The sequence below is a fragment of the Oncorhynchus mykiss genome, chromosome 9 (assembly GCF_057628025.1).
Source record: "Oncorhynchus mykiss isolate SJ-2025 chromosome 9, ASM5762802v1, whole genome shotgun sequence".
In the NCBI taxonomy this organism is placed as follows: Eukaryota; Metazoa; Chordata; class Actinopteri; order Salmoniformes; family Salmonidae; genus Oncorhynchus; species Oncorhynchus mykiss.
In genome coordinates, this window is record NC_143030.1 from 44,654,052 (window position 1) to 44,789,928 (window position 135,877).

General features: G+C 42.9%; 7 protein-coding genes and 2 non-coding genes across 24 annotated transcripts; 3 read left to right on the forward strand and 6 right to left on the reverse strand.

The window, feature by feature from the left end:
• Window positions 1-1,659: 1,659 nt before the first annotated feature.
• LOC110532045 (kinesin heavy chain) lies at window positions 1,660-29,797 on the reverse strand. 14 transcript variants are annotated; one of them, XM_036987961.2, is made up of 29 exons: window positions 29,112-29,797; window positions 21,656-21,743; window positions 21,290-21,363; window positions 20,889-20,993; window positions 18,502-18,550; window positions 18,337-18,392; window positions 18,085-18,172; window positions 17,199-17,323; window positions 16,832-16,936; window positions 16,194-16,342; window positions 14,816-14,964; window positions 14,325-14,509; window positions 13,593-13,661; window positions 8,484-8,690; window positions 8,133-8,279; window positions 7,727-7,915; window positions 7,142-7,259; window positions 6,990-7,051; window positions 6,786-6,895; window positions 6,530-6,631; window positions 6,354-6,414; window positions 6,117-6,188; window positions 5,889-5,993; window positions 4,636-4,852; window positions 4,311-4,476; window positions 4,117-4,199; window positions 3,895-3,922; window positions 3,665-3,750; window positions 1,660-3,536 (listed from the first exon to the last, which is right to left on the reverse strand). In XM_036987961.2, the coding sequence occupies exons 1-28, from the start codon at window positions 29,238-29,240 to the stop codon at window positions 3,672-3,674; spliced, it is 3,117 nt and encodes a 1,038-aa protein (XP_036843856.1). In that variant the 5' UTR covers window positions 29,241-29,797; the 3' UTR covers window positions 1,660-3,536; window positions 3,665-3,671. The 14 variants fall into 14 exon arrangements, with proteins under 14 accessions (XP_036843856.1, XP_036843854.1, XP_090040407.1 ...); XM_036987959.2 differs by having other exon boundaries at window positions 6,765-6,895; window positions 29,112-29,761; XM_090184281.1 differs by lacking the exons at window positions 13,593-13,661; window positions 14,325-14,509; window positions 14,816-14,964; ... (8 more) ...; window positions 21,656-21,743; window positions 29,112-29,797 and adding exons at window positions 9,272-9,362; window positions 11,089-11,159; window positions 11,335-11,410; window positions 11,547-11,614; window positions 11,976-12,085 and having other exon boundaries at window positions 6,765-6,895.
• A 391-nt stretch (window positions 29,798-30,188) lies between these two features.
• On the reverse strand, window positions 30,189-43,187 carry LOC110532047 (uncharacterized). 3 transcript variants are annotated; one of them, XM_021615646.3, is made up of 13 exons: window positions 43,065-43,187; window positions 41,894-42,094; window positions 41,040-41,179; window positions 40,713-40,815; window positions 40,434-40,602; window positions 37,826-39,991; window positions 36,711-37,654; window positions 36,479-36,596; window positions 35,911-36,056; window positions 35,150-35,809; window positions 34,965-35,017; window positions 32,967-33,033; window positions 30,189-32,844 (listed from the first exon to the last, which is right to left on the reverse strand). In XM_021615646.3, the coding sequence occupies exons 3-13, from the start codon at window positions 41,153-41,155 to the stop codon at window positions 32,773-32,775; spliced, it is 4,614 nt and encodes a 1,537-aa protein (XP_021471321.3). In that variant the 5' UTR covers window positions 41,156-41,179; window positions 41,894-42,094; window positions 43,065-43,187; the 3' UTR covers window positions 30,189-32,772. The 3 variants fall into 3 exon arrangements, with proteins under 3 accessions (XP_021471321.3, XP_021471319.3, XP_021471320.3); XM_021615644.3 differs by having other exon boundaries at window positions 42,965-43,168; XM_021615645.3 differs by having other exon boundaries at window positions 42,938-43,168.
• Window positions 43,188-43,200: 13 nt separating this feature from the next.
• On the forward strand, window positions 43,201-50,893 carry LOC110532048 (SH3 and cysteine-rich domain-containing protein 3). Its single transcript, XM_021615647.3, has 13 exons — window positions 43,201-45,104; window positions 45,553-45,614; window positions 45,882-45,960; window positions 46,397-46,550; window positions 46,656-46,753; window positions 46,885-46,945; window positions 47,039-47,136; window positions 47,265-47,328; window positions 48,155-48,207; window positions 48,334-48,428; window positions 48,552-48,603; window positions 48,734-48,871; window positions 49,202-50,893. The coding sequence occupies exons 2-13, from the start codon at window positions 45,598-45,600 to the stop codon at window positions 49,298-49,300; spliced, it is 1,008 nt and encodes a 335-aa protein (XP_021471322.1). The 5' UTR covers window positions 43,201-45,104; window positions 45,553-45,597; the 3' UTR covers window positions 49,301-50,893.
• A 1,468-nt stretch (window positions 50,894-52,361) lies between these two features.
• LOC118966202 (U5 spliceosomal RNA) lies at window positions 52,362-52,477 on the reverse strand. The gene has a single exon (XR_005053468.1). It is a non-coding gene; the product is annotated as a U5 spliceosomal RNA (small nuclear RNA).
• Window positions 52,478-54,019: 1,542 nt separating this feature from the next.
• LOC118966201 (U5 spliceosomal RNA) lies at window positions 54,020-54,135 on the reverse strand. Its single transcript, XR_005053467.2, has one exon. It is a non-coding gene; the product is annotated as a U5 spliceosomal RNA (small nuclear RNA).
• A 6,689-nt stretch (window positions 54,136-60,824) lies between these two features.
• LOC110531167 (neurexophilin-2-like) lies at window positions 60,825-68,569 on the forward strand. Its single transcript, XM_036987963.2, has 2 exons — window positions 60,825-61,052; window positions 66,801-68,569. The coding sequence occupies exons 1-2, from the start codon at window positions 60,999-61,001 to the stop codon at window positions 67,596-67,598; spliced, it is 852 nt and encodes a 283-aa protein (XP_036843858.2). The 5' UTR covers window positions 60,825-60,998; the 3' UTR covers window positions 67,599-68,569.
• A 13,248-nt stretch (window positions 68,570-81,817) lies between these two features.
• Window positions 81,818-86,889, reverse strand: LOC110532049 (cytochrome c oxidase subunit FA4). Its single transcript, XM_021615648.3, has 4 exons — window positions 86,694-86,889; window positions 83,523-83,608; window positions 83,119-83,179; window positions 81,818-82,528 (listed from the first exon to the last, which is right to left on the reverse strand). The coding sequence occupies exons 1-4, from the start codon at window positions 86,733-86,735 to the stop codon at window positions 82,472-82,474; spliced, it is 246 nt and encodes an 81-aa protein (XP_021471323.1). The 5' UTR covers window positions 86,736-86,889; the 3' UTR covers window positions 81,818-82,471.
• Window positions 86,890-102,930: 16,041 nt separating this feature from the next.
• actr5 (actin related protein 5) lies at window positions 102,931-117,291 on the reverse strand. Its single transcript, XM_021615649.3, has 9 exons — window positions 116,857-117,291; window positions 116,452-116,690; window positions 107,287-107,456; window positions 106,832-107,049; window positions 106,409-106,546; window positions 106,163-106,261; window positions 105,882-106,021; window positions 105,596-105,728; window positions 102,931-103,590 (listed from the first exon to the last, which is right to left on the reverse strand). Exons 1-9 carry the CDS (start codon window positions 117,238-117,240, stop codon window positions 103,297-103,299), a joined length of 1,815 nt encoding a protein of 604 aa, XP_021471324.3. The 5' UTR covers window positions 117,241-117,291; the 3' UTR covers window positions 102,931-103,296.
• A 9,607-nt stretch (window positions 117,292-126,898) lies between these two features.
• Window positions 126,899-133,869, forward strand: LOC110532052 (vesicular inhibitory amino acid transporter-like). Its single transcript, XM_021615650.3, has 2 exons — window positions 126,899-127,807; window positions 128,715-133,869. Exons 1-2 carry the CDS (start codon window positions 127,412-127,414, stop codon window positions 129,900-129,902), a joined length of 1,584 nt encoding a protein of 527 aa, XP_021471325.1. The 5' UTR covers window positions 126,899-127,411; the 3' UTR covers window positions 129,903-133,869.
• The last annotated feature ends 2,008 nt before the right edge of the window (window positions 133,870-135,877 follow it).

Below are 135,877 nucleotides of genomic sequence, written 5' to 3' on the forward strand. Positions count from 1 at the left end.
TGAGAATGACCTTTTCCTGTTTGAGCACCAGCAGGTAAAGACATCTTTAGAACAATTGCAGCAGCACTAGCAGAATGACTACAGCAAATAATTAACTGTTTCACACAATATCCACCATATACCTTTGCACAACAAAAGGAAGACGTACAGTGCATTTGGAAAGTATTCAGAACCCTTGAATTTGACCTAACTTTGTTACGTGAAAGCCTCATTCGAAAATTGATTAACAGTTGTTAATTCTCATCAATCTACTCACAATACACCATAATGACAAAGCAAAAACAGGATTTTAGATTTTTTGTAAATGTATATCTAATTTTTTTAAAAATGAAATATTACATTTACATAAGTATTCAGACCCTTTACTCACTACTTTGTTGAAGCACCTTTGGCAGCAATTACAGCCTCAAGTCCTCTTGGGTATGACGCTACAAGCTTGGCACACCTGTTTTTGGGGTGTTTCTCCCATTCTTCTCTGCAGATCCTCTCAAGCTCAGGTCTCAATTTTCAGGTCTCTCCAAAGACATTTGATCGGGTTCAAGTCCGGGCTCTGGTTGGGCCACTCAAGGACATTCAGAGACTTGTCCCGAAGCCACTCCTACGTTGTCTTGACTGTGTGCTTAGGGTCGTTGTCCGGTTGGATCTCTCTGTACTTCCCTCAATGCTGACTAGTCTCCCAGTCCCTGCTGCTGAAAAACATCCTCACAGTATGATGCTGCCACCACATGCTTCACCATTCCGATGGTGCTAGGTTTCCTCCAGACGTGACGCTTGGCATTCAGGCCAAAGAGTTCAATCTTGGCTTCATCAGACCAGGGAATCTTGTTTCTCGTAGTCTGAGTCCTTTAGGTACCTTTTGGCAAACTCCAAACGGGCTGTCATGTCTGGCCACTCTACCATAAAGGACTGATTGGTGGAGTGTTGCAGAGATGGTTGTCCTTGTGGAATGTTCTCCCATCTCCACAGAAGAACTCTGGAGCTCTGTCAGAGTAACCATCGGGTTCTTGGTCCCCTCCTTGACCAAGGCCCTTCTCCCCGATTGCTCAGTTTGGCCGGGCGGCCAGCTTTAGGAAGATTCTTGGTGGATCCAAACTTCTTCCAGCTAAGAATGATGGAGGTCACTGTGTTCTTGGGGACCTTCAATGCTGCAGACATTTTTTGATACCCTTCCCCAGATCTGTGCCATGACACAATCCTGTCTCTACGGACAATTCCTTCAACCTCGTGGCTTGGTTTTTGCTCTGGCATGCAGTCAACTGTGGAACCTTATAAAGACAGGTGTATGCCTTTCCAAATCAGGTCCATTCAATTGAATTTACCACAGGTGGATTCAAGTTATAGAAACATCTCAAGGATGCTCAATGGAAACAGGATGCACCTGAGTTCCATTTCAAGTCTCATAGCAAAGGGTCTGGATACTTATGTAAATAAGATATTTATGTATTTTATTTTTAATACATTTGCACACAAAAAAGTGTGTAGATTGATGAGGGAAAAAATGTATTTAATCATTTCAGAATAAGGCTGTAACGTAACAAAATATGGAATACTTTCCTAATGCACTGTACACTCATACTATATGCCCAGCACATATTGTGGACTCACTCAGTAACCATTCAGACAGTCTTCACACACACAATACATTTCAAAACACAATGATTCTTTGGACATGATTGTCTTTAATAACTTATTTCGGTAAGGGTTTATTTCTGCCAACTACAACACAATGATTCACATATTTGAATGAGTATATACAGAAATATGCATGTCGCACGATGAATCACATTACGAGCATATAGGCCTACAGAAATTAATACATACAGTAGACATTATGGTTCCCTAACAAAGTAATATTAAGTGGCTAATTTCCTTTCATTTAATCACATACTGATATGCTGTTATACTTACAAGTTGAACAATATTATCACATATGCTAAAGTCAGACAGTGACACACTATTGTACTATAGACGGTAGTACAATTTCTCAAACATGTTACACCCAAAAACGACCTCAAACGGGAATCAAAACAGTCATCGGGGGGGGGGGGGGGGGGGCAAGCCTGGTTCGAAATCATTCAGTCGTTCATGTATCCAAGTGGAGGAGGTTATGAGTCCTCGGTCACTTAGCAATTTTGTGGTTAAAAAGACCAGACATAAGTGAGCCCACTACACACTGTTACCAATCAGAGATCCTGAGATGCTGTAGGTTCCAGTCATATTGTTGATATTAGTAGACCGACATGTGGGTCAAAGGGTCTGTTCGATAGACCTGAAGTCAACACTGTACAGTCAAGACTATAGTCAGTGTACCAACTCTATACAGTGCAATACTTGTCAAAAGACCAACACAACTCCAGCAACCGCTGGTTCTCTCTGTCCCGATTGGCTGATCAGGATTCTGACTGAGAAAACACAGCAGAGCACTGGAGAGTAACGTAAAGCTGATATTACTAACATGCCACGTTTACTATGAAATGAAAGTCGTTCAAACCCATTTCTGGTGGCAGCTCAGTTGGGAGAAGTTTGAAAACACATTCGGATGGTGTTTCGTGGTACATTGAATAACTTAATTTTTGATTTTTTTTATAGAGGTTGAGAAATGTTTGGCGTGATTTTGTTCCCGGTAACAGAACACAAGAGAGAACCGCTTGTCAAAATGCATTTTTGAGGAGCAGGTAGAAGGGCCCCTATTTTAAAATAGAGACTATCTGATCAATAACCTCATGCTTTATTTCACGAAGAGGAATCTTTGTATAAACAAAACGAGTTCACTGGACAACATAACAGCTCGCTTCACTGCCTACAATCTACTAATATAACAACATATTGGAATCAGTTTTGGAAATGACGCCAAAAGTTGTATCAGTAGAGCTAGAGGTAGGAAATACACAGATACTTCTATATGTACACACACATGGCTGGGTGTTATGATCATGTGAAATCAGCTGTTGTTGTTTATTATTAAGGCTGGGTTAGACTCTAAAGGCCATAGAGCACGGCTGAGTCACACATGCCTCAGTACTGTCTAGACAATGACATCATACAGCGAGTACAAAAGCATCATAAACTCTGCATGACATCTGTAGCGGTTTATCCCAGTTCATAGAAAAATTGAGTAACGCTGTCATGAAACATGCACAGATTCAGGTTGGCTAATTGGCTAGCTGGGCAACATGCAGAGTGAGATCCTTTGTTCGTAAGCTGACAAGACGTCTTATAGGAGAGATGCCAGGGCACGGCTATGACGACGCTCTAGGTCAGCATTACGATGCCACTGTCGAGTAAAGTGGGACAGTACATACACAGACACAGTGCTGGTCAATACCCATACAGGAGTATAAACTACTATGCGTTCTAATCACAGGAGCGTATGAGTGGGTGGTCACCATTGGGAGCATGGGGCTGAGCTATACAGTAAGACTTGGGCTACAGGGGGGGGGGGGGGCATCATTGGCCACGTACGGGTGCAGGGGGAGGGACGCTAGACGGCTGCATGCAAATATACGGGAGAGGTACTGAACACAGTGTTCGGCCATCTGTGGAAAGAAAAGGAAATCGATCGTTAGGAGACAAGCTGCAAACAGGGGAGAGTAATTCATCCCTTCGGCATGTGTACTGATGACATCATTTGCGGCGAGTTAATGTGTGCATGCGTGTTAGTTACCATGTCATTAACTTGCAGCGGTCTCCTGCTGAATGATGTAGAGTCTGCCTGGGTCGTCCACCTTACTGCCACAGTGCACATCACTCCTACACACACACACACGATTCAATACTGTAGTGTTGGAGAAGCAGCAGTTGTAGTAGTACTAATAGAGTAACAAAAGCTAGAAGCAGTAATTAGTCTCATTGCAATGCTTGTACAATATACAGTTGAGGCGCCGATATGCTTACCTGTTGTCATTGACGTCTACGGTGTTTCCTGTTCATGAATATAACAGGGAAGAGTGAGCATTAGTGTGTATAAAAACACAAAACACTTTCTTTCCTGATAATCAATAACCTAATTACAAGCTGTTAGCCAGTGTAACATATAATGTACAGTAAAAAACACAAAACAAAAACAGACCTGGTGGCGTGGGTGACTGTTTGAACTGTAATGGCTCTGGGACTCACCGTTATCCCTGTCTATGTTGAGTGGGTAGGACTCCAGCATGTCTGCGGGATTGACTGCTCTGTAGCCCAGCGCCGTGGACACTCTGCTCAACACAGAAAACAGGACACAGTCACACCAAAGTCTAATAACACACCAATACAAGTCAACTATTCCAAGCTAAAGGAACTTAACACGAGCGTGAGATGGGACTCACGTGTTGGTCGGGACGGAGCTGATCTGAGAGATAGGTGCCGTGGTCTGTTCTGTGATGGAGCTCTGGAACAGGGCATTACTGTAGGTGTTGGCCGGCTCACTGGCACGCGTGTAGAACGGGTTGGTGGGAGAGCACACCGGCAGCTGCTTCGGTCGCACTGGTTTGGCTGCAGGATGACAGTAATGCTGAGGTCAATCAATCAGTCAATAACTATTCCATTATTAATGTATTATTCCGTTGATCAATAACTGCCTATGTAGCTCTCCATCCAATAAATAGCGCAGAATCACAGTCAGTAGAGCTATATTTGGAGCGGGTGCGCTACCGATCTGTGCAGCATGGGGGCGCCTCAGAGCGTTCTTGGTCCTCATGGCTTCTTTGATGCGGTCCACTTCCTTCTGGTAACGACGCCTGTCGATCATGGCGCCCTCCTTGGCGTCCCTCAGTGCCGTCTCCAGGGCCTTAACTCTCTCAGCAGTAGACCGAAGACGTTTCTCCAGCTTTGGAAGCTCACAACGCAGATCTGCATTGTCACGAACCAGCTACAGAGAAATACAAAGAGAGAGAGAGGGAAGGGAGGAGAGAGAGAAGAAAAAAAAAAAGAGTGACACAAGGGAAGAGAGATTTATAGCAGGGAATACTGATTGATCAGGGGTGGATAAGGTAAGAGAGGGCGGGTTGAGACTGGGTGACGCCAGTTTGAGAGAGATGAGGGGAGATTGTATGAACAACAGGGAAGGAGAGGAGACTGCACACTGACCTTGACATAAAACGGATGCGTTTCATGACTCATCAAAAGTGACATTTAGCCACACACGCCCGCTTTCTTTCAATATTATTGTGTCTTGTATCACGGAGGTATTTTGAATGGAAATGTCTCTTCTCTCATAACCCGTAGCATGAAATCATGTAAACATTCCAAGGTAAATGCACGGTGTAACCTTTCCTCTTTCGGTTCGTGACAGACTAAAACAGCTCAGAACCTGTCTCTGTGAGTACGGCATCACACAAACGGCTCACTCTTTTCCTCTTTCAAACATCTCTCTCTGTTTCAAACATCTCTCTCTGTTTCAAACATCTCTGATGTACAACAACAACAAAGACCGCATGCCAAGAAAGAGAGTGTTAAGGAAGCCTCGAGCCGTGTGTGTCCCTTTTAGAAGCCTTATGCGTAGTGCCAAAAGCAGAGGGACATTTTAGGTTAAAAAAATATATATATACAGAAGAAAAGGGGACGCCAAGCCTGCTGGGAGACGGAAGCGAAGGAGAAGCGAGGGCCTGTACCTGCCGGGTGTGCTCTTAACACACAACAACAGAAACCCAATACACACACATCCATGCTCACACACTAAAAAAGCACAAGAACAAGAGGTGAAAAAGAGACAGAGACAAGAGGGGCTGAGTGTGCGAGGGAGGGGGGAAAGGTGAGAAGGGAACGGGGGGCGAAGGTAGGTCGCGATGTAGGACCATGGTGGGTGTTCACACTCGGGAAGCAGGAGAGAAGTTCCTGGTGTGACCAGTAAGCTTTTACTTCATCAAAACAAGTCAGATGACACAACTATCCTGTGAGGCTCTCACCTGTTTGTGAACCTTTGTAAGCTGGTCCAGGTTATTCTCAAGAAAGGAAATCTTCTGTTTCTGGGTGCAAGACCCCCCACTGTCATCAGGCTCCATTTCGGAACTCTGTGGACGAAAGAAAAGAATTGGAACAGAGAGAAATAACGAGAGAGATGGGGGGGGGGGGGGGTGTTTAGTGCCCTGCATAGTGATTAGTGCATCTTCTGTCTTTCGCCATCTCTAGCTCACTTTTTTAACCCGCGACGTGAGGTCTTGAACGAACAGCTTGCGCAGGTTGTGGAGGGTCTGGAGCTCCCGGGCCTGAAAATAGAGATGGAGAAGAAGAGTAGTCAAAGGGAGGAAAAAGAGGGAGAAAGTGGAGGAAAGAGAGGTAGATGCAGAGAGAGAAGAAAAGAAGCAGATGGGGCGAGAAAAAGAAAGAGAGGAGGAGGGTTCTGAGAGCGATACAGAGAGAGGGCCACTCACGACGGTGTCCTCCAGCCCTTTGAGGTCCTGCTTGGTCTGCTCATGGCGTTCATGCAGGAATCTGACAGGAAGAGAAAACCCATCGTCATCAGCAACATCCAAATCAGAATACATTTCTTAACTTTGTGACTACACGTTGTGCCAGTGTGTGTGTGTGTGTTTGTGTTCAGACTTACGACAGTTCCTCCAGCCGCTCGCTCTTGCTGCTGTCCACGCTCTTCAAACGGTCAAAGTCGGCAAGCACCTGAGCCAACTCAATCTGCAGCTTCTGGTTATGACTGAGAGAGGGAGAGAGAGAGAGGATCATGTTAAATAAGAGAGAGAGACAAAAAAAATGTAATAGTTTTTTTTACAGTGAAGTGAATATTTGATTTTTATCTCATCAACGGCACATAAAACTGAGAGGGTTACAGTAGTCTTGATGACACTGACTCAGTGAGGTCATCGATGATCCTCTGCTTCTCGTTGATTTCATCCCGCAGACGGGCCATCTGCCTTTGCTGGAGACCACGGTGAGAGTCCCCCTGCTGCCGAGGAACCTTCTGAACCACCATTAGGAAAATAACAATGTCAGATTCCTTTCATTTTTGCTCGTTAACAGGTGAAACAATTAGCATTATTGGAGTCAATGTTTACCTTGACGTTACCCTCCTCGGTCTCACCCTTCTCTCCATCCTTCTCCTCGAGCAGAGAGTTATCTGTGACACACAGAGAGAGATGTGTAAGTTCTGGTTTCCCCACCCGGGGCCTGTAGCCTGGCTGATGTGAGGGTGGATGGTGTGTGTTACCCGGGTGCTGCAGCTTGGCCAGCTCCTCGCTGAGGGAGTCGTGGCTCTCCTCCAGCATCCTCTTCTTCTGCTCAACACTCTGCATGTACTCCGTCAGAGAGCGGATCTTCGTTTCATGCTGCGAACGGCCCCGCACAGAGTCACTTGGCGCACAAGCACGCTCCCATCGACACAGCTCATAAAATGTCTACACGTTTTGTCAACAACGTGACGGAAGAATGCATTCATTGTGTACGGCGGTAAAGTGCGTCTATGTGTGGATCAGAGGAGGCTGGTGGGGAGGAGCTGTAGGAGGACGGGCTTCATTGTAAATGGCTGGAATGGAATCAATGGAACAGAGGCATAACGTGTGGTTTCCACATGTTTGATGTGCTTGATACCATTCCACTGATTCCATTCCAGCCATTACAATGAAGCCCGTCCTCCTACAGCTCCTCCCCACCAGCCTCCTCTGGTATACATGGTGTCAACATACCATATGTATTTATATACATATACATATGCTGTGTAGAGTATAGTCATTCGAGCTGGTTGTGATGTCTGCGTTTGCGTACACTGAGGTGCCCAGTAGAGCTGGAGGCTGACCTGTGAGATGAGGAGCTGGCAGGAGGAGAGCTCGCGGCCCGTCTCCTCCATCTTGCGATGACACTCCAGCTGCAGGTTCTCCAGCTGGCGACAGCGCTTCACCATGGACTTGACCTCCGACTTGATCTTGCTGATGTAGAGACGGGCCACCGTGAACTCCTCCTCGATCGCCCCGCTGATCTCCACCGGCTGCAGCAGAGCGAGAGAGCGAGAGAGAGAGATTAGAGAAGGATGGGGGAGCGAGGGATTGAAAGAAAGGCTCACAGGGTGGGTGAGAGATGGAGGGACGAGGGGGGTGGGGATGACGCGCATACTGTGTACAAAACCGCTCTCTCCCTCTGCCCATCTATCTAACGATTCTATCTCAGTGGCTCCAGAGGGGCAGTAAGAGATGGAAGTAACTCACCAGCTTGATCTCCCCGTTGCCCACGATGGTGCTGAACTCACTGAGGTCCCTCATCAGGCCGTTGAGGACGTCGGCGATGCGCTTCCTCTGCTGACCACTCACTTCCTGCATGTGGGATAGCTCCGCCTCCAACTCCATCAGATTGGCCTGCACAGCAGACAAGAGAGTTGGGCAAGATGATTGAACGGGGGCAGAAAAAAAACAATAGATAGGCTACAGATTTACTTTGGTAATTTCAAGTAGAGCAATGAATCCATAAAGCCCACAGACTTCATTCAACACTTCATAGAAAAGCATTGTAGACTTTATGTCCATTCTATGCCTTGTATTTATATGCCCTGCTGAACCCACCATCTTCTGGGCCAACTGGTCGGCCAGCAGCTGGTTCTGCAGGCCTTTCTCCTCCACCTCCAGGCTCTTCTGGTCATAGTTGATGGCCAACTCCTCAAGTGCCTGCAGCACCTCCTTCACCTCTGTCTTGGCACAGTTGCTCTCCACCTGCAGGCGGCCCAGCTCCGCCTGCACCTTGTCCCCATCCCCACGGGACGACGCCAGCAGCTAGAAGACAGAGAGAGAGAGAGAGAGAAAGAGAGACGATCACGTGAACACAGCCTCACAAACATGATCATACGTAGGAACACAGTACACATACTCTGACAACACACAATATTCGTAATACTCATATTTTACACAGTACAACCAGACACAAGACACACACAGAAGGCCTGGATTTAGAATTGGCATTTGAGTCATCCCCTGCTGTTGCTATGACAACTGTTCACAATTGAAAGATCTGCTGCCTCACTGAAAGGGTAGGAAATGTATCAGATTATGAACTATATTTAGAGTAGATTTATAGAGGATTCCAGGTTATTCGTTTGCTTGGTTATAATTCTACAACGTCTTCTGTATAGGCCTACTGTACATCCCCATAAGATGTCACCTCTACCATAAGGTGACCAGATTTCTGAAATTAAAATCGGGGACATTTCCAGTTCGGCGGTCAATATATCATTCAAATATCCAATGTTATTATCTATGACATTTTTAAAAAGAGGGACAATTCCGGTTTCATGTATTTAGTCTAACAGGCACACTGTGATAGAAAAAAACAACTACATTACAGAAACACTACAGACAAGACAGAACTGTCCAATCTGAACAGCCATTCAGTGGTCCTGGTGGCCTGGGTAGAACTGATCTGAACAGCCATTCAGTGGTCCTGGTGGCCTGGGTAGAATAAGAGCAGAAGAGAACATGAGCAAAATTGAAATTGAGAAGAAAAAAATATACTATTGTCTATGTGAGATACTTAATATAATAAATAAATAAGATGATGATGAGATTGGTAACTACATAATATACTTATACCAACCTAATCTGTATATTTCTTAGAAGAATGTATCTCCTTCAGGATTGCTATGTCTTCGGCCAGCTTCTCCATGAACTCCTGGCAGAGGAGGTTGAAGTTTGTCTTCACAATAAGCATGGCCTTGATGGTAGGAACAGTGAACCTATTTCTTGCTGCTGTCCATAGATCATTCATTTAGGAGAACACTCTCTCGACTGGTGCTTTACTTCCAGGTAAGCACATGACAACAGAGGCTAATCTAGCCAGGTTAGTGTGTGAGATGTCGTTCTCTTTGAAGTGGGTAACCCTTTAGGAACTCTTGCAATCCAGTAACCTCGTCAAACAATGCATCCTCATTGATGGCCACAATGGGGCATTTTTCCTGCAGTGTGCCTGCTGCCTTCTGGATCTCTTCACGCTGAGGTTGCCTTTTTAAAAAGGAGACCATGTAAATATTTTAGATTATCTGTGTGCTTTCCCCATAAACGTGCAAGTAGTTCACAGCCGTAGTGAAGAATGATTGGGATGTTTTGAGAAAGCTCTCTTTAGACATGGCTCCATTGTCCTCCAGCTCTCTCAGAAGTCCTCTGACCAAAACTGGAATGAAGTTGCCATCACGTCTTGCAGTCAATTTTGCCTCAATGTTTCTCAGAATTGCAGCGGACTCCACAGCACAGCGGTCCTGGCCTTCAAGCATCTTGATTGTGTCACCGAATACGGTCAGGTTTCCATTGACAAAGGCCAGCCAAAGTTCAGTCAGTGGATCTTCGAACATTGTTCGCAGGACAACAGGGCATTTGTCTTCAGAAAGAAAAAAAGGATTTCAATGGCACATACATTTTCAGCGCTCTTTCTAGAGCAGGGAGCATGGACAGCCAGCGAACATTTCTGTGTCCTAAAAAAAGCTCTTCAGTCTTTCTACTACAACGGTGAAAATGTCCAAATATCTTTGTGAGCAGGTACTCAACATCAAGGGGAATCATATCCAAAGCTGTTCTGGCCGTGTTATGAATGATGTGGGCAGGACAACCTAAGCTAATCACCTTCCACTGCAGAGCATTTTTAACTTTGGTATGGACATTGACCCTCCCCAGCCTATTCAGTCCTCCAAAGTTGGTATTTGTGTTGTCGGCAGAGAATGCCACGACTTTGTTTTCCAGGTTACATTTTTTTAATGACCTCCAGGACCTCAGCTGCAATTTCCTCTGCTGTTTCTCCTTTCAATTCAACAAAACCAAGCAGGTTTGTTTCCACAGATGTGTTGCCATCATATATCTGACTACTATTGGCAGCAGCTTTACATGTCCATGATTGGACGCATCAATGGACAGGGACACAAATTCAACCTGGTCTAGGTCCTGTGTTACCAAAGTAGTTGCCCACGGTGCTAACACGTTACTCACTATGGCTTCACATTTTGTCCTAGCACATGTAAACTTCGGCTCATAAAGCTTTCGTGTCAGTTGTGCTGTTGCAGCCCAGAGATCTGTAACTATGATTGTGTCGCATAGTGTGGTATGCAAAGACATCCCTCCTGCACAGCTAAATCATATTATTCTTGGGAAGGCTCTACCTTCTTGCAGAATGTGGTGACAGAGGACATACCAACACGGGCAATCAGGGAGGCTTTATGCTTTTTCGACTGTTGATGTTCTACCACTGCCGTTCGTCCCCCGCTGCCAATTGAAAAAGAGGAATTACAAAGGGTGCAGTAAACCATTCTATTGTCTTGACCTGAGCGTATAAATGGACATTATCTCATGTCATTGTGTCACTCTTAACTTTTTCTTCTCCTCCAATCTTTCTCCTACTCTTTTCTTCACTCCTCTTCCTGCCTTTCCTTCTCTTTACCTTTCCACCTCACTCTTCCACACTCTCCTCGCTTCACTCTTTTTACTCCCTTCATCTTTCCTTCTCCTTCTCCAATCTGTAATAATAAATAGTACACTATTAGATAAACTACTTTGGTTAACAGATTCCCATTGCTTGCCTCACTTTTGTATTTTATCTCAAAAATATTGGTTGGAATAATAAATTGGCAGTCTCTGTAATCATATCTTTACCTTTCCTCCTCTTATCTCCTTCACTCTTCTTCCTATCCAGTCTTCCTCCTCTCCTTCCTCTCCACTCTCTAACAGAAAACATTATGCGAATGTTATCCATGAAAATGTCAAAATATTTTCACACTACTTATTATAATGCCAAACCATTAAAATTGTAATCTACAAATAAATATTCTCATAATTAATTGTGCATTCATTTAATATAATCACATTTTCAAAATAGCCTGTCCACTGCATGTTTACATGTGAACATTTTTTAGCCTAGCTACCATGCCAGTAGCTAGCTAACCTAACTAGATAACTTAGTCGACATAGCTCATGTTAGCTAGCATAACCTATTTAAAACCTTGTAAAGCAGATCATCTATCTATATAATACATTGTGACATTATAACATCATTAGCTAGTATCTCAAATGATTGTAACTTACCTGGCTTGAAAAGACGTTTGTGGTGATGTTGTGGATTCACTTGACACTTGCTAAGCTTCTGGCGGAGTTTTCCACAGAAGTTTTCTCTAAAACTAGCGCGAGCAAGTAGTTAGTAGAAGAAGAGTGAATGAAGATGATATAGTGAGCAGCCCCCTCTGCTGGACAAAATAAGCACAACGCTATTGAGAGATCAACCGGCAGACTCTGCTGTCCAGTCTTTCTTGCCACGTAAAATATTATTTAACTTTGCAGTCTGTTTTTAACGCAGAGTTAAAAACGGGGACATTGCCGGGGACAGGCCACCAAAAACGGGGACTGCCCCCGGAACACGGGGATATAAACCAAGTTTTAGCATGGACACTTCCATTGAGGGCTTCCACCATTTTAAAGAGGTCAACAGGGTGGGGATTCCTATGGGTTGGGAGAGATGATGATCAGAGCATTGTCTTCATCTTGAAATTGGGTGCTATGGTCTGTAAATGGCTTTAAGCTTTATCACTGCCATCCAGTGGTCACAATAAATGAATGACACACAAGATCTGGTTCAGGACTCTAGCGCTGCAGGTGGCAGTACATCACCAATATTGGCTGTACACTTTTTTCAAACACTTTAAAATGGAGATAGCCTCAATGGGTTTTGACTAGATGTTATACAGCTACGGTCAGAAGTGAGTTTTTCCTAGCTGGTTAGGAGAACTTATGCAGCAGGTTAGGAGAATTAGGTTAAGGTTAGGAAAAAGGTTAGAGTTAGGGTTGGCCGCGATGAGAACCAGGCTTCCCTAATCGGAAAGCTTGGTGAAGCCTGGTGAGATCAATGGCTCAAAGGAGTGGAAAACCCCAGTGTAAATCAGTGACGTTTTCGCAAACACTTCAAACCAATCAAACGCCTGGCTTGGGCGGAGCTCCAAAGGCGCTCAGCAGAGTCGTACCGTAGGAGCGACAGTGTGTGACGATGGCCAGGAAATCGCAGATGAAAAACCCTAGCATTTTTGTGGCGAACCCTACGACTCTAACAGGAAACAAACACAACCTTTTGACAGGTTAATCGTCTTTATTGCAACAGGACAACACACTGGCGGAAAACCGTGACGAACATAACACGCCTTCTACGGGCATGTGTGGGGAGGGTAAATGTAACATCCAATAAAAATGCAACCGTTGGAAGCCGGTGGACCATTGTAGCCGTTTCGACCTAACATAGAATTCTCCAGACCTGAAGGAGGTGTGACAACAAGGTTTTTCGAGGTATGGCTACACACTTGGCGAAAATCCACACATTTTCGCTGAACGTGCAACTTTTGACGTCACTTTGACATAAGATGTATACCGTCTACCCATGACTGCCTAAATGGCGCTGCCCGTGCTATAATGGCAGATACACAAAGGTGAGACCTCCTATGCCTCTACCACTACCCCCCCTAGTGCCCATAAACACAAAGAGCACTATATCCTACGATAGCATTATACCAGCACGTATAGATTCAGGATCATCAAGATTTTATATCCCAATAAAAAGCGGACATATTTGTTAATAAGACCGTTGCATGAACGAGAGATGCCTGGACAGAGATACATACAGAGAGGGGAACAGAGTGTGTGTCCAGAGTGTGTCCTCACCTCATCCTGATCCAGCATCTGCTCCTTCAGTTTCTCAACCAACTGGCACTGCAGGTTGATCTCATCATCCTGTGGAGAAACACACACTTTGGTCACTTGGTCTGCTAGTGGAAATATGGACGTTAGGAACCCCTTCCTAATATTGAGCTGTACCCCCCTATCGCCCGCAGAACAGCCTCAATTTGCTTCGGGCATGTACTCTACAAGGTGTCGAAAGCGTTCCACAGGGATGCTGGCCCATGTTGATTCCAATGCACAGTTGTGTCAAGTCGGCTGGATGTCCTTTGGGTGGTGGACCATTCTTGATACAAACGGGAAACTGTTGAGCGTGAAAAACACAGCCGAGTTGAAGCTCTTGACACAACCGGTGCGCCTGGCACCTACCACCATACCCTGTTCAAAGGCACTTAAATATTTTGTCTTTCTCATTCACCCTCTGAATGGCACACATACACAACCCATGTCTCAATCGTCTCAAGCCTGAAAAATCCTTCTTTAACCGGTCTCCTCTCCTTCATCTACACTGATGGAAGTAGATTTAACAAGTGACATCAATAAGGGATCCTATCTTTCCCCTGAATTCACCTGGTCAGTCTATGTCACGGAAAGAGCAGGTGTTCTTAACGTTTTGTAACACTCAGGGTATGTAATACCCTTCAATGTGTGTGTGTGTGTGTGTGTGTGTGTGTGTGCGTATGGCGTGGTGTATGGTGTGTTTCAACAGGCCCTGACCTTGTCGTCCAGCTGCTTGTAGAGCTTGCGGATCTCCTCCTCGTACTTCTGACGCTCCTCCTCGGAGATGCGCACCACGATGGAGGAGGTGTCGTTGTCCAGGATCATCACGGGGCTCCGCTCCTCCACCGACTCCAGACGCACCACGTCCGCAGTGGTCCTCTCCGTCTCAGGAACGTTCTCCCCTGGAGGAGCATGAGGAGCAGACGCGTCAGCTCTTTAAGAGATCTGGCTTCCGATTCATAGGTCTAGCTTTTTCCAGGAAATGAAATGTCCGTGTACCTTGCTCCCAACCTCAAGCAGAGTTCAAGGGAACATCAAGAATATGCATGCCAAGCATGTCCTTTTTAAAGTATGTTAAGAGCATAAATTCAATCAACATTCAGGGAGGAGAAGAAAAAAAACTATCATTAACAATAAAACAAAGTAATAGACTAGGAATCCTCAACCATGATAAATGCTCTCCAGCTCTGTGTTTTACAGTGTCTCACCGTTCCTCCAGCGGTTGAGCTCAGCCTCCAGCCTCTGAACCGTTTCCTTCATGGTTTTGTTCTTCTCCTTCTCCTTCTCGTACTTCCTCTTCCACTGATCAGCCGTCAGCTCCAGATTGACGGAGGCCGTGTTCCTGATGGTCTTAGCGCTGGAGGGCAGGGGGAACGTTAATGACATTAATGACATGTTGAAGCGGTGGCTTCAACGGCTTCTATTCATCGCACCAGTAATATCTGCATATTCAACAGCTTATACTCATCATACCCGTAATATCTGCATATTCAACAGCTTATACTCATCATACCAGTAATATCTGCATATTCAACAGCTTATACTCATCATACCAGTAATATCTGCATATTCAACAGCTTATACTCCTCATACCCGTAATATCTGCATATTCAACAGCTTATACTCATCATACCAGTAATATCTGCATATTCAACAGCTTATACTCCTCATACCAGTAATATCTGCATATTCAACAGCTTATACTCATCATACCAGTAATATCTGCATATTCAACAGCTTATACTCCTCATACCAGTAATATCTGCATATTCAACAGCTTATACTCCTCATACCAGTAATATCTGCATATTCAACAGCTTATACTCATCATACCAGTAATATCTGCATATTCAACAGCTTATACTCCTCATACCAGTAATATCTGCATATTCAACAGCTTATACTCATCATACCAGTAATATCTGCATATTCAACAGCTTATACTCATCATACCAGTAATATCTGCATATTCAACAGCTTATACTCATCATACCAGTAATATCTGCATATTCAACAGCTTATACTCCCCATACCAGTAATATCTGCATATTCAACAGCTTATACTCATCATACCAGTAATATCTGCATATTCAACAGCTTATACTCATCATACCAGTAATATCTGCATATTCAACAGCTTATACTCATCATACCAGTAATATCTGCATATTCAACAGCTTATACTCATCATACCAGTAATATCTGCATATTCAACAGCTTATACTCATCATACCAGTAATATCTGCATATTCAACAGCTTATACTCATCATACCAGTAATATCTGCATATTCAACAGCTTATACTCATCATACCAGTAATATCTGCATATTCAACAGCTTATACTCATCATACCAGTAATATCTGCATATTCAACAGCTTATACTCATCATACCAGTAATATCGGCATATTCATATTGGAACAAGTGAATGTGAATACGAGTTAAGGAAATATTGCATGCTAAATCATTTGACTTCGGACATATTGGTACATTGGCCCTTTCTGTGGAGAATTGACAGCTGACACTGCTGACATGGTACATTGTCAATGCAGGGAGAAGACAAGATGGGGGCACAGTGTTTGTTACCGTTGTCCAAACATCAGGGTGGACTTGGTCTCAGCGTCGTTGAAGCTGGACGGAGAGCAGCAGATGAACATGGTGGTCCTACAGTTACCCCCCAGAGAGTCCTGCAGGATACGGGTCATCTTGCTGTCACGGTACGGCACGTGGGTTTTCTAGCAAACAAAACAGGAAGAAGGGATGAAGTGAGTAAGTGCACTCTTTCGAATAAAAGAAAAAGGGTTCCTAAAGGGTTCTTCGGCTGTCCCCATAGGAGAACCCTTTTTGGTTCCAGGTCTCCCAGGTCAACCTCTGTGGAAAGGGTTCTACATGGAACCCAAAAAGGTTATATCTGGAACGAAAAGGGATCTACCTGGAACCAAAAAGGGTTCTGCAAAGGGTTCTCCTATGGGGACGGCAAAATAACCTTTTTAGGTTCCAGATAGCACCTTTTTTTCAGTTGACGGCAGAGTAAGGCCAGGAGAAGGTAGGCATTGATAGGTATGTGTGGTGAGTTGGCATTGACCAGGCTTCAGATGGGTTATGGCATGGATGGCAGGGAGATGATTGTACAGTGAGTTGGTACTGGTGGATGTGTGCAGGGGCTGGATCGACATTAGGGTGACAGGTGTGTAAGGTAGATGGCTTCACTGTCTTGGACTCACCGTCCCTTCAGCCAGTGCAGAGATTACGTTGCCCAGGGCTGACAGAGACTTGTTGATGTTTTTGGCCTCATCAAGAACGGCACCCGCAGCGCCCGTTTTGCTGACCTGAGAGAGAGAGAGAGAAAGGGAGTGGGGGCAGAGAGAGAGAGAGAGCAATAGAGAAAGAGAGAGAGAGCAATAGAGAAAGAGAGAGAGACTTAATTACTGACTGTGACTCAATGACCTTTGGAAAGGTCAAAAACCCCAGTGTCACTGTGCTTATAATGTCAGCTCTGTCACAATGGCATATGCAGAGTAGACTGACCCATAGTCTCTCTCACCTCAGCCCAGCTAGATAAACCAGACAGACAAGGATGTGAAGTCTTACCTTCTCACTACCAGCCAAGTCCACCAGGTAGAGTTTCCCACACAGCTTCTGCTCCGTCTCCACGTGCTCCTGCTTGATGTTGATCAGGAAGATGCTGTGACTGCGAGAGCTGTGCTCATTCATGTCTACGAGGAGGGAGAACAACACGGAGGCGAATGAGCATCTTCATGTCAATATGCACAACATCTAATCTAGTGTTTACAGAGATGGTTTTACATGTGGATTGTTTAATGAATGCTTTTCTGGTAAATTTCACTGATATAAGATTGAAATGATCGGTATGTTTTTTTATTATTTTCTATTTAACCTTTATTTAACTAGGCAACTCAGTTAAGAACAAATTCTTATTTACAACGACGGCCTAGGAACAGTGGGTTAACTGCCTGTTCAGGGGCAGAACGACAGATTTGTACCTTGTCAGCTCAGGGATTCGAACTTGCAACTTTTCGGTTACTAGTCCAACCACTAGAGTACCCTGCCGCCCTTACCAAACCCTTTTCAGGACAAAACTCATATCTGAATCCTTCTCCTGATGCGACCTACAGTCCCCCAGAAGAAGGGCTCGTGTTACTTATCTGTTCCTATCTTATTGCACCCACTATTTTACAGTGAGAGTATTACACCAGCCAGCAGACACCCAGGTGGACCATTGCAATTGTGAGCGTCCTTATAGAGATGCTGCTTGTAAGCAGGATACGTGTGAGAAGAAGTCCCGTTATATAAGCCATATAACGAGCCACACGACCCAACTGTCGTGAGACACTTGACGAACCATGCAACTCTCCTGCTAGCAGAAAGACAGGGCGCTGGATTCACTGCAACAACAACAAAAAAGGAGACGGATGAAACGGAACGGACTAACGGAGAGAACGCTCCGAAGGCTTACTGGTGACGGCAACATGGCGGTTGTTCTTCCCCTCGTCAATGACATCCATGACCTCGTCAGGGCTGGACACAAAGCGCTCGGTGCAGCCCTGCATCACAGGGAAGGGGGGGGGGGGGGGGGGCGACAGCGGAGTGCGGTGATAAAAAGGGTTAATAATGAATATGCATACTCCTCTTCCCCTGGAAAACGTTAGGCACCGTTAGGAACGGACGTAGGTGTAGCTAGTGACAAGTGGGCATCGTCAGAACCCACCTTCACGTATGGGATCTTGTTCTTATCCTCATGAACAGCCAGGTTAGTCTTGGTCACTAAAAGATACAGGGAACAACCGTTAGGACAGACCATTTTTTGGGGAGAAGATTTGCCTTTGTAATGGCATTAGATGTGGACTTGGTAAATAAAGAACTGTGCACAAACCATCCAGCAGATCCCGAATTTTGTCCATATAGACTTCAAAATATGAAACCTAAGCACAGGAAAGGGGAAAGAGAAGAAGAAACTCAGTCAAGGCATCCATACCGTGGCTCCGTGTAAGAGCACCAAGTCATTGCGGTATACAAACGGATGACTACTCTAACACTCTTAGGGAAAAAAGGCACTATCTAGGACCTAAAAGGGTTCTTCGGCTGTCCCCATAGGATAACCCTTTTGAAGAATCCTTTTTGGTTCCAGGTAGAACCATTTGGTGTCCCATGTAGAGCCCGCTGTGGAAAGGGTTCTACATGGAATCCAAAAAGGGTTCTACCTAGGGTTGTGGCGGTCATGACATTTTGTCAGCCAGTTATTGTATTGCAAAAGACTGCTGGTGTCATGGTAACTGGCTGTTAATGAACATAAACAGGTTTAGCATCTCCAGGCCTCCACACCTAGAGGCCTTGAGAAAATGTTCATTTAAAAATGTCTAATAAATCAATTGAACGTACACCACCAAAATAAATACAATGTTTAATTTCGGCAGGTCTAAAGAAACATTAGGATATGAAGAGAATGTATTTCAGAAGAACAGAATATGAGTCGGCCTACAGTATGTTATCCGGGTATGCGCCGTGCCATAGGCTGTAGGCTTGTTCATTTAGCTGACAAGATGTGCTTATAAGTCCGGTGTTATTATTTTACATTGTATGATTTTACAGTAAGAAGAATATAATTGAACTTAACTGAATAAAATATACATTTTATTTTTCCCATTCCGTAGCGAGTGTGCATAAGAAGTGGCTATGTTGAGCGTAAAAATGATCATTTCAAACAGGTCCTATACGTTTAGAATTTTTTGGCAACTTTAGTTGTGAAGGATGCAAACCTTAGAAGGTTTTAGAAATCAGAACATACATGTATATGGACTGCATGATAGGCCATTGATGATTTGAGAAAGTCGCAAAAAAAGCTTGCCTCAGGCTGCACAAGCTGTTCTCTCATCAAGTGATACTATTTTCACCCATCTGACTATTCTCAATTTAATCTTGTCTTCACTAATATGTCAAATTTGTTTCGATTTTCAATGGCCCAATATGAAATGGGTCGGGGGAAAAAAGATGCCATCTGTATGCACTCTAATAGCAAATGGAGCCCACATTTGTGCAGGTTCGTTTTTGACTCATGCTGGGTAAGCTACACTGGTTATTTCACTTCAGCATGGCAGGTGATATTCCACCCAAACTCTGTATGCCATGGGCTCTCCAACCCTGTTCCTGCAGCTACCCAGTGATTCATTTGGGAAACTAAGTGAAATCTGTCCTGGAAAATCAATAGTAAAATGTTTTCACAACTAAACATATTTCATTAATCTGTTGACATCTCCTCTCTCTGCATGCTTGAGAAAGTAATGAAGGGGAGAGGGGAGGAGATGGAAACGCACGGTGGTGAGATATTCTGCCAATAACGGTAGCCTAATGTGACACCCTATTACTACGCTATTCAAAAACAAATACAAATTCACTATAATTGTAGGATTCGTCTGTAAGCCGCACTGCACAATCAATGAACCAACAGCATCGCCTAGGTCTGTGGCCTACGTTCTCTCCTAGACGGGATAGAAAGTTTGGAGTGTGGCATCATGTAACCAGTCCATCTAGTATGCATAATAATACAGTCCACACTCAAAGGCGATTACCAGAATTTGTTACATTTTGGAATATAGGCTAGATCAAAGACATCCGTTTTGACTTAAATCTTAAATCAGTTTTTGTGTATGTTTTTCTACCATTCATAATGTGGTAGGCTATGTACAGTATAACAGCACAATCCTTCTTTTTTTCCCGAGGTTGGGCTCGTATGCATAAGCTCTAATATTGTGTATGGTTGTTTTTGAATTAATCAAAGTGCGGTCCATTTCGTTGTTAGGCTTTGAAACAACACCCACAACGACCATGTGTTCCACTTCTTTCTTCAAATTGATGAATCACAGTGGAGTGAGTTTTAAAAGCACATACTTGCTTTGATGATAAGTGTTTAAGGAAATGTTTTATTGCATTTGCATTGATGTCAGAGTGGTGAGAGGGACAATAGAACCCTGAGTACCAGGCCTTTAGCGACCTGATGGTTGTTAGCGAGTTTGGGTACTACCAATATCCAGAGTGCATAAAAGGAGATTACTGTGACCATGGTCACATGGAATCTTACTGGTATGATAGTAATATGGTCGCCGCAACAGCCGTAGTTCTAACTGCAATAATGGTGCTCCTATGGGGTGCTCCTAAGGGGCCAGCCGAAGAACCCTTTTGGAATCCTTTCTTCTAAGATTGTAAGGGATTCACAAAAAATAAATAATCCTATATATGGATGAGGAGATGGAGATGAATCCAAACCTTGATGTGGAACTCCAGGTTCTCGTCCATGCCAAAGATATGGTTGAAGATGTCCTCTGCAATCCTGGGGATGATGCCCATCTGATTGGGGTCATGCAGCTTCCCCTATAAAGACATACTGTACAGTCAGTCTCTGGAGTTTGAGAGGTTAATACCTGTTATACGTATATTGTATGAATATTAAAATCCTCATATAATTACTAGCAGTATTTTTCCAATACCATGTACTAGACGGGGTGCAAATGCCCCCAAAGCAACATCCGGGGTATTACATTTAGATTGAAACCAAACGGGAGCCAAATTTATGCTGATTTATAGAGTTATTTCATAATGGGAGATCATCCCTTTTTCAGAAGTATTTGAAAATACTGTATTATGCATATCATTGACTCCCACTGTACCTCCATGGTGTGAGTCTTGCCGGAGGCGGTCTGTCCATATGCGAAAATAGTGCCATTGTATCCACCCAGAACATCTATATAAACAGAGGGAAACCAAGATAATTTGAGGAAATGACAGAAATTAAAACAAATTGTCTTCAGGCCTTCAAGTTTGAAAATTACAAAGACACCAATAACCTTTAATATGAACACAGTTGTGGGGAAACAAAGGCCGCAAGTAGGCTACTAACGTGTGACGTCGCCGACTGATTTAATCCATTGATGAGTCAGAACCTCACATTGACTTCTCTTTTGTCTCTCTAATACACCTCCCCGGACTGTGTGTGGATGTTCATTCTGCCATTGTTGGCAGTATTTTTTCCTTACCCTTGACAATCTGTTTAGCACAGGTATTGTAGACCTGCTCCTGAGTGGTGTTGGTGGGGAAAACCCGGTCGAACACGTACGACCGCCCCTGGGAGACACAAAGAGATTAGGTCAGTTTTGTAAACCAAATACTGTAGCTATTATTTGGAATGCACAGACCAAGACGAACCATGGTATAGACATACTGAAGTGGAAAATAACGAGGGACATTTTCTTGTCTCCAATTGTCTTTCCAACTAGCATTGTTATTTCATTTATATATCCCAAACAAACAAACCATGGAAATGCAATCCAGTTTGATCTTGGTTACTTGTTTATGGATAGTAATAGATGATTTATGTATGTCGATCACTGAATAAATTAACGGGACAGACAAAAAAAATACGCTCAGGCACAATAAGGACAAAAATCCAAAACTGTAGCAAAAATAATCCTGTGACCTAGGATACAGAGTGAAGGTAATACTGTTTAATCTGTCCAGTGCTTACACAGTCACTATGCATGATCACTGACGATGATGAAACAACCTATAGGGAGGAGGTCCGAGACCTGGCAGTGTGGTGCCATGACAACAACCTCTCCCTCAAAGTCAGCAAGACAAAGGAGCAGATCGTGGACAACAGGAAACGGAGGGCCAAGCACGCCCCCATCCACACCGACGGCAGCCTGTAGTGGAGGAGGTCAAGAGAGCTTCAAGTTCCCTCGATGTCCACATCACTAAGGATCTATCATGGTCCAGACACACCAACACAATCGTGAAGAGGGCACGACAACGCCTCTGCCCCCTCAGAAGGCTGAAAAGACTTGGCATGGGCCCTCAGATCCTCAAAATGTTATACAGCTGCACCATTGAGAGCATCTTCACAGGCTGCATCACTGCTTGATATGGCAACTGCTTGGCAACCAGTATATCATTGGGGCCGAGCTCCCTGCCACTCAGGACCTTTATACCAGACGGTGTCAGAGGAAGGTCCTAAAAGTTGTGAAAGACTCCAGCCAACCAAGACTGTTCTCTCTGCTACCACACGGCAAGCAGCAGCAGAACCAACAGGACCCTGAACATCTTCCACCACCAAGCCATAAGATTGCTAAATAGCTAGCTACATAGTTAACCAAATAGCTACCCAAACAATCTGCATTGACCCTTTTTGCACAAACTACATATTTAACCAAACAGCTACCCGGACTATATGCATTGACTCTTTTGCACTAACGTATCACATATGCTGCTGCTACTCTTTACTATCTGTCACTTCATTCCTAGTTACAGTGCCTTGCGAAAGTATTCGGCCCCCTTGAACTTTGCGACCTTTTGCCACATTTCAGGCTTCAAACATAAAGATATAAAGCTGTATTTTTTTGTGAAGAATCAACAACAAGTGGGACACAATCATGAAGTGGAACGACATTTATTGGATATTTCAAACTTTTTTAACAAATCAAAAACTGAAAAATTGGGCGTGCAAAATTATTCAGCCCCTTTACTTTCAGTGCAGCAAACTCTCTCCAGAAGTTCAGTGAGGATCTCTGAATGATCCAATGTTGACCTAAATTACTAATGATGATAAATACAATCCACCTGTGTGTAATCAAGTCTCCGTATAAATGCACCTGCACTGTGATAGTCTCAGAGGTCCGTCAAAAGCGCAGAGAGCATCATGAAGAACAAGGAACACACCAGGCAGGTCCGAGATACTGTTGTGAAGAAGTTTAAAGCTGGATTTGGATACAAAAGATTTCCCAAGCTTTAAACATCCCAAGGAGCACTGTGCAAGCAATAATATTGAAATGGAAGGAGTATCAGACCACTGCAAATCTACCAAGACCTGGCCGTCCCTCTAAACTTTCAGCTCATACAAGGAGAAGACTGATCAGAGATGCAGCCAAGAGGCCCATGATCACTCTGGATGAACTGCAGAGATCTACAGCTGAGGTGGGAGACTCTGTCCATAGGACAACAATCAGCCGTATATTGCACAAATCTGGCCTTTATGGAAGAGTGGCAAGAAGAAAGCCATTTCTTAAAGATATCCATAAAAAGTGTTGTTTAAAGTTTGCCACAAGCCACCTGGGAGACACACCAAACATGTGGAAGAAGGTGCTCTGGTCAGATGAAACCAAAATTGAACTTTTTGGCAACAATGCAAGACGTTATGTTTGGCGTAAAAGCAACACAGCTCATCACCCTGAACACACCATCCCCACTGTCAAACATGGTGGTGGCAGCATCATGGTTTGGGCCTGCTTTTCTTCAGCAGGGACAGGGAAGATGGTTAAAATTGATGGGAAGATGGATGGAGCCAAATACAGGACCATTCTGGAAGAAAACCTGATGGAGTCTGCAAAAGACCTGAGACTGGGACGGAGATTTGTCTTCCAACAAGACAATGATCCAAAACATAAAGCAAAATTTACAATGGAATGGTTCAAAAATAAACATATCCAGGTGTTAGAATGGCCAAGTCAAAGTCCAGACCTGAATCCAATCGAGAATCTGTGGAAAGAACTGAAAACTGCTGTTCACAAATGCTCTCCATCCAACCTCACTGAGCTCGAGCTGTTTTGCAAGGAGGAATGGGAAAAAATTTCAGTCTCTCGATGTGCAAAACTGATAGAGACATACCCCAAGCGACTTACAGCTGTAATCGCAGCAAAAGGTGGCGCTACAAAGTATTAACTTAAGGGGGCTGAATAATTTTACACGCCCAATTTTTCAGTTTTTGATTTGTCAAAAAAGTTTGAAATATCCAATAAATGTTGTTCCACTTCATGATTGTGTCCCACTTGTTGTTGATTCTTCACAAAAACATACAGTTTTATATCTTTATGTTTGAAGCCTGAAATGTGGCAAAAGGTCGCAAAGTTCAAGGGGGCCGAATACTTTCGCAAGGCACTGTATATGTACAGTGCCTTCAGAAAGTATTCAGACCCCTTGATTTTTTTCCACATTTTGTTACTGTCACGAATATTACCGAAGGTGGCTCCCCTTCTTGTTCGGGTGGCGCTCGGCGGTCGTCGTCGCTGGTCTACTAGCTGCCACCGATCCTTTGTTCCGTGTTCGTTTGGTTTTGTCTAATTGTTTGAACCTGTTCATTGTTTGGTTGTTAGGGTGGTGTTATTTAAGTTCGTTTAGCCCGCTTCTGTTTGTGCGGGCTTGTTCTTCTGTATTTTGTGAGAGGTGTTAGTGTTTTGTTGGGTTTTCTCGCTGTCCTGTTATTTACCCTAAGGGTACTATTTGTTTTAATAGTTACGCCTGTGTTGGGTATACTATTTTGTTCTTTTTATTTTGGACATTAAAGCGTGTTTTTTCCCGCATCCTTTGCTCTCTGCGCCTGACTCCACACCCATTCACTCATTGAGCGTTACAGTTACGTTACAGCCTTATTCTAAACTGGATTAAAAAAAAACATTAAAAAATCCCCAGAAATCTACACACAATGCCCAACAATGACAATGCGAAAAGAGTATTTATTTTTTTGCAAATGTATCAAAAATAAAATACAGAAATACCTTATTTACATAAGTATTCAGACTATTTGCTATGAGATTCGAAATTGAGCTCAGGTGCATCCTGTTACCATTGATCCATTGAGTCCATCTGTGGTAAATTCAATTGATTGGACACGATTTGGAAAGGCACACACCTGTCTATATAAGGTCCCACAGTTAACAGTGCATGTCAAAGCAAAAACCAAGCCATGAGGTTGAAGAAATTGTCCGCAGAGCTCCGAGAGAATTGTGTCGAGTCACAGATCTGGGGAAGAGTACCAAAAAATGTCTGCAGCATTGAAGGTCTCCAAGAACCCAGTGGACTCCATCATTCTTAAATGGAAGAAGTTTGGCCGCAATCGAGGGAGAAGGGCCTTGCTCATGGAGATAACCACGAACCCGATGGTCACTCTGACAGAGCTCCAGAATTCTTCTGTGGAGATGAGAGAACCTTCCAGAAGGACAACCATCTCTGCAGCACTCCACCAATCAGGCCTTTGTGGTAGAGTGGCGAGGTGGAAGCCACTCCTCAGTAAAAGGCACATGACAGCCCTCTTGGAGTTTGCCGAAAGGCACCTACCTATAAATGACTCTCAGACCATGAGAAACAAGATTATCTGGTCTGATAAAACCAAGTATCATGTATGGAGGAAACCTGGTACCAACCATACGGTGAAACATGGTGGTGGCAGCATCATGCGGCAGTGACTGGGAGACCAGTCAGGATAGAGGGAAAGATGAACGGATCAAAGTACAGAGAGATCCTTGATGAAAACCTGTTCCAGAGCACTCAGGACCTCAGACTGGGGCGAAGGTTCACCTTCAAACCGGACAACGACCCTAAGCACACAGCCAAGACAATGCAGGAGTTGCTTCGGGACAAGTCTCTAAATGTCCTTGAGTGGCCCAGCCAGAGCCCGGACTTGAACCCGATCAAACATCTCTGGAGAGACCTGAAAATAGCTGTGCAGCAACACTCCCCATCCAGCCTGACAGAGCTTGAGAGGATCTGCAGAGAAAAATGTGAGAAACTCTCCAAATACAGGTGTGCCAAGCTTGTAGCATCATACCCAAGAAGACTCGAGGCTGTAATCGTTGCCAAAGGTGCTTCAACAAAGTACTGAGTAAAGGGTCTGAATACTTATGGAAATGTGATATTTCTGTTTTTAAAAAATTGCAAACATTTCTAAAAAACAGTTTTTGCTTTGTTATTATGGGGAATTGTGTGTAGATCTATGAGAGAAAAAAACGATGTAATCCGTTTTAGAATAAGCATGTAACGTATCAAAATGTGGAAAAGGTCAAGGGGTCTGAATACTTTCCGAGTGCACTCTACATACCGTGCCTTCAGAAAGTACTCATACCCCTTGACTTATTCCACATGTTGTTGTGTTACAACTTGAATTAAAAATGGATTAAATTGATTTGTTTTCTCATCAATCTACATCCAATATCCTATAATTACAAAGTTAAAACATATTTTTAGAAATGTTTGCATATTTATTGAAAAATAAATACAGACATATCTCTGAGTCAATACTTTGTAGATGCACCTTTGGCAGTATTTCTGGGTAAGTCTCTAGGAGTTTTCCACACCTGGATTGTACAATATTTGCCCATTACTATTTTTAAAATTCTTCAAGCTCTGTCCAATTGGTTGTTGATCATTGCTAGACAACCATTTTCAAGTCTTGCCTAGATTTTCAAATAGATTTAAGTCAAAACTGTAACCTGGACACTCGGGAAGATTCACTGTCTTCTTCGTAAGCAACTCCAGTTTATATGTGGCCTTGTGTTTTAGGTTATTGTACTACTGAAAGGAATTCATCTCCCAGTGTCTGGTGGAATCAGACTGAACCAGGTTTTCCTCTAGGATTTTGCCTGAGCTTAGATGCATTCGGATTATTTTTTATCCTGAAAAATGTCCCAGTCCTTAACAATTACAAACATACCTATAACATAATGCAGCCACCAATATGCTTGAAAATACGGAGTGTTGTACTTAGTAATGTGTTGTATTGGATTTGCCCCAAACATGACACTTTGTAATCAGGACAAAAAGTGAATTGCTTGCTCCATTTTTTGCAGTATTACTTTAGTGCCTTGTTGCAAACAGGATGCATGTTTTGGAATATTTTTATTCTGTACAAGCTTCCTTTTCACTCTGTCAATTAAGTTAGTATTGTGGCGTAACTACAATGTTGATCCATCCTCCGTTTTCTCCTATCAAAGCCAATTAACTCTGTAACTGTTTTAGTCACCATTGGCCTCATGTTGAAATCCCTGAGCGGTTTCCTTCCTCTACGGCAACTGAGTTAGGAAGGACGCATGTATCTTTGTATTGGTTGGGTGTATTAATAACTTCTCCATGCTCAACGGGACTTTCAATGTCTGTTTAAAAAAAATTGTTACCCATCTACCAACATGTGCCCTTCTTTGCGAGGCATTGGAAAGCCTCCCTGGTCTTTGTGGTTGAATCTGTGTTTGAAATTGACTGTTCGACTGAGGGACCTTACACATTAAGGGGCAACAGTGTATGTGTGGGCAACAGATATGAGGTACTCAAAAATCAGGTTAAACCCTATTATTGTACACAGAGTGAGACAATGCAACTTGCTAAGTGAATCTTTACTCCTGAATGTATTTAGGCTTGCCAAAGGGGTTACGTTTTTATTAATTAGAAAAATCGAATTCCACTTTGACATTATGGGATACTGTGTGTAGGTCATTGAGAAAAAAAAAATCTAAATGTAATCAATTTTAAATTCAGGCTGTAACACACCAAAATGTGGAAAAAGTCAAGGGGTGTGGATACTTTCTGAAGGCACGGTATCTACTTCAATAACCTCGTACCCCTGCACATCGACTCGGTGCTGGTACCCCTTGTAAACATAGCCACGTTATCGTTACCCATTGCGAATCTATTATTACGTTCTACTTTTCTGAAGCAGATGACACGTGGCCAAGAGCTTGACATGGCTGGTCTTGAAATGGGGAAATAATACAGAATGCATTGTAACAGTTAAAGGATGACCCGTTCACGTGTTCATTGTTCAACGGGCTTACATTGAATATCACCCCCCCCCTTTAGAAAAACCGAACAAAAGTAGCCCGAAGCTGACCCATTCACATCACTAGCAATGCAGACGCATCGTCACGAACATAAAATCACTGTCCAGAGTGAGGCAGTCAGAGGTAGAGTGAGTCGGTTCTCAACAGGAGAATAATTATTGATCCTCTCCTCCATAAGCAGTTAGATAACAGATTCTTGGCCCGCTGTAAAAAATTATGACTGAGGAGAAGGTCAGCCAAAGGTGTGTCCCTTAACGTCCTCAGTTAAACTCTAAATAAATCCACTCTCTCATTCCACTCGGTCCTGGCCCTGAGGAACCCAACAGACTAGTAGGCCTGTCTGAGGGAATGATTAAGCTATAATACAATACAAGTACAATATGTATGTGGCATTTATTACATAGGCCTAATGCAATCCCTGCCTATACATTTAAAGTACCATTGCCATTACATATACGAACCAAATCATTACAATGAGAATAACAACAGCATATTGTTGCTAAAATAACATTCGAGCAATATTAGCTATTGGCAGGCTATGTAGACCATCCATATAGGCGGCGGCCTGTAGTAAATATCTTGAGCCCATTTCCATTGAAAGGGGTTCATTTCTGTTATCAACAACCTAAGCAAGTACAAGGTTAATGTAAATTGGTAGGTTCTTGGATATGAGGCCTGATATGTAGCCGCAGTAAATAAAACATGTAGGCCTATACACTGGGTGGAAATCAGAGCCGACTGCACTGAATGCTCAACTGATGCCTACGCAGTTTACAGAAATTATTACAGTCAGGTAGCCTAATTTTAATCACAAATTATTGCTATTGGCAGTCCAAACGAAAACAGAAAAAGTGAATCATGTATTAATGAGCATATCAGAAACAAAGTGCCTTACCCCAACGCTGACACTGTCATCTCCCAGAAATGTAGGAATAAATTGATCCCCACGCAGAATCTCCGATTGATTCAGAGGGCGAAAGCGACACAACACCTTGATATTACATTCGGAGGTTGCATCCGCCATTGCGCAAATTCAATTGACGGGGTTGGAATAAAATAGTCGAGAATCACAATTTGCAGGCCCAGTCGACTGTAAAATAAGTAATGACAGACCCGCTTGGATGCTACAAGATACGTCCTTAATTCTTATGTCTTCAAGGCTGAAAAAATATTGCAGCCCAGAGGTAAAGATTGACAGTTAACTACGGAGGAATGACAATTTAAGAGACTAAAAAAAAGATGCTTCGAGCATGTCGCAGCAAAAAAAATTGCCTATGCATATAAACTCTAGTTAAAATCGCAGTGGGTTACATCATTGTAAGAATATACTATAACGTCGAATTCATCCTCTGGCTAAATCTTTAAAGATGGACGTAGTTCTCGGATGTTTTTCTTAGATGTTGTCGTTGTTAGATGATGGCACCACTCGGTCGGGCCTGTTGAAGGTGAGGCAGACTGAGGTATCGCCGGTTTTGCGCTGGGACTCACTGTGTAGAGCGTAGGGCGTGGTCTGTCGCTTCCCTGATGGTACCCGCCTCAGCATCCACGTTATCCAGACACCGGATGTAGCCTATCAGCATCACCACCACGTTATTCGCATAGGCCTATAACGTCTTATGGATGAAAGGTTTCATTGTTTATATATTTTTTATTAAAGGACTATGAATAATGTTCCCTAAATCGCACAATTTCATTGCCGTTAACGTGTTTACCCCCACTTGCACGCATGAATGAAATGTAAGCCCTAAAATCGCCTTAATTTATTTTCTATCCCCCATGAACTCTTACTGGAATGTAAGCTCATCACATCACCGATGGGAAGCAATTGGAATTATTGATCAAAAGCTGAGTTTGGGCTCCTGGGCTTTTTCCACTGTCTCAAGCATGAATTTGCAAATAAGAGGTTTGCTAGATACAATTCAGTAGATGAAGCCTACTATTAGTTGCAAATACCAACACAAAAGAAGGCTCATTTTCTGTAAATAGTTTAATATTAAATAAAAAAAAGACTCCCATATAAAAAGAAAGCTACAGTCCACAATTCAATCTTTAAACATAAGTATTGAAAGCAAGGGTATGAGAAAATACTTAATTACAATTCCCCCCAAAATTCACAATTCATTGTTGTCTCTCTAACAATATAAAATCAAAATAAAACACATTAGCTGTACATATTTACAAATCTCCAAGTGTAGAAATTGCATAATCTGCTTCTTTTCATTTTATTTAAATACAGTAAGAGATGCCAGTATTATTGGGCTGGCAGATAGTGTACAGAGCAAAGCCATTTGAAGGACAAAGAAAGTATAACTCTATCCCACCAAAAAATACATTGCGTTACAAACCCACACAAGATGGGCAAAAAATTATGTATAAAATAAATACAACTACTGAGCGATATTGTATGCTAAAAAAACATGGAAAATTATATTTCTTTTATACTAATACAACTTTTTGAGAGAAATAGATTTTGTTTAACAAATGTCACAACATATTGTAATGGCCATCTCAGTCTCTGGACTGGAATCCCGTTGAAAATCTGTGGTTAGAATTGAAGAGGGTAGGCCATGAGAACAGACAAAGGGTATCAAAGATCTGGTAAGATTATGTATGGAGGAATGGTCAAAACCAATGTGTTCTCCAATCACATCAAAAAGATAAAATGTTTAAAGGCTCAGTGCCATTATCCTCACAAGGTGAGTTCAAGGAATTGAATTCAGAAGTGCCAATAAGTTTGACCCCTATCTTTGAGAAAAAACATTTCTTACTAAACAAAATCTCTTTGTTTCCAATTGTATAAAATAATAGAATTTTAAAACATTTTGGAGCATACAATAGCTCAGTATTAGGATTAGGATTTTTTTTTTTTTTTAATTTTTGTTCAATCTTTACCAAGGGTGCCAATAATTGTTGACTTGGATGTATATCTCAACACACTATTTCTTCAGCCACTCCCGTGAAAGGAAATAATTGAAATGTACATTGTTTGCTAAACATCACACAGAGAATATGTTGCGAGTGTATCACAAAACATGACCACCAGATCGAGCTGGTACATTTAAAACCTCTACAGGATCGGTGTCCCCCTTGCGGGACGGTTGAGCTAACGTAGGCTAATGTGATTAGCATGAGGTTGTAAGTAACAAGAACATTTCCCACGACATAGACATATCTGATAGGGCCAGAAAGCTTACATTCTTGTTAATCTAACTGCACTGTACTATTTAAAGTAGCTATTACAGTGAAATAATACCATGCTATTGTTTGAGGAGAGAGCACAGTTATGAACTTGAAAATGTATTAATAAACCAATTAGGCACATTTGGGCAGTCTTGATACAACATTTTGAACAGAAACACAATAGTTCATTGAATCAGTCTAAAACATTGCACATACACTGCTGTCATCTAGTGGGCAAAATCTAAATTGCTCCTAGATTCCTAAGTCATTTATTGGCCTTTCTCTTGCATTTCAAAGACAAAAATAAATGTAAAAAATAAACATGTTTTTTTTCTTCTCCTTTGTATTATCTTTTACCAGATCTAATGTGCTATATTATCCTACAGTACTTTCACATTTCCACAAACTTCAAAGTGTTCCCTTTCAAATGGTATCAATAATATGCATATCCTTGCTTCAGGGCCTGTGCTACATGCAGATAGATTTGGGTGTGTCATTTTTAGAAAACTGGAGAGAGAAAAAAAAGTGTCCTGCCCTGAAAGCTTATCTTGAATGTGGGTTGTTAGTAGTGTCAAGTCATGCCCATTTCACATTATCTTTATGAACTTGAAAATGTGACTTCAGAATATTTAGGCTAGAGAGTTTGCTAGCCAACTCATTGATCCTGCTTTGTGATACACCCCCTGATTGGGAATTATTACTTTTGCCATTGCATGGTTTCCACACCAAGGCTATGTGTTGGGTAGTAGTGTGTCTGTCTGCAGAGAAGCCCGAGACTGTCTGGCACAGATGCATGGTCTCTCTCTCTCTCTCTCTGGGTACACATACTGTATGACTACCACAGTGAAAGGGCTCAGCAACAGCAAGCATCTCTAGGAGTTGGTATAAGTTGCCCCACAACTCAGGTCCAGGATTAGATATATTTTGTATCCTCATAAGGATTTGGGTTATCTGATCCCAGATCTGTGGTCAGGGACAACGTCTAGCATCTCGAAAACACTCTTGGAACATACACAAACCACACATATCATACAATCTCAAACAGAGAGCAAACGTAGGTCATTCAAGTAGATACTCTTATCCTGACTCACAGTAAACGCACTGAGAAACAGTACAGGTTTTTTTTTGTAGACAATTCTAACACTTACATCATAACGGATCTCAATCAATAACGCCAAGCAACCACACAGACTTAAGACGGGTCTTCTCCTAAGTGAAAGCATCCACAGAATTATGTTTATTTTTTATCTAGATCACTCCTGTTCAAAGGTAAGAGGTTGGCATGACGATATAGTAGTGCAGTTGAAAAACAGTGGGGGAGCCAGGACAATATAAAGCAGTGATAGTGGGTGAGGTTGGCGGTGAAGGGGAAACAGTCACTGTCTCTGGGACCTGGCCCCCCGCCGCCTCCTGCCCCGGACCGACCTCTCAGGCTTCAGCAGCACCACCTATAACACAGACACACGTCAGCATCAGAACTGCTGTTAGAAAACAGGCCGTGGCAACTGAGGTGATATAATAGGTCCAATTATGTTAAAAGAGAGAGTTGCAGGAAGGTCTGGTGCTTTACCGTGGGTTTGGGTTCCTCCAGGGCTGGAGCATCCAGATCTCGGAAATCCTCCAGCACATTCTGTAGCCTAAGACACACAAAGAAATGAATATCACTATATACACACACTGAGTGTACAAAGCATTAAGGACACCTGCTCTTTCCATGACGTGCATTGACAAGGTGAAAGCTACAGTACGATCCCTTGATGTCACCTGTTGAATCCACATAGAAGAAGGGGAGGAGACGTGGGTTAAAGAAGGATTTTTAAGCCTCGAGACAATCGGGACATGGATTGTGTACGGTGTGCCATTCAGAGGGTGAATGGGCAAGACAAAAGATTTCAGTGCCTTTGAACAAGGTGCCAGGTGCAGCGGTTTGTGTCAAGAGCTGCAGCGCTGCTTGGGTTTTTCACGCTCAACCGTTTCCCGCGTGTATAAAGAATAGTCCACCACACAAAGAACACACAGTCAACTTGACAACTGTGGGAAGCATTGTAGTCAACATGGGCCAGCATCCCTGTGAAACGCTTTCGACACCTTGTAGAGTCCATGCAACTTCCTAATATTGAGTTGCACTCCCTTTGGCCCTCAGAACAGCCTCAATTCATCGATGCATGCTCTACAAGGTGTCGAACACACATATAGTGCATACGGAAAGTATTCAGACCCCTTGACCTGATCCACATTTTGTTACATTACAGCGTTACTCAAAAAATGGATTAAATAGTTTTTCCCCCCATCAAAATACACACACAATAACCCAAAATGACAAAGCAAAAACAGTTTTGAAATCTTTAGAATTTTTTTTGAAAATGTATTAAAAATAATACTAATACTAATAATAATAACTGAAATATCACATTTACATAAGTATTCAGACCCTTTACTCAGTACTTTGTTGAAGCAGCTTTGCCAGCAATTACAGCCTTGAGTCTTCTTGGGTATGACGCTACAAGTTTGGCACAACTGCATTTGGGGAGTTTCTCCCATTCTTCCTTGCAGATCCTCTCAAGCTCTGTCAGGTTCGATGGGGTGCGTCGCTGCACAGCTATTTTCAGGTCTCTCCAGAGATGTTTGATTGGGTTCAAGTCCAGGCTCTGGCTGGAACACTCAAGGACATTCAGAGACTTGTCCCAAAGCCACTCCTACATTGTCTTGACTGTGTGCTTAGGGTCGTTGTCCTATTGGAAGGTAAACCTTCGCCCCAGTCTGAGGTCCTGAGCACTCTGGAGCAGGTTTTCATCAAGAATCTCTCTGTACTTAGTTCCGTTCCATCTTTCCCTCGATCCTGACTGGTCTCCCAGTCCCTGCCACTGAAAAACATCCCCACATCATGATGCTGCCACCACCATGTTTCACTGTAGGGATGGTGCCAGGTTTCCTCCAGACGTGATGCTTGGCATTCAGGCCGAAGAGTTCGATCTTGTTTTCATCAGACCAGTGAACCTGGTTTCTAATGGTCTGAGAGTCCTAAGTGGCTTTTGGCAAACTCCAAGCGGGCTGTCACGTGCCTTTTACTGAGGAGTGGCTTCCATCTGGCATCTCGGCCAAATCCTATCCAATCAATTGAATTTACCACAGGTGGACTCCATTCAAGCTGTAGAAACATCTCAAAGATGATCATCAGCTCGATTTCGAGTCTCATAGCAAAGGGTCTGAATACTTACGTAAATAAGGTGTTTTTAAAATGTTTAATACATTTGCAGAAATGTCTAAAAACCTGTTTTTGCTTTGTCTATCTATTGTGTGTAGATAGATGAGGGAAAAAATAATTTCATCCATTTTTTAATAAGGCTGTAATGTAACAAAATGTGGAAAAATTCAAGGGGTCTGAATACTTCCCGAATGCACTGTATACACCACACACATATATATATATATATATATACATACTGGTATTCAATTTAATTGTTCTAAGGAAAAGTGGTAGTGTTATAACCATTGAGAAGATAGGCAGAAAAGAACGTTGGTGCTCATCGTTATCAAAGATTAATGTACAGAATCAAAATGAGCTCACGTTTGTTTTCTCTTCCTGCCCCTCCTGGCTCCCGCCGTTTGGGCAGTTAGGTTCTGAAAGGGAAAAAGGCCACTGAAATCAATAAGGCACAAATTATATCTCAAATCTTTCACTGCATGTTATGTAATATGCAATATTGTGGACGAATGGCATTTTGGTAAAAACAATACATCCTTATGGCTCACCCTGCCCTGCTCAATGTGCTGCAGACCCACAGTCTCCTCCTTGGGGCAGCTGCCCCGATCTCTGGGGCTCAGGTACCCCCCTGCCTGGGGTCTGTCCCCATTCCTATCTGTGACAGCCTGGCTGTACGACTCGGTCTTGGCTTCCTCAAGGTAGATGGGAGGCAGAGGGGGGTTAGTGTGGCCCTCTGGGACCCCTGGCTTGCTCTGCAGGGGTGTGGACGAGCCGTCGTTGCTGGGTTTGGGGGTGCCCTGAGCCGGGGAGTGGGCCGCCTCCAAGTTGAGCCGGGACAGTTCCGGGTTCCTCAGGGAGCAGGCCAGGCGAGGGCTCAGGGACAGGGGGGCGGAGGGGGCAGGGGGCTCCCCAGGGTAGGAGGGGGGTAAGGCACAGAGGACGTCGGCCCCAGTCTGAGCTGCTTCTTGCTCTTTAGCACTGACCTGGAGGAAAGAGGTGTAGATGGTGTCCATGAAGGAGGCATAGGGGTCCAGGACGCTCCCCACGGAGCCCTCACCACGTTGGGACACGGGGGTACGGACGGGACAGGGGCTGGGCGCAGCCTCCGGGGTAAGCTGATTGGCTGGAATATCCTTCTGAGGGGCGGGGCTGTCTTTTTCCTGTAAGGAAGTTGGCTTTTCTCCCTCGGAGGGCGGCGCCATGTTGAGCTGAAGGAGGAAGAGGAACGGCTGATGTGATCAACATCCAATACTGATATTTAAAAATCACAGGACAAGGCTCGTGTCAGGAGTCGGAACACAACAAGTACCTGGATGTTGTTGAGGAGGTTGATGGCCCCATCAGGGCCCTGGAGTAGAGGCATGCCAAGGGCAGAGGTCTGTACGGGGGGGAGGAGGAGAGGGCCTGCACCTAGCCCCAGCAGACTGTGGAGGCTAGTCAGAGCAGACAGGTCTCCTACAAAGACACATGGTTCATCACCAAAACGGTTTCCGAATGATCAATATGTGGGTAATGTACAAGATATAGCTTTGTTGTAGCTGTTCCCCACAGTTGTGCATAACACACCATTCGGAGAGTTAAATGTAATAGACAATACTAACTATGATTCAGCATAGCGAGGGCTTGGTACTATAAGGTTCTTTTAGCATTTTTGTCAAAATTGAGTTATTCTGTTCAATGTTCTCTAACTATATAGTACTCTAAAACACCCCCAAAATAATGCTGTTAAGTTCAAAAGAATACAAGATAAAAAATATTGCTGACACCATTCAAACCGGTGAGGGTTCAGAACTTTAAAAGCCAATTATTTCAGAATCAATAGGCAACAAAAGCGCTTGATATTACTAGCAGTGGAAATTAACGGTGCTGTGACTAACCTAGTAGGCCTGGGTTGAGGAGAGTGGGCAGTAACTGGTGGAGAACAGGGTTGTCCTTCCCCTGGACAGACAGGGGGATGAGGGTGTCCACCCCCCCATCAGGGCCTGAAGCGGAGACCTGGATGGAGACGGGACCAAAACGTCAAACTGACCTCTCTGATACAGATAGTGCCAACTCTTTCACAAGGGAAAACTACTGAGTATGAGCACTAAAATAAGGGAGGGAGCCTACCTGAGGTGGGGGTTGTTGGGGTGGGGGGAGCTGAGGGGTGGTCGGGAGGTCAGTAGAGCCCAGGGCAGCGTTTAGCAGAGTGGGGTTGAGGGAGAGGAAGCCTGGGGGAGGGAGAGGAGCGGGGAGCAGGAGCGACTGCAGGGCCTGGAGGGGCCCCTCGGCTGGGGGCAGCAGGCCCTGGAGGGCCTCAAGGAGCCCAGGGCCGGGGAGGGACGATAGGTCCAGGAGTCCAGAGCCTTTATCCAGAGACAAACCCTCCAACAAGGCTGGGATGTGCTGCTGCTGCAGGGGGAGGTCCAGGCTCAGCTGGCCCAGCCCAGACAGGGGCAACATGGCAGCCTGCTGTTGGCCAAGGAGCAGGGAGGCCATAAGGAGAGCCTGGAGGCCCAGTTTCTCCCCTATACCCAGATCACCCTCCTGGCCTGGGGTAAGGGTGGCAGAGGGGGGTAGAAGTGGGTTCAACAGACCCAGGAGATTGAGAGGCAGCTCTCCCTGACCTCCCATTAGAGAGGGGAGTAGGCTAAACGGAAAGTTGTGGTTCAGATGGGCAGTCTGTTGTTGTTTCTGGTGTTGCTCTTGGTGTTGTTCGTGCTGTAACAGTAGTTGTTGGTGTTCCGATTGTTGTTGATGATGATGATGATCAGGCAGTTGATGGTGTTGCTGTGAGGTGTTAGAGGTGGGGAGGTGACACTGCTGACCACCCAGCCACAGGCCCAGGGGCAGGGAGCCCAGGATGGTGGGATCCAAGAGGGAGGGCAGGCCGGCTGTGGCAGACAGAAGCTGGAGGAGCTGCTCCTGGCTCATGAAGGGGAAGGCTTCGGCCAAGGGTAAGGAGCCGGGGGAGTCCCCTAGGGAAGGGGTGTTGCAGGGGCCGGGGCTGCAACCTCCTGGGGTTTTGCTCACTGTCGAGCTACGATGATCAACACTCTCAGGCTCTTGCACCCCTAGAGAGGATAAAATAGAACCCGGATGAAAAGGAGCGAGGGAGATGATTGTTCAAAATGCACAGTGCTCAACAACAACTAACACGAATACAGTCGAATGAACAATGAATACATTTTCCTATTCCGTGGACTTTGCCTAGTTACAGACAGAATTTCAAGGCTCAACCTCACCTGCAGTGTTGTTGCCGGTGGTTGTGTCCAGGCCCCCTTCCTCCAGAGGCGTGGTGGAGGAGGCTGCCAGCAGGGCCAGCACGTGGTTACTAAGATCCAGGGGTCTGGGGGAGGTGGTGCTGCTGCAGCTGGTGACGGTGGTGCTATGGTTGGAGGTGGGGATGTTGTTGGGAGGATGACCCAGGCTGAGACCAGGGCCTAGTGTTGATATGCTCTCAATCTCCACTGATGCACTGACGTCAGGCAAGGTCTGGCACATGGGAGACTGTAAGGTGGTGGTGGCGGCATCCATAGGTTGGTTTTGGGCCTGCCGTAGCCTATCAGGGGTGTGTCGGGTGGGCGAGGGGCTACTGCGATGGTGTGCTGACTGAGTGTTGGACAGGGCCGTGGAGGGAGACCGTCTCTGTTTGGGACTGGCCTTCGTATGTGGAGACTGTGCACTAGCACTACCAAGCCTGGACAATGACTGAGTGGGAGACAGGGGCTGTGACAGGCCTTGCATGGTACAGGGATGAGAGGGGGACTGCATGGGGAATGGTCTAATGTTTAAATGGGAGGGAGAGGGAGACTGCCTGGGGCTCTGCCTCGTGCCTCCTGTACCGTGTCCAGAGCCGGGCTGGGTTCCGGCGGCTTGGGCGTTCTGCATACTGAGCAGGTGAAGCAGAGCGGAGAGAGGCTGGGTGGGGGGATCCGGTTGACCTGCCATGATTGTAGTGAAGTCCAGGGCGCCGTCAGGCTGCTTCTGAGGACCTGTGAGCGGGCAGGAGTGTCGGACTGAGAGCCTCAGACCCTGGAGGTGGTTCTCCGACGTGGCAGAGTGGGACGAGCCTGAGGTAGAGGAGGGTTGCGAGTGCAAGGCGGAGAGGTTGAGCACGTCACCGGGGGTTCTGAGACCGCTCACCTGGGAGTCCTTCAGCATGCTGAGCACCGTGGGCGAACGCCGCTGCCGCTTCCTGTGGGACGTCCGGTCTGTAGGGGAGAGGTGCAGGGGACTCGAGGCTAGGGGCTGAGAGAGGGTGGCGCAGGGGTGGAGGAGCAGGTGGGAGGCTGCAGGGAGGGGCCTAGTGATGGAGGGATGGCTGTTGTTGTGTAAAGTGCTGTTTGTTACCTTTGACTGCCGGGACTCTTTCGAGACCTCCAGAGAGGTGGCCGAGCTGAGGACGCTGGCTGAATTGGAACTGTGGTCGTGGGCCATCTGGCTGGCCAGCTGAGCCTTAGCTGCTGCCGAGAGGAGGCTACTGGCAGGAAACGAGGCTGTGTGTGGTTGCTTCTGGTGGTTCAAGAACTGTCCAAGAGGCAACCCAGAAGGACCAGCACTGATCCCCATGCCTGAGCCGGTGGCAGAAGCAGGTGCCTTTGTGGGCTTCTCACCCTTTTCAAGAGCTAGAGAGAGGATCTGAGGATTGCTTTGGTTGCTCAGTGAGTTTGTGTTAAGGATGTGATTATTAGTGCTACCGTTGCCTGAGTTCCTAAACTGCTCTAAGATGTCCTCGAGCTTGTATTTGGGGAAATGGAGGTTAGGGGACCCCCCGGGTAGAGGAGAGTGTGGGGAAGAAGAGGATATCCTTCTGGGGGGGTAGCCGCCCAGCACCACCCCTCCCACCTCCTGTTCAGAAATCGAAGAAGAGGCGGAGGGGTGGCGTGAGCGCTGGCGGGGAGAGGGGGAACATGAGGGGGACAGGAGAGACCCAATGATGATACCATGTGGATGGCTCTGCCCTCCCCTTCCCAGTGTCCCAGGTGAGGAGGGAGGAAGGGGAGAGAGGGGCCCCAAATGAGGAGACCTGGGGGCTTCCGGAGTCTGGGGTGTCCTCTGACCCTGACTGAAGTTGTGAGACGTGGGGGTGCATGGGGACCTCTGAGGTGCCCCATAGCTGGAGAATTGAGAGGTGGTGGGAGGGAAATGGAGAGGAGGGGGCAGTCTCTTCAGAATCTCAGGAGAGTGATGAGAGTTAGTGCTAGCATGTGAGAGGGGTGAGGAACCATTGTAAGAATACACAAGTTGGGTGGAATATTTAGGACTGCCACAAGGGTTGTGGTTGAGATTATTGTTGGGCCTGGAGTGGACTAGAGGGTGTTTAGAGGGATAAGTGCCACGTTCTTCTTCTTCCCTGTCCACTCTCATCCTCTTTGGATCTCGGTTCTCCATAATGGCACTGGTGACCTCTGCAAACAAACAAAAAACCTACATTAAGGGCTGGCACAATAATCGTATGGTTGACAACGACGGACGATAACCACGAAACAAAACCACTGTCATAATGGTCTCAATTCAACTTTATAGTAAATATAGTTTCCCAAAAAGTTTTTTTTTCATTCATTTCACAAAAGCTGTGTTGTAATCATTAGGTATGTCGTAGCACATTTTCAAAGATGCAAAATGATACGTTACAATACTACAAACTAAAACTGTGACAATAACTGTGGTCATTTGCATGACAATTAATCACTACCCAAAATCCCATAATTGTCAAAGAACTAACCAACACGATTAGTTACATTTCTGAGAGCAATTTTTCAATAGCACCATGAAAACCGGTAATAGCAGTACAATATCCTACAAGTACTTCTGTTATATTAGATCTATTTTTCTTTTTTTCATATTTACCTGTGTGACAGGAAACATAGGGCAGCTGTGAAGCCTGCATACTGCGACAGAGCGCTGCCATGGCAACCACTTTCCTTCGATGGTTACAGAGCTTTGTCATGTCCTGCTCTGCCTTCCCCACCAGCTGGCTGCGCTGCTGAACTTTGACCCCTAGGCTAAAGTTAAACACCTGCCCGAGACAATAAAGGAACATACCTTCAGCAAACCGCAGTCAAAATCAGGTGTGACACAGCGGAAATGAGATGGGAGATGCAGAGGGAAAAGTGAGGTCTCCTTTACCTTGTGGATGACCAGCGGACATTCCAGGCCACACTTGCATGTGCCATCGGTCAACAGATAAGACTTAACCTCTTCCAGTGAAGACAGGAATGTGCCACTTGGACTGTTGGAATGGACACGGATGCAGGAGATTCGTTTTTAAATAAAAGAGAAGGGAAATTAAATATATTTTACAATTCCCTGCTCTAGCCCGGCTTTTGGGAAATGAAGACAACGCACACCCAGACTAGTCTGAATATATAATACGGAATAACATTGTATAAGACATATAGGAATAGATTAAATGTTCATAACACAAGCACTATGCCCGTTACTGGACTTGCTAACCTGACATACACCACAAGCCCGTCCTCCACTCTCCTCTGCCAGCCAATGGGGACTTGTATTGCCACAGTGTGAACTCCATCCGTGTCTCCACTGCCACTCTCACTGCCTCCCATCATTTTGTAAAAACCGCCTTGCAGCACCTTTGGGATAGAAGTGGCGGGAACAAATGTAGTATGAATTAGGGCTGTGACGATCCCAGAAGGGCAATATTTCTTCCATGGGAAAAATGGAAACATGAAGCAGATCAAACTCTTTAGTCGTTTATAAACCTGTAGTACGTAACATATTGTGTGCTTTAGATTGGAAAATAAATAAAAAAAGTGACTGGATTTTGGACCACATAATATTTGTTTCCAACATTACCTATTTATTGCCTTACCGCCTCACGCCATTTGCACACACTGTATATAAACTTTATTTTTCTATTGTGTTGTTGACTGTACGCCTGTTTATTCCATGTGTAACTCTGTGTTGTTCTTTGTGTCGCAATGCTTTGCTTTATCTTGGCCAGGTCGCAGTTGTAAATGAGAACTTGTTCTCAACTATCCTACCTGGTTAAATAAAGGTGAAATTTTAAAAAAATGACAGCTTTTTCCTTAAGATGTTAAACCCTCGTGTTGTGTTTCCTTGTCACGATACTAACGAGTATCACAATACTGGTATTGTCCCAGCCCTAGTATGAATGCATGAGAGCTTTAATGAACAACTATTACGACAAGAGTACTGAGATTCAGATTTCAATGTTTCCCCACCAAAAACACAACCAGAGTTCCAACTCATAGAAACCAATATAAAGTCAAACAGAGCATGGCTGATGAGTGAGGAAGGATATCATGTCGTTTTCTCCAGTATACCTTGTCATCTTTGAAAAGCCCAAGAAAGTATTGGCTATGGTATCCACCGTTTGAAGGCCATGGTGTCAGCGGAGAAGAACAGACTCTGCCAACCTCCTTCTAAACGCCTTGCAGAACTCTCCAAGAACTAAGTCTTCTAGCCCTACTTCAGAAGTCAGCCCCTCCAAAAACGCTGCAGCTCACACTCGGGCTACTGTATATCTGCAATTGAAGATAAAGATGTACCTAGTTAGTTAGCCTTTAAATAAACACATGACATGTTGAACAAAAGGGATCTCTCAATTCTGATCGCTACAATAACCCACACAGACATAGAAGGGAATGCATTTTTGGACATGCCTAGTTGTATTTCAATTGAGTCAGTAGCGTAGTATCAAATAGCTAGCTAGTTGGATGTTGAAATGAGAAGGGAAACCCAGCATTTGTAACCTGATAATAAAATAGCTAAATGCACACTATACTTATCTAATATATTACAAGAGAAAGCGACACGAAAAGTAGCGAAATCATATGCACAACGAGGAAGGTCCTATATCCAACGTCAAGGTGAAATAAGCTTTATCCCAACTAGCTAGCCAACTAACGTAAACGAGCCAATGTTGCAGTCTGATGTTTCGTGACAGGTTGATAGACACAGTGCGAAATAACATAATTTTAATCATGAGAACTTGGGGGGAAAAATGGTTGTTTATAACTAGTCATGCATGCTAGCTAGATAACGAAGAATTGAGCGAATTGCATTCAACCGTTCTGTTCTAAAACAAGCTCTCGAAGTTTTTGGAGTCTTCTCCTGTAAGCTCGCGGGAGAACACATAGTTAGCTGGCTTGGTAATGCTAAACTATTTTGGATGTTAACCTTATAAAGACAGCCAATACGATGATCAATCTTTCAGTGCAGTCTTTTCGCCACCAATCAAATCTCCGCCGGTCTATTATATCGCTACATCTGCCCATCGGGTTAAAAACAAAGGGCAATAATGCTTCATTTTACTGCGCCTATGATCTTGGGGCGAAGCTAGCTCGCTAGCATTGACAGACATTTACTTGATTATGTAGTGTCCCAAGACCCACCGATGTCCGATCGTGTCGCCAAATTATTCAGTTATTATCTCCAGACACTGTTCGATCAGGTCGGTGTAGGTTAAGCAAAAAGTTAGCGTAGCTGATGCACCTTTTAATCCCTATTTCACGGTTTCAATTTTTTTTCTTGCAGATTCCGTGCAAAAAAAGAATGGAGTTTTCTAAGGAGCATGCGCACTTGGGATGCGAGAGACTGTTGTACCCACAATGCAATGGGACCTTTGTAGTGGTAGTCAAAGATTGTGTGCTATGTTGACAAGATAGTCAAGTGACCGCTCTAACAATGGAAATACATGACCTCAAAGATGGAAGGCAGGCGTGAGGAAGCGACATCGGGTGGAACCATTCCAGCCAATGAGAGGGCAGATACACGTGTCAACAACAAGCCATGGAGATAAATAGACCCGGGGTTTGCCAAACTTTATTGCTTCGTGATTCACCAATTGCGGTGTCTTTTGTGTCCTGACCAACCATATGGGTTGGGCGGTGAAAAAAACATACACAGACCATACAATAAGTAAAAAATACAACCTTGGCAGCAGAGCGAAAATGTTACCGTTTTAAAGCTAATTTCCTGCAAATCTACACATTTTGTAATGGAGCTGAAATAAAATGTTGCCGTTTTATAGCACATTTTTCTGCAATGCATTTGTCCATATGGCTAATGCTATGCTCTTATTATAACAAAGTCAATAGGGGCCTGATTGTCTAGTTTTTGTTTTGATGATTGTAAGTATTTAAAGATTCTAAGCTATTTCTATTCGGTTTTAGTTGTTGAAGTTTACACTGAAAGCGTTTTTCCATCCCTAAAATTTTTGTTTTTTTATTACCAAAAATGTAATCCCACGACCCACCTGGACCCCTGCCACAACCCACAAGTGAGTCCCGACCCACAGTTTGGGAACCACTGAAATAGAGGACTCATCTTTGTATCTGTGCTATTATAGCGTCTGTGACAGCACGGGCAGTGCCAATGCCATCTCCATTTAAAGTAGTGCATTTTCTTCTTCCTCATTGACTGATTGCTCCAAACTCATAGGAATCCCCACCCAGTTGACTACTTTAAAATGGTGGAAGCCCTCCGTGGCAATGTTCATGCTCAAACAGGTTAGATGCATGATGAGTCCTCTATCTATCTATATGACAATAAACACAACTCAATATTAGGTAGTTTTTTCAAAGTATGTCGAAATGCCACGTGCATCCACTTATATCGGTGCATTGTAACAACCTAAACATTACGAAACTTTTATTTGATCAAATTAGCCACACGTAGCAAATTAGAAATTATTTTTTTTGTGGACCAAATTCGACACTCGTTGACCACCATATAATAAGTCCCCTTATTTTCATGGACAGATTTTGAGCGGAGTAAAACCTCTTGCCTCGCGCAATCTCTGTGGTAGCCGACGCAAAAAATACAATAAAGAGCCAGTTTGTTGTTCAACAGTGCTGGGGACAAAAATAGGCCTTTGTAAAATCTCATGTTTTCATCTATGGATTCACCTCTGACTACTCCCATATCAGTCTTCCACAATATGAATACATTTTCAAATTCTATTATTTTGATCCTCTTACATAAAAACTACACATTTTTCTTTCTGTTTTAGAATTTCTTTCCTATTCAATAAGGATTTAAACTGTTAAAGGTTTTATATGGAATAGTATAATGTGGTGTTCACAGTGTATTGAAAATGCAAGAAACTACAGAAATTCTGATGATGCCTGCAGTTTGTACAGTAAGCCAACAGTAGGCTGTGTGTGTCTTGGCCTGCCCTCTAAGGTTGTGAGCGGGGTCTGATTTCCCCTCGTCATCGGTGCCCTGAAAGTTACCCAGCTGTCTCACTCACTCACAATGACACCTGCCCTCACAGTCCCTTACTCACTCACCCCTCTGCTCTAACCACTAACCATTGGATCACTGCTAGGAAATGACATGCATAAAGAATAGCTCAAAAGGGAAGTACCAATCAAGAGTTAGAAGTGTTTCGGAGGTCTCCGGTGTGACAGGTTGCTCATCACACACGAAAGGAATATCTCTGAATCCAAACTGGTGAAGAAAGCCTTTGACATTCATCCACATACCAGATTCAATTTCTTCATTGACTGGACTAGCAACCAGTGGGACCAAGTATGTCTCAATTTCAACTATATTGCATTCCTCTGTTTTTAGCGTGTGGTCTGTTCAGTTCTTTTCTAACTCGACATCATATATTTAATTGTTCGGTCAGCTATTAGTTAGATAGAAAATTGTTTAAGTTTTAATTGAGAAGGGAAATATTCGCGAAGACTTCTGGCCTTATATCGTTGTACTTTTCCCCAGAACTTCTCAGCTCATGCCCAAATTTAGCTATGATGAGATTGAGTTACCCTTCCCCAAGGGGGGGGTGTATGTGTATGTCCATGTATGCCTGTGTGTGTGGGTAAATCATCCTGCCCATACCTAGCTGTTCTGTAAATCATTTTAAAACTCCCACAGACTAGACCAAAGTAGTCAAGTGTTCCGTTCAAATGGTTCTCAGATTGAAGGTGATATTGAAAGCCAGTGTTTCTGTTCCCTAAACTGTTTCATGTCTCAGGTGCGTAGCACTGCAGGACGAGCGTGAGAGCTCACACATCACACCATGGCCCAATATGACCAGTGAGTCTACTCTCATGTTGCTGAACTCAATACACTATGTACAGAATGTGGATAGTCCTTTTAAACAGTTACCCCTGGTTCTAATGAACATAATATGGGAAATCTTTAGGAATTATATTTTTCATTGCAATAATCATGTTAAACTTGGTCAAATTCAAATGCTCAGCCACCATAACAATTCTTCTGCAATGTTCACTCTCAAATACATTTCAGGTGTCCTTGTCGCTCGATGTTGCTTAATGTTCTCTGTTTGTTTGTCTGTGTTAGACTGGAAGATAAACATTCGGTGGATATCCACGACAACCCCACAACTCCTGACAATATTGTAAAAGAGGAAGACAATACTGTGAGTGGCACATCAATCTGCCACCGTTGGCAACACCATCCCCCAAACAGATGAAAATTACAGCCAGCTAGGACGCTCATTAGTGTAATATATGTGAGGGTTCCCCGTTCCCTATTTCTATTCTGTAGTTAGGTGACACTATGGGCTAAACCTAGAGCTTTTTTTTCATTGACCACATACTCGCCCGAAGTCAAATAATATTTAAAATGCTTGTTAAATGAAAAGCTACTTTTACTTGACTGATTTACTTAACTGATGCAAAAAAAAAAAAAACATTTGCACATTATAGAGAACCACCGTGTGGACTTGTCAATGACAGGAAAGCATTATTTTGACTAGACTGATTTTTACCTCTCCAAACAGTGGTCACTAGGGAGAAGGAAGGAAAGCTGTCTACCACTAATAGTATTGAGACGTAGCCACTCTCTCTCTGCAGGTATACTTTGTTTATGAGGAGGAGGTGGAAGTAGAGGAGAAGGAGCCCGAGCCTGAGCCCGTTGTTATATTGGTGAATGACAAACCACACAAGTTCAAGGACCACTACTGCAAGACGCCCAAGTTCTGTGACGTCTGTGCTCGTATGATCGTCCGTAAGTTTAAAATGAACCAGGAGTCGCTCTTGTATTTATTCATATTATCTGTAAAGCTTAATCATACTGACTAGCTTCTTACTGTACATATTTTCAACCTTTCAGTCAACAACAAGTTTGCTCTAACGTGCAAAAACTGCAAGACCAACATCCACCACTCGTGCCAGTCCTATGTTGAGTATCAGAAGTGCTTTGGCAAAATTGTAAGACGTTTTCTATTCATAATTTAGGTCACGATCGGTATAAAGTCAGATCACGATCAAGTTCATGTTGCATGTGGTTGCCGGAAACACATCAATTCCTCTACGTATTCATATTGCGGTCTCTCCTGTAGCCCCCAGGTTTCAGACGAGCATACAGTTCCCCTCTATACAGTAGTGACCAGACAGATGCAGGTAAGATACTAACCATCTCGACAAGCTAAGGGTTCAACTTGTGTTCAACATATTTTGAACTGTGTGTTCCCTCTGCTGCGTTCTCCTGTCCAGCCCACTCCAACCGTAACGACCCTGTGTTTGACACCCTGCGGGTTGGGGTTGTCATGGCAAACAAGGAGCGCAAGAAGGGGTCTGAAGACAAGAAGAACGTGAGTGTGGCACACATTAGCCAAAAGAGAAATGAATGACGATAAGTCACAATAACGGTATCATTAACTGACAGACATTTGCATAGGGAATATAAATTGTATGTTAACCATATTTTTCACCCTCCAAGATGATGATGATGATGATGGAGGAAGAGGAATCACAACAACCCAAAGAAGACGAGCAGGCAGAAGGTATTGAAAGAGGACGAAGGATGTCCATATTGACGCATGTGATAATTCAAGTTGGTGCCCTCTATGGTTCCACTGCATCAACTGTACAAAAATATGGTGTATTTATTTATAACCACATAGTTTTACTTAAACAAATTGTGCCATGTGATTTGATATTGGAGCCCATTAAAGGGAATGGTAAACTAACTGAGCGGTTGTTAATCAGCATTAAATAAAGGTTCAATAAAAAATGTAAAATGAAGAACACTTTCCTAATATTGAGTTGCACAGTTGTGTCAAGTGGGATGGATGTCCTTTGGGTGGTGGACCATTCTTGATACACACGGGAAACTGTTGAGCGTGAAAAAAAATCTAGCAGTGTTGAAGTTTTGACACAAACCGATGCGCCAGGCACCTACCACCATACCCTGTTCAAAGGCACTTCCATCTTTTGTCTTGCCCATTCACCCTCTGAATGGCACACATACACAATCCATGTCTCAATTGTCTCAAGGCTTGAAACTCCTTCTTTAACCTGTCTCCTCCACTTCATCTACACTGATTGAAGTAGATTTAACAAGTGACATCAATAAGGGATCATAACTTTCACCTGAATTCACCTGTCTATGTCATGGAAAGAGCAGGTGTTCTTTATGTTTTGTGTATGTATGTCAACCTTTTCTCAGACAAAACAGAATGGCATACAGTACAGAATAAATCCCCAAAATTCTTACACTGAATGTCAAGGAGCTACGTAAAATGCTTGTAATACTGGGTCTAAACGTTGAGGAGTTCACCATTGTTGTATTGAAACTCTACAAAGACCATATGTGTGATGTGTTTGTAGGAAAGCCCGAGGGGGATAAGAAGGGAGACAAAGCTGACAAAGCAGATGACAAGGTAAGGGGCTTTAACCGCCTGACAAGCCCTGACGTCATGTATACACTTACCACGTCCACATCAACAATAGCACCCTGTCTGGTACGTCAATACCAGTAGATAAACATCGGTCTATGTATGCTACAGAAAAAGAAGGAGATGGGAAACATGGGAAATCAGTCCCATTACTACCTGGCTCTGTACCGCTTCAAGGCCATTGAGAAAGATGACCTTGACTTCCAGTGAGTTTCCTAAAACATTTCCTTACATTGTATGAGTGACGTTTTATGTCCAATATTTCAGTCTGGTGAATGTTTTTAAATCCAATTTCATACAAATATTACAAACCTTTGTGTGTCTTTCAGTCCTGGTGATCGAATCACTATAATCGATGACGCCAATGAAGAATGGTGGAGGGTAATGGTTCCTGACAAGATGATCGAGCCAGCTGACAATGATCAAAACTAGCAATGGCTCTACCAGCTCATTGGCTGTGCTTTCTCATGTCTTGTCGACATCGTAAATAAGGCCTGTTTTCTATTCTCAGGGGAAGATTGGTGAGAAGACAGGTTACTTCCCCACCAATTACATCATTAGAATAAAAACTGGGGAGAGGGTGTTCAAGGTGACACGGTCCGTCGTGGGAAACAGGGAGATGGGACAGATCACTCTGAAAAAAGACCAGGTAAGAAACAGATGGGTCGCTGTTTGTCAGACCTGAGTCAAATACTATCACGTCCTTGAAAGTACTGTAATTTAGGTGTGCTTTATGTTTCTAGGAAAATAATGTGTTGAGTTTTTCTTTGTACAGGAAACTGATTTCAGCTTTATGATCATGAACAGTATGGATGGAGGTGTGCATGTGGACAGTGACTGTAATGACGCTAGTGTGTGTGTTTGTGTGTGTGTGTGTGTGTGTGTGTGTGTGCGTGCGTGTGCCTGGTCATCTGCAATGATTGCAGTACCTCTGTGGAGCCACAGCACCTTCCTCCATCCTCTTTGTGTTGTGTTGCAGATCGTGGTGAAGAAGGGAGAGGAGGTGAATGGCTACCTGAAGGTAAGCACTGGCCGCAAGCTGGGCTTCTTCCCCGCCGACCTGCTCCAGGAGATCTGAACCTTACCGGATCACAACCACAACCATAGGACTTGGGTCACACCGTCACCAGGACCATAATCACACAATTCATCAAACCCAGTTCCAGTGAACACACGTGACCAGGCACAGCATTTTTATACTACCAATGTAGCACCACTATCATTTTCCACCTGTAGGGGCCTAGGTCTGATCTGGTGAGTCTGTAAGCTGTTTGAGGGCTGTAAAGGCTCAAAGGGGGCAAGGTTATTGAGTGTAACCCAATACTGCAGCCTCCCCAGCCTGTTGAACTGGGTCAGCTGGCCATGCAATCCGAGCTGGATGGAGAAATGTGTTAGGTCAGACCGTAAATGTGTGTGGTGGGAATTTAAAAAGTTAACATGTTTGTGTCATTTTAATGTGATGAAAACTGGACAACCTTAAACCTTAAACTAGATCTTCAGCAAGGTTCAAAAGGCAATGGTTGTAACTACTGTAAGTAGCTAGGATTTCGACATCTTTTGTTTGTTATTCATTCTAACAAATGTATATTTTGGAGGCTATTGCTCACTGTCACTGTAGTAGCTTTATTTTCCCCTTGATGTCCATGTTAAAGGGAGCTTGCTAAAGTGCATGCCGTTATTTTTTTGCATGGGCCCATCTTTAATAATCATTGCCAAAACAATGTGCTGTGTATTTGAGGAATTTATATAGAGCAATAGCCTATAACCTATGGTGACACACAGACCCACATGCTTTTGCCAGACTAACGTAGGCCTATCATTGATGCAAGATTGTAACATTACAGGCCTATCATTGATGCAAGATTGTAACATTACAGGCCTATCATTGATGCAAGATTGTAACATTACAGTACAGCCATTTGTTATTCATGTTCTATTGAAATACCAACAGCCAAGTGCAGGCTTATCCCATTTATTGTCTTTCTTGATATGCATCCTTTCAAAACCTATATAACTCTGATGCCGTCATAGTAAACTTGAATGACTGACCATTGTGTAAACATGAAATCAATTCACAATTAGAAATAATGTACTTTATTTTTGTAGTGTGTCTACTATAACTCAGGACTCATATGCCTAACCTAAACAGGTAGGCCTTATCAGTTCAGCTTTTGTCTACAAAATAGTCATAACAGGTACTCATCTTGATCCAGTGATGGGGACCAGAGCCATGTATTTGTTCTAAATACATGGCTCTGATGTTGACAACTAGTGATGTGCAGTTCGCGAACCATATTTATTTATGTCGTTATTTTTGAACTACTCTTTCTTTTCTTTTTTTCTAAATCGAGAAACATTATTTGTTTTTTTTGAGAGACTCGTTAATTTTAGTCCTTTGACTTTCCTCTTCTTCTTCCTCATCCCCTTCTTCTACTTCTTCAGTATCATGTCGTTCACACATTTTGTTTTTGCATGCCGCTACCTACCTAAATTTGCACCAACAACTAACCCTACACTTAATTGTATGACACTATTTTTTATCGTAAAAAAAATGCATGTAAAAACTGTCCAACTATGGAGAATATCCTAGCTCCATATATGAAATTAAGGAAATGCGTATATGGAGCATGTCTACTCCTTATATCTAATAAAATGTCAGATATACACGCTCCTTTGTCCCATGCCCTCCTTCACACTTCTTACATCTCCAAATCTCCTTCCTACACACTGCTGCGATATGACCATAAGCTTGGCATCTGAAACACCTCAGTGGGTTCGGCACAAAAGCTCTCACTGGATAACTGACATATCATAACATGACTTTATCGGGTAAATAATCTGCTTAAAAGGACAGACCCTGCTCTGGAGAGCAAAGCAAGTCACAGGTCTCGTTTCACTAGTCATGTGACATGAAGTGCCCGCTCCCTCTGGACTGAAGAAACACAGAAAATCCTCACAAGTCCACTTTGAGTTACCTTCACCAATTTAACAGTACCCAAATTATTTCCTACCCAGCCTGAGACTACATATAGATCAGCCAAAAGGCAGGGATCCACTTTCTTCAAAAATGTCGATCCCACTGTGCCCGAATCATCCTTTGCATGACCATCAGGGCAAAGCTTGGACAGAGGTCTTCACCAAACCTGCCAAAGCAGGTAGGTAATTCATCCTCACTCTCCTCAGGTTAAATTTCTGAGCCATCAAAGCTAGCAGAATACGGGTTGTACTTGATGCCATTCTTCCTCAACACACTTCTTCCCTCTACACTCAGCTCTTCTCCTTCTTCCTCGCTGTCCATAACCATATCTATCTGCTCACCACGCTCTTGCCATGCCTTCAACAGCTGTATTGCTTACAGAGCACGCACTGATGGCGTTTCTCCAACATAAACTTCAGTTCCTTAGGCCAATTTACAAGTCTGGCTATCTCTTGCCTCTCCGTGCTTCTCTTCTATTGTTACAACTGAAACCCGATTGGATTAGTTTCACTTGAACCTGAATGTTCAAATGGCATGTGAAAATCTGCCAGCAAAGTCACAGGAAAGCCAATAGACTATACAATAAAACCTTTGATGCATATGGTTCACATACACTATACATATACAAAGGTATGTGGACACCCCTTCAAATTTGTGGATTTGGCTATTTATACCATACCCTTAGCAGCCACGCTAAACCTCGTTTCAAATGTATCAAAACATAATCTTATTTGTATGCCTATCAATCAACACATCTACATAGTTTAAAGCAGACGTTTACAAGTATCAGTCACAAATGACAGCTCCAATAAGCCCTGCCTTTTGGCTGATCTATATGTAGTCTCAGGCTGGGTAGGAAATAATTTGGGTACTGTTAACGACATGTGAACGGGAGGCTCGTAAAATCATGACTCTTTCGAGTTTTCAGTTTATCGTTCGCTGGTAGGGGTCCTGAATGCTCTGGGCATTGCTGACTAAAGTGAACGAAATGAGTCGAAATATTTGAATTTTGAACAAACGAACAGAAAAGATCAGAGTAAGTACGAATAAAATAGTCCAACTTTCCGTCACTAGTTACAACTTGATTAAGCAGACTACCTGTAGCTACTACCTGCAAGCCTTCTCACAAAACTTCGTCAACTTTTATTTCACAAGAGTAGGAAGCCCAGCCGTGAGGCCGAGCATCAAAAAATTAGTTAATACTCATAATGTTCCTCCCCACGGAAATCTTTAGTAAAAGGCGAAAGATTTATGCGATCTGAAGAGAAACCAGAGTGTACTGCAGACTGAAAGAACCGGCTCGCAACACGTTCAATTCATTACAAGTCCCGGTGACGTTATATATATCAATATCACCCAAACTGTAAAGTTGGCAAATCACAGTTTTATTACATTGAAATTAAAATAATCCCACATTCGTAGTGGAAACATGTTGCAGTATTATTATTATATTTAAACATTTAGTAGCCTAAAATTCCGTACGAAATGCATGCTGGGGATTATTACAACCACTTCCTATTTCAGCCACACCCATTGCTGACACGTGTATAAAATTGAGCACACAGCCATGCAATCTCCATAGACAAAACTTTGGCAGTAGAATGGCCTTACTGAAGAGCTAAGTGCCTATCAACTTGGCACAGTCATAGGATGCCACCTTTCCAACAAGTCAATTCATCAAATTTCTGCCCTGCTAGAGCTGCCCCAGTCAACTGTCAGTGCTGTTATTGTGAAGTGGAAACATCTAGTGGTAACAACAGGTCAGCCACGAAGCGGTAGTCCACACAAGCTCACAGAATGGGACCGCCGAGTGCTGAAGCGCGTAGCTCGTAAAAATTGTCTGTCCTCGGTTGCAACTGTTCATCATGAGCTTAATGAAATGGGTTTCCATGACCGAGCAGCTGCACAGAAGCCTAAGATCACCATGTACAATGATAAGCGGCGGCTGGAGTGGTGTAACGCATTATCTGGAAACGCATTAGCTGGAGTGATGAATCATGCATGACCATCTGGTTGTCCAACTGACAAATCTGGGTTAGGCGGATGCCAGGAGAACTCTACCTGCCTCAATGCATAGTGCCAAGTAAAGTTTGGTGGAGGAGGAATAAGGGTCTGGGGCTGTTTTTGATGGTCCGTCCTAGGCCACTTAGTTCCAATGATGTTCCACCTTCTAGACAATTCTGTGCTTCCAACTTTGTGGCAACAGTTTGGGGAAGACCCTTTCCTGTTTCAGCATGACAATGCCCCTGTGCACATAGCGAGGTCCATACAGAAATGGAGTTTGCCAAAAGGAACCTGAAGGACTCTCAGACCATGAGACCATGGTCTGTTGAAATCAAGATGGAAATCTTTGGCCTCAATGCCAAGCGTCAAGTCTGGAGGAAACCTGGTACCATCCCTACGATGAAGCATGGTGGTGGCAGCATCATGCTGTGGGGATGTTTTTCAGTGGCAGGGACTGGGAGACTAGTCAGGATCAATGTAAAGATGAACAGAGAAAAAAGTAGAGATCCTTGTTGAAAACCTGCTCCAGAGCATTCAGGACCTCAGGCTGAACATTAAATCTAGTCCTACCCCATCGTAAAATCATGACTCTTTCGAGTTTCATTGTTCGCCGGTAGGGGTCCTGAATGCTCCGGGTATTGCTGACTAAAATGAAGAAAATAAATCCAATTTTTTTACATTTTGAACAAACGAACAGAAAAGATGAGAGTAAGTGCAAACAGTCCAACTTCCCGTCACTAGTTACAACTTGATTAAGCAGACTGATTGTAGATCTCTATAGCAAACTTCCTCAACTTTTATTTCACAAGAGTAGGAAGCCCAGCCGTGAGGCCGGGCATCAAAAAATTGGTTGATACTCATAATGTTCCTCCCCACGGAAATCTTTAGTAAAAGGCGAAAGATTTATGCGATCTGAAGAGAAACCAGAGTGTACTGCAGACTGAAAGAACCGGCTCGCAACACGTTCAATTCATTACAAGTCCCGATGACGTTTTATAAGGCAATATCACCCAAACTGTAAATTCCGCAAATCACAGTTTTATTACATTGAAATGAAAATAATCCCACATTTGTAGTGGAAACATGTTGCAGTATTATTATTGTATTTAAACATTTAGTAGCCTATAACTCCGCGCAAAATGCATGCTGGGGATTGTTACAACCACTTCCTAATTTCTCAATCTATGTATAGAGAGAGTGCCATATGCCATACACCACTATTTAATCGAATTATACATGGGAAATAATAATATAGCTATTAGTAAAAGGCATAGTCAAAAAGGAAAACAAAACGTCTTACGTCTGTATTTCACTGATCCCACCGTGTAACACACTCACACGCATGCGTAGTAGTACAGCTAACATCTCCGCCACATCCCCATAGTGCAGTCCTCAAACAAAGCCTACGTTTTCTAAACTCTGTGTAGACATCTTCATTAGGTCTGGACTTTAAGCATCTGTGTATAATGCATCATTCTGTGTATAGTAGTTTATTCAACTGCAACATGCAAAATTGATTAGCTCCACTCTTTTGATATAATAAAAAAAATCCTAGCGACATGCTGTGGTCATACTAGGTACTACACACCATGATAGCCCATGAAACCCACAGCGTGTAAGGTGGTGGTCGTGGACTGGCCTAAACCATTTATATAGTAGATGGGCTTGCCACTTTTTTTTGACACTGATGCTATCATAAGTACATTGAACCATCAAATTATGTGAATCTTGGGTGTCCTTAAAATGGGCCCGTGGACTGTGACAGTGTGAATGATAATGGACTAGTTAAGACAAAAGCCCATGGGCCTAATGGGGCTCCCTCTCAGGGCCCTCACGGTTAAAATACACCAATGCAGTCATTTGAGTCCTATCACTTTCTATAGTTTTTAAACATGAAGGCCTAAAGCGGAAAAACAATATGTTAGGCTTGTAGGCCTACAGCTAGAGCTGCTACTACATCTAATTAGCAAAACAACAACAATTAAACAAGGCAACAGTAAACATGTTGTCCCCCACGAATGATGTAGCGCCCCTCTTTGGGCCAATCAGTGTAATTTTTGTAAAGGATGGATCTTTTGGAGATCATTACAGCCTAAATTACGTTCTTTTCATCATCGCTATGCAATCCAGGCTGATTTCTGCGACAGTTTCGCTGTTTAAACAAGTTTTGTTAAGCTAATAAAACAAAAACATGAATTCAAACTACTTTTGGGTACCTTGTTAACATTACAACATGAAGTCCATGTCATAAACATTTCTACGTTTCAGAAATGGCAAAGAATGTGTAAACTAATTTGACACATTAAAGTTACTAACCCTACAGATCACGAAGTCAGCTAATTTCCACTCCATTCATATGCAAATCCGTTTGATTCATACACTGGCTTGTCTGGCTGTCATGTTTTTATTTAACCTGCCCTTCCCTTATCAACACTGAAATAATATCATTTCAGTTGTCCTCTATTATAATATTATAATATAATACCAAGTCCTTTAAAAGTTACCAGTTCTTCCACACTGGTATCAGTCCCACATAGATAACTATTAGAAAGTATGTTCTGACAGTCTGCCAGTAGTGAGGAATTCTTCTTCCGTTCCACTGGTTGCACTTCACTGGTGATCTTGTATTGTTTCAGGTACAGTCCTTGAATCGAAGGATATTGCTGCAGCCTCAGACGATAGATTCTCATAACCTGTAACAAAGGAAAGAAAAAGTGAAAGTAACATGCCCTGGTTTCAAGAGAAATTGATATTTCACATAGATTTCCCTAAGTAAGCATGTCCCAATTATCAGGATAACGTTGGACATTTCACCTAGACATCCCTAATATGACGACTGCGGTATACAACATAGAAGCTCATCAGGTTCTGATCATCTTACTATGCTTCTTCACCCGGGATTGGCCCCCGATTGCTAATCAATCAGTTCTTTATTCTCCAGGCTCAGCTTTGTCATCACAATGGACAACCTTGCAATGAGTGACATGTATCCATCGTGATTTTCCCTGGACTTTTACTGCTGACCTCGTTAGAAGCCAAACTTGATAAGGACCTTCCCATTTTGGCCCTAATGCGTCTGTCACATATTCCTTTACCATCACCCACTGTCCTGGTACTACGTCATGTCCCCCTTCGGGAGTTATTCCCCACGCCTCTTTTACTTGTCTGTCTGCTTCCCTTACTGCATTAGAGAGTTGTATGCAATAGTTAAGCATTGTGTCACTCATAAAGTGAACGCCTGCTTTCTCAAGCCTAACGTGCCTGGTAGTGACATGAGTCGAACTGTGACGACGTCAAACGGACTCAACCCTGTGGCTTTGTTATGTGTTGCCCGTATACTACATAATACCGTAGGCAATGCATGTGGTCATGCCATCCCTTCTTGATGCATCTTTGAAAGTCTCTCTTTCGAAACCCAATTTGTGTGTTCTACCAGTCCACTCGATTGAGGATGATAAGGCAGTGTAGATGCCAGTCTATGTTCAGAAGACGAGCTACCTCCTGACAAACCTTTCCTGTGAAATGAGTGCCTTGGACGGAATCTAATTGTTCCCGGTTGGGAATTATTTCTCAAATTAGAATTTTAGCTGTGTGTTGTGCAGTGCATTTCTTAGCATAGAGTAGGTTTCAAGCCATCGTGAGAAACTATCAACAAGGACCAGCATATCTTCATGTCTTTTACATTTGGGCAGTGTGATATAATCCAGCTGTTGATGTCTGAAGGGTCCTGGTGGGGCAGGCGCTCGTCGTGTTTGTACTTCCACTCGTCCTTTGGTGTTATTTTCCATACAAATGTTGTAATTCGCTACAACAGCCTCAGCCTCTTTCCGCACATCAGGATTCCACCATTTGCCCACAAAACGATAAACTATCTTGTCCACACCAATGTATCCCAAAGAGTGGATCTGTGTCACCAAGTACGGTAAGAGTGCATTTGGCGCTACACATCTCAGGTTGTATTTCCACACCCCTTCTTGACTGAGTTTGCATCCTGCAGCCATCCATTCCCACACTTCATCTTTTGGTGCACTGCTTTGCATATCTCTAATGTGTTGCAACGTATCCAAGGTGTATCTCCTCATCAGTTTAGGTGACAGAGGTGTTCTCTTTGCAGCCGCCTTAGCAGCTCTGTCAGCCAAATCATTACCTTTACTGTCATCTGTAAAGATTTTTCCATGTGCTTTCATTTTCAAAATTGCAACTTGTCCAGGTAACTGGAGAGCATTCAGTAGAGCCATCACCTCTGGTCCATTCTTCACAGGAGCTCCCAGTGATGTCATGAATCCTCTGTTTTTCCATATTTTTCCAAAATCATGGGTAACACCAAAAGCATATCTTGAGTCTGTGTAAATGTTGGCTGTTTTTCCTTCAGCCTGTTTACATGCTTCTGTCAAAGCCACCAATTCCATCACCTGTGCTGATGTTCCTGCAGGTAACGTGCCTGTTACTATCACATTGTCCATTGTAGTAAATGCCCAGCCAGCCTGCCTTCCTCACCCCCCCCCCCCCCCCCCCCCACACACACACACATTGCTTGAACCGTCTGTGTATAAGATAAGCTCAGGGTTTTCCAACGGATGACTCTTTATAAACTCATCAGAGAGCTGATCCAAAAACCAACTGACAACAGTCGTGTTCAAGTAATGTGGTATCTGAAGGATGCTTCAGAATTCCTGGATTACTTGGTGTACCACGTTGTGTGATGATGTTAGGAGCCTCCAATACAGTTGACCATTTGTTCTGACGAGCGGCTGTGACCTGTGCAGTTCGATGAATTGTCAAAAGAGTATGAACATGGTGGCGCAGTGGTTAGGGGCGCTGTACTGCAGAGCCAGCTGTGCCACCAGAGACTCTGGGTTCGCGACCTGGCAACCTGTGGGGCGACGCACAATTAGCCTAGCGTCGTCCGGGTTAGGGAGGGCTTGGCCGGTAGGGATCTCCTTGTCTCATTGCGCACCAGCGACTCCTGTGGCGGGCCGGGCGCAGTGCGCGCTAACCAAGGTTGCCAGGTGCACAGTGTTTCCTCCGACACATTGGTGTGGCTGGCTTCAGGGTTGGATGCGCGCTGTGTTAAGAAGCAGTGTGGCTTGGTTGGGTTGTGTTTCGGAGGACGCATGACTTTCAACCTTCCTCTCTCCCGAGCCCGTACGGGAGTTGTAGCGATGAGACAAGATAGTAGCTACCAAACAATTGGATACCACTATATATATATATATATCTTTTTTTTTAAAAGAGCAGCATGTGGACACTTGATGTTGGTCAAGAACAAGTGATGCCACCATCGACACAGTAAGTAGCCTGCATAGCTCTGAGACAGGGCCCCCATCCCAATGCCACATCATCCAATTTCTCCGAATAGTAGCCTACAGGTTTCTGACAATCACCATGGTCTTGTGTCAGAACTGAAGTCATGTAGCCATTTTCTTTCAGCCACAAAGAGGGTGAATGGTTGGCCTGAGTCCGGAATGTCCAAAGCCGGTACTGATGACAAAGCTAGTTTGAGCTTGCCTAAAACCTCTGTTCTTCCTTTGAAGGCAACAGTCTTTTGAATCAGGGTCTCCCTTGAGGAGGTCGTTAATGGATTGTGCAATTTCGACGAAGGAGTCCACTCAGCATCTATTTCAATTGCACAAGCCCATGAAGGAGCGAAGTTCTTTAATAGTAGTGGGCTCTTTAGGCAGCTTGTATGGCAGCCATACAATTTTGTGTCATCAGTTGACCAAGATAGGGCTAGCTTTATGGCCTTTGGCATGCAGGTGGTCTAACAGGGATTTTTAGATCCTTAGCGTGTGTTTCCTCATCTTCTGAAGCCAACAATATATCATCAACATATTGTATGACAACAGATGACATCTGAGGGAGAACTTGGAGATGTCTCCGCAATGCCCGATGGTAAATCTAAGGACTATTAGGAAGGCCCATAGGAGTCCTAGTCCACTGATACCATTGACCATCCTCAGAAAAAGCAAGGCATGGACGGACCTCTGGATGTAAGGGTACAGACCAGACAGAACCCATTAGCCACATCAATGACTGAGAACACAGAGTGAGCAGGTGACAATGAGGAAAAAATGGTTGAGGTGTCAGCCACCAGTGGAGTGATCTTGGAGATGGCTTCATTTGCATTCCTGTAGTCCACAGTCACTCGCCAGTCACCACTTGATTTTTTCACTGTCCATACTGGGCTATCGGAGGCAGAATGTGTATTTTCAACTATACCCATGTCCCATAGATCTTTAATCACTACTTTAGTAGCGGCCATAGCTTCCTTGCTAATGGAAAATTGTTTTGTGCAAGGTAGGGCAACACCTGTAAAGCACACTGGTTCCATATCCAAAGTTCCACACTAATTTTTCTTCGTAGTCCAAATAGGATGGTTCTGAACTGTAGATCCCTGCATCAATCTTCATTGGACCAATAGAAATTGATAATGATTTGGTTTGTTTCATATCTGTCTCCAGATATATCCAAACGCTCGTGCAGGTCCATCCGAAAACTTCAAAAAGTTATATTACAGGTGCTGGGGACTGTCAAACTAAGTATAGAATCAATCTTTAGGATGTTGTTATCATAAATCGTCAATAAAGTTCCAACCGGAGAATTCCTATGTCTGTAGAGAAGCCATGAAACGCAGGTCGCTATCATGTGAAATGCACGTGACCAGGACCTGGCTCTCTCATCTAAAAACACATTGTAAATCTTGCAAAAACAAACGTTGCAAATAAATTGGTCTATTTACTGGCCTACTACACCAGATGAAAAGTTACGGTTAACAGGTAAAAAACAGTTTTCTAAACTCCCTAGTGTAGGGGCTAGCTTTTTAGACTATCATATACATTTAAAGCCTGAACGTTAACCACGTGGTAAAAAAAAAGAAAAAAAGACGAGAGCAATTTAGATATTAAATGATCTCTCTGCCTCATCATGCTATTTCCACACACCATCACACACATACGACTATAGTCAGCAGCAACCAAAATGGCTACAGAAATCACATCCACACATACTGGCACTATATGCCTACTGTCTTTATATTCCACTGGGAGAGCGTTCTTATCATTGTGTCAGCTTCCCTGTGGCAGAACCAGGGGCAGAAGTCACCTCCCCGGGGATGAGTTCTAACGAGCCAGGAGGTTTGGTGACAGATAGACAGTAGCAGAGCAACTCTTCATTCTGTCAGATTTTCTCTTGAATGTATTACCAGTGTGATGAGAGGGTCTTTATGATTTCAATGGTCTCACATTCTGTCTACAGTTCTATAGCCTACATGGAATATCAGTAGCCTTCAAAATGTGTATTCTTTGACCATGGTCTATATTTACCATGGTCAAATTCAAAAGAAAGTCCGCTACAATGCAAATTGTGCAGGGTAGGTGGTTAGTGAAATGATGCACATATACACATTTGTTCTAATTTGCTCTCATTGTACAAATGATGAGAAGCAGACAGACGTGTGAATGTATGACACACACACAGAGAGAGAGAGAGAGAGAGAGAGAGAGAGAGGGTGTGCGAGGGAGAGCACAAATGAAATCACAGGGGCTGTCCAATATCATCACTAAGGTGAATCTCTCAAACACTTTTTTTTTTTATCTCCCCCCCCCCCCCCCCCCCAGTTCGTCCTGTTTTCACAGAGCCATGGACCTCACGGCAGAGTGTCATTGAAGCCACTACCAACATTTTCTGACTTTTGAATCAGTCTGAAGTGTTCTAAGTTTTCTTCCAAGGGAATTGCTCCCAGACTTTGATTGCCACGGTGTCCAGATTTGTTCGACATAAGACATTCAGGGACGAGATGAGGATACTATTCATCAGCCTTGCCATCTTCTGTCTGTGGCTTCTACCAATGGTAAGCTACAGTATTTGACATTATTTTCACATGAGGGTTGGCAATCATCTTCAGATAAACGGCTACTAAATGCTATACAGAGAGTTTAAGTAAACGTGGCTTTTGTAAATTCTCAAAAGTGTTTCGTCTTTGTGCCTGATCATACCTTCTTCATTTTGTGTGTTCACATGCAGAGAAAAATCTGTGATTGTGATGCGGATTTGAGAGGGAGAGGGAAAGCATAACTATAAATAAAATATTAAATTCCCATTATATAACAAATCCATCCCTGGGGCAAGAAAACAACAGGATCATATTGATTATCTGAATAATTATTCTGCTGAACATAGAGGGAGCATTTCAGTCCTCACACTACCACAAAGCCATAGGCTACAGATGGAAATCAATGATAAGACATTCTCTGTCTCTATGGTAGAGGTTGATAGCTATGAAGTTGTATGCTATGCAGAGATATGTTGATGGTGATAACATAGAATAAGGGCTTTGGGTACACTGTAAAGGGGTTACCATGAATTGTAAAGTAGCTTACTGGCAGCTCGTGGCAGGAAATTCTGTATTTCATATTACAGTACACTTCCTGTAATATAAATATGGTGCCAAAGCATGTACTGTGTAATGACACACAGTACACAACTGTAAAATGGACTATTAGACTGTCAATTTTAGTTTGTATTTCACAGAATTTTATTTTACAAGGGATTAGTGCAAGCCGGCTGGCTGCTTGGTAAAGTGTTAAGTTTACAAATATTATAGAATATTAATGAATATTTGGTGTTTTATATCACTTGAATTTCTAAAGGCTTCCAAACTGGCAGCGTCTACAGGGAATAACAGACAAAAAAATGTTTTATTCATACAGTTTAAAATGTTCAAGTTCAAATTCAATCCATCATTAATTTCAAATCCTAAATAATAAACAATTCCAACAATAAGCAACCAATTAAAATTAGGCAAACCAAATGGTCATCCAATCAAACGAAAACAGAAAAACTAAAGCAATCAATCAATCAATCAAAAAGGAATCAGAAAAAAATCTGTCTGTCAGTCACTCAGTCCTCAATGTGTCTGTGTCTTATTGTTGGGGGGGGGGGGGGGGGGGTCTGGGCTGGCAGTTGCTGAAAGCAGGTGGCAGTTGTGCTAGGTGGGTGCGGTGTACAGGGTTGTTGCTGGATGTGGCTGGGACCGGGAAAACCTGGGTTGGTACTGGTGTTGGGGCCAGGACTGGAAGTCATGCTGGGACCGGGAAAACCTGGGTTGGTACTGGTGTTGGGGCCAGGACTGGAAGTCATGCTGGGACCGAGGCTGGAGGATTGGTGCTGGGGACTGGGAAAAACAGGTTTAAAACATGCTGCCACTCAAATCTCTCTCCCGACTGTAGACATGTTAAATTGACGGGGAATATAACTAGTGATAGAGCCGACTCGTTCGCGAACGACCTAAGAGCCAGCTCTTGTAGGTGAACTTTGGGAGCCGGCTTGTATATCAGAAGAGCTGAATCTATTTATAAAAATATTTAAAAAATTAAGATATGAATAATCAAAAGATTTAAATTAATATAATTAACTAATTCAAAGAACGAAAAATGAAATAAAATAATATAGGCCTAAATATAAATATAGGCTCAAGTGCGCACACATTCATTCTGACTGTCTGCTCAGACTAACAGCCTCACCTGTTGTTCCTGTCAATCAGACACGCAGTGTCAACCAATGAACCAAAGATGCGTGAGGGAGGGCCGAGCCAACTCATTCACAGTCACACACTTAGCCGCCGAGGAGAGAGAGGAAGGACAGCTGTGAAAACAACAGCTGGAAAATGAGTCAGAAGCACAGTAGCATTTGGATGCATTTTAATAATGTAGACAATATTAGAGCACAGTGTAGAATTTGCCAAAACAAAATCTCATATAAAGCTGGTTCTACACACAACTTTACACCAGCATATGCAAACTGTGCACCCAACTGTGAAGCTAGCTGTAGCGGACCTTCCAGAAACTAGCGGGCCTGCTAGTGATAGTGGTGGAGCCAGCACCTCCACACGGGAGATGTATCCACTCAGTCTGTTGTCTGTTGTGTTAGCGACAATGTAGCTAACACAACCCAAAAAATCTTGCCATGAAAATGTTTAAATGGATGTCTTGCCCACACAATCAACCTGATTGTAGGAGATGCTCTGAAGGTGATGAAGCCCACTGTGGACAAAGTGAAAGCAGCTGTAGAATACTTCCACAGGAGCGCTGAAAACCTAGTCTACACAACGACAGATGAGGCCTAAACAAGACTGCACTACAAGGTGGAATTCAACATTTTATATGTTGAAGTGGTTTCTTGAGTCAAAGGATGGCATCATCTCTACCCTGGCCATTGTCAATGCACCTGTTGATGCTCTGGCCCAAGAGGAATGGGAGGTGGTGGAGGAGGTGTGCAGAGTCCTGGAACCCTTTGAGCAGGTCACTGTAGATGCCGTTTTACGAGAGAGCAACTGGGGATGCAGCACGAAGGAATCCCTCAGCAGATGCCATAATGGAGGTCCGATCCTATTTGGAGGAGCCCTTCCGCCAAAGATCTGCAGATCCTCTGAGCATGTGGAAGAACCTGGCCTCTTACTAAAGTCATGACAGGGAGACTTTGCATAGTGGCCACATCCGTTCCCTTAGAGGGTTTTCTCGAAAACGGGACAAATAATTACTGAGAGAAGAAACCGCACCAGTCCCTCGAAAGTGAGGCAGCTTGCATTTCTGAATGCAAATCTCTCATAAAAGAAAAACATGGTCAGCATTGCTGTGTGCTGCTGGTTATAACATGGCAATAAGGAAGAGAGAGAAAAGAGGGAGCAGTTTAATGTTTTAAGTGGGATGCTGCAGTTTTGCACATTGTTACTTATTTTTCTTTGATATGGTGCAATATTCTATTATGCTCTTCAGATTGTATTCGTTTTGAATGGTTAGATTTATATGCACTTGGTTTATATACATTAAAAGGTTACTTAACTTTAAATGCAAATGTTTAATATAATTATTTTTCATAACAAACCAATGCATTTTTAAATACATTGTGGTTAAGGTAGAGTATGATTTCATTTAATAACTTAATTAGAATTGTTTTAACACCAATCACAGTCAAACTATCGCAAACTGTTTGAGATGAAAAAATACAAAACACGTTTTTTTTAAAGAGCCCGTTTGGGAGCCAAAAGAGCCAGTTCTTTTTGGTGAGCTCAGCTGAACAAACAGGCTTACTGAAAAGAGCCAGAATGCCCATCACTAAATTTAACCAGATAGGAGTTAAATTGGTACAGCACTCTCACTCATGGGTGCAACAAAGAGAGCCTTTTACAAGGCACGCCTCAAAATATGCTATTGAGCCAAAAACAACAACAACCATGCAACTACTAGTGGTCAAAAGGTTTTTGGCCCTCCAAAAACATGGTAAGGTACTGTAAACTGTGGGGTGGAATTACAGCACCATTCGAAATACAGCAATCTTTCCCTACCGACAACATTTTCCCACAATGCACCATAATGTTCAGTATGACGCAGTAAAACGTTTGAGTATTTTACTGTTGAAAATACAACAACAACAAAAAAAATGACAGTATAATTTACAGTTTTCCATTACAGTGTAGAACTTCCTCAAAGTTAATTTCTCTTTATCTAAGTTATGATCTTATATTCAACATACCCCAGAAGACTCTGGTTCCCTCAAACTGATAAATAATTCCAAATGCTATTTGTGTCTATGCAGTTGTAAGGTCTGAAGATGTTCACTTACGTAACGGCATTAGTTCATCCTCTTGATGATAGCAATAAAGACACTGTTACCCACATTTAGCAAATTCACGATTTGTTATCAATGCACTGGATGAATGAGGTATTCATTTAAAATAATACTATCAAAAATTGAAGAACACATACTCTTATTGAACTGGGATCATTAGACAGACGGAATTTACGCAATCTATAGTCTCCATATTAATGCTATATTAATCACTTTTTTTTTATTCATGCACCAATAATAACTAGAAATGTTATCATTTAATTGGCCTCTTCGGTCGCAAATTAACTCCATGTGTCGTTACAGTACACATCATCCTGAGGGTTGACAGCTGCGCCGGGTTAAACTGATCATTTGCTCAGCAAACACAATCTGGAGAAACATACAGTGCATTCATTGTTCACATTAGAGAGTTGGTCTAACTCGGTTATGGCGCAACTCAGGTTGAGTGTTTTCCTCGGGGGGCTCAGCATGAACCACAGTGAGCCGTAACAACATTTTGATGATCTATCCATTTACCAAAAGCAGCCTCTATTTTCTTTCCCCCAGCACCATTCTCACACATGACGATCATGTGAGTACACTAATGATTATTGCCCATGGAGCCGTGTGTAACACGTGCACCATCTTTCACTGCCATCCCCATTACCATGAGCTGAGGTTTCCCATGTCAGATTGTATTCTAACCCAGCCACGGCCAGACATACAGACAACCGGACACAGAGCCACTGGACATGACTGTCAGAGTGTGGTGCCCAATTAGAGCTGGAGCATGGCTGGCTTATCACCCTGCTAGTGGAGGAGATGAATGCAGTGGCTCAGAGTTCATTAGCCTGATGAGGGTTCTGTAATGGATCATTGGTTTGACAGTGGATTACAGACAGGAGAGTAGTTATGAGAGGGCATGCAGAGAAAATAAACGTAGTTAAAGCTATACTATACGTTGATGATGTGTAAGCTAACATTCTATATACAGATGTGCTGAGTATATAGTAAGGATATATCATATTACCAATCAGTGAATGGGATTGGGAGCACGCTATGCTGTATAATATTGGTCCCGTGGGCTTGGCTGTAGCAGACTTTACAACTCACCGTTGTGTACTTAATCTCAGAAATATTGGATTGATAGAAAATCCTCATGACTGATGTGCTTATTAGTATTTATGTATTTTTATGGAACACGTCAATAGGTGGTTCCCTTTCTAGCTCAATAAGTGTCATTATAATGATTCATCCAAAGATAATTGAGGAACATCATTCCCTTTCTATTTAAGCCTGAAAATAATTGAGGTGGAATGTTGCCAGTTCCAATTTGAAGAAAAGAGACATATTATGCCACGGCCATGAGTTTATCTGGTTCCTAATCTTGATCACTGATCACGAAATCGGCAAGAACTCAAATGTGTGTGTGTGTGTGTGTGTGTGTGTGTGTGTGTGTGGGTGTGGGTTTTTCTGTAGCTGACAACTATGAAACAGATAACAGATGGCTGCAGCAGAGCACATGGAGCCAAGCTGACTTCACACTCAGCTGTGTCTGACAGTCACATTTACATGAGCACTTAGTGCAGCACAGTCTATACTCTCCAACTATATGTTACAATCAACCTACCAATGAAACACTCCTGGGCCACAACGGCTCGGGGCAAGAACAGAGAGACTGTATCCAATGTCTTTTGGAGTGGATAATGGATCGATGAGATTAACTATCTTTTTATACATTTTCATGAGCTCGTGGCATCATCCCATCATTTTAATAATGTCTTTGTCAATTCCTCATTAACACTCATGTACTCTTAATTGTAGTTTTAGGATCATGTGGGAACTGATCAATAGATTTCTACCTTTACTTTATCAAGGTTACATCCATATCAAGCCCACAGGCATGTGAAGATTGACAGCAATTCATTAGAGACAAAGAGAGAGATAGGACTGAAAAAAATACAAAACTTATCCTTCATTCATCTGTCCGTAGGTGCAGGAGGAGGATGCTGGGAAGACCTTGGACTATCTGAACCTCGATCCAAATGTTGACAACACCTCACAGCCCCTTACCTACGAAACAGGAAGGAGGGGGAAAGAAGGAAACCTTGGAGCTGCATTGAAAGTCAAACACCTTTCCAAAGATGTATCCACCAAGCCTAAGGCCTCCAGCTATAGCTCTGTGGGCCCATATGGCTGGTCACAGAACCTCTCCCTCCCCTTGGATCAGTCACAGTTTCGCTCCAAATCCAAGCCCCCCATAAAAACACCTATCAAGGTCAAGAAGACCTTTGGGTGGGGCAACTTCTACCTCAACATCAAAACCATCAAGTTCAGCCTTCTGGTGACAGGTAAGATAGTGGACCACATCAACGGCACCTTCAGTGTGTACTTCCGCCACAACTCGTCCCGTCTGGGGAATATCTCAGTGAGCATCGTTCCTCCCTCCAAAGCCGTGGAATGGGAGGATGTGGGACGCCCGAAACTCCACTTCCAGAGTCAGCCGCAGTCCACCCCCAATGAGCACCGGCAGGAGATGAATGCCCTCAACTGCGTGGTGGAGTACCAGAGGACCAACAGAGCCAAGAAAACAAAGCCATGCCTCTACGATCCCTCCCAGACCTGCTACTCAGAACACACCCAGTCTCACGCCGCTTGGATCTGTGCCAAGCCCTTCAAGGTCATCTGTGTATTCATCTTTTTTCTCAGCGCCGACTACAGACTGGCACAGAAGGTCTGTCCAGACTACAACTTCCAGGCTGATCTCCAGCACTTTGGAAGACGAGGATAGTGGATGAACTAGGCGGGTTATTAAAGCATGTTTTCCTTCATCTCCTATATCATTGGAGAAAGGGTAGAGATGGAGAGATTTGCTTGGTAGAATGGAAGTCGTCAGTACCGGGATAATATTTTGATAATACACCACTGAAGGGTAGAAGAATTACAGAATATCGAGTAGTGGTTGTTATAGTAGTGGTAGTAGTTGTTATATTTGGGGTCAAATATTGAATTGGTTGGAGTGATGCTCCATGTGCATGCCAAAGCAGCTGGTATTAGCACAACAATAATTCCTATTTTTTACTACTGTAATTATGTTTGTGTAAATTGTCTGCTTTTTTGTCACATATTGCCCATCTGTGATGGCCCTTACATTAAACCTTTTCACTATTCATTTGGGGACATATTGCAACCAAGGCACCGCATCTACACAAAGAAAATGCCAACCTAACCAATTGCTTAATGTCTGTGAGTTGAGTGGACTTCAAAAGGAAATTAATTTGAGCTAGTGTTGAGGTTTGTTTTAGCTGAATTTCAACAAGCTTGTTGAGTAAATTACAAATGTATGTTTGCTCAAAACCACTGAAAATCACACTCATCGTTATCACATTTCCCAGGGTGCTCTATTGCAGGTTGATTTTCAGAATTGTTTGCTTCAATAACTGTGTTGTTTGTACATTGACTGGTTGATTAATCGTATACTACACAAACATAAATAACATACTTTTTTCCAATCTAATCCAACTTGTTAGTACTTGGGTTTATTACACCCGTTACTGAGATGTTAATCTCAGTTAACCCAGAACCAGGGCGTTGCCACCCATTGGAGAGCCAGGCCCACCCAATCAGATTGAGCAACAACCAAAGATATGTATAAATATATATACACACTGAACAAAAATATGAACACAACATGTAAAGTGTTGGTCCCATGTTTCACGAGCTGAAATAAAATATCCCAGGAATGTTCCATATGAACAAAAACATTGTTTCTCTCAAATGTTGTGCACACATTTGTTTTCATCCCTGTTTATTAATAATTTTTCTTTTGACAAGATACTCCATCCACCTGGCAGGTGTGGCATATCAAGAAGCTGATTAAACAGCATGATCAGTACACAGGTGAACCTCGTGCTGGGGACAATAAAAGGCCAGACTAAAATGTGCAGTTTTGTCACACAACACAATGCCACAGATGTCTCAAGTTTTGAGTTAGTGTGCAAGTGGCATGCTGACTGCAGGCATGTCCATCCGAGCTGTTGCCAGGTAATTAAATGTTCATTTCTCTACCATAAGCCACCTCCAACATCGTTTTAGAGAATTTGACAGCACATCCAACCGGCCTCACAACCGCAGACCATGTGTAATCACGCCAGCCCAGGACATCCACATCCGGCTTCTTCACCTGCGGGATCGTTTGAGACCAGCCAACCGGACAGCTGATGAAACTGCGTTTGCACAACCGAAGAATATCTGCACGAACTGTCAGAAACCATCTCAGGAAAGCTCATCTGTGTGCTCATCATCGTCACCAGGGTTTTCACCTGACTGCAGTTTGGCGTTGTAAGTGACTCAGTGGAACGCTGGAGAAGTGTGCTCTTCATGTATAAATCCCATTTTTAACTTTACCTGGCAGATGGCAGACAGTGTGTATGGTGTTGTGTAGGGTGAGCAGTTTTCTGATGTCAACGTTGGGGACAGAACACCCCATTGTGGCAGTGGGTTTATGTTATGGGCAGGTATAAGCTACGGACAACGAACACAATTGCAATTTCACAGAGATACCGTGACGAGATCCTGAGAACCACTGTCGTGACATTCATTCGCCACCATCACCTCATGTTTCAGAATAATTATGCACAGTCCCATGTCTCAAGGATCTGTACACAATTCCTGGAGACTGAAAATGTCCCAGTTTTTCCATGGCCTGCATACTCACCAGACAGGTCACCCATTGAGCATGTTTGAGATGCTCTGGATAGACATGTACGACAGCGTGTTCCAATTCCCACCAATATCCAGCAACTTCGCACAGCCATTGAAGAGGAGTGGGACAACATTCCACAGGCCACAATCAACAAATTTATCAAATTGATCATGAGGCAAATGATGATCATACCAGAAAATGACTAGTTCCTATCCACACTCCAACTTTTTTTTAAAGGTATCTCTACCAACAGATGCATATCTATTCCCCAGTCATGTGAAATCCATAGATTAGGGCCTAATTAAATTATTTGAGTTGACAGATTTCCTTATGTGAACTGTAATTCAGTCAAATCTCTCTCTCTCTCTCTCTCTCTCTCTCTCTCTCTATATATATATATATATATATATACAGTGATTATTAAACAGCACGATCATTACACAGGTGAACCTTGTGCTGGGGACAACAAAAGGCCAAACTAAAATGTGCAGTTTTGTCACACAACACAATGCCACAGATGTCTCAAGTTTTGTGTTAGTGTACAAGTGGCATGTTGACTGCAGGCAAGTCCACCAGAGCTGTTGCCAGGTAATTAAATGTTCCTTTCTCTACCTATGTATTTTTGTAAATAACAACTGGTGCACGATATCTAAGGAAGTCTCAAACTATTGCTCACCTGAGGTAGAGTATCTCATGATAAGCTGTAGACCACACTATCTACCTAGAGATTTTTCATATGTATTTTTCGTAGCTGTTTGCATATCACCACAGACTGAGGCTGGCACTAAGACAGCATTGAATGAGCTGTATTCCGCCATAACCAAACAAGAAAATGCTCACCCAGAGGTGGCGTTCCTAGTAGCCAGGAACTTTAATGCAGGAAATCTTAAATTCGTTTTTACCAAATTTCTATCAGCATGTTAAATGTGCAACCAGAGGGAAAAAAACTCTGGACCACCTTAACTCCACACAGAGACGCATACAAAGCTCTCCCTCGCCCTTCATTTGGCAATCTGACCATAATTCTATCCTCCTGATTCCTGCTTACAAGCAAAAATGAATGCAGGAAGCACCAGTGACTAGATCAATAAAAAAGTGGTTAGATGAAGCAGATGCTAAGCTACAGGACCGTTTTGCAAGCACAGACTGGAATATGTTCCGGGATTCCTCAAATGGCATTGAGGAGTACACCACATCAGTCATTGGCTTCATCAATAAGTGCATCAATGTAGTCGTCCCCACAGTGACCGCACGCCATGGATTACTGGCAACATTCGCACTGAGCTAAAGGCTAGAGCTGCCGCTATCAAGGAGCGGGACTCTAACCCAGAAGCATATAAGAAATCTCTCTATACCCTCCGACGAACCATCAAACAGGCAAAGCATCAATAAAGGACTAACATCGAATCATACTACACTAGCTCTGACGCTCATCACATGTGGCAGGACTTGCAAACCATTACAGACTCCAAAGAGAAGCACAACCAAGAGCTGCCCAGTGACACGAGCCTACCAGACGAGCTAAACTAGCTCTATGCTCGCTTCGAGGCAAAAAACACTGAAACATGCATGAGAGCACCAGCTGTTCCAGAAGACTGTGTGATCACGCTCTCCGCAGCCGATGTGAGTAAGACCTTTAAACAGGTCAACATTCACAAGGCCGCAGGGCCAGACGGATTACCAGGACGTGTACTGCAAGCATGTGCTAACCAACTGGCAAGTGTCTTCACTGACATTTTCAACCTCTCCCTCTCCGAGTCTGTAATACCAACATGTTTTAAGCAGACCACCATAGTGCCTGTGCCCAAGAACACTAAGGTAACCTGCCTAAATGACTACCGACCCGTAGCACTCACATCTGTAGCCATGAAATTCTTTATCCCAGAAACCCTAGACCCACTCCTATTTGCATACCACCCCAACAGATCCACAGATGATGCAATCTCCTGTATATAGTCTCGCTATTGATATTTTACTGTTTCTCTTTAATAAAATATTACGTTGTTACTAGTGGTTAGAGCGTTGGACTAGTAACCAAAAGGTTGCGAGATCGAATCCCCGAGCTTACAAGGTAAAAATCTGTCGTTCTGCCCCTGAACAACACTGTTCCTAGGCTGTGATTGAAAATAAGAATTTGTTCTTAACTGACTTGCCTAGTTAAATAAAGGTTAAAATGTCCTATTCTTATCTGAATTTTTTAAACTGTATTGCTGGTTAGGTGCTTGTAAGTAAGCATTTCACTGTAAGGTCTACACCAGTTGTATTCGGCGCATGTGACTAATAACATTTGATTTACAGTATATGGACAATATCAGTCGACAGTTAGGACACACCTACTCATTCAAGAGTTTTTCTTTATTTTTACTATTTTCTACATTGTAGAATAATAGTGAAGACATCAAAACAATGAAGTAAAACAAATGGAATCATAAAGTAACCAAAAAAGTGTTAAACCTTTCAAGATATACTTTATATTTCAGATTATTCAAAGTAACCACCCTGCCTTGCTGACAGCTTTGCATACTCTTGGCATTATCTCACCTAGCTTCATGAGGTAGTCACCTGGAATGCATTTAAATTAACAGGTGTACCTTGGTAAAAGTTCATTTGTGGAATGTCTTTCCTTCTTAATACGTTTGATCCAATCAGATAGCCCTATTTGGTAAAAGACCAAGTCCAAATTATGGCAAGAACAGCGGAAATAAGCAAAGAGAAACGACAGTCCATCATTACTTTAAGACATGAAGGTCAGTAAATCCGAAAAATGTCAAGAACTTTGAAAGAAGAAAAGAGACATATTATGCCACGGCCATGAGTTTATCTGTTTCCTAATCTTGATTACTGATCACAAAATCGCAAATTACTCCTTCAATGTTGTTTTTCTAAATCACAAGTGTGTGTGTGTGTGTGTGTGTGTGTGTGTGTGTGTGTGTGTGTGCGTGCGTGCGTGCATGCGTTGCTCTTGGCTGCTGTAATATTTCTGTAGCTGACAACTATGAAACAGATAACAGATGGCTGCAGCAGAGCACATGGAGCCAAGCTGACTTCACACTCAGCTGTGTCTGACAGTCACATTTACATGAGCACTTAGTGCAGCACAGTCTATACTCTCCAACTATATGTTACAATCAACCTACCAATGAAACACTCCTGGGCCACAACGGCTCGGGGCAAGAACAGAGAGACTGTATCCAATGTCTTTTGGAGTGGATAATGGATCGATGAGATTAACTATCTTTTTATACATTTTCATGAGCTCGTGGCATCATCCCATCATTTTAATAATGTCTTTGTCAATTCTCATTAACACTCATGTACTCTTAATTGCACCTCAGATTGCAGCCCAAATGAATGCTTCACAGAGTTCAAGTAACAGACACATCTCAACATCAACTGTTTAGAGGAGAATGCGTGAATCAGGCCTTCATGGTTGAATTGCTGCAAAGAAACCACTACTAAAGGCCCCATTAAGAAGAAGAGACTTGCTTAGGCCAAGAAACACAAGCAATGGACATTAGACTGGTGGAAATCTGTCCTTTGGTCTGATGAGTCCAAATTTGAGATTTTTGGTTTGAACCGCCGTGTCTTTGTTAGACGCAGAGTAGGTGAACAGATGATCTTCGCATTTGTGATTTCCACTGTGAAGCATGGAGGAGGAGGTGTGATGGTGGGGGGGGGGGGGGGGGGGGCTTTGCTTGTGACACTGTGTGATTTATTTAGAATTCAAGGCACACTTAACCAGCATGGCTACCACACCATTCTGCAGCGATACGCCACCCCACCTGGTTTCGCTTTGTGGGACTATCATTTGCTTTTCACCAGGACAATGACCCAAAACACAATATAGTCAAAGCTATACTATATGTTGATGATGTGTAGGCTAATATACAGTGAGATGTGCTGGGTATATAATAAGGATATATCATATTAGCCATCAATGGATGGGATTGGGATGATGCTATGCTGTATAATATTGGTCCCGTGTGCTTGGCATATAGTAAGTACACTGTAGCAGACATTACAACCCACCGTTGTGTACTTAATCTAAGAAATATTGGATTGATAGAAAATCCTCATGACTGATGTGCTTATTAGTATTTATGTATTTTTATGGAACACCTCAATAGGTGGTTGCCTTTCTAGCTCAGGAAGCGTCATTATAATGATTCATCCAAAGATAATTGAGGAACATCATTCCCTTTCTATTTAAGCCTGAAAATAATTGAGGTGGAATGTAGCCAGTTCCAATTTGAAGAAAAGAGACATATTATGCCACGGCCATGAGTTTATCTGTTTCCTAATCTTGATCACTGATCACGAAATCGGCAAGAACTCCTTCAATGTCGTTTTTCTAAATCACGTGTGTGTGTGTGTGTGCGTGCGTGTGTGTTGCTCTTGGTTGCTCTTAATTTTATTTTTAGGATCATGTGGAAACTGATCAATAGATTTCTGCATGGCTACCACAGCATTCTGCAGCGACACGCCATCCCACCTAGTTTGCGCTTAGTGGGACTGTCATCTGCTTTTCAACAGGACATTGACCCAAAACACACCTCCAGGCTGTGTAAGGGCTATTTGACCGAGGAGGAGAGTGATGGAGTGCTGCATCAGATGACCTGGCCTCCACCATCACCCGTCCTCGACCCAATTTAGATGGTTTTTGGATGAGTTGGACCGCAGAGTGAAGGAAAGCACCCAACAAGTGCTCAGCATATGTGGAAACTCATTCAAGACTGTTAGAAAAGCATTCCTCATTAAGTTGTTTGAGAGAATGCTAAGAGTTAGTAAATCTGTCTTCGAGGCAAAGGGTGGCTACTTTGAAGAAGATAAAATATATTTTGATTTGTGTAACACGTTTTATGTTATCTCATGATTCCATATGTGTTATTTCATAGTTTTGATGTCATCCTCTACAATGTAGAAAATATTAAAAATAAAGACAAACCCTTGAATGAATAGTTGTGTCCAAACTTTTGACTGGTACTGTATACAAACTCAGCAAAAAAAAGAAACATCCCTTTTTCAGGACCATGTGTAACAACACCTGCACAGGATCGGTACATACAAAAATCACACCCGCGGGACAGGTACAGGATGGCAACAACAACTGCCCGAGTTACACCAGGAACGCACAATCCCTCCATCAGTGCTCAGACTGTCCGCAATAGGCTGAGAGGCTAGACTGAGGGCTTGTAGGGCTGTTGTAAGGCAGGTCCTCACCCCCACATCACCGGCAACAACGTCGCCTATGGACACAACAAACCCAGCGTCACTGGACCAGACAGGACTGGCAAAAAGTGCTCTTCACTGACGAGTTGCGGTTTTGTCTAACCAGGGGTGGTCGGATTCTCGTTTATCGTCGAAGGAATGAGCGTTAACCGAGGCCTGTACTCTGGAACATACACTGAGCTTGTTGTCATTGCAGGCAATCTCAACGCTGTGCGTTACAGAGAAGACATCCTCCTCCCTCATGTGGTACCATTCCTGCAGGCTCATCCTGACATTACCCTCCAGCATGACAATGCCACCAGCCATACTGCACATTCTGTGCGTGATCTCCTGCAAGACAGGAATGTCAGTGTTCTGCCCTGGCCAGCGAAGAGCCCGGATCTCAATCCCATTGAGCACGTCTGGGACCTGTTGGATCGGAGGGTGAGGGCTAGGGCCATTCTCCCCAGAAATGTCTGGGAATTGACAGGTGCCTTGGTGGAAGAGTGGGGTAACATCTCAAGGCAAGGACTGGCAAATCTGGTGCAGTCCATGAGGAGGAGACGCACTGCAGTGGTTAATGCAGCTGCTGGCCACACCAGATGCTGACTGTTATTTTTGATTTTGACCCCCCCTTTGTTCAGGGACACATTATTCCATTTCTGCTAGTCACATGTCTGTGGAACTTGTTCAGTTTATGTCTCAGCTGTTGAATCTTATTATGTTCATACAAATATTTACATGTTAAGTTTGCTGAAAATAAACGCAGTTGACAGTGGGAGGACATTTATTTTTTAGCTGAGCATATATATATATATATATATATATACACAGTGCCTTGCGAAAGTATTCGGCCCCCTTGAACTTTGCGACCTTTTGCCACATTTCAGGCTTCAAACATAAAGATATAAAACTGTATTTTTTTGTGAAGAATCAACAACAAGTAGGACACAATCATGAAGTGGAACGACATTTATTGGATATTTCAAACTTCTTTAACAAATCAAAAACTGAAAAATTGGGCGTGCAAAATTATTCAGCCCCCTTAAGTTAATACTTTGTAGCGCCACCTTTTGCTGCGATTACAGCTGTAAGTCGCTTGGGGTATGTCTCTATCAGTTTTGCACATCGAGAGACTGACATTTTTTCCCATTCCTCCTTGCAAAACAGCTCGAGCTCAGTGAGGTTGGATGGAGAGCATTTGTGAACAGCAGTTTTCAGTTCTTTCCACAGATTCTCGATTGGATTCAGGTCTGGACTTTGACTTGGCCATTCTAACACCTGGATATGTTTATTTTTGAACCATTCCATTGTAGATTTTGCTTTATGTTTTGGATCATTGTCTTGTTTGAAGACAAATCTCCGTCCCAGTCTCAGGTCTTTTGCAGATTCCATCAGGTTTTCTTCCAGAATGGTCCTGTATTTGGCTCCATCCATCTTCCCATCAATTTTAACCATCTTCCCTGTCCCTGCTGAAGAAAAGCAGGCCCAAACCATGATGCTGCCACCACCATGTTTGACAGTGGGGATGGTGTGTTCAGCTGTGTTGCTTTTACGCCAAACATAACGTTTTGCATTGTTGCCAAAAAGTTCAATTTTGGTTTCATCTGACCAGAGCACCTTCTTCCACATGTTTGGTGTGTCTCCCAGGTGGCTTGTGGCAAACTTTAACCGACACTTTTTATGGATATCTTTAAGAAATGGCTTTCTTCTTGCCACTCTTCCATAAAGGCCAGATTTGTGCAATATACGACTGATTGTTGTCCTATGGACAGAGTCTCCCACCTCAGCTGTAGATCTCTGCAGTTCATCCAGAGTGATCATGGGCCTCTCGGCTGCATCTCTGATCAGTCTTCTCCTTGTATGAGCTGAAAGTTTAGAGGGACGGCCAGGTCTTGGTAGATTTGCAGTGGTCTGATACTCCTTCCATTTCAATATTATCGCTTGCACAGTGCTCCTTGGGATGTTTAAAGCTTGGGAAATCTTTTTGTATCCAAATCCGGCTTTAAACTTCTTCACAACAGTATCTCGGACCTGCTTGGTGTGTTCCTTGTTCTTCATGATGCTCTCTGCGCTTTTAACGGACCTCTGAGACTATCACAGTGCAGGTGCATTTATACGGAGACTTGATTACACACAGGTGGATTGTATTTATCATCATTAGTCATTTAGGTCAACATTGGATCATTCAGAGATCCTCACTGAACTTCTGGAGAGAGTTTGCTGCACTGAAAGTAAAGGGGCTGAATAATTTTGCACGCCCAATTTTTCAGTTATTGATTTGTTAAAAAAGTTTGAAATATCCAATAAATGTCGTTCCACTTCATGATTGTGTCCCACTTGTTGTTGATTCTTCACAAAAAAATACAGTTTTATATCTTTATGTTTGAAGCCTGAAATGTGGCAAAAGGTCGCAAAGTTCAAGGGGGCCGAATACTTTCGCAAGGCACTGTACTTATATCTGGATTTCTAACTTTTAGTCAATAAATCCAAAATGTACTTCCGGCGCCGACAGAGATGGCCGCCTCGCTTCGCGTTCCTAGGAAACTACGCAGTATTTAGTTTTTTTTACGTGTTATTTCTTACATTGGCACCCCAGGTAATCTTAGGTTTTATTACATGCAGTCGGGAGGAACTACTGGTTATAAGAGAAACGTCAACTCACCATCATTACGACCAGGAATACGACTTTCCCAAAGCGGATCCTGTGTTTTGCCCACCACCCAGGACAATGGATCGGATCCCAGCAGGCGAACCAAAACAACGACGCTGTAAAAAGGGGCAGACGAAGCGGCCTTCTGGTCAGGCTCCGGAGACGGGCACATCGCGCACCGCTCCCGAGCATACTACTCGCCAATGTCCAGTCTCTTTACAACAAGGTTGATGAAATCCGAGCAAGGGTAGCATTCCAGAGAGACAAAGACTAACGTTCTTTGCTTCACGGAAACATGGTTCACTCGAGAAACGCTATCGGAGTCGGTACAGCCAGCTGGTTTCTTCACACATCGCACCGACAGAAACAAGCATCTTTCTGGTAAGAAGAGGGGCGGGTAGGTATGCCTTATGATTAACGAGACATGGTGTGATCATAACAACATACAGGAACTCAAGTCATTCTGTTCACCTGACAATCAAATGTCGACCGCATTATCTACCAAGAGAATTCTCTTCGATTATAATCACAGCCGCATATATCCCCCCCCCCCCCCCAAGCAGACACATCGATGGCCCTGAACAAACTTTATTTGACTATGTAAACTGGAAACCACATATCCTGAGGCTGCATTCATTGTAGCTGGGGATTTTAACAAGGCTAATCTGAAAACAAGACTCCCTAAATTCTATCAGCATATCGATTGTGCTACCAGGGCTGGTAAAACCCTGGATCATTGTTATTCTAACTTCCGCGACGCATTTAAGGCCCTCCCCTGCCCTCCTTTCGGAAAAGCTGACCACGACTCCATTTAGTTGCTTCCAGCCTATAGACAGAAACTAAACAGGAAGCTCCCGCGCTCAGGTCTGTTCAACGCTGGTCCGACCAATCTGATTCTACGCTTCAAGATTGCTTCGATCACATGGATTGGGATGTGTTCCGCATTGCGTCAAACAACAACATTGACGAATACGATGCAAGTGCATCGGTGATGTCGTACTCACAGCAACTATTAAAACATTCCCAAACCAGAAACCGTGGATTGATGGCAGCATTCTCACTAAACTGAAAGCACGAACCACTGCTTTTAACCAGGGCAAGGTGACCGGAATCATGACCGAATACAAACAGTGTAGCTATTCCCTCCGCAAGGCAATCAAACAAGCTAAGCGTCAGAATAGAGACAAAGTAGAGTCGCAATTCAGTGGCTCAGACACAAGAAGTATGTGGCAGGGTCTATAGTCAATCACGGATTACAAAAAGAAAACCAGCCCCGTCGCGGACCAAGATGTCTTGCTCCCAGACAGTCTAAACAACTTCTTTGCTCGCTTTGAGGACAATACAGTGCCACTGACACGGCCTGCTACCAAAACCTGCGGACTCTCCTTCACTGCAGCCGAGGTGAGTAAAACATTTAAACGTGTTAACCCTCGCAGGGCTGCAGGCCCAGACGGCATCCCCAGCCGCGTCCTCAGAGCATACGCAGACCAGCTGGCTGGTGTGTTTACGGACATATTCAATCAATCCTTATCCCAGTCTGCTGTTCCCACATGCTTCAAGAGGGCCACCATTGTTCCTGTTCCCAAGAAGCTAAAGTAACTGAGCTAAACGACTACACTCACGTCCGTCATCATGAAGTGCTTTGAGAGACTAGTCAAGAACCATATCACCTCCACCCTGCCTGACACCCTAGACCCACTCCAATTTGCTTACCGCCCCAATAGGTCCACAGATGACACAATCGCAACCACACTGCCCTAACCCATCTGGACAAGAGGAATACCTATGTGAGAATGCTGTTAATCAACTACAGCTCAGCATTTAACACCATAGTACCCTCCAAACTCATTATCAAGCTCGAGACCTCGGGTCTCGTCCCTGCCCTGTGCAACTGGGTACTGGACTTCCTGACAGGCCGCCTCCAGGTGGTGAGGGAAGGTAACAACCTCTCCACCCCGCTGATCATCAACACTGGGGCCCCACAAGGGTGCATTCTGAGCCCTCTCCTGTACTCCCTGTTCACCCTCAGGAAAATAACCTCAATCAACGTCAACAAAACAAAGGAGATGATCGTGGACTTCAGGAAACAGCAGAGGGAGCACCCCCCTATCCACAGCGACGGGACAGTAGTGGAGAGGATAGTAAGTTTTAAGTTCCTCGGCGTACACATCACGGATAAACTGAATTGGTCCACCCACACAGACAGCATGGTGAAGAAGGCGCAGCAGCGCCTCTTCAACCGCAGGAGGCTGAAGAAATTCGGCTTGTCACCAAAAGCACTCAAACTTTTACAGATGCACAATCAAGAGCATCCTGTCAGGCTGTATCACCGCCTGGTACGGCAACTGCTCCGCCCACAACCGTAAGGCTCTCCAGAGGGTCGTGAGGTCTGCACAACGCATCACCGGGGGCAAACTACCTGCCCTCCAGGACACCTACACCACCCGATGTCACAGGAAGGCCATAAAGATCATCAAGGACAACAACCACCCAAACCACTGCCTGTTCACCCCGCTATCATCCAGAAGGCAAGGTCAGTACAGGTGCATCAAAGCAAGGGCCGAGAGACTGAAAAACAGCTTCTATCTCAAGGCCATCAAACTGTTAAACAGCCACCACTAACATTGAGTGGCTGCTGCCAACATACTGACTCAACTCCAGCCACTTTAATAATGGATAAATGGATGTAAAAAATGTATCACTAGCCACTTTAAACAATGCCACTTATGTTTACATACCCTACATTACTCATCTCATATGTATATACAGTACTCGATACCATCTACTGCGTCTTGCCTATGCCGTTCTGTACCATCACTCATTCATACATCTTTATGTACGTATTCTTCATCACTTTACACTTGTGTGTATAAGGTAGTTGTTGTGAAATTGTTAGGTTAGATTACTCGTTGGTTATTACTGCATTGTCGGAACTAGAAGCACAAGCATTTCGCTACACTCTCATTAACATCTGCTAACCATGTGTATGTGACAAATAAAATTGGATTTGATTTCAAATGAATTTGTGACTTTACAAGTTTGCCACTCAATGTTATTTGCATTATTGTATTATTAATATAATACATGGGACATACCTAGAAAGATACTTGAACCTTTTTAAAAGGTTAATCAGGGTCAAAGGTTCCTGGAGACTCCTTTAGGCGTTCTGCTGGTGTTGCAATCTGAGGAACCTCTAAAGGTGCCTACAGGAACTTTTTCTTTTTAGAGAATACAAAACATTTCACAGCACATCCCATGCATAAAATGCAACGTCTGCCAATACCCACACATATTGTCTCAAGAAACATTTATATTTTTAATACCTTCAAAGACAAACACGAAGTCAGGCTAACCTAATTTCAAGAGGCCAAGGCATCATCACGCTCAATCATGAACAAATAGGATAATTCTTTGTTTTACCAGTGAAGCAGGCCAATCATTTGATCTCAACCATTTTAATTGGAATATGCATTTAGATCTTCTTGAATTACTGTTTTGTGGGCAAATTACAGCAGATAGTGTCAACAAATTATAGCCTATAGCCTTCCTGTAATATATATATTATCAAAGCCCAGTGGTGCTGTTGAGTTTGACACGAGATTTTGTTTTACTATTCAGTGCATCATCCTAAAATCTCAAATTCCATGGTGTTTTTGGTGTAATAGTGTCGTTATACTATGCTGTTATATTTGGTTATGTTATGTAAAATACTAACCCACTGGGCACACACTGGTTGAATCTCACGTTGTTTCTACATCATTTAAATGCGTTGAACCAATGTGGAATAGATGTTAAATTGATGTCTGTGCCCAGTGGGAATTAATCATTAAGTGATCTTCCAAGACATTGATTCAGCTTTGATCTATACTGAACAAAAATGTGAACACAACAATTTAAACGACTTTACTGAGTTACAGGGAAACAAGTCAATTGGAATAAATTCATTAGGCCCTAATCTATGGATTTCACATGACTGGGCATTGGCCCACCCACTGGTGAGCCAGGCCCAGCCACTCAGAATGAGTTTCTCCCCACAAAAAGGCTCATTACCAGACAGAACTTGTAGGAAGGCCCATGGAGTTGGTGGAACCGTCCTTTAATGTATCGCCACTTGCTCAGCTGGGCCAGGGGGCGCTTTAATTGGGTCAGGTGGAAACGTCCGACAGATCTCATTAAAAGGAGGAAATGTAAATCGCCTAGCCAAGGTAGCGAGCCTTGCTTGCATCACCACTCAAAATACTAAGTACACCTACAATATGTCTAAGGAGAGCGTTATCTTGAGCTGGTCCTGACGAGCATATTTCTATCATTGTACTAAATGAGTCTATCAGAGAAGGCACAGTAGAAGCCAGGCATTTATGCTATGTGTAGTGTATTTAACAACTATCAGTTCGACCAAAACACAACATTACACTGAAATATGAGGACTACAGTAGGCTACGTATCAAATTAACAGTAATCAGGTTTATTACAGTTAAGCAATAAGAATAAAAATGGCAGAGGCTACATATTAAAAGTCTTCAATGTAAAACCAATACAAAATAGTAAGTCTAAATGCATACAAATACACTGACAAACTGGAGGTTGTCAGGAGCTAGATTTACAATGTCGCCATTAACATGGGTTTCAACCAAACTTTTATTCTTTCCAGAGCGGCAAATATTAGTAGCCCTACGTCTATAATTAACATCACTTTGCATGGCCCAAAACATTTAATCAAAAAGGCATAAAACATCACACGCAATCTCTAAACCAGTCACCTCACATCAAAACAGACAGAATAACAGTTTCCCTGTAACAAAAAAATCCATAACTCATACAGTACAATATAACGTTATCAAAATTCACAGCTCTTTTTGAAATATTGAAACAAATCAAACAAGACCATTTTGAATCAACATGCCAGGCTGGCGTTGCTAGACGGATCTTCAGCATTCACATTTCGTTAGCTTTATTTTCCCACTACCAACAGCAGTTTAACACGTGCATAGCAGCAGTGACACACATGTCTGATAGGAACAATATGACTGAAGGCTTTTTACATTGACTGCAGTAAGGTGGGCTGGACCTTGTGCCATTTGGACAGGAGGAAGGATTCTCAGAATTGAGGTCCCTCCTTCTTCAGGTTCTTGTAGTCTGTGCCTATGGCCAAAAACTGGGGAAGACAATATGGCAGGATTTACGTAATCCAGGCCATAAAAATGAGAATGAATAGAAAGAAAGGGTGGCACCATTCAAGTCAATTATGGCATAATGGGTGGACTCGCAGCAGTTTTGAGCGTACCCATGCCAGGAAGTAAAATCAGAATGTGTACCCTTCAATCTGTGCTGTGATTTGTCAACTCAACTAACATGATTAAAAATACATTCAGTTAGGATCATTTGAATGAACAGTCTACATTACCATGGCAATCCCGCATCAGTTGATAGAACATTCCAAAATCCCAATGAAATTATTGTATCAAAATACCAGGCAGCCATTGCGAGTGTACCCATGAGTTTACCAGTCAAATGCCATGGTTAGAGCTTCCAAGTCTGTTCTATTCATTTATGTCTATGATCCAGGCAAGCACAGTAATGCTCTTGGCTACTTATATTGATCAAAAATATATTATTGACTGGTACTATTGATAGGCTGATAGGCATTACTATTACACTGTTGTCACATGTAACAAGAATCGTTTAAGATAGTGATTCATTCACTTTGTGGAGCTAAAGTGTGCTCGAGTGTTAACACTACGGTACCTTGTACTGGTAGGTAGGGTCAAGTTGATTCCAGGGCTCAGGGTTGTTCTTCTTGTTCCAGCTGTCAAGTGACACAATAGTCAAAGCAGGCCGAAGTAGGACAGATACAAATGGGATCAGAGGGAACTGTATTAGTCTGCCTGCGAGCAACTATTCATTAGCCAGGCATAGTTTTCAAACACTTACAACAGTGGTATAGGCCTTTAGTAGTGAAATGGAAATTGATGCCCTAGAACTGCACAAGAGGTGGGATTACCAAGAGCAGTCAATCATAAACTGATTTAGCCTAGGCTTTACGATGCAAAAGGGGATCCACTACTTCGTTTTGATTTGATAGTATTAAGAAATGGATTAACCAATATTGAGACAAAAGAGAATGGAGAGTAAGGGTGAATGAGTCTTACTTAACATGGGGCCCATTTGCAAGACGGAACAAGTACATAGAGGCTCCTCCTATTCCCAACAAGACAACGAGGAACTGGGGGATGAGCTATGAGAGGGTAAGAAGATAAGGAGTTAACATGAGCATGGCATTCATGAGTCACAGAAATCTGAGCATTCTTAGACACCTTTTGTCAATACAGTTTTCCAGTAAACAATGGCCAGCTAATCAAGCTGATTACAAATGGAGGGATCCATAATATACTTTGGTCTGTCATGCTTGAGGTCACACACACGACGCTACTGTGTCTGTCCTGTTCAGGGAGACTCATATGGAACTTCCTCTTCATATTATATGGTTGGGCAACTCCAGTCCTAGGGGGCTGGAATGGTGTCATACATTTTCCCCATGCAGCCTTACCTAAAACGCCTTATTAGCCTTTCTGATCTCCCCATCCCGGATCCGGGTTCGTGAATACAGACTCAAGCTCATTACCATAACGCAACGTTAACTATTCATGAAAATCGCAAATGAAATGAAATAAATATGCCATCTCTCAAGCTTAGCCTTTTGTTAACAACACTGTCATCTCAGATTTTCAAAATATGCTTCTCAACCATTGCAAAACAAGCATTTGTGTAACAGTATTGATGGCTAACGTAGCATTTAGCATTAACATTCAGCTGGCAACATTTACACAAAAAAACAGAAAAGCATTCAAAAAAATCATTTACCTTTGAAGAACTTCAGATGTTTTCAATGAGGAGACTCTCAGATAGCAAATGTTCAGTTTTTCCTGAAAGATTATTTGTTTAGGACAAATCGCTCCGTTTTCTGCGTCACGTTTAGCTATGAAAAAACCCCTGTATCCAGGATTGTGTAAATCTATCAGCAAGCTCATTAGCATAACACAACGTTAACTATTTATGAAAATCGCAAATGAAATGAAATAAATATGCCATCTCTCAAGCTTAGCCTTTTGTAAACAACACTGTCATCTCAGATTTTCAAAATATGCTTCTCAACCATAGGAAAACAATCATTTGTGTAAAAGTAGCTAGCTAGAGTTAGCATTTCGCGTTAGCATTTAGCGTTAGCATTAGCGTTAGCATCCAGCACGCAACATTAACAAAAACATAAAAGCCTTCAAATAAAATCATTTACCTTTGAAGAACTTCTGATGTTTTCAATGAGGATACTCTCAGTTAGATAGCAGATGCTCAGTTTTTCCAAAAAGATTCCTTGTGTATTAGAAATAGCTCCGTTTTATACATCACATTTGGCTACCAAAAAAAATCCATAAATTCAGTCCTCAAAACGCAAACTTTTTTCCAAATTAACTCCATAATATCGACTGAAAACATGGCAAACGTTTTTTAGAATCAAGCCTCAAGGTGTTTTTCACATATCTCTTCATTGATACATCGTTCTTGGATACATGCTTTCTCTCCTGAATCCCAGGAGAAAATGACCGCACCTGAAGATTACGCACAAATTTAGACAAAGGACACCGGGCGGACCTCTGGAAAATGTAGTCTCTTATGGCCAATCTTCCAATGATATGCCTACAAATACGTCACAATGCTGCTAAGACCTTGGGCGAACGACAGAAAGTGTAGGCTCGTTCCTTGCGCAATCACAGCCATATAAGGAGAGAATGGAAAACAGAGCTTCAGAAATTCTGCTAATTCCTGGGTGATGCATCATCTTGGTTTCGCCTGTAGAATGAGTTCTGGGGCACTTACAGACAAAATCTTTGCAGATTCTGAAACTTCAGAGTGTTTTCTTTCCAAAACTGTCAAGAATATGCATAGTCGAGCATCTTTTCGTGACAAAATATCGCGCTTAAAACGGGAACGTTTTTTATCCAAAAATGAAATAGCGCCCCTAGAGCTCTAACTGGTTAAACTAATTGTATTCTAAACTGGAGATCATGATTAGTTGATGATTAGAGTCAGGTGTGTCAGCTAGTACTGGAGCAAGTGTCAATCAGGCCCCGAGTACTGGAGTTGCCGTCCCTGCTATAGACCAAGTGTAAATAGCTATGACTCAGGGCTACCCAAATCCGATCCTGAACGGCCGAAACACTTCTGGTTTTCATCCCCTTCAAGTCAGACTAATTCAGACCTGGGACACCAGATGAGTGCAATTAATTACCAGGTAGCAACAACAAAAAATACGTTTTCGGCCTCCAGGACCAGAATTGGGCAGCCCTAAATGTAGTCCGTTGATAAACTGTATTGACTTAAATCTAATGTCTTGAGGTTTTCTAGCATTCCTCAATGTTCACTTGCCTTCAGTTAGCACACATGGCCTATTGGCGCTTTAAATAAGGAGGAACTGAAACCATAACGCATAACAGCGTTAGATACAATTAGTTGTACATGTTCATTAACAAAAGGCGTGTCTTTTGCCTTCTCAAAAAAGTTGGTATAACTTTAGCAAGCCTGCGTGAATGTAGCCAAATAAATGCAGACCTAGTTTGCCTTGTCTAATCTATAGTCAGACGTGACACTGGTAGCAAATCCTATGGCGCAGTCCAAATGTTGATCCTGCTGCACAAGGTGGTTAGGCTAACTTGCATCCCTGGCAGTGGAGGCTGTTGAGGGGACGACGGTTCACGTCTGAAACGAAGCAAATGGAATGGCATCCTGTTTGATACCATCCCACCAACCTCCTGTGATCCCTGGGGTTTTCGAGTTTGTTTCTAAGCTCCCATTTTGACAGAACCCCGATGTAAATCCTTGCTGATCTGCGTTGAGGACCTCTAGGCTAATGCAGCCTATGAGATGGTATAGTTTTTTTGTACTATTTCAGTCATAACTCCAGTCTTTAAATCTCACTGTCACTACACATAAGCGAATAGCCAGTTTTGTGCCCCTCTTTTAAACAAACCATTCACCAACAACGTCAAGACGAGGACAAAAATCACTTTTTCAACCACCCAAATAATTTGGCAAAATGCAGTAATGCCTGTTTAGAGAAGTAATTTTTCATTTCAAGTACCCAAATGACAGTCGGTCTGTGTGGACAACTGATGTTGTAAACTGCAATTAAAGTCATTTTATAATTTAATTGAGCAACAACTGGTAGCACATACCACACTGACAGAAGGAATTGTCTTGCAATATTATAGGCGACTAAGTCACTTGAGGCAATAAACCGTAGAACAAAAATAAGTAGGTATTCTTACCCCTGGATGCTTCTTTGCGTGTCCCATCGCTATTCTAATCATTTTTGATTGCAGTTGCTCTAATTTATTATAAAGGTCAAAATTATTATATTAATATTATATTAATTGTGAGTAAGCAATATTAGCAGTGATTCCCAAACCAGCCACTTGCCTCAACCACTCTTATAAACTCGCTTGGAGGGCCCTCCGTAGTCACGTGTTGCTGATCAAACTCCGAGGGTGATTTACATACAGGCTTGTGGCCAGGGGATCAATAGACCCATCAACTTCGGGACACACTTGTGACTTCAATGATTAAAATCCTGATCTACATTTCAATTATAAAATAGCATGAAATTCAAATGACAAAATGTCCGTTGTTGTTTTATAAGATATAGGCTAAACCTCAGTATCAACTTGTCATTTGGGACAAACCTCGAAAACTGACGCAAACAAATACACGTGTGATATAACTCGCCATTTGTTGTTGCTCTACTTTTTGATTGTTATATTAATTTCAAGATTATTATCCACATTTTAACAAGTCATTTGAAATTAAAAACATTGTGGACGCGTTATAAAGACGGCCTCAAACAAGCTTTTTGGTATCCAAGATTATACCTGTTGCGTTCTCTGCCCGGGATGGGCTCGCAGGGTTAAGGAGATGAGGAATGTGTAGATGTCATCTTGTCCTCGTACTATATCTGTCCTCTTGGGACATATTGAGCATGTACTAGCCCGTCAACTGAGGTTTAGAGCAAATTGATTAAACAATCTTGATTTTAAAAAAAGAAGAGAATGCAGGCATAGAAATGTGAGCATTCTTACAGGCCCTTTGTCAATTGTGTCCCTGTAAACAATGACCAGCTGATAAAGCTGATTACACAGTGGGGATCCATAATACTTACCTCTGTCATGCTTTAGGTCATACGACCGATGATGCTACTTTCTCACTATGTGTGTGTGTACAAAGTTTAAAACAAAAATGAAACATTACCTAAGAGAAATACTTAAGAGATGAGAGATTATAAGAGAGAGAGAGAGTAGCTACTCATGAAAAGCTGTACTTGCCACAGGCAAGAGAACCAGAAACACACTTCCTGCTGCTCTTAGGGCCATTGCGGCGTTTCCCTCTCTGCAGTAATAGAAACATTGAAATAGTCAACAAAAGCACTCTTTATAGCTGGTTAATACCTAAACTGTGGTGTAAATAATAGCTTATTCAACACAAAATTAGTACCCAATATTGCTCTCAGCCCGTTTTATTCACATCACCCAAATACGTTGAACAACGTCATATCTTGGTTTTTCAGCCACATTTCACTGATTCCTATTTATTGAAAAATATTTATCTAAATGACTTACTCCGCCTTTCCATAGTGAAGGACAAATTATAAAACACGTTCCTAATTAATGAACAAATAAAAACGAAGATGTCTTGATTGTGTAGGCTGTGCCTTCAGACCCCAGAATACTAGGTGGAAGCACCTTTGGCAGCCATTACAGCTGTGAACCCTTTTGAATAATATTATATCAACTTGAAACAAGAATTAGGGCAAAAATGACCTTGTCTTGAATGAAACCATCTAATCGATGCCTATGAAAAGGCGAGACACATATTGTAGGCTGACGTCCATCTAGCCTGGAGGAGAAAATAAAAGACAGACCGTGAATATGTGCACTCACTGGTCATATCGCCACTATAGTTCCAATAAAATAAACAAGGCCACTGTTTGCTCAATAGCCTATCGCTAGTTGAGAATTTTGATAGCATAACTAAAGACAGATTTGTTTTTTTCTTGGTCTCCTCTCTTCTGTGTTTTTCCAGCGATTTATATTTAGATTTTAGACCTAGGTCTATTTTAGATGCATTTAACTGCATTTCAACAATCGGCTATAATCCATGCCTTCTGGGAATGCAATAAAGTCCAATTGGCGGGGTGTTCGAAAAGTGTCTGTCAGAAGTATCACAATGTAAATGTATTTTTAATCCGTCTGTCTGCATATTTCAAGACATGGGAAAGGGGATGGATACCTAGTCAGTGGTGGCACAACTGAATGCATTCAACCAAAATCTGTCTACTGCATTTAACCCAACCCCTCTGACTCAGAGAGTTGCGGGGTCTGCCTTATTAATCGATATCCACGTCCTCGGCTCCCCGAGAGCAGTTGTTGTTGGTGGTTAACTGCCTTGTTCAAGGACAGAACGGCAGATTTTTGCCGGCTCGGGGATTTTAACCAGCGACCTTTTGGTTACTGGCCCAAGCGCTTAACCGCTAGGCTACCTGATGCAGTGAGATACCCAATTGGAGGAGATGATACTTTTCTCATCAATCATCTTGAGAAAAAAAAAACTGGAAATCAACCACAATGGAAAGGTCAAATGCTTTATTAGGCCTATCCAAATGTTGAAAGTTCGTGGGCGATGGAGACCACCAAAATAGTGCAGTAGGAGGCCATGTGGCAGAGAGTGATATGGGCGCTGGAGATGGGGGTGTGAGAAGGTGGGTCTGGGCATGGGTGATGTTTGTGTGCATGTTTGGTAATGTAAAAAAATTAAATAAAATCGTATCAAAAAAAGATATGCTGCCCAAATCGCTAACTTCCCAACTCTTGGTAACACCCTGGCCTTGTGATTTAAAATAATCAACATCATTTAAAAAAATAATAACCTAATGATCAGGATTTGCCATCTTTTAACCCTTCAATCTCTTCCTCCTCTCTCTCTTCTTCAGTACTCCCAGGAGTGACGCACCCAAGGTAGGTCCTGGCAACAGGGACTTATTCAGGTTGAGACCGTGGAACTGAGCCTGCCTGCACCAGCTTCTGTATCTCAGCACTGTAGGCTGCAGCTCTCTCTGGATCCTTAGCAAGCCATGTCTCCGTGCTTCTAAGGCTCTGCATCACCGCTTCCTTAGGGGCTTGGAAGCAGGGCATGTCTCTCTTGCGGGGTGGCGTAGCGACACACTCCGTCTACCTCTATGTGTGCAGTCTTGGTCTCGAGCAGGTCGACGGCTTCCTGGTCTTGCCTTGCCCGGGTCACCCCTTTCTCATTCCCGGAAGGTAAAGTGTCAACCTGCCAGTGCTTCTCAACGTTCCTGAACAACTCGGAAGTTGGGGCGATGATGGACGTCACTAAACATAGCTGTGGCCTGAGGTGTTGTTCCACCAACCTTGCCGGACCCTGAAGCGTCTATCCATGTCTGGTACATGCGTACATCACATCATGCGTGCATCACATGAGTCCATGACACTGGCTATCTTCTTCAGGGCAACATGGCACACAACATGGCACACCATGTTTCATCTGAAGAAGATAGCCAGTGTCATGGACTCTCTCGATGTACGCCGTGGGGATACAGCTGCATTCAAGAAGTTCGCACTACAGGTCCAGTCGATGTACGCCTGTCCAAACTTCTCGTTCAGGGTTGCCATGGTGTCTGAGTAAGGCGTGGGGGGAGTTGAGGTATGAATCTGCCACTAGGCAGGCTTCTTCTAGCTTTAAGTGACCCACTATTTAACCTTTATTTAACTAGACAAGTCGGTTAAGAATAAATTATTATTTACAATGACGGACTACACCGGCCAAACCCAAACCCAGATGAATCTGGGCCAATTGTGCGCCGCAGTAGGATCTGATACTTGAAGAGCTCGTTCCCGTCAGCTGGAAAGATGTTCCCTAGTGCGAGCGAACTCACTTGGGTCACGGCTGTTGAAGTTAGGGATGGTTGGCCTAGGCCCTCTGTAGGTCTGCACTGCTGCGGCGGTGAAGCCTCTAGTGGGCTGCAGATGGGGTTAAGGGTCTGGCCTAGGTATCCATGGAACCTGACCTGGTCGGCGACCTGGTGGGTGCTCTGGTTGCCTTTGGCTCTTCGTGGCTCATAGGCTGCTGCATGAAGGTGAGCCCTTGGAGGAAAATACTTCCGGGTCACTGCACCGACATAGTGCTGTGAAGTTGCAGCACTGGCCTGGTGAGGAGGTTGGCCATAGTCCACATCAAGGTGATAACTTGACTCTCTGAGACACGGTGAAGGTATAGCCTCTCTGGGAGGGTGGCCTGGAGTCTTGACTACTGATGCTGGTCTGCTCTGCTTAGCAGCAGCGGAAGTAGTCTGATCCCTCATGACTTTGAACTCACTCATCATCTTATCCAGGAGGTCTACTACTTGCTCTTTCTCTGGCTGCTCTGATTTTCCCTCTGTAGGCCATGGTGGGGAATCAGTCCACTCAACATAATCGCATTCCTCTTCATTGTTATCGTACTCCTCACTGTACTCCTCGCTGAACTCTTCCTCTAGCTCAGGTGGGGGATTGTCGTGGACTGGGAGAACCAATTCAATTCGTACAGCCGGGACAGACTCTTGTTGATTAGTTAGATCAAGGGGAGACTGGAGACTGCAGACCTTATTTATCCACAAGCTTCCTCATTCATGTTTAACTGCATCAAACTTGCCGAATTCTCTCTGAACTGCTAGTTGAGAGATACGCAGATTCTCGTTCTCTTTCCGGATCTCCTCTAGCCCTGCTTGGTAAGCTGTTGGCAGCTTCCTGTGTTCCCGGTAAACGAGGGGGGGGGGGCCTTCTCTGCTTACCTCCATGTGCTCTCTTTTTTTCTGCAGGCTGTGTGCTAGCTGGGGTTCTGAACCATACCCTCTGTGGTGATGGCTATGATGGTCCCTCTCTGGGGCAGCATCCCATTGAACCTGGCGAGTGGACGAGGTTGCACATGACGAGGAGAAGGGGGTCATCTTGGCCACTCCTTCATGATGAGAATATCACTCCTCTTCCTGCCCATATACATCATACCGTGCTGTGCTATGGTGTGGTGATACGTACAGTCTATGACTCACATAGCCTATCTTATAGATGCTGTGGTGGCCTTGTATGACGCTTCTGATGACCTGCTGACTGTGTGAAAGCTTCACTCATGTAGTGGTCTTGCATTTTGCTCCTGGAAAAAGCTCTGAAGATCCATCTCGATTGGACCACAATGTAGTCGAGGACTTGGTGGACTGTATATTCTGTAGGTTTAGGTTTTACTCAGCACTATATCTCTCCTATATATCTCCCAGGTGCTTGTAAGGGCACAGATGACAAACCGGTAGGATTCCAGTTGAGGTTCCAGTTGAGGAGCAGTAATGGCACAGAACAACGTATGGCTTGACAATCGTGTTTAACAAGAGTGTGTGGTTCTGAAAAGGGGGGAATTAAATACAATAGTAAATGGCAGGTATAGGCTTAATACAACCTCCAATTACATAAGCTACAAATAAAATGGCTACAATAGGTTATCTGCTGCACAGGGCAACACAACCAAACAACATTGCTGTGACTTCACTAATGAATGATCAGAGTGCAACTACACAGCACTACTGAGCGGCACCATCATCCTCACACAACTGCATGAACTTGAATGTATTATGCATCCACAAGGCTCATTGCTAACAAAATACCCACATAATCTATACAGTATACACCCATATAACCACAGGGTATATAAGACTATATACTGAAATGCTAAATGTCTGAAATGAGATGACAGAAACAACGGGGTTAGCAAGCTTACAGTTGCTAGCTCGCGGAAAAAACGTGAATTAACGTAACAAAAGGAGTGAGTCCACAACACATGAATTGTAAGAAATATGAACTCACATTTCTGAAGGACGCACACTGGCCTTGTCTTAAACAAAGAATGCTAACTTAAGGTAATCAGAGGAGATGACTGGAACTTATCACGGCTTGTGTACTTTCTGTATTTACTTCCTTCTCCTCAGTTAGAGATCGCCCAGCATGCTCTGCTCCACATCACCGCTGGTGGGAGCTACAGCTCTCCTATGATGAACTAATATTTACTCTTAATAGTCCTTGTATTCTAATTCTATGTGCCTGCCCATGTTTCCCAGTTGCTTTCTTACAAAATTATAGTGTAAGAACACTTTTAAAGCCTCGAAGGATAAGATGATCCAACTTTCAAAACCTTTTGGCTAGCAACAGCAGTCAACTAGCTAGCTAGGTAGCTGTTTAGCTTTCTAGCACATTCATACAAATGTTTTACCTTTGTTAGATCATTAGCACACATTTTAAATGGCTTTTACAGATTTGATGTTTTTACAAGGAAAGTACTTTTATTCATGGTTGTTTTCATTGGTTTTAACAACATGTACTTTTTAACAAATTTAAATGTAACTTTCAAATGCTGTGTTTTATGCTTTGTTGCCGTTTTTATGTGTATCAATGATGTAAAAAATGTATGAGCTGTTTTTAAAGGAAATGTGTCAATAAAACTTTTTAAAAAATAAAAAAAATAAAAAATTCATACATTTGTTTGTAAAAAATTAATAAGCTAGTTAGCTACCACATGTTCTTGTCAAACTGTCAACAGAGTAGCTAGCAAGCAGCAAGATATACCAAATAACGGTCTAAAATCCACTTGAGGGCAAATAAATCAGATTTGACCATTTAGTCACAAGTTGCATGGCCTGGAATCAGATTTATATCTGATTTCAAACCACATACGGATGTGTTTTGAAATGTGGCTTGAAATATCCGATTTCCATCTGTTTTTGGTTGTTCAGACTGCAGGAAAAGGACATATTCGAATTGGATATGCGAAAAAATTTGATTTGAGTCACTTCAAACTGGCAATGTGAACAGGGTTGAATCAAAAATAGTACAGTATGAAGACAGGCAGAAGCTGCTTCTACAATATAAATCTCTGATCACACTTGTAGGTGATGTCATGGCGATGTTAGCTAGCTAAGCTGTTTTTAATGAAAATGAAAACGTGTCAGTTTGTCATTTTCATGAGGTTGGAGTAATAACGTGTTCAACTACTTAAGACATTGGCTTGAATCTAAGCTGTGCAGTTAGATTTAGAAAATGAACAACTAAGAAATCATTTTTACTTCTCTCATTGACTTCTTAAACCCCAAACCCCGGTCTGGTCTGCTTCACATGTGTTCCCGGAAGTCTTGCAGTGTTGCGCCTCTGGGTTTAGAAACTCTGTGGCTTAATTGTGCGCGAGTTGCCGAATTATGAGGTAAGTCAGTCTAAAAAACAGTAGGCATACTTTGTCCCTGTTTTCAATTCTTTTGCTTTCACATTTTTTAATAAACCAGATCAAAAGTGGTGGGGCATCTGCATACTAGGTTCGGTTTGCTTCTAGCAGAACTTGGCTAGGCTAGGCAAATACTTCCTTAAAATGCATTTGTTTGAAAAACAAGATTTATGTTTTTTCAATTTGACTGTTTGTGCCTTTTGAGACACCGTTGCAACATCTTAGCCAGTATACACTTCCTCAAAATAGTCCAAATGTATCTAAGGTAGATCAAGAAATCTGTAAATAATTTTGACCTTTTTGCAGAGGTCTTAGTCACACAATTTGACATCTAAATAAAATGTTTGGTACAGTATTTCTCAAGCAAAAAAACTTTGTGCATGAAAACTTGTCTCTCATTGAATGAGAACCAACACTACATGTTCCCACTCCTACTAGAAGTAGTAATGTTGACCAATCAACGACGAAGGGGCGTAGACTTTGGCTACCGAATTCCGATTTGCCATCAGAAACATTTGTGTGTGAAAGAACAGCTGGAGAAAAAAAGCACCGATGACCAAAATGAACAAAAACATCAAATGTTATCATAAAACACTGTATGCACAAACTGTTTTGACTGGGAAGCATACGGTAAGCCTTAGATGTCCGCATACTAGGTTCGGTTTGCTCCTAGCAGAACTAAGCTAGGCGAAGCAAACGTCTGTGACTCGCATACTCCCTTAAGATTTTGCTTGAAAAATGAGAAAAAAAAGGCAATATTACTGTTTTTCCCTAATGAGACGCCGTAGGAACAACATACCCAGTATCACTTCCTCAAAATAGTCAGAATTCATCTAAGATCATCTCGAATTAGTCACGCAATTTTCCATCTAAGATTTTTGGTCCAGTATTTCTCAAGTGAAAAAATGTACATGAAAACTAGTTGCACCTCGTTGAATGACAACAACAAACACTTATTTGAAGAATCCCGTCCATAGTTCCCACTCATACTAGGAGTTGTAGTACTGTTGACCAATCACTGATGAAGGTGCGTAGACTTCGGCTACAGAACCTCGACTTGCCTCAAGAAAAAAATTGCATGAACAGCCTAAAAACAACCTGCCGAACACCAAAACAAACAAAAATGTCATAAACGTTCAACATAGTACTGTATATGCTCAAACTATTTAGACTGAGAAGCATACTGTGTAAGCTTAACTGAAAAGTGCTGCGGTAAATGCCTGCTCGCTACACGTTTGCCGGTGGCCCTGGCTGAAGGTGACGTGAAGCCTTAACGCACTAGACGACCAGTTTTGATAGTCTTTAGCTGTACCCTCATCCTACTCCTCCTCTGTTTCTCGGGTGATGTGGAGGTTAACCCAGGCCCTGCGTGTCCCCAAGCGCTCTCATTTGTTGTCTTCTGTAACCGTAAAAGCCTTGATTTCATGCATGTTAACATCAGAAGCCTACTCCCTAAGTTTGTTTTACTCACTGCTTTAGCACACTCCGCCAACCCTGATGTCCTTGCTGTGTCTGAATCCTGGCTTGTCAAAGGGGGAGGAGTTGCAATCTACTGCAGAGATAGCCTGCAGAGTTCTGTCATACTTTCCAGGTCTATGCCAAAATATTTCGAGCTTCTAATTAAAAAAATTAATCTCTCCAGAAATAAGTCTCTCACTGTTGCCGCCTGTAATAGACCCCCCTCGGCTCCCAGCTATGCTCTGGACACCATATGTGAATTGATATCTCCCTATCTATCTTCAGAGTTCGTTCTGTTAGGTGACCTAAACTGGGATATGCTTAAAACCCCGGCAGTCCTACAATCTAAGCTAGATGCCCTCAATCTCATACAAATTGTCAAGGAACCCACCAGGTACAACCCTAAATCTGTAAACATGGGCACCCTGTTAGGAAATTATGATTAATATGACTGAACAAATCATTTTAAATGGAACTGTAAGTAAACTTATACTCTGTTATATTATGTTTAATAGACAATATGAGTTCATAAGAAGAAATTGTGTGACAGGAAAAAGGAGTAATAAAATGTTAAACAACACCATTCCAATTGGGCAGGAACAAATGGGTTGTGGACTGTGTAAACACATAAGGTCGTTAGCCTATGGTTGACCCAACCTGAAACTTAGCTCTGGGGTTTTTAGATTAGGCAGTGAGTGCATTCCTAGGGTTTCTGTTAATTAAAACTGTCAGTTCAGTGGTGATCGATAATGTTGAGGGGTCAAAGGTTATCTGGGAGTGTGTTAGTAAGTTAGAATGAACTTTTCACCTTACTTTGTCCCGGTCGACAGGAGGGGGTTCGGTTAAGGCAGTGAAATTACGTCATGATCTGTATTTAAACTGATGCATGTGTTTGAGTGGGAGCGCGCTCCGAGAATAAATTCTATTACCTATTATTTAAAGACTGGTCTGCGTCTATTTTATGCAAACAAGAAATCTTACAAATTCTCATACAATAGATTAAGGGCTTTCAATTGATGAAAGCACATTGGCATAATTAAATTATACTAACACACCCTCGTAGATATTATCCTGACCAACTTGCCCTCCAAATACACCTCGCTGTTTTCAATAAGGATCTCAGCGATCACTGCCTCATTGCCTGCATCTGCTATGGGTCTGCGGTCAAACGACCACCCCTCGTCATTGTCAAATGCTCCCTAAAACACTTCCAGTATTTCTACTTGCACATCATCATCTGCACATCTATCACTCCAGTGTTAATTTGCTGAATTGTAATTACCTCACCACTATAGCCTATTTATTGCCTTACCTCACGCCATTTTCACACACTGTATACAGACTTTTTTCTATTGTGTTATTGACTGTACGTTTGTTTAGTCCATGTGTAACTCTGTGTTGTTGTTTGTGTTGCACTGCTTTGCTTTATCTTGGCCAGGTCGCAGTTGTAAATGAGAACTTGTTCTCAACTGGCCTACCTGGTTAAATAAAGGTGAAATAAATAAAATAAAAATAATTCACTGCATGTGTTCTGTTAAAATGTCTTTCTATCACCAGGGTCACAGCAGGAAATGCTGTTTTCTCCCGACTGTGAGGATGATTCAGTTGACAGGTGGCCAATGACACCTATGCTATGAATATAGCTGCAGTGTTCCCCACTTGACGGGAAAATAGAATGAATGTGCTCTCTTTTATACTTTTGAAGGGGGGGGGGGGGTACAGAGGGAATACAATTGAGTCATGCTAAGCAGTTTAGTGAAACAAGTGTTTTGATGCTCTGCATCACTCCTCTGTTAATGCGGTTTTTGTCTTGTTTGCCTTGGAACAGCTCCATTGTTATTGTCGGTATCTATGGGGTAAAATTACTCCCTAATGTTTCCTTTGGGGCTGGCCGAAAGCCTTGTACATTAACTTATCAATGGTTCTACGGCTGCTGCAAAGGTCAGGACAAAGCCATTTGTAAAACTTCCTGTTGCACAACTAGTCAATGTCATATGTATATCCTTGATTAAGAATGTTAATCATGCATAAGATTGTGGATTATGTTTTGGTATTGGATTGCTGAATTGTTCTACAAAAAAAGAGTCTGGAAAACTATAGTTTATGAGGTCGTTCATGGTGTGTTCTGAGGACAATATAGATATAACTTCTCCTGCTCCTCCCCACCATAGATCAGTCCTCTCAGATAATCTTATCATATGCACACTTTTTGGGCTGGGTTCATTCAAGTCAGACTGTGTCTGCCAGTGGAGGCTCCTCAGAGGAAGAAGGACCATCCTCCTCAGTAAAATTCATAAAAATATATTTTAAAACATTAAAACAGTTATCCTTCATAGATAAAACTATACTATATAATCACGTTACCAAATAATTGATTACAACTCATCATTTTTGCAATGAGCGTCTTCAGTAGCCTCAACAGCACTCTGTAGTTTTTTTTGTTGTTGTTTTTTTTGTGGAATTTTACCCCAGTTTTCTCCCCAATTTTGTGATATCCAATTGTTTTTAGTAGCTACTATCTTGTCTCATCGCTACAACTCCCGTACGGGCTCGGGAGAGACAAAGGTTGTTAGTCATGCGTCCTCCGATACACAACCCAACCAAGCCGCACTGCTTCTTAACACAGAGCGCATCCAACCCGGAAGCCAGCTGCACCAATGTGTCGGAGGAAACACCGTGTACCTGGCAACCTTGGTTAGCGCGCACTGCGCCCGGCCCGCCACAGGAGTCGCTGGTGCGCGATGAGACAAGGATATCCCTACCGGCCAACCCCTCCCTAACCCGGACGACGCTAGGCCAATTGTGCGTTGCCCCACGGACCTCCCGGTCGCGGCCGGTTACAACAGAGCCTGGGCGCGAACCCAGAGTCTCTGGTGGCACAGCTGGCGCTGTACCACTGCGCCACCCGTGAGGCCCTGCACTCTGTAGTTACCACCATGGTGTAGTCACAGGACAGCTAGCTTCCGTCCTCCTCTGGGTACATTGACTTCAATACAAAACCTGGGAAGCTCATTGTTCTCACCCCCTTCCATAGACTTACACAGTAATTATGACAATTTCCAGAGGACGTCCTCCAACCTATCAGATGAACAGACATGTCCACCCAATCAAAGGATCAGAGAAAGAATCTAGTACTGAAATCATAAGCTACAGCTAGCAAGCACTGCAGTACATAAAATGTGGTGAGTAGTTGACTCAATGAGAGAGAAAGACAATAGTGAACAAATACATTTCTTCCAAAATGAAGGGGAAGTGAGAGAGATTTTGTAATTGTTTTTCATTTTCATTTTCACTTACTAGCAAATGCAGTCAGCTAGGTTAGCCTACTCAAAGCACCCTGCTCAAACAGCGGGATAATAGGTTATCTAGCTGGCTATGACTATCCAACACAACACTGGAACTCTTCCAAGTCAAGGTAAGCTTTTGGTTTTTACTAATTTATTGCCAAACGGGCCTTCCAGTGTAACTGCTAAACTGCTTACTGACTAACGTTATTGCATGATTGTAGCTGGTTTTCTAACGCATTATTTCTATTAGCTATGTTGACTATGACGTTAGCTAATATGGAGACAACGATGCAGGCTGTGTGTAGCGGTTATGATATGGTTTGGAAAGTTTTTTTTCCGCCTGGTCACATACAGCTGATGTTTTGTGCATTGAAGTCCACAAGCAAAAGGTGACAGAAGTAGAGCGCATATATAAAATAAGGAATACAACGTGGCTGCTATGAAAGTGAACCGTGTTTATGCTTGATCAGGGGTGTATTCATTCTGCCGATTCTGATGAACGGAAGCAAACGGATCAAAACGGGAATAAACATACCTGAATTTGTCCTATAGAAACTCTTGTTTGCAACTGTTGGACTAATGATTACACCCTATATCAGTTAGATGCAGGCAAGAGTGTGCAAGGCGGTAGTGAATGTGTCACTGTCACCTCAAATATTTATCTCGACCTGTGTGCACCTACGTTGTAAACTTTCATTCATAGGCTAGGTTGTAGCAACCTCACGATGGGTATAGGGAAAATTCTAGCATCATGTAGTAGCCTAAACCTATCATTGTTACATTGAACTGGGTGAATGGAATATGAATGACAGTCATCCAATATGCTGTAATAGAAATAAGGCCATGCTCATGGAACTCTGGACACACTGGTGTTTGCTAATACCCATAAATCCTGTGCTGAGGAAAATGTACAGAACCAGTCAAAAGTTTGGACACAACTACTCGTTCAAGGGTTTTTTTTCCAAGGGTATTTTCTACATTGTAGAATAATAGTGAAGACATCAAAACTATGAAATAACACATATGGAATCATGTAGTAACCAAATAAGTGTTAAATCAAAATAGTTTTAGATTCTTCAAAGTAGCCTCCCTTTGCCTTGATGACAGCTTTGCACACTCTTGGTAGTCTCTCAACCAGTTTCATGAGGAATGGTTTTCCAACAGTCTTGAATGAGTTTCCACATATGCTAAGCACTTGTTGGCTGCTTTTCTCACACTCTGTGGTCCAACTCATCCCAAACCATCTCAATTGGCTTAGGGTCGGTGATTGTGGAGGCCAGGTCATCTGATGCAGCACTCCATCACCCTCCTTCTTGGTCAAATTGCCCATACACAGCCTGGAGGTGTGTTTTGGGTCAATGTCCTGTTGAAAAACAAATGATAGTCCCACTAAGCGACATCCAGATGATATGGTGTATCGCTGCAGAATGGTGTGGTAGCCATGCTGGTTAAGTGTGCCTTGAATTCTAAATAAATCACAGTGTCACCAGCAAAGCACCCCCACACCACCTCCTCCATGCTTCACGGTGGGAACCACACATGCAGATCATCCGTTCACCTACTCTGCGTCTCACAAAGACACAGCGGTTGGAAGCAAAAATATAAAATTTGAACTCCACCGGTCTAATGTCCATTGCTCGTGTTTCTTGGCCCAAGCAAGTCTCTTATTATTATTGGTGTCCTTTAATAGCCATTAAGGCCTGATTTACACAGTCTCCTCTGAATAGTTGATGTTGAGATGTGTCTGTTACTTGAACTCTGAAGCATTTATTTGGGCTGCAATTTCTGAGGCTGGTAACTCTGGGTCTTTCTTTGCTGTGGCGGTCCTCATGAGAGCCAGTTAGATCAGTGCTTGATGTTTTTTGCGACTGCACTTGAAGAAACTTTAAAATGTCTTAATTTTCCGCATTGACTGACCTTGATGTCTTAAAGTAATGATGGGCTGTTATTTCTCTTTGCTTATTTGAGCTGTTCTTGCCATAATATGGACCTGGTCTTTTACCAAATAGGGCTACACAACTTGTCACAACACAACTGATTGGCTGAAGCGCATTAAGGAAAGAAATTCCACAAATGAACTTTTAACAAGGCACACCTATTAATTAAAATGCATTACAGGTACCTCATGAAGTTGGTTGAGAGAATGACGAGTGTACAAAGATGTCATCAAGGCAAAGGGTGGCTACTTTGAAGAATCTCAAATATATTTTGTTTAACATGATTCCATGTGTTATTTAATAGTCTTCACTATTATTCTACAATGTAGAAAAGTCAAAAATAAGAAAAACCCTGGAATTAGTAGGTGTGTCCAAACGTTTGACTGGTACTGTATGTCTGGCTGCCAATGCCGTGTGATGAGTATTTACGGACGGGAGTTACTCCTAGGCGAGTTGCCCTATGATGCTGCCAGCTTTACAATAACTACAAAAGTTTGCCCAAACATTCAAATCAATCATATACTTATCCCTCTCCTTTGACATGTTCGAAGCTTGCTGTGGCAGAGAAGCAACACTGAGGGGTGTTATCGTGCCTTCAGAAAATATTCATACCACTTTACTTTGTCCACATTTTGTTGTGTTATCGCCTGAATTTAAAATGGATTCTGTTGAGATTTTTGTCTCTGGCATACATACAATACCAAATGTCAAAGTGAAATTGTTTTTTGACATTTTTACTAATTCAGGGAAAAAAAATGTACAGCTGAAATGTCTTGATTCAGTAAGTACTCAGCCCCTTTTTTATGACAAGCCTAAATACATTCAGGAGGAAAGATTTGCACGTCACCTAATAAGTTGCATGGACTCACTGTGTGCAATATCATTTTTTTAAAATGACTACCTCATCTCTGTACCCCAGACTTTCAATTATCTGTAAGGTCCCTCAGTCGAGCAATGAATTTCAAACACAGATTCAACCACAAAGACCAGGGAGGTTTTCCAATATCTCCCAAAGAAAGGTACCTATTGGTAAATGGGTAAAAAAAAAAGAAAAGAAAAGCTGACATTGAATATCACTTTGAGCATGGTGAAGTTATTAAATTACACTTTGGATGGTGTACTAATACACCCAGTCACTACAAAGATACAGGCATCCATATCTAACTCAGTTGCTGGAGAGGAAGGAAACAGCTCAGTGATTTCACCAAGAGGCCAACGGTGACTTTAAAACAGTTACAAAGTTTAATGGCTGTGAAAGGAGAAAACTGAGGATGAATCAACAACATTGTAGTTACACCACACTACTAACCTAAATGACAGAGTGAAAAGAAGGAAGCCTGTACAGAATAACAATGTTCCAAAACATGCATTCTGTTTGCCACTAGGCACTAAAGTTATACTGCAAAGAATGTGGCAAAGCAATTAACTTTTTATCCTGAATACAAGGTGTTAATGTTGGGGGTAGATCTAATACAACACATTACTGAGCACCACTCTCCGTAATATCAAGCAGAGTAGTGGCTGCATCATGTTATGGGTATGCATGTAATCGTGAAGGACTGGGGAGTTTTTCATCATTAAAAAAATAAACGGAATGGAGCTAAGCATAGGCAAAATCCTAGAGGAAAACCTGGTTCAGTCTGCCTTCCACCAGACACTGGGAGATGAATGCACCTCTCAGCAGGACAATAACTTAAAACACAAGGCCACATATAAACTGGAATTGCTTACCAAGAAAACATGAAATTGCTTACCAGAAAACATGTTCCTGAGTGGCCAAGTTACAGTTTTGACTTAAATCTACTTTAAAATCTATGGCAAGACCTGAAAATGGTTGTCTAGCAATGATTCAACAATCAATTTGACAGCGCTTGAAGAATTTTGAAAAGATTAATGGGAAAATGTTGCACAATCCTGGTTTCGAAAGCTCTTAAAGACTTACCCAGAAAGACTCACAGCTGTAATCTTTGGCAAAGGTGCTTCTACAAAGTATTGACTCGGGGCTGTGAATACTTATGTAAATTAGATATCTGCATTTCATTTTCAATACATTTCTAGAAACACGTTTTCACTTTGTCATTATGGGTTATTGTGTGTAGTTGGGTGAGAAAAAATAAATAAAATTAATACATTTTAAATTCAGGCTAACAACTAAATGTGGAATAAGTCAAGGGGTATGAATACTTCCTGAAGGCACTATATATCTAACATGACACAGTGTGGCAATACTACAATAGAGATCTAACTCTATGTGTATCTCTATAACAAAACATCTGTAAGAAAGGGGATGTTCCTACATCCCAGTAATGCGGCCAATGGTGCTTTACAAGCTGCTGAAGAGCTTGTATTGGCTGAGCATTCAGTTGTTTGGTCAAAGGTGTGTGTGGGGGAAAAAAATCTACTGTACTGTAGACTAACACCACCCTGTGGCACAATAGTGTACTGCAGTAATACTCATGTGGATATGGATTTCGCTCTTCTAGATACAGCATACAACAAAGAGGAACTTGACAGTCTTATACAAAAAGTATGTTTTTATTGTAATATTTTACAGCAAATGCCAGCTTGTGGTATCTAGGTGTTTGGTTGACAACATATCCTTGACTGAATCTGAAACATAGCTTGATTGTATTATAAAAACTCCACAGGTAAAAAAACAAAATCATTTATGTGATGAAGTATAAAAAGGACTAACACAACCAAACAGCCCAATGCCTTCAGACTGGTCTAAAGTTGTAACCATTCAACATGAGTGGTCCATTGGTCCATCATCATCTGTGCTAATTTGAAATCCCAAAATGCACAGCACCATGATATATACAGTGAGATGCACCCACCTAGTTATGCTATTTCCCATAAGTGCTCATGAGAGAAAGTGGAGGAGTTCAAGTTTGGGTCGGTGCCAAGGTGAAGGTTGATGGAGAGGCTGAAACACTGTCGGGGGAAGCTGCTGTCATCGTGGTAATGGGCACTAACAGAGGTTCAGCAAGGCGCGGGACTGGTTTGGCGATCTTCATGGGGATGAAGACGTTGGAGGCACAGTGCTCGCTCAGATACTCACCGCCCTTCTCCTCGTAGTCCTGCCGGCTGATCCAGCCCTCCCCGCCAGGGGGGTGCTCCAAGGCCCAGTCCCGAGCCCCGTACCAGGCATCCACCGCAGGCCGCGACGCCATCATCACCTGGAGAGCAGAGTCAAAACAGTGTACTATGCTGCTCAACTACAGTCCATTCAGAAAGTATTCAGACCACTTCAGTTTTCCACATTTTGTTACGTTACAACCTTATCCTAAAATGTATTAAAATATTTGTTTCAATCGCTCAGGGCTCCCGTGTGGCGTCGGGGTCTAAGGCACTGCCTCTCAGTGCTAGAGGCGTCACTACAGACCCTGGTTCGATTCCAGGCTGTATCACAACCGGATGTGATTGTGAGTCCCATAGGGCGGCGCACAATTGGCCCAGCATCGTCCGGGTTTGGCCAGTGTAGGCCGTCATTGTAAATAAGAATTTGTTCTTAACTGACTTGCCTAGATAAATAAAGGTTAAATAAAAAATGTCATCAAAGCGAAAACCAGATTTTTACATTTGCAAATGTACAAAAAATAAAAAACAGAAATACCTTATTTACATAAGTATTCAGACTCTTTGCTATGAGACTCAAAATTGAGGTCAGGTGCATCCTGTTTTCATTGATCACCCTTGAGATGTTTCTACAACTTCATTGGAGTCCACCCGTGGTAAAATCAATTGGTTGGTACACACCTGTCTATATAAGGTCCCACAGTTGACAGTGCATGTCAGAGCAAAAAACTAAGCCATGACGTTGAAGGAATTGTCCGTAGAGCTCCGAGACAGGATTGTGTCGAGGCACAGATCTGGGGAAGGGTACCAAAACATTTCTGCAGCATTGAAGGTCCCAAAGAACACAGTGACCTCCATCATTCTTAGATGGAAGAAGTTTGGAACCAACAAGACTATTCCTATAGCTGGCCACCCAGCCAAACTGAGCAATCGGGGGAGAAGGGCCTTTGTCAGGGAGGTGACCAAGAACCCCATGGGCACTCTGGCAGAGCTCCAGAGTTCCTCTGTGGAGATGGGAGAACCTTCCAGAAGGACAACCATCACTGCAGCACTCCACCAATCAGGCCTTTATGGTACAGTGGCCAGACGGAAGCAACTCCTCAGTAAAAGGCACATGACAGCCCACTTGGGAGTTTGCCAAAAGGCACCTAAAGGACTGTCAGACCATGAGAAACAAGATTCTCTGGTCTGATGAAACCAAGATTGAACTCTTTGGCCTGAATGCCAAATGTCACGTCTGGAGGAAACCTGGCAACATCCCTATGGATGGTGGTGGCAGCATCGTGCTGTGGGGATGTTTTTCAGCAGCAGGGACTGGGAGACTAGTCAGGATCGAGGGAAAGATGAACGGAGCAAAGTACAGGGAGATCCTTGATGAAAACCTGCTTCAGAGCGCTCAGGATCTCAAACTGGGGTGAAAGTTCACCTGCCAACAGGACAATGACCCTAAGCACACAGCCAAGACAACGCAGGAGTGGCTTCGGGACAAGTCTCTAAATGTCCTTGAGTGGCACAGCCAGAGCCCGGACTTGAACCCTTATCGAACATCTCTGGAGAGACTTGAAAATAGCTTTGCAACGACGCTCCCCATCCAACCTGACAGAGCTTGAGTGGATCTGCAGAGAAGAATGTGAGAAACTCCCCAAATACAGGTGTGCCAAGCTTGTAGCATCATACCCAAGAAGACTCGGGGCTGTAATCGCTGCCAAAGGTGCTTCGACAAAGTACTGAGTAAAGGGTCTGAATACTTATGTAAATATGATATTTCAACAAAAAAAACTGCTTTTGCTTTGTCATTATGGGGTATTGTGTGTAGATTGATGAGGGGATAAAATAAAAATAAAAAATCTATTTTAGAATAAAGTAGTAACGTAACAAAATGTGGAAAAAGTCAAGGGGCCTGAATACTTTCCCAATGTTCTGTAAGTTGTAATATGGTTCTCTCCTTATCACCATATTGTTTAAATTAAGACTTGTATAGGTGACTGTGTATTTATACTGCTGGTATAGAATATTCTTTGTCTCAACATGAACCAATATAAATTGCATGACACAACGGTGTCCTTCGGAGCAGTAAATTCCCACACACACCGACGTTTACTATACCTGGAAGTGCGACTGGAAGGGCCTCATGGCCAGCAGCTCTCTCTCTATCCTCTCCTTCATACCTGGATACTGTAGGTTCCCTCCCGTCAGGAACACATTATGGGCCAGTGCCTCCTGCTGCTCAGGAGTATACCTGCACACAGTCAAGTCATGCAAACTATGATCAACCTCTTCAGCTACTATGTGAATCATGCTCTAGTTATTGTGGCCATCTGCGTGTTGTTTAAAAAATAAAAATAAAAAGTACAATCAAACATGTATAGCGAAGAAATGTGCAGTAGATTACCCGGCTAAGACATACTGCAGCGTCTCCATCATGCCCATCTGGTCTTCTCCTATCAGCGACGGCTGGAAGAGGATCTCTGAGACTCGCAGGCGCTCCGTGCCCACAAACAGCTGATGGTACTCTGCCATGTTAAACACCGGCTGTGGCGAGAGGAGGTCGTCAACAGGGCTAGTGGAGCCTCCATCAGAAGAGGTTTAATCACAATCTATATTTCGTTCAGTATGAATGTGGTTCAGACTGTTGTGTTTATACCATTAAAATAATAGAGAATATTGCTTTACCTGCACAGGTTTTTCTGTCTCTGTGTTTTCCTCGCTGAAGTCTGGATCCATCTCTGTCACCCCGTCCCCTTCGTCCATTGGCTGCTCCATTTCTGAGGCCTGACAGAGAAAGATGTCTTACTTGTCAATTAGTTTAACACCAACATTATTCCCAACACTGTGATATGTTGTCATAGTCTAGGCTGTTTTGTTGGACATCGTTGCCATCCTAACTCAATGCTATCGTTTGCTAGCCCCTATGATCACCTGTAAGAGCCGCTGCCTGCCCTGCTCCACCACCAGGCTCAGCTTGTTGATGTAGGACTGCAGCTCCTCAGCAGAGTCCATATTCAGCTGTACCAGGTTCTTATGGAACTGCTCCAGGTAGCCGTCCTCCAATAGCTCCTACGCACATGACCAAGCACACACACACACACACACACACACACACACACACACACACACACACACACACACACACACACACACACACACACACACACACACACACACACACACACACACACACACACACTGACGGTTTACCTCAATGGATACGACTGGTGGTTAAAATGATAAGGAAAGCTTTAGAGCTTAGGTCTATGAGTGAAATGTGGTGGTTTAGGGGAGAAAGGGGGTCGAGGTTAAGGTTCATAGCTGACCAAGTCGTTAAAAGGTAATGGTTCTTGCCTGCACTGTCAGTAGTTTATCCAACCGCTCTTGGTCCTGCTGTAGCTTCTCCTCCCTGCGCCGGGCGTTGATCTCCTGTAGCCTGCGCAGCTGCTGGGTGCGTCTCTCCTGCCTCTCCTCCACACTCACCACGCCGCCCAGCCCCTTGGCAGAGAAGGGCAGCTGCATGCGGTGCACCTCCTGCTCATAGAACTCTACACTGCGCCACTTCTCCAGCTCTGAGAGACACCGAGAGAGAGAGACACAGAGAGAGAGAGACACACCGAGAGAGAGAGAGACACCGAGAGAGAGAGAGAGAGCGAGAGAGACACAGAGAGAGAGAGAGACACACAGAGAGAGCGAGAGAGAGAGAGAGAGAGAGAGAGAGAGAGAAAAATGAGTCACATATAAAGTAAAGCATCACAGTTACTGTTTCATATAATCTCACTACATCTCTGGCCTCATGGCAGGCAGACCTTGGTGGTAGTCTGTGGCTGTGTAGCTGTGTTCGTGGAGCAGCTCCTCCATGCGGCTGAGGGTGACGGCAGCCAGGTGACCAGGGTACTTCAGCTGGAGTAGACGCTGGAGATACGAGGCCGCCTGGCTCCCGCCCACGTTCACACGCTTACAGTTCCCTGCATCCAGCCTGGGGAAACACCAGAGGAAAGAATGTTACAAGTTGTGTGGCATGTGTTAAAATGGCACATAGGCACGCCTGAGCAATGGAGCAAACAGTGCAAGCTGCACCCCCACTTTCAAAATAGGGATGCAAATTTGTGTTTTTGCACCTCCACTTTTTTTTTACCAGAAAGTAATCATGATCCATTTGGTAATTTGTCATTTTCAAATGATTGGTAATGTTTTGAGCAAGTCTGTATTAAAATAGATACAGTGGGGCAAAAAAAAGTATTTAGTCAGCCACCAATTGTGCAAGTTCTCCCACTTAAAAAGATGAGAGAGGCCTGTAATGTACACTTCAACTATGACAGACAGACAAAATGAGAAAAACAAATCCAGAAAATCACATTATAGGATTTTTAATGAATTTATTTGCAAATTATGGTGGAAAATAAGTATTTGGTCAATAACAAAAGTTTCTCAATACTTTGTTATATACCCTTTGTTGGTAATGACAGAGGTCAAACGTTTTCTGTAAGTCTTCACAAGGTTTTCACACACTGTTGCTGGTATTTTGGCCCATTCCTCCATGCAGATCTCCTCTAGAGCAGTGATGTTTTGGGGCTGTTGCTGGGCAACACGGACTTTCAACTCCCTCCAAAGATTTTCTATGGGGTTGAGATCTGGAGACTGGCTAGGCCACTGCAGGGCCTTGAAATGCTTCGTTGCCCGGGCGGTGTGTTTGGGATCATTGTCATGCTGAAAGACCCAGCCAAGTTTCATCTTCAATGCCCTTGCTGATGGAAGGAGGTTTTCACTCAAAATCTCACGATACATGGCCCCATTCATTTTTTCCTTTACACGGATCAGTCGTCCTGGTCCCTTTGCAGAAAAACAGCCAGGTCCCCCCGTGTGGTTCTGGGATTTTTGCTCACCGTTCTTGTGATAATTTTGACCCCACGGGGTGAGATCTTGCGTGGAGCCCCAGATCGAGGGAGATTATCAGTGGTCTTGTATGTCTTCCATTTCCTAATAATTGCTCCCACAGTTGATTTCTTCAAACCAAGCTGCTTACCTATTGCAGATTCAGTCTTCCCAGTCTGGTGCAGGTCTACAATTTTGTTTCTGGAGTCATTTGACAGCTCTTTGGTCTTGGCCATAGTGGAGTTTGGAGTGTGACTGTTTGAGGTTGTGGACATGTGTCTTTTATACTGATAACAAGTTCAAACAGGTGCCGTTAATACAGGTAACGAGTGGAGGACAGAGGAGCCTCTTAAAGAAGAAGTTACAGGTCTGTGAGAGCCAGAAATCTTGCTTGTTTGTAGGTGACCAAATACTTCTTTTCCACCATAATTTGCAAATAAATTCATTAAAAATCCTACAATGTGATTTTCTGTTTTTTTCTCTAATTTTGTCTGTCATAGTTGAAGTGTACGTATAATGAAAATTACAGGCCTCTCTCATCTTTTTTAGTGGGAGAACTTGCACAATTGGTGGCTGACTAAATACTTTTTTGCCCCACTGTACATCCATCTAATATATGATATAATAATTAACAGACCGCATTTCCCACCCCCATCACCACAAGATGAATGGTTTTGCTGACTGGAAAGTGTTGCTTCACTCCCGCCCCACTATTTTGGTTCAGTGCAGTTAGAAAGCACTAGTTGCACCATTTGAAAAATACATGTTTTATCTATTTTGTTGTGCTGCTGTTACATTTGCATCGTTGTTTCATGTCCTGTGGTGTTGTTACATATCAGTTGAGCTGCGTGTACCACCAGCAAACTCATTTCACATGATGAGCACGGCATGTTGAGATTAGGCGTCTCTGTAGCACAGACTCTGACTCTGAGTAGCCTTCCATCAGCCTACCAAATGTTGCACATTAGCAGAAAACTTCATGTCCGGTAGCTCGTGGACTGTCAAAGAAATAATCAGTAAGCCTAATATTACATGATTAAATCTGTGAAATAATTTAACTCCCCAAGCTGTTTGCAGGCATTTAACACCATTCTGCATTTTTACCATCTATTTTCACAACTTCAAATCGGTTAAATCACATTGTTAAAATGTTTACAAATTAGTTACAAAAGTAAGAGTCCTCGCTGAGTTCCATATGAGAGCGCACCGTGGATGCTTCGCAGTTAAAGTGTAGCCAAGCTGTGTCTGTATGCACCAAATGAAAAAGCCCAGGATATTTGTATCTTGATAAAAACAGCTCTGTTGGTGAGCTAGACAAGGGGGCAAAATGAGGCTTAGCCCCCTCCGTTGAAACTTGTGCCATCTCAGTTTAAGTTTTGTGTCCCTAAATCAAAATAGCAAAAAGGTTCTAATGATTGAGTGTAAGGCTGTCCCCGACAAAAAAAAACATTTGGTCGACCTATAATCGCTGGTTCTTTCGACCAATATTTTTTGTGTATTTTTCACTATATAAACACACCCAACTGTATGTGTTTTAATAAAATCAACTATATGTAGGCTACTGAGCTTGTCTGATGCTTTAAGCACACTGTGATTAAATACACTATATATACAAAAGTATGTGGACACTCTTTCAAATTAGTGGATTCTTAATGTAATGCTCTGATCTAGTGGAAACGTCATAAAATAGGCCTACCTGGTTACTTCTTATCCCTTGCCCAAATAACCTACAGCTGTGTCTATCCTGAGCTCACTGGAGCAGGTAACTCTGAGGGCCCAGAATATTTTATACAATGTTGCAAGTTTGCTAGCATGAGCTTCAGGCTGGAACCAAGTGAATACAATGTTTCAAGTTCCTTGCAGACAGGCCATGCATAGCCAATGTGATTTATAGGATATTTATTTTTAAATCAGGATTTTTTTTCTACCTGCAGGCTGTTTTTATTTGTTAGCTTAACGTAGGCTATTTTTTACATAGTTGTCAATGGCAATAGAAGTTACTTTTAGAATTTTGATTAACCACATGCAATGATTTTGAGATACAAAGACTTCATTATAAATTAAATGAAACTCTTCCACGAAAATGTGCATGTAAAAATCAGAACTGGCATGTACACCGGTAGAAATGGTCAGATAAATTGGCTCTAGGCCATGGACAGCCCTAATGGAAGCTGAGGTGTCAACACTTGTTCATGACAGGCAGCTGTTAAGAATTCCTTTTCCACTTCGGCAAATGTGTTCAGTCAGCACCGACGACTCATGCTACACCCAAGGAAATCTCAACTAATCCAACTGGCATTAGAGGGGGATCTTACAAGAATATTTTTGGGGAAGTATTGAATGATCAATTACTCAGGACGTTCAACAGATCGTCAAGGAGGCTGCAACTCTTCGGAAATGGGTAAGAAATGATTTAGCTGGTAGATTTTGATCAACATCTTGGTGGTATAAAGTGGTGTCATTCTCAGCAAAACCCTAGGGTAAGAAATGGCAAAATGACTTATTTAGCCAGTCTTTATTTTCATTGCCAAAACCAACCTTGCTTCGTGTGTAGGGGCGCTGTCGTGGTGCCGATAGAGTGCCAACCTGTCACTTCTTGGTCAAAAGCACTCAATGGTCTCGGCATTTGAACTTTTCTGTTTATTGTGGTATAGGGTGATCTAAGCATAATTCAATATAATTATAATGCATAGGCATGTTTCATTATAGAAATAGAATGTAAGCTTTCTTGGTAGCCTATTGCTTTTCGTGGTTGTAAATGGAACTGTGTGTATTGAAAACGTGTTTGTGGTAGGCCGGCATTGCTTAATTGATTGAGTGGGTGGGTCGAATTTGATCCACAGAAGTGTATAGTGCAGTATCGCAACATGTTGCTGAACTCATGAGCTGCATCCATGTTTGAAATAGGCCTACCTATGGGTCTATTTATTTGGCAAGACAGCTGTGCATGACTGCGTCTCACTGTCGTAGGCTGTAGGCTATGTTTTGGTTATTTGCATTCGCCTTTAGTTTACTGCGTTTGTTTGTTTACTGTTAATGTAACTAGTCTAAATATAGATTGTATTATGCCTTTATCGATCTGATATTTTGTTTATAAGCCTATAGTAGGCCTACCCCTGTTCTGTTCACATTCATTTGTTTGCATTTGCAGTTGTGTCGGTATTCTAAGCCAAACTATCAATTCTGTTTTTTTGTTTTGCATGAGTTACTAGGTTTCTACTTTCAGCATTTAGTTTGCATTATTTTGGTGAGACAGCTGTGTTTGGCTGCATTCACATAGGCTGTTTGTAATAGGTGAATTACCCTATCTGTCTGGTAGCCTACATTCATTTCCAAAATGACCTTTCTTTAGTGTGTAGGGCACTGTCCATTGTGCTGATACAGCGTAGGGGAGATGGGCTACAGATTTGGCAGCAACCTGTCACTTCAAAAGCTCACAATGTTCTCGGAATTTGAAGTTGGTGTTTATTGTGGTATAGCGTGATATAAGCAGAATTCAATATAATTCCAATGCAAGAACCCCAAAAAACATTTCCCCTCTCACCGATTTCAACTGCACCCTTAATCACTTTATCCTGGCGCTGGGTCTGTCTGCTTGGCTTGGTAAGTAATATCGACTGGTAATATACTCTGTTTCACGGAAATATGGGTCTCTCGGGATATGCTATTGGAGTCGGTACAGCCACCGGGATTCTTTGTGCGCCGCGTCGACATAAATAAACATCTCTCTGGGAAGAAGAAGGGCGGGGGTGTATGTTTCATGATTAACGACTCATGGTGTAATTGTAACAACATACAGAAACTCAAGTCCTTTTGTTCACCTGACCTAGAATTCCTCACAATGAAATGCCGATCGTATTATCCTTCGGTTATAGTCACAGCCGTGTATATCCCCCCTCATGCCGATACCACGACGGCCCTAAAAGAACTTCACTAGACTTTATACAAACTGGAAACCATATATCCTGAGGCTGCACTTATTGTAGCTGGGGATTTTAACAAAGCAAACTTAAGAACAAGGCTACCTAAATTCTACCAGCATATTGATTGCAGTACTCTCGCTGGCAAAACTCTGGACCACTGCTACTCTAACTTCGGCGATGCATACAAGGCCCTCCCTCAGCAAATCTATCTGATCACGACTCCATTTTGCTCCTCCCTTCCTATAGCCAGAAACTCAAACAGGATATACATGTGACAACGACTATTCAACGCTGGTCTGACCAATCGGAATCCACGCTTCAAGATTATTTTGATCACGCGGACTGGGATATGTTCTGGGTAGCCTCATTGAATAATATCGATTTATACGCTGATTCGGTTAGTGAGTTTATAAGGAAGTGCATAGGAGATGTTGTACCCAGTGTGACTATTAAAACCTACCCTAACAAGAAACTGTGGATAGATGGCAGCATCTGCACAAAACTGAAAGCACAAACCACCGCATTCAACCATGGAAAGTTGACTGGGAATATGGCCTAATACAAACAGTGTAGTTATTCCCTCCGCAAGGCAATGAAACAAGAGAAATGTCAGTATCGAGACAAAGTGGAATCGCAATTCAACGGCTCAGACATGAGACGTATGTGGCAGGGTCTACAGACAATCACGGACCACAAAAAGAAAACCAGTGACGTAACGGACACCGACGTCTTGCTTCCAGACAAACTAAACACCTTCTTCGCCCGCTTTGAGGATAATACAGTGCTACCAAGGACTGTGGGCTCTCCTTCTCCATGGCTGACATGAGTAAGACATTTAAACGTGTTAACCCCCGCAGGGCTGCCAGGCCAGACGGCATCCCTAGCTGCGTCCTCAGAGCATGCGCAGACCAGGCTGATGTGTTAACAGACATACAGTGCCTTGCGAAAGTATTCGGCCCCCTTGAACTTTGCGACCTTTTGCCACATTTCAGGCTTCAAACATAAATATATAAAACTGTATTTTTTTGTGAAGAATCAACAACAAGTGGGACACAATCATGAAGTGGAACGACATTTATTGGATATTTCAAACTTTTTTAAATCAAAAACTGAAAAATTGGGCATGCAAAATTATTCAGCCCCCTTAAGTTAATACTTTGTAGCGCCACCTTTTGCTGCGATTACAGGTGTAAGTCGCTTGGGGTATGTCTCTATCAGTTTTGCACATCGAGAGACTGACATTTTTTCCCATTCCTCCTTGCAAAACAGCTCGAGCTCAGTGAGGTTGGATGGAGAGCATTTGTGAACAGCAGTTTTCAGTTCTTTCCACAGATTCTCGATTGGATTCAGGTCTGGACTTTGACTTGGCCATTCTAACACCTGGATATGTTTATTTTTGAACCATTCCATTGTAGATTTTGCTTTATGTTTTGGATCATTGTCTTGTTGGAAGACAAATCTCCGTCCCAGTCTCAGGTCTTTTGCAGACTCCATCAGGTTTTCTTCCAGAATGGTCCTGTATTTGGCTCCATCCATCTTCCCATCAATTTTAACCATCTTCCCTGTCCCTGCTGAAGAAAAGCAGGCCCAAACCATGATGCTGCCACCACCATGTTTGACAGTGGGGATGGTGTGTTCAGCTGTGTTGCTTTTACGCCAAACATAACGTTTTGCATTGTTGCCAAAAAGTTCAATTTTGGTTTCATCTGACCAGAGCACCTTCTTCCACATGTTTGGTGTGTCTCCCAGGTGGCTTGTGGCAAAGTTTAAATGACACTTTTTATGGATATCTTTAAGAAATGGCTTTCTTCTTGCCACTCTTCCATAAAGGCCAGATTTGTGCAATATACGATTGATTGTTGTCCTATGGACAGAGTCTCCCACCTCAGCTGTAGATCTCTGCAGTTCATCCAGAGTGATCATGGGCCTCTTGGCTGCATCTCTGATCAGTCTTCTCCTTGTATGAGCTGAAAGTTTAGAGGGACGGCCAGGTCTTGGTATATTTGCAGTGGTCTGATACTCCTTCCATTTCAATATTATCGCTTGCACAGTGCTCCTTGGGATGTTTAAAGCTTGGGAAATCTTTTTGTATCCAAATCCGGCTTTAAACTTCTTCACAACAGTATCTCGGACCTGCCTGGTGTGTTCCTTGTTCTTCATGATGCTCTCTGCGCTTTTAACGGACCTCTGAGACTATCACAGTGCAGGTGCATTTATACGGGGAATTGATTACACACAGGTGGATTGTATTTATCATCATTAGTCATTTAGGTCAACATTGGATCATTCAGAGATCCTCACTGAACTTCTGGAGAGAGTTTGCTGCACTGAAAGTAAAGGGGCTGAATAATTTTGCACGCCCAATTTTTCAGTTTTTGATTTGTTAAAAAAGTTTGAAATATCCAATAAATGTCGTTCCACTTCATGATTGTGTCCCACTTGTTGTTGATTCTTCACAAAAAAATACAGTTTTATATCTTTATGTTTGAAGCCTGAAATGTGGCAAAAGGTCAAAGTTCAAGGGGGCCGAATACTTTCGCAAGGCACTGTATTAAATCTTTCCCTATCCCAGTCTGCTGTCCCCACATGCTTCAAGTTAGCCATCCTTGTTCCTGTACCCAAGAAGGCAAAGGTAACTGAACTAAATTACTATCACCCCGTAGCACTCACTTCTGTCATCATGAAGTGCTTTGATAGACTAGTCAAGGATCATATCCCCTCCACCTTACCTGTCACCCTAGACCAACTTGAATTTGCGTACCGCCCCATAGGCCCACAGATGATGTAATCGCCATCACACTGCACACTGCCCTATCCCACCTAGAGAAGAGGAATACCTATGTAAGAATGCTGTTCATTGACTACAGCTCAGCATTCAACACCATAGTACCCTCCAAGCTCATTATAAAGCTTGAGGCCCTGGGTCTCAACCCCGCCCTGTGCAACTGGGTCCTGGACTTCCTGACGGGCCGCCCCCAGGTGGTGAAAGTAGGAAACAACATCTCAATTTTGCTGATCCTCAAAACTTGGGCCCCACAAGGGTGCGTGCTCTGCCCCCTCCTGTACTCCCTGTTCACCCATGACTGCGTGGCCATGCACGCCTCCAACTCAATCATCAAGTTTGCAGACCACACAACAGTAGTAGGCTTGATTACCAACAACGACGAGACAGCCTATTGGGAGGTGAGGGCACTCGGAGTGCGCTGTCAGGAAAACAACCTCTCACTTAAAGTCAACAAAACAAAAGGAGATGATTGTGGACTTCAGGAAACAGCAGAGGGAGCACCTCCTATCCACATTGATGGGACAGCAGAGGAGAAGGTGGAAAGTTTTAAGTTCCTCGGCGTACACATCACGGACAAACTGAAATGGTCAACCCACATATACAGTGTGGTGAAAGCGCAACAGCGCCTCCTCAACCTCAGGAGCCTGAAGAAATTTGGCTTGTCACCTAAAACCCTCACAAACTTTTACAGATGCACAATTGAGAGCATCCTGTTGGCCTGCATCACCGCCTGGTATAGAAACTGCACTGCCCATAACCGCAGGGCTCTCCAGAGGGTGGTGAGGTCAGGACACCTACAGCACCCGCGGCACAGGAAGGCCAAAAAGATCATCAAGGACAACAACCACGAGCCACTGCCTATTGGGGTACTATGGTGTTGAATGCTGACCTAGAATGCTGAACCCGCTACCATCCAGAAGGCGAGGTCAGTACAGGTGCATCAAAGCTGGGAAAGAGAAACTGAAAAATAGTTTATATTTCAAGGCCATCAGACTGTTAAACAGCCATCAGTGAGGATGCTGCCTACATACAGACTTGAAATCATTGGCCACTTTAATAAATGGATCACTAGTCACTTTAATAATGCCACTTGAATAATGTTTACATATCTTGCATTACTCATCTCATATGTTCATGCTTGTATTTTACACAATCTTGCCTATGCAGCTTGGTCATTGCTCATCCATATATTTATATGTATATAGTCTTATTCCATTCCTTTACTTAGATTTGTGTGTATTAGGTAGTTGTTGGGGAATTGTTAGATTACTTGTTAGATTTTGCTGCACTGTTGTAACTAGAAGCACAAGCATTTTGCTACACTCGCAATAACATCTGCTAACCATGTGTATGTGACCAATAAAATGTGATTTGCTGTATAGTGGTTTTACCTTCCATTGATAACGGGTAGGATGTGAGAGCAGTGGTAGCCAGAGGAGAGGACAATGCCGGTGTTTTGGTGTGTGAGGTTGCTGAGAGCATTGTTGTAGTAGAGGCTGTACAGGCAGTCTATGCCATAGGACACATGAGGAACTCTGTAGCACTCAAAGAGCAGCTCTGACATCATCTGGCGACTGTGCAGCGGGTTGCAGGGCGCCTCTGTGAGCACTATAGGATGTTCAACACTGCCCTAAAGAGGGGAGAGAAAGGAGAGAAACCACATCAGATGTGCTTGAAGGAGCAACTATCTAGTTAGCTACTGTTGTCAGTAAGTTATATTCAAGACTGAGAAGGCAGAACGGTCTAAACAGGACAAGCAACATAGGAAATTGTGCAACATAACTTGAACACCTTACCTCAGTCACAACTCCGAGGTGGCTGAATATGTAATCAAACATCAGTTCCTGTATCTCGAAGTTTACAACCACATTTCGGTCAAACTGGCTTTTCAGGAGCCATCTCACCGGCTCGAGGTTAGAAATGTCATTGCCGATTTGGGTTTCACTTCGCGCTGCCCCTCTGCTCCTCGCCGCCACGGACTTGAACAGAAGCCGCGGTGCGCCTAGTTCGTCCCCTTTGCATGCCCAACCGGCCCTTGTTTGAAAAGAGCCGTTATCTATTATTATCGGAACTGGTGATGGTTGTAAGCATTCGGCAGAAATCTCGAAAATCGGATCGGGAGAGGATTTGTAGTCTTGAAAAGAAAATATTTTGCATGTTGTGTCTGTTTTGGAAGTCATTTTGAAAGGGTGTTACTACAAAATACGTCCGACTAGAAAGCTTGTACCACAAACCAAAAGTTCCGCATAGCTCTCGTTACGTTTTGACAACGTAACAATTATTAAAAGGGCAGTCAGAAGTTGGTACATCCATTTTTTGACTTATAAATGAATTGTACCAATAGATTATTAAAAAATATAACGTATACACGCCTCATGAGCTTAGTTTAACTGCTGTACCCCATCAGAACCCAAAATATAAGCTTGTTTTACTCCAATGTTTGTAAACAAAACATGGTTAAACTATACTTGTGATATCATGGATGGTCAGTCCATGCATCCATAGCCCTGTCTATGAATTTGAGTGATTACATTTCTCCAGCCCCATCCCTCTGCTTTCTACTGAAACAGTGGCGGGGTTCCTGTTGTTATTGTTTAAACTGCTGATTGGCCCTTCAATGTTAAAACATGTATATATTACTATTATAGTAGATCCCCTAACAACAATTTTTATATGGGTGGCTTAATTTATCTACAGCAGACCTTTATTTGTTGCCTCTATCTCCAGAACAGGTTAATGTGAGTACAGCATGTGTGTGATAACCAATTATGTATAGAAACCTTGGATTACTGATGCTATCTATTAGCCATTGAGGGGCTTTGAAACCAACAGTCGGCCCCAGTCGGCGCAGTCCTCCATAGGAATGAATGGAATTCTACAGTATTTCAATTAAATGTTTCAATACATGTATTTAGGTATCTTTGTTGTTGGGAACAGTAACATTAGCAATCTCAAAAATATATACTTTGGCCTCCCGAGTGGCACAGTGGTCTAAGCTGAGATCCTGGTTCAAGTCCAGGCTCTGTCGCAGCCAGCCGCGACCGGGAGACGCATGGGGCAGTGAACAATTGGCCCAACGTCGTTAGGAGAGGGTATGGCTAGCAGAGATGTCCGTGTCCCATCGCGCACTATCGCCATCGCGTCCCATCGCGCAATGCACACTGACACTGTCGCCAGGTGTACGGTGTTTCATCCGACACATTGGTGCGGCTGGCTTCCGGGTTAAGCGGACATTGTGTCAATGAGTTGCAGCGACAAGAGTTGCAGCGACGAGACAAGACTGTAACTACCAATGAGGTAAATAAAATAAGAATAAATTATACTTTAAGGAAAATTTTATTAAATAGATATATATTATGTTATTATATAGATACAGTGCCTTGCGAAAGTATTCGGCCCCCTTGAACTTAGCGACCTTTTGCAAACTCTCTCCAGAAGTTCAGTGAGGATCTCTGAATGATCCAATGTTGACCTAAATGACTAATGATGATAAATACAATCCACCTGTGTGTAATCAAGTCTCCGTATAAATTCACCTGCACTGTGATAGTCTCAGAGGTCCGTTAAAAGCGCAGAGAGCATCATGAAGAACAAGGAACGCACCAGGCAGGTCCGAGATACTGTTGTGAAGAAGTTTAAAGCCGGATTTGGATACAAAAATATTTCCCAAGCTTTAAACATCCCAAGGAGCACTGTACAAGCGATAATATTGAAATGGAAGGAGTATCAGACCACTGCAAATCTACCAAGACCTGGCCGTCCCTCTAAACTTTCAGCTCATACAAGGAGAAGACTGATCAGAGATGCAGCCAAGAGGCCCATGGTCACTATGGAAGAACTGCAGAGATCTACAGCTGAGGTGGGAGACTCTGTCCATAGGACAACAATCAGTCGTATATTGCACAAATCTGGCCTTTATGGAAGAGTGGCAAGAAGAAAGCCATTTCTTAAAGATATCCATAAAAAGTGTTGTTTAAAGTTTGCCACAAGCCACCTGGGAGACACACCAAACATGTGGAAGAAGGTGCTCTGGTCAGATGAAACCAAAATTGAACTTTTTGGCAACAATGCAAAACGTTATGTTTGGCGTAAAAGCAACACAGCTGAACACACCATCCCCACTGTCAAACATGGTGGTGGCAGCATCATGGTTTGGGCCTGCTTTTCTTCAGCAAGGACAGGGAAGATGGTTAAAATTGATGGGAAGATGGATGGAGCCAAATACAGGACCATTCTGGAAGAAAACCTGATGGAGTCTGCAAAAGACCTGAGACTGGGATGGAGATTTGTCTTCCAACAAGACAATGATCCAAAACATAAAGCAAAATCTACAATGGAATGGTTCAAAAATAAACATATCCAGGTGTTAGAATGGCCAAGTCAAAGTCCAGACCTGAATCCAATCGAGAATCTGTGGAAAGAACTGAAAACTGCTGTTCACAAATGCTCTCCATCCAACCTCACTGAGCTCGAGCTGTTTTGCAAGGAGGAATGGGAAAAAATGTCAGTCTCTCGATGTGCAAAACTGATAGAGACATACCCCAAACGACTTACAGCTGTAATCGCAGCAAAAGGTGGCGCTACAAAGTATTAACTTAAGGGGGCTGAATAATTTTGCACGCCCAATTTTTCAGTTTTTGATTTGTTAAAAAAGTTTGAAATATCCAATAAATGTCGTTCCACTTCGTGATTGTGTCCCACTTGTTGTTGATTCTTCACAAAAAAATACAGTTTTATATCTTTATGTTTGAAGCCTGAAATGTGGCAAAAGGTCGCAAAGTTCAAGGGGGCCGAATACTTTCGCAAGGCACTGTATATACAACACAGAGTTACACATGGAATAAACAAACATACAGTCAATAATACAGTAGGAAAAAAAGTACATATACAGTGTGTGCAAGTGAGGCAAGATAAGGGAGGTAGGGCAATAAAATAGGCTATTGTGGAGAGGTAATTACGATATATCAAATAAACACTGGAGTGATAGATGTGCAGTGTCGCAGTGGTGGGTAGTATATGGGGCTTTGGTGACAAAATGGATGGCACTGTTATCGACTGCATTCAATTTCTTGAGTAGAGTGTTGGAGGCTATTTTGTAAATGACATCGCCGAAGTCGAGTATCGGTAGGATAGTCAGTTTTACGAGGGTATGTTTGGGGGCATGAGTGAAGGATGCTTTGTTGCGAAATAGGAAGCCGATTCTAGATTTAATTTTGGATTGGAGATGCTTAATGTGGGTCTGGCAGGAGAGTTTACAGTCTAGCCAGACACCTAGGTATTTGTAGTTGTCCACATATTCTCGGTCAGAACCATCCAGAGTAGTGATGCTGGACGGGCGGGCAGGTGCGTGCAGCGATCGGTTGAAGAGCATACGTATAGTTTTACTTGCATTTAAGAGCAGTTGGAGGCCACGGAAGGAGAGTTGTATGGCATTGAAGCTCGTCTGGAGGTTAGTTAGCACAGTGTCTAAAGAAGGGCCAGATGTATACAGAATGGTGTCGTCTGCGTAGAGGTGGATCAGAGAATCACCAGCAGCAAGAGCGACATCATTGGTTTATACAGAGAAGCAGGTCGGCCCGAGAATTGAACCCTTTGGTACCCCCAAAGAGACTGCCAGAGGTCCGGACAACAGGCCCTCCGATTTGACACACTGAACTCTATCTGAGAAGTAGTTGGTGAACCAGGCGAGGCAGTCATTTGAGACACCAAGGCTGTTGAGTCTGCCAATAAGAATGTGGTGATTGACAGAGTCGAAAGCCTTGGCCAGGTCGCTGAATACGGCTGTACAGTATGGTCTCTTATCGATGGCAGTTATGATATTGTTTAGGACCTTGAGCGTGGCTGAGGTGCACCCATAACCAGCTTGGAAGCCAGATTGCATATCGGAGAAGGTACAGTGGGATTCAAAATGGTCAGTGATCTGTTTGTTAACTTGGCTTTCGAAGACCTTAGAAAGGCAGGGTAGGATAGATAGAGGTCTGTAGCAGTTTGGGTCTAGAGTGTCTCCCCCTTTGAAAAGGGGGAGGACCGCGGGAGCTTTCCAATCTTTGGGGATCTCAGACGATACGAAAGAGAGGTTGAACAGGCTAGTAATAGGGGTTGCAACAATTTTGGCAGATAATTTTAGAAAGAGAGGGTCCAGATTGTCTAGTCCAGCTGATTTGTAGGGGTCCAGATTTTGCAGCTCTCTAAGAACATCAGCTCTCTGGATTTGGGTGAAGGAGAAATAGGGGAGGCTTGGCGAGTTGCTGTGGGGGATGCAGGGCAGTTGACCGGGGTAGAGGTAGCCAGGTGGAAAGCATGGCCAGCCGTAGATAAATGCTTCTTGAAATATTCAATTATCGTGGATTTATCAGTGATGATAGTGTTTCCAAGCCTCAGTGCAGTGGGCAGCTGGGAGGAGGTGCTCTTATTCTCCATGGATTTTACAGTGCCCCAGAAGTTTTTTGAGTTTGTGCTACAGGATGCAAATTTCTGTTTGAAAAAGCTAGCCTTAGCTTTCCTAACTGCTTGTGTATATTGGTTCCTAACTTCCCTGAAAAGTTGCATATCATAGGGTCTATTTGATGCTAATGCAGTATGCCACAGGATGTTTTTGTGCTGGTCAAGGGTCAGGTCTGGAGTGAACCAAGGGCTATATCTGTTCTTAGTTCTACATTTTTTTGAATGGGATATGCTTATTTAAGATGGTGAGGAAGGCATTTTTAAAGAATAACCAGGCATCCTCTACTGATGGGATGAGGTCAATATCCTTCCAGGATACCCGGGCTAGGTCAATTAGAAAGGCCTGCTCGCTGAAGTGTTTTAGGGAGCATTTGATAGTGATGAGGGGTGGTCGTTTGACCTCAGACCCATAGCGGATGCAGGCAATGAGGCAGTGATCGATGAGATCTTGGTTGAAGACAGCAGAGGTGTATTTCGAGGGCAAGTTGGTTAGGATGATATCTATGAGGGTGCCCGTGTTTACGGATTTGGGGTTGTACCTGGTAGGTTCATTGATCATTTGTGTGAGATTGAGGGCATCAAGCTTAGATTGTAGGATGGCCTGGGTGTTAAGCATGTCCCAGTTTAGCTCACCTAGCAGCACAAGCTCTGAAGATAGACAGGGCAATCAATTCACATATGTTGTCCAGGGCACAGCTGGGGGCAGTGGGTGGTCTATAGCAAGCGGCAACGGTGAGAAACTTGTTTCTGGAAAGGTGGATTTTTAGAAGTAGAAGCTCGAATTGTATGGGCTCAGACCTGGATAGTATAACAGAACTCCGTAGGCTATCTCTGCAGTAGATTGTCACTCCTCCTCATTTGGCAGTTCTATCTTGTCAGAAAATGTTATAGTTATGGATGGAAGTTTCTGGGGTTTTAGTGGTCTTCCTAAACCAGGATTCAGACACGGCTAGGACATCTGGGTTGGAAGAGTGTGCTAAGGCAGTGAATAAAACAAACTTGGGGGAGTGCCAAGATGGAGGCAGGGTTCAACACAGTGCTTCCTACTAGTCATCTAGTGTTTACAAATCATTGGTGATAATCTACTGTATGACCCATAACATTTCATTTTTACAGTAGGCCTTCTGCAGTAAGGACTCCGTGAATGAGTGTCTACCACCAGAGGGGGCAATGAAAGATGGTCTGCTGCATTAGAGTGTCTGAATGAATAAGCATCGAACAAAGCATGAATTTGTCCTTTGGACATTCAGAATTAAGTCCAAGAAGACATGAGCTCCTCCTATCAATTTATTCTTAGGTTGATGTGATATACTATCCCTATCAACCGCATTTCTGAAAAGTCCTTGATTTAGTCTGGTCTGGCACTGGCAGTATTACTGTCAATTGACTAGACAAAGTGGAGCCTCAGCTGGTGATATGGGGCACCCTTGGCACTGAAAGTAGACACTCCACCACCAAAGGCTCTGGCCCCTATCACTCCAATGGTAAGGGGTCACATGAAGATCCTCTATCGTTCTGCCCTTCTGAATCAGCATCAGCCCATGTACTATGCTGCATCCTTTCAGCAATACCGTACCATGAGCCAGTCAATAAGAGGAGTACTTCACATTCACCTATGTATTTTTCATGCCACCATTGTTCTAAAACCACAGAATTATGCTCAAGGGTCTTAACTATCAGAGCATGCATGCACCATAATATCATTTAATTTAGAGACAACAGGCATATTTTCTGTGTAATCAAACAAATGGTTGATACATTTTATATTTATTTCAGGACAGGGACTTGATTGGTGGGATACCACAGATTTGGGAGGAGGGGAGGCTGTAGGTTGATGTTGTGCCACTGAATCAGGGGCACAGTTCACTGCTCAGGCACAAAGCTCTAAGACCGGCAGTATCCTCTGATGCTACTGAGCAGATCTAGGTCATCTCCCACACATGCTCCCAGAAGGCAAGACGTGACATTGTACCGCCGTCCCTAACACGGAGAGCTCTTGCTTGTTGTGCATGTCATACTGTGATGAACAGCAGACGAATTCATATGCTACATCCGCTTTGGGACGGCCATGATGCAGCTCCTCCATTTTGCCGGAGCAGAAGACTAGCTTTCAGTGGCTGCACAGGGTAGAGAGATCCTAATTAGCTTGTCATCGGCGGTCATATTCAAGTGTTCCAGCAAGACTCATGAATGACATTTATTGGGTTATTGTCATGCTACTACAATGTTAATAATGTTATCAGTATTATAATATTGTTGTGGTAGTGGAATAGCAAGAGCAGCAAATAGCTAAAATACTTGTTTTCTGCTGCAACTCCTTTTGCTCAGATCATGAGATGAAATGGTGAAATGTCCTTTTGAATCTTTGTGCACGCAGGACTGGTGAGATAAAACGAGAGAACCTCCAAGTATCTGTGACATTAATGAATGACGTGGACGACGGGAACGCGGTTTACATAATAGGGTGAGGCTTGCATGGAGATTCCAACTGCTGCCTCTGATATCAGAGCCACAGCAGCAAACCTAAATACTCCTCCATCCCTGCGCCTCCTCACACACAGAGACTGCCACTACCTCTCTTCTCAGTCTGAAGCCCTGTAAGCGTAACAGATATTTTTAGGCCATAGAGTGATTACTGTGTTTATGCACGTGTCACGTTGCATGCGTCCCTGGCTGTGTTGAGTCTGTCTGCGCACGTGTAAATTGTGTTCATGTTTCATAGTGGATCCAAGTCAAGAATTAAAAATGATATGTGTGTGTGTGTGTGTGTCTGTGTGTTTATTTTTTCCTATGTGAATTGCATGTCATTTTCAACCATTTTGTATAAGCAGCAGATTGCAGTTTTCAATTCTAACCAAAAATGCTCTGTTTTTTTCTCAATCCAGGACACTATATTTTTCTCTTAGATCCCTCCCTGTTGTTAGGGCGCTAGGTTGGTTCAAGTGGCTTCCCTTTTCATCCAGTGGGATTTTCAGACAGACAACCTGAGTTCCTTTTGAGTCTTGCCACCCAATTATTGTGGCCATGGCAACTATCTGAGACTTTTCCCCCCAGTTGGTTGTTAGCAGGCTATACGCCAACAGTATCTTTCCCCCTTCACATATCCCTCTCTCATCTTTGCTGAATTAATCCTCGCCTCTGTAACCCGAAGCTAAATTGGTCATCGCAACAACCAATTTGATGCCATCTCAGTAATAATATGTCTGAAGATAAAAAAAAATCTGAAGTTCCAAATGTGCAAATACAGATAGAGAACAAAATGTTTTTGTTTTCAGATTTGTTTGCACATTTCACTGAATTCAAACCCATGTTCCATTATGAAGGTGCAGTTGCTGTTAATGTGAATCCAGTTGGTGGTGTGTGTGTGTGTGTGTGTGTGTGTGTGTGTGTGTGTGTGTGTGTGTGTGTGTGTGTGTGTGTGTGTGTGTGTGTGTGTGTGTGTGTGTGTGTGTGTGTGACATTTGCAGCCTATCCTCTGTCCCAGTATTAGCCCAGGGTTTTGCACATGATGGGGGAGGGAGGCTTAGTCACTGAGATGCCCCAAGGACTCTCCGGGGAATATTCTTTCCTCACTATCCTCCACTAAACACACACACACACACATGTGCCTCCACACACATATAGAGATTAGCCCTATCTCACAAGGGTGGGTGAGCCACATGCATACATGCACACACACACACACTGTGCATGCCTGAACACAAATGGCAGCATGGCAAAGCAGCCTATGCCAAGCATAAAAATATGTGGAACTTTCTCTGTCCTCTGGGTTGATACTAAATTTAGAGCTTTCATTGTCTTTCACGTTTTTGTCTCTTACCAACTCACAATTCAACACGAGCAAAATGGCAGTTGCGTCTTTCATTCATTTTCATAATATATTCCAAAAGAAGGAAACATTAGAAATGCTTTGAAGTCCTCTTCTTCAACAATGTGCTCGAGCACATTTTGCATACGCAGGCACCAAAACCTGACGACAGTAATACTGCAATGCGTTGTGACGTGTCGGAACCGATTACTAGGGAAAATATGAGGTGCCTCTTATCATCTGAGGGATTACTGTTGGAGGCATCAAATGTTTCAGAGATTTAGCCTATTCTTCTTAATTTTCTTAAATATTTCTGCATTTTAATGTCATATCGTAATTTGGGAGTTATAAAGCAGACGCACATGACATGAGTGTTGAATCAAACTAAAATGCCATGCGTATTCAAGACACCCGACATAATATATTAGCCATTTGGTTTCCAGGCCACCTAACCATGAGGAATTGAGTCATTCTGAGTAGGCTACATTGGAAATATACTGTAAAACTACAGGGGCATTTAAAATGTACTAGGCCATTACAGACAGTTTATAGCACACATGCGCAAACGCAAGCTCTAGTCTGGGTAGGCTTACCAGTCTTTTTAGCTAACATTCCACTCCTTGTAACCTACTCTTTGGCATATGACACCGAAGGAGTCAGTGAAACGTTACCTAAAAAGAATGGTACTAGCAAGGCCTGTCCAAGGTTCTGCAATGCGGAAACGAGTTGAATTTTCTCATGCCGATGCACGCGGGTCATTCTCTCTAATTTAGCAGCTGAAAAAACATGGAATTTATTACATTTTTAAGTATCTGACTCCATGAACAAAACTGTACTTAGGCTACGCAGGTGTAGCGGGTAGTAAGTTGCCTATTATCGATTAAAATGCTCGGACAACAAATAAGAGACCATATTAAAACAAGTTTTGTTTTGCTATAAATTAGGCTACATTTAAAAAAAAAGTTTAAGTGCATTGGCTACTTGGGTCAAAGGGGCATGAAACACAACTTTGGATCCAAATTCGTATAGCGATTAAACTAAAACACAAAAATAAATAATCTAACGAATATACTAGGCTTTGATATTTAAATATTTTATATTTACTCCATAGACATTAAAGTGATTTTACACCTCTGATATTTGTTTTTGCATTAGGAATAAAAAGACTAAGACAGTGTGTGTGTGAGATATAGGCCTATGAATGGTTCGCAGTGTAACTCCCTAATGTCTGATTTTGAAACGAACATACGTGTCTGCAATTAGAAACTAGATTTATATGAAACTTATATTATCTCTGCCGGATCAATACAAGCATAACGAAAAATTATTGGAACAAATAATGAATCAAATTGAAAAAAAAAAATGGAAAAAAAACAAAACAAAATAATTAAGCCTAATCAAATATGCAAAATTTGCTTATTCGAATAAGTTAAATATTTGGTATAAATGAATCGTAGGAGCTAGCATCCATGCCTCTGGTAACAAACACCCTTTTCTCCTTCCAAAATCTCAAAGTAATCTCTCTCTCTCTCTCTGTCACTCACTCACGCACTCTCTCACTCTCTCACATACACACACACCGCTTCAGAACCATGAGGGGTTTGTGCATGCTGAGCAAGTCATTGCATTGGCAGTCTATGAGGACACGTGCCTAGTCCCCCTCTAAGATTCTGCGGCTTGTGGTTTGCACTTGTCACGGCTATAGCAAAACTGAGCGCAACATCAAGACCAACACCGACAACTGCATGGAGAGGTCACAAACAGGGACATTCGATCACATTAAGCAACATGATCAATTTGAATGAGGATGAATTGTTTTACTTCGTTTCTTCTGATGCCAAGAAAGTGACAGGAGGGATTTGAGAGTGACATGGATAATCAAGACCAACAGACGGGATTTTAAACGACAGCCTGTGTGGATGTAACGGTTGGGCAGTCGTTAAGAGCAACGTCGATACGTCTTGGCAACAGGCATGATTATCTTTCTCTCACAACAACAGCAGCCAAAATAGCTCATAAGCACACTGCATGTATTTATTCAACAATTTTCAAATTTGATCCAAATGAATATCTGAATATTCACATTTTATCTCACAACAATGGCTCACTTAATTCGACACAAGATCGGCAACAAGCTGACCAATGCAGCCAACACAGTGTCCAATAAGTCTCAGGCCAAGGTCAGCGGAGTGTTCGCCAGACTGGGTTTCCAGGCCGCTACAGATGAAGAGGGTCTGGGGTTCGCGGACTGCGATGACTTGGACTATGACTACAGGCAGGGCATGCAGATGGACATCATGCAGGGCGACGAGGAAGGGGGAGAGATGGACGGAGGAGACGAGTTGATGGAGGGAGACAGCCACTACCAGAGAGATGGCACGGGCCCATCATCCTCCTCCATCAAGAACACTGGGGCGTGTAACGAGTTGGCATCAGAGGTCAAACCCAAAATTACGTCTTGGGAAGCGGGGTGGAACGTCACCAATGCCATTCAGGTAGAAATGATTTGAAGAATGACATGAACATATTGTCACTACGTCAATGTAGGCCTTTTGTCAACAATCGCCTTGGAATATACGCCATACATATCATTTCAGAGCACAATGCATTACGCTATATCATTCAGAAGACCCCAATTTCCATTTAAAACGACTATAATTTTTCACATTCACTTGTAAAAATATACTTTCATTTATTTCTTCCAGATAAATGAATTGTCCTATTTTATGGCTTCTTTTTTCAAAATCTCTCATTTAAAACGAGTGATTCCTATATATATATATATATATATATATATATATATATATATATATATATATATATATATATATATATATATATATATATATATATATATTTAAACATAAACAATGGCATTTGCCTTCATTTCATCGGACGAGGATGTCAATTAAATACGAAGCATTTTGAGATTTTAAAGGAAAATAGGGATCTATTCTAGATCGCCTATTTCCTATCAGTAAAAAACAGACCCAACTCCATCTGGAATGAATACAATTATTTGGATTAGCCTCAGGCACAATAAGGGCCATTTCATTATTCTTGATAACATTTCACAGTGGATTATATAAAATAAATCCGGTCTTGGTGAGGAAATATCTTAGTTTTTACATTATAAATTAATATCAACAAAAAATAAGCATCGTTTCAAATCAAATTCCAATTCTGAGCCTGCACGCTTTGTGCCCGACAGATCTATACTTTTTTCTCCCAACTCCAATCGTTACATTTAGATTTTCACACATATGATTATGCAAATAAATGCTGTTTGTTATAATTATGCAACATTGAATGTCATTCATTTCTTGTATATGTGGGGCGGGGAGCCTGTCACTTCGATAAGACCATGACCATTACTACTCAACTGTGCTTGTGTATCCGCAGGGGATGTTCGTCCTTGGGTTACCCTACGCCATTCTTCACGGAGGATACCTCGGACTCTTTCTAATCATATTTGCGGCTGTTGTATGTTGTTACACCGGAAAGATTCTTATTGCGTGTCTGTATGAGGAGAACGAGGATGGAATTCTGGTGCGCGTGAGGGACTCCTACGTGGACATCGCCAACGCGTGCTGCCAGCCACGGTTCCCGTCTCTGGGCGGGCATATCGTTAACGTTGCTCAGATCATTGAGTTGGTCATGACCTGTATCCTGTACGTGGTGGTCAGTGGCAATCTGATGGTCAACAGCTTCCCCAATCTGCCGGTCTCGCAGAAGGCCTGGTCTGTAGTCGCCACGGCCGCCCTCTTGCCTTGCGCGTTCCTCAAGAGCCTCAAGACTGTGTCCAAGTTCAGCTTGCTTTGCACTATCGCGCACTTCGTCATCAACATCCTGGTAATAGCCTACTGCCTCTCCAGAGCCCGCGATTGGGCCTGGGACAAAGTCAAATTCTATATTGATGTCAAGAAGTTCCCCATCTCTATTGGCATCATCGTCTTCAGCTACACGTCCCAGATCTTCCTGCCCTCGCTGGAGGGGAACATGCAGAGGCCAAGCGAGTTCCACTGCATGATGGACTGGACCCACATTGGAGCCTGCGTCCTGAAGGGCCTGTTCGCTCTGGTGGCCTACTTGACTTGGGCAGATGCCACCAAAGAGGTCATCACGGACAACCTGCCGTCCACCATCAGAGCGGTGGTCAACCTATTCCTTGTGGCTAAGGCCTTGCTGTCATATCCGCTGCCATTCTTCGCTGCTGTAGAGGTCTTGGAGAAGTCTTTTTTCCAGGATGGAGGGCGCGCCATATTCCCTGATTGTTATGGCCCGGGAGGAAGGATTAAGTCCTGGGGACTGGGTCTCCGGTGCCTCCTGGTGGTGTTCACGTTGGTCATGGCCATCTTTGTCCCTCACTTCGCACTCCTCATGGGCCTCACCGGGAGTCTTACCGGCGCCGGATTGTGCTTCCTTCTCCCAGCTCTCTTTCATCTAAAGCTGATGTGGAGGAAACTTTTATGGCACCACGTGTTCTTTGACGTCGCCATATTTGTCATAGGGGGGATATGCAGCATTTCTGGTTGTATTCACTCAGTAGAAGGGCTCATCGAGGCATTCAAATATGGAGTCGAAGAATAAGAACGTTCTACCTCTGTAGCCCATACCTTACATTTGGTCATACTCTCATCAATCATAGGCGCGTAATGACAGACTGATTGACAGCGCATAAGGGATACTGTGTAATTGTTTTACTTCGTTTTTTTGTTTTGCCTTCTTGATGACAATGTGCAATAATCAAATTTATAATCATAGTGTAGAGTATTCAGTGCTGAAATTTTGTGTTAACTAGGAAGGGGGTAATGTAGTGTCCTTGGAGAATGGATCATCTCTGAAACAGTGAATATCATGCAAGGTTCGATCAGGCAAGGTTAGCACAGCCCTTGTGAAAATGAGCTGTGCATAGGCCTCACTTATGTGTGGATGTGTTGAATCTGCATTGAGAATGAGTTTATTAGCGTTTTATTTTTGGTTTCTAGCTGCTAAAGAATTAGATAATAATCTCAGTCGATTTAAAGATAAAACACGCTCGGGGCACACACGTGGGATGGAGCTATAGGATAAATGTAGTTGGTTAATCAAAACATTTCGATTAGTTTTCAACTGTACTTGGTTTTTGGTGTTTCAAGTGTCATTATGGATTAAGTGAATTATTGCAGTGCAAACCAGTGGCTCTAAATGTTTATATGAAACCATCTGTCTTCTGTAGTCTACCTATCTGTTGAATGTGAATTGTGCTTTCATTGAATTTATCATGACGTGTAAGAAAAGAGTATGTGTTGAATTAGCAGAGAAATTAATCGAATATTTTATGTGTTATGTTCATATCTTTGGATTCATTATATGTCTATAATTTGTGCACGCTCATGTTTGTGGGAAAAAAATAATATATGGGTGAATAAAATCTATGTTTTTATGGATGAATATAGAAAGTTTGGAGGGCTTTCTGTAAAACGGTCAAATGGAAGCAGAGTCAGTGGATTAGGAAGGCAGTATGTTGTTGTGTGGAGGAGGATTCTGCTAATTATCACAGGCTCACTCACCTCACATGCACATGTGCATTGTCTGCCTGTATGCTTAGACTCAACATGCATTCAAATGTTCAAAATGTACTTGAATCATGTTATAGCCGTAACACACCATATATTTTATTGAACCTTTATTTAACTAGGCAAGTCTTACAAATTATGACGGGCTACCCCGGTCAAACCCTAACCCGGACGACGCTGGGCCGATTGTGCGCCGCACTATGGGACTCCCAATCACGGCCGGTTGTGATACAGCCTAGAATCGAAAAAGGGTCTGTAGAGACGCCTTTAGCACTGAGATGCAATGCCTTAGACCGCTGCGCCACTCCGTATCCCATTTATTAAGCATAACAAATATTATTTGAAATTACATTATGTTGCACTGTAAAAAGCACCACATTTTTAATTTCCTGATTTTCAATAGTAACAATTCTTCTCAGAATGAGGATGTTCTGATATGGGACCCACATGATGCTTGTGAAAGTTCTGATGCTCTTATAACTAGAGGTCAGCATTGGATACTTTGGGACCTTAGTGGACCCCAAGAGGTCATCAGCATACATTTTAAAAATACAAAAATGAAAAGACATACCCCCAGATAGCATATGATAGCAAAATGTGTAGAATTGCAGGAAATTAGCTTTACAACTGCAAACATTTCTCTCAGCCTCATGCCAAAAGGTGCAGAATTGCAGGAAATTAGCTTTAAAACTGCAACATCTTCTCTCAAGCCTCACTGTACCTGACCACTCACTAAAGAGGATAGGTGTTCAACAGTTTCACTTTACAATGAAAAGGAAGCTATGATCCCATATTGATGTCACCTGTTAAATCCACTTCAATCAGTGTAGATGAAGGCGATTAGACAGGTTAAAGAAGGATTTTTAAGCCTTGAGACAATGGAAACATGGATTGTGGGAGAGGGTGAATGGGCAAAACAAAATATTTAAGTGCCCATTCGAACGGGGTATGGTAGTAGGTGCCAAGGCGCACCGGTATTAGTGTGTCAAGAACTGCAGCGCTGATGGGTTATTCACGCTCAAAAGTTTCCCGTGTGTATCATGAATGGTATGCCACCCAAATGACATCCAGCCAACTTAACACAAATGTGGGAAGCATTGGAGTCAACATGGGCCAATATCCCTGTGGAACACTTTCAACACCTTGTAGAGTCCATGCCCTGACGAATTGAGGCTGTTCTGTGTGCCAAAAGGTGTGCAACTCAATATAAGGAAGGTGCTCATTGTATAAATATCACATGATTTGATCGCAATTGAGTCCCAAATCAGAACTACAACCATCTAGACGAGAGCTAGGAATCAACTTAGGTAAATTCTTCATTGCATTTTACATGCCTTCAAAAAGTATACACACCACTTGACTTTTGCCACATTTTGTTGTGTTACAGCCTGAATTGAACATGGATTAAATCGTTTTTTTGGCACTGGCTTACACACAATACCTCATAATGTCAAAGTGGAATTATGTTTTTCAAATATTTTTTAAATAAAAGCTTTAATGTCTTGAGTCAATAAGTATTCAACCCCTTTGTTGAGACATGCCAAAATAAGTTCAGGAGTAAACATGTGCTTAACAAGTCACATAATAAGTTGCATGGACTCACTCTGTGTGCAATAATGGTGTTGAACGTGATTTTTGAATGACTACCTCATTTCTGTATCCCACACATGCAATTATCTGTAAGGTCCCTCAGTCGAGCAGTGAATTTCAAACACAGATTCAACCACAAAGACCAGGGAGGTTATTCAGTGCCTTACAGAGAAGGGCACCTATTCCAAGATAGGTAAAAAATAAAACATTGAATATCCCTTCGAGCATGTTGAAGTTATTAATTACACATTGGGTGGTGTATCAATACACCCTGTCACAACAAAGATAAAGGCGTCCTTCCTAACTCAGTTGCCGGAGAGGAACGAAACTGCTCCGGGATTTCACCATTAGGGCCAATGTTGACTTTGAAACAGTTACAGAGTTTAATGGCTGTGATAGGAGAAAACTGAGGATGGATCAACAACCTTATAATTACTCCAAAATACCTTAAAGAAGGAAGCCTGTACAGAATAAAATGTTCCAAAATATGCATCCTGTTTGCAACAAGACTCAAGTAATACTGCAAAAAACGGAGCAAAGCAATTACATTCTTCTCTAGATGTGGAAAGCTTTTGTTCCAAGACTCCCAGCAGTAATGGCTGCCAAAGGTGCTTCTATAAAGTATTGACTCTTGTGTAAATGAGATATTTCTGTATTTCATTAACAATACATTTGCTAAAATTTCTAAAAACATGTTTTCACTTTGTCATTATGGGATATTGTGTGATGGGTGGGCTTTTTTATTTTAATTTAATCCGTTTTGAATTCAGGCTGTAACACAACAAAATGTGGAATAAGTCAAGGGGTGTGCATACTTTCCAAATGCACTAGAAACAGCATATCTCTTATGCAAAACACTGATAACAACATTATTTTTTATTTGCGATCTGCTGAATATGGTTTTATTGTAACTAAAATGTTGTTCATGGCATTATAGGAAAGCAGTGCTATTTCAGAGGGACAACCCAGCTAGCACATAATGTTCTGAGAACCATATGTTTCCTAGAGCTTGGTGAGAACGTGGTTGTCCTATGGCTATTTTTGCATACAACCTTCCCACAACTTTCTCGGAATGGTGCAAGATAGTTGTTTGTCTGTGAAACATTTTCAGCACATTTAAGGAACTTAACAAAAATACATTATTTTCTTGGCATTTCATTACTTTAACAGGATGTTTCCTAAAAGTTCAAACATGGTTACATTTCATTTCAATTTTGGCAATGCTCTAAGAACGTTCTCCAACTGGTTTGACATTAGGAATGCTCTAAAATATTTCAGAGAAGGTTAAGTAACAACATTCTTCTGTGGGAATTTCAGTACTTCAGTATAACGTTTCCTTGTGGTTCTATTTACAGTCATGTTCTGAAATGGTTCCAAAAACATTAATAAACAATATTCTTCTGTGGAAATTTCAGTTCTTCAGCATTACATTTCCTGCAGGTTTCCTCATGGTTCTATTTAAAGGATAATTCTTTATAACCGGGTTATTATGCTTTTAGTATAAGATTTTTATACATTTTTATGTTTTATGGGTTTTCTTAGTCATACTGCACAATTCCTTGTTTTTGTTATTTTGAAGCTTCCTTATTGCCCTTGTCTACAGCATATTACGATTCCAAGGGTGCATATCTTCACCCATTATGCTATGCTCTGCCTCATTAGCCTGCAATTTGCTTAGCTAGCTGGCTATCAAGCCCAAATGAAGCTTATGTCATAACTTATGAGTGCATTTCACATTACTTTTGGGTTGTAAATATATTATAAATAATGCATGAATGTCATGCTAAATATATGTTAATGTCATTGTCACCAATTAACTGTAATACACCCTGAAAATAATTTGAAGATAGATACTAAGAAGGTAATAACACTAACCATAACACAGAGTTACCGTATCTAACCAGTTAGCATGCTAGTTATCCTGACTGCTAAATCCGAAATAATAGTATTTGCAACAATAACAGCCAAGTTTCATCTTAGCAACTGTCTTATAAACAACAGTCCAAACAACATGAAACAGTAGGCCTAGCTAAATAGCTACACCTGCTGCATCTGAAATAAAGGGTTTTCAACTATGACAGTGACTTTCCAAGCGTCCATCCAACAACACTTAGATGCCTATTGGATATGGACGAAGCCATCGTTGACATCACCCTGCATGCTAGCCCAGTGCTGCCCCCTCTCAAGGAGTATCTATGAAAATGCTCAGTGGCGCGTTTGATGATTAGGAAATGTAATTTCAGCGTGTCGCCATCTTGCTACATGGAGGAGTTTTTGGAAACATTGCATGCGCAGTTTGAGCGACTCTAGGAAGTGATGTTGCATGCTAGCCCAGTGCTGCCCCCTCTCAAGGAGTATCTCAAATTGAAGGCCAACCAAAGTACTGCAGGCTGCCATTAGCAACTAAATTGTCCTTATAACTTTGTATGTGTGTGATTTTAAAGTAATCGGTTCAAGGACATACACTACATGACCAAAAATATGTGGACACCTGCTCGTCAAACATTTCATTCTCATTCCAAAATCATGGTCATTAATATGGAGTTGGTCCACCTTTGCTGCTATAACACTTTCGTGGGAAGGCTATCCACTAGACATTGGAACATTGCTGCAGGGATTTGCTTCCATTCAGCCACAAGAGAATTAGTGAGGTCCGGCACTGATGTTGGGCAATTAGTCTTGGTTAGAAGCCGGCGTTCCAATTAATCCCAAAGGTGTTCGATGGGGTTGAGGTCAGGGCTCTGTGCAGGCCAGTCAAGTTCTTCCACACCGATCTCGACAAACCATTTCTGTATGTATCTAGCTTTGTGCACGGGGGCATTGTCATGCTGAAACAGGAAAGGGCCACCAATTGTGAAAGTTCTCCCACTTAAAAAGATGAGAGAGGCCTGTAATTTTCGTCATAGGTACACTTCAACTATGACAGACAAAATGAGAAAAGATATTCCAAAAAATCACATTGTAGGATTTTTAATGAATTTATTTGCAAATTATTTTGGAAAATAAGTATTTGGTCACCTACAAACAAGCAAGATTTCTGTCTCTCACAGACCTGTAACTTCTTCTTTAAGAGGCTCCTGTGTCCTCCACTCGTTACCTGTATTAATGGCACCCGTTTGAACTTGTTATCAGTATAAAAGACACCTGTCCACAACCTCAAACAGTCACACTCCAAACTCCACTATGGCCAAGACCAAAGAGCTGTCAAAGGACACCAGAAACAAAATTGTAGACCTGCACCAGGCTGGGAAGACTGAATCTGCAATAGGTAAGCAGCTTGGTTTGAAGAAATCAACTGTGGGAGCAATTATTAGGAAATGGAAGACATACAAGACCACTGATAATCTCCCTCGATCTGGGGCTCCACGCAAGATCTCACCCCGTGGGGTCAAAATGATCACAAGAACGGTGAGCAAA

Excerpts from the sequence above, each read along its gene's own strand:
- LOC110532045 (XM_036987959.2), bottom strand. The coding sequence starts at position 29,240 with ATGGCGGATGCAACCTCCGAATGTAATATCAAGGTGTTGTGTCGCTTT. Across the intron at positions 18,551-20,888 it reads ACCTGGAGTTCCACATCAAG|GTTTCATATTTTGAAGTCTA; the intron begins GTTTGGATTCAT and ends TCCTGTGCTTAG. Across the intron at positions 7,916-8,132 it reads GCAACGGGGAGATCAAGCTG|CCGGTGGAGATCAGCGGGGC; the intron begins GTGAGTTACTTC and ends GCTCTGCTGCAG.
- LOC110532047 (XM_021615646.3), bottom strand. The coding sequence starts at position 41,155 with ATGATGGGAGGCAGTGAGAGTGGCAGTGGAGACACGGATGGAGTTCAC. Across the intron at positions 33,034-34,964 it reads GGCAGGAAGAGAAAACAAAC|GCTACAGAATGTGCTGGAGG; the intron begins GTGAGCTCATTT and ends TGTGTGTCTTAG. Across the intron at positions 32,845-32,966 it reads TGGAGGAACCCAAACCCACG|GTGGTGCTGCTGAAGCCTGA; the intron begins GTAAAGCACCAG and ends TCTGTGTTATAG.
- LOC110532048 (XM_021615647.3), top strand. Across the intron at positions 48,429-48,551 it reads AAAGATGACCTTGACTTCCA|TCCTGGTGATCGAATCACTA; the intron begins GTGAGTTTCCTA and ends TGTGTCTTTCAG. Across the intron at positions 48,604-48,733 it reads CCAATGAAGAATGGTGGAGG|GGGAAGATTGGTGAGAAGAC; the intron begins GTAATGGTTCCT and ends TTCTATTCTCAG.
- LOC110531167 (XM_036987963.2), top strand. The coding sequence starts at position 60,999 with ATGAGGATACTATTCATCAGCCTTGCCATCTTCTGTCTGTGGCTTCTA. Across the intron at positions 61,053-66,800 it reads GTCTGTGGCTTCTACCAATG|GTGCAGGAGGAGGATGCTGG; the intron begins GTAAGCTACAGT and ends ATCTGTCCGTAG.
- LOC110532049 (XM_021615648.3), bottom strand. The coding sequence starts at position 86,735 with ATGATTAGAATAGCGATGGGACACGCAAAGAAGCATCCAGGG. Across the intron at positions 83,180-83,522 it reads GCAAATGGGCCCCATGTTAA|CTGGAACAAGAAGAACAACC; the intron begins GTAAGACTCATT and ends GTCACTTGACAG. Across the intron at positions 82,529-83,118 it reads ACCCTACCTACCAGTACAAG|TTTTTGGCCATAGGCACAGA; the intron begins GTACCGTAGTGT and ends TGTCTTCCCCAG.
- actr5 (XM_021615649.3), bottom strand. The coding sequence starts at position 117,240 with ATGACTTCCAAAACAGACACAACATGCAAAATATTTTCTTTTCAAGAC. Across the intron at positions 106,547-106,831 it reads ATAAACTACTGACAGTGCAG|GAGCTATTGGAGGACGGCTA; the intron begins GCAAGAACCATT and ends TCATGTGCGTAG. Across the intron at positions 105,729-105,881 it reads CTGCAGTATGTCTTAGCCGG|GTATACTCCTGAGCAGCAGG; the intron begins GTAATCTACTGC and ends GACTGTGTGCAG.
- LOC110532052 (XM_021615650.3), top strand. The coding sequence starts at position 127,412 with ATGGCTCACTTAATTCGACACAAGATCGGCAACAAGCTGACCAATGCA. Across the intron at positions 127,808-128,714 it reads ACGTCACCAATGCCATTCAG|GGGATGTTCGTCCTTGGGTT; the intron begins GTAGAAATGATT and ends GTGTATCCGCAG.